A 144,179-nucleotide genomic window follows, 5' to 3' on the forward strand; every position below is an offset into this window, starting at 1 on the left:
AACCTCACCTCAGACCATCTGTGTCTCCTTGCACCTCCTCCAACTTGTCGGTAATGTCCCATCATTATCATTACTGGCAATATGAGACAAGCTGCATTAACTCAGCCGTGTCTCAACCACTTAGGCAGTGTCTACCTCAGCCTTGCCCACACAGAGGTCTGAGGTGACTGAGTGACAAGGTCAGCTGAGTGACAGGGTGAGACTCACTTTTAAACCTTTGCATGGCCGAGGTAGCGGTAGACACCACTTATGGGTATGATAATTGGTTAACTCATTATCATCATTGTTACTATTGTTATTATTCTTACTGCTATTATCATCACTATCCTTCTCAATAACCTGGTACTACACACACCCTCTGGTTCAACATAAGCCAATGAGTTCCACTCATGTCTGGAAACATTCTTCACCCATACACAAACACCCCCCCAGGAGCTCCACAGCCGTCCTAAGTGTGCACCGGCAACGTGGCCACTCAGCTGCTGGCAAACCAACAACAGGATGGCGTGATCCACTCTATTGATTTAGTTTTGCCTTTCTAAGTGATCCCCCCCCTTCACACACACACACATGCATGTACCCTTACACACACACACACACACACACACACACACACACACACACACACACACACATGGGACATAAGCATAAACACAATGTGACAACTCCAGACAAGTTATCCACTAGGGAGTAAAAATAGATTAGCAGTATAATCATTAAAAATATGAATTACCACTAAAAAAATTGAGCTAAACAACTTTCAAAATTTGACAGGCAAGACTAAGAAAGGGGCCACATTTTATCATCATGTCATGCTCACCATCATGATCCAGCCCTAGAGTAGCAATGTTATGATCTACTTGTCAAGCCTGCCGCCCCTGCTGCACCCAGTCAGGCCACCACACTACCCGTCCAAGTGTGTCTGATGCCGGACCTAATGTCAGCAGGGGCCACCCACCCCTGCCAACCATCTAACACTTACAGCTGGGCTTCTCAAATGGGGTTATGGCAGCACTGCAGGGTTATGCAACAGTAATTATTTCATTTTAATTATTTATTTGTTTAATTTTTTTTTTAGGTGCTGCCTGTAGTGCCGGTGGGCTCTCCTGAGGCACCTTTTGGACAGCCCCAACCCATTAATGGTGCAGGTGAATTTTATTTATGGTGGCTGCAATGAATTATGACCCTTTGCTTGGCCCATGCTGGCCCGGGTGCTCCACTTGAACAATGTCGCTAAAGTTAGGTTTGGGTAGCATGTGGATAATCTTCAGCCACTTGGCGGTGATTTAAAAAATCAGCTTGTTTTGGTGGGACTCGAACCTAGGTCCATGGGCTCACCACGCCTGCATGCTGACCACTCGGCCACCGCCTCCCCTTTGGGGGGTACACAATGTATATCAGAACACCTGTTTGGTGCAAGAGTTTACTTCACATAGAAGAATGTATTGGAAATGCCACAGGGGTAGCATTCTTCCCCCTTACACAAATGCACCATTCCCTTCCCAAGTCGTCGTCATCATCATCATCATCATCATCTATTTAACGTCCAGTTTTCCCATAATTTCTTATGAGGTTAGACAGCCAATGATACATTTCTAACTATTTCCTGAGTGTGCACTGCAACTCATTTAGCTTGTAATACATGTCTCTCAGGTTATAGATAATAGACTAAGCCAAGCTGATTTTATATTACTATTTATATTTTCTATGTGCAGGCCCTCAGCCCCAATAAAGGGTGCTGGTGTTGGGCCCCTGCCCATTAGTGGAGTGTGTTTTCATGGTGGCACGCACCATCTTATGTAAACCTTGTTTCTATTTAACCCTTCTAGTGTATATATCCTGGGTCAGGATTGCAAGACCCGCACCAAAAACCTCGAGCTGGTGCATCCGTTAGCAGAGTTTGAGAACCACTGGCTTGCAGGATGGTCTGACCTGTCCTCATCACTCATGGTAACTTGCAAATGTCATTGCAAGGCTGCTAGCAGTAACACTGCTCTGTCTCCACCTCTGAAGTTTCTGGTCATTACACAAAACAAAGTGAAGATTGTGCTTTTGATCAAAGAGGTGAATACATTGAAGGTGATGGTAGTGTTTAAACTACAATGACTGCAGTTCTGAATACCACAAGTAACTGTTGTTGTGCCCGGGACATTCACTAGAAGCATGCTGAACCCTTATGACTTTAGATCAACAATACAACAAACTTCATCCAGCAGTGCCCTGCAAAGTGTGGCATCAGAGAATGTGATTCACTGCCAGCACGAGCTGTAAGACAGCCAAACAGCCAGACAAAAATGATCTAGTAGAGTGAGCAGGTATCAAAACAGCACAGGCCACACACCAAATGAACATTTGAAGAGAAATTGAGTAATGACAGCAATAATCAAACAGAACAGCTAACTGGCTACATGTATCAAACAGCAGGGATTCAATTAGTGCCCACTCGTGTATCCATCAAAGTTTTGCACTACTGAAGGACACACTGAGGTATTAGAAACTCTGGCATCATCATTATAATGTTACACGCCAGTGGGATGGAGCTGTTAGTCCAGCACTGCTGCCGTCTAAGGCAGGATAAAAGTATTTTCCAAAGTTCTAAGTAAAAGAATACTTATAAGCTAATACACATTATGTTACTTATGCACACTTCCTTGGCTGATTCCTCCACAGAAATTATCACATAAACACTTCATCCTGGAACTTAATGTGTGGAACAATTATGTTAGCACTACTCAACCACAGTGGGGTGGGTGAGGCTGTGTGACTGCTGGATGCTTGTCTTGGGGTGGACAGATGGGAAGGTGAGATGTGATGGGTAGCAGCACTAACCAAAAACACATCAGTATAGAAAAAGGAGTGTATTTTGTCTGCTTTTTCCAGTGGAAAGGAGGCCAAGATGTAAGAGTAGTCAATCCAGTACAAGTACAAGACCATGAGAGGACAACACGAGGCTACGGAATGAATATGTTAAAGATATGAAGAGAAGAGAAAATTAAATATGTAAAGATACGAAGAGGAGAGGATATGAAGTGTGTAAATAATGTTGTGAATAAATGAAGAGATGAACCTAAACCATTACAAGATTTATAAACACTAAGAACAAGGGAGTATATACCTACTGAAGGTAGGAGGCGACCTATATGAGGAGATAATGGACATGTGTAAGATAATAAATAACAGCTTCCAGTCACTCTTAAAGGCAGGGATGTTTGTGGAGCCTTTGATAGGAGAAAGTCATCTTTGAGAGGATGAGTCACAAGTCAACATTGATGACATTTAAAAATCATGAAGGAAATACATGTGAGAGACAGTGGGAGCAGATGGTGTGTCATGATGGATCTGAAGGGAGTGTGATGAACAAGTAGCACAACCAATCACTGTGTCATCGGAGGAGGTGCCGCAGGAATGGAGGAGAGGAAACATCTTCCTGATGAGCGGGAACATAGATAATCCTCATAGTGCCAGACCAGTGTCCCTAATCAGTAATAAAAATAAAGTATGTGGAAAATCATTAGGAAAAGATGGGTTTAGTTTTTGGAGATGAACTGCTGTTATTAACTGAACATTTTAGTCATTCAGGGGGAATTTTTGTGTACATCCCGCCTGTTTAGCATTTATACCAGTGGTGAATAATATTCAAAAGAGAAGACCGTATATACTTGGACTAAACCCCCTTCACTCCGGCGACGCTGATGTCAGCGTCCAATGGCGTCGCCGTTAGTCCTCTTCTAAACCTCTTAATCCTCTTCTAAACCTCTTAAGAGGAATTTAGAGGAGGATTAAGAGGAATTTAGAGGAGGATTGAGAGGTTTAGAAGAGGATTAATCCTCTTCCATTTCCTCTTGACCCTTTCCATACTGTGACGCCAACATCTGCGTCACGGATGGAAAAGGTTAAAGAAAGCTTCTGATAAAGTGCCAAATGAGACATAACAGAAATTAAAAAAATACAGAAAAGAATTCACGATTGTAAATATGGAGAGAGGAATATTTGTAAGAGAGAGAAATAAAAACTGTTATGACGGCCACAGCTTCCTCTTGAAAGAGTTACATGTGGAGTGCCTCAGGGCTCGGTTTTGGCTCAAATAATGTTTTTGATTTTAATCAACGATATGCCGAAAGGAATAAATAGTTACATGAACATGTTTGTTGATGATGCAAAAATTACAGAGGTAGGCAATGACAGCTGCAATGAATTGCAGAAAGATTGGACAAAATATACAGATGGAGTCAAACCTGGGAGATGGAGTATAATGCCCTAAAATACCATGTTATATGGGAGAGTTAATTAAATGAGGACTAGATGGAATTATAAAATGAGTAATGAAAAGATTGGTTGAATAAAGAAAGAAAAGGACCTAGGAGGGATAACACAAGGCAATCTATCACTGAGGCACTACATGATTACAGAAGCAATATGCAGATTACTCATGGAGGTGAGTGGCTTTAAATTACATTGATTATGTCTATGATACAATCCAGGCCTGAAGGCCTGAATGTGCAGCTGTGGTGTGGTCACCAACCAGGAAGAGCCACAACAAATATCCAGCTGTGGTGTGGTCACCAACCAGGAAGAGCCACAACAAATATACAGCTGTGGTGTGGTCACCAACCAGGAAGAGCCACAACAAATATCCAGCTGTGGTGTGGTCACCAACCAGGAAGAGCCACAACAAATATACAGCTGTGGTGTGGTCACCAACCAGGAAGAGCCACAACAAATATACAGCTGTGGTGTGGTCACCAACCAGGAAGAGCCACAACAAATATACAGCTGTGGTGTGGTCACCAACCAGGAAGAGCCACAACAAATATCCAGCTGTGGTGTGGTCACCAACCAGGAAGAGCCACAACAAATATCCAGCTGTGGTGTGGTCACCAACCAGGAAGAGCCACATAATGAAAATAGTGAGAATTCTAAAAGATGCAGCAAGACTGGTCTAGTGCTGACACTTTAGCATTGAGCCAAAGGGATCCCTCAGTGACTTAAAGCCTTTCAGGGTCATCTCAGGCCATTACAGTAGTGTTGTGCTGTGCTGCTGACAGACTGTCTCCAGTCTTGTATTTGCCACAAACTAATTTTTCTCTGCTAGCCTTTAACATGGTGTTTATTTTATGCCTTGTACAAATTGTTTCATTAAGTTGCACTATGGCAAGGGCAGTGTGGACTCAACTTCTGTATGTGAGAGGAAGTTGAGGAGCCTCAAGAAACAACTTGAAGGGTTAGCAAGTGTTACAATCACAGTAACAGAAGTGCCACCTCATAACACTCGGTGCAGCAGGGAGGGAGCACTTTACACTGTGCATGATGATGCTGAAAAAATTCAGAGAACTGCTGGAAGTACGCTCGAGGCAGAGACTTCAGTCGCACATGACTAGCACGCATATAACAGGAACATGTAACAAAAACTCCTAATCTGAGGCCAAGACAGAACTGGTTTCTATGTGATAGGTGTTGACTCTGAAAGACTTGCCGCACATTTGTGTTAGGAGAAAACAAGGCCATCGAATACAATAATGAATATAACAAATGTGCATGCTGGCATAGGATACATTTATATACCCCTGTTGAATTATTTGAAAACAAGATAAAGCATGTGTGTGTGTGTGCGTGTGCATATGCATGTGCATGTGTGTTTGTGCATCAATATATTTTCATTACAAAAAAAGTTTCGAAGATTGCCATGAAAAATGCAAATAGGTGATTAAGTGAAAAAAACAGACCTTCCCTAACTGAATAAGTGTGTAGGTGTGAAGGTCTGTCAGATGTGAGAGTGGGTGCATGCAGGAGGCACAGACACGCAGCACCGAGGAGGGAGGCTGCAACTTCCACACCAAACAACAACGCACGCACTTCCTTCACACTGCCGTAACATGGAGTCACAGGCGCCCACACTTTTGGTTTACACGAGGCACAATTTTCACTAATGGAAAAAACACATACTGCTGCACATACTTGGCAGCACACACAGGTAAATAAAATGTAGCCCCTTTCCTTTTCATTCCACAAACTTTAAATAGGAACAAAAAACAAAGAAAAGTTTTGGACGGCTAGTATGATGTGCAAAATTGAAAAACAATTTACCATATCATCGGGGCCTTCACAGGAATGTTGGTAATTCAGCCCCTGGAAAAAAATGGAAATCTATGTTAAAAAATAAACAGAACCAAAACACTATTGACGGGTGGCTGTGGCCGAAGGTGTTCTGGGGAGGGGTGGGGAGGGTCTGGAGGCTGGTTACTGGGCTACACAAAAAGGGACAGTCAACAGTGGAAGTTTAGTGAAAAAGGTCATTTGCAGTGGCCCTTCAAAACAGAATGTATGCTGCTGCTGCTGTCCATGCAACTCTACACTTTGGCTAAGACAAGTAGCATGACCAGTTATAAATACAAACAAACCATAGGCTAAGGCTGAGACTCTGCTTTGGTAATAAACAGTTACCATCAACATTGACTCCTTCAGGCCTACTTATCCGCCGGAGAGTCTAAAAGTGAGAGAATAACACAGTTGCTATGTTGCCTCTGCTCGGCCAGACACTCTTAAGCAAGGAGAGCTCAAGTCTAGGGGGAAGTAATGATAAGAGAGCAATGTATATGACTCAAGGCTCTACAAACAGCTAACCTAAGGAGAATGCATTGTCAATTTAGGCATTGTATGAAAAGTGCATTAAAGGCCTGGTACTTTAACACTAGTGATCTCAAGTTCAAAATGTTAAACTCTTTATAACTATTACCACAAACATAAAATATAATGAAGACATTTCCTCTAATTCAAAGTGACAAAAACAAAGGGTGCCTCAACACCATTCTGAGGCACACCCACTCACACCCACACCCACACGCCCTCACACACGGCCACATACCTCAGGCACTATTTTGTTGAGCATCATCTCCATGTCATCTCTGACATATGGATCCCAGTTTTCGTTTAGTGCTAAACTGGCTGATGTGTGAAGAACTGGAACAGAAGGGACAACATTAGCACCACAAGACACAATCGTCATCAAAGTTTTGTATAATGAACAACCATCATAGGCCACATCTAGAAACACACTTGGGGGATCATCAGGACCAAATAGGAGAAGGCTTTGCAATGAAGGATCACTTTGCTCACAAACTGTGCCAAAATTCATCTTAAACCAAGTAATAATTTGGAATAATTTAGAGCGTGTATATTCCCCACAACCCCCCTTGAACATGGCCCTGCAACCCTCACTTAGCCACTACACAGGACCACACCATCAACAATTGTACAAGATTGTGCTTACACTTGTAAGTGTGTGTGTGTGTGTGTGTGTGTGTGTGTGTGTATTTACCTATTTGTAGTCTAAGCTAAGCTCTGATAGTCCCATCTCCATATCTACATTCATTGAGCCTTTCCTTCATTTGATGGACACTGCTCACCTCCACCACTTCTTCCCACAAGCTGTTCCAAGTGTTAACACTTCTATGTGGAAAACTATACTTTTTCAAGTCACTCAAACAGGTTCCTTATTAAGATTCTTTCCATGTCCTCTCAGCCCTTGCGTTCTCACAGTTGAGAAGAGATCATCTCTATCCACCTCATCAAACTTATTTACCAATCTATACATCGTGATCAGATCTCCTCTCTCCCTTCTTTGTTCCAGTGTCATCAAGTCCATCTCCTTCAATCTGTCTTCATACATCATATTCGAGAGTTCTGGGACCATCTTAGTTGCAATTCTTTGTATCCTTTCCAAATTTCTGATATCCTTCTTTTTGTGAGGCGACCACACAACTGCAGCATATTCAAGTTTTGGTCTTATCAGTGTTGTTATTATTTTCTTCATCATTTCTTTGTCCATATAATGGAATGATACCCTTATATTTTGCATCATCCTGTAGGTTTCTCCAAATAGCTTGTTTATGTGCTTTTCTGGGGATAGTGTGTCTTGCATCGTTACTCACAAATCTTTTTCTTCATGTATCACCTTTAAAATTTCTTCTCCCATCCCGTATGTTTTCCTCAGTCTTTTTTTACTTTTCCCCATTTCCATAACATGGCATTTGTTTGAATTAAATTCCATCTCCATTAACTGGCTCCATCTATACACTATCCAGGTCTTTTTGGAGTTCTTCACAGTCTTCCTCCATCTTCACCTTTTTTATTAACTTTTGAATATGATGTATGCAAAAAGGCTCACATAACTTTTTATACCCATCGGCATATCATTTATATATATTATGAACATTATTGGTGACAGAACTGAGCCTTGAGGAACTCCACTCTCTACTCTCTTCATATTTGATTTCTCCTCCCTAATCACCGTCCTCATTTCTCTTCCTGTTAAGTACTAATCCTTCATCCACTCGATAACCTATACGCCCATTCCTCCCCACTGCTGAAGTTTCCAGATTAACCTTTTGTGCGGAACCTTGTCCAAAGCTTTTTTCAAATTGAGATATACACAATCAGCCCAACCTTCTCCCTCTTGCACCACGTCTAGTGCTCTTGAGTAGTATTCTGATTATCTTGGAGACCGGCCTAACATACTAGACCTCTTCCTTACCCTTCTCCTTACTCTGCCAAACTGTTCTCTCCATTGGGCTCCTCCGATCACAACCTTATTTCTGTATCCTGTCCTATCGCTCCTGTACACCCTCTAGACCCACCGAAGAGGCAATGCTTCTGGCATTTTGCTTCAGCTCAGTGGGATGACCTGAGGATGTACTTTTCCGATTTCCCGTGGAATGATTACTGCTTCCAGGAGAGAGACCCCTCTGTGTGTGCCCAGTGCATCACAGAGGTGATTGTCTCTGGAATGGAGGCATACATTCCACGTACTTTCTCTACTCCTCATGCTAAAAAGCCTTGGTTTAATCACACTTGTTCTCATGCTGTCAAAGATAGAGAGGCAGCTCACAAAAGGTACCAGAGCTTTCACACTCCTGCTGACCATGATCTTTACATTTCTGCCCAGAATCGTGCCAAATCTATTCTCCGACTTACTAAAAAACTCCTTCATTAATAGAAAATGCCAAAACCTTGCTTTTTCTAATTCTTCCCGGGACTTCTGGCACCTCGTCAAAAACATCTCCAACTTCAATTCTTCATCTTTCCCTCCTCTCCTTAGCCCTGACAGCAGCACCGCCGTCTCATCTCTCTCTAAGGCTGAACTTTTCTCTCTAACTTTCTCTAAAAACTCCACTCTGGATGATTCTGGGCATATTCCTCCTACTCATCCCCCCTCTGACTCCTTTATGCCTGTTATTAAGATTCTTAAGAATGATGTTTTCTATGCCCTCTCTGGCCTCAACCCTCAGAAGACTTATGGACCTGATGGAGTGCCTCCTATTGTCCTTAAAAACTGTGCTTTCATGCTGACACCCTGTCTGGTCAAACTCTTTCACCTCTGCCTGTCAACAACTACCTTTCCTTCCTGCTGGAAGTATGCCTTCATACAGCCTGTGCCTAAGAAGGGTGACCGCTCCAATCCCTCAAACTACCGTCCTACAGCTTTACTTTCTTGTCTATCTAAAGCTTTTGAATCAATCCTTAACCGGAAGATTCAAAAGCACCTTTTCACTTCTGACCTTCTATCTGATCGCCAGTATGGGTTCTGCAAGGGGCGTTCTAATGGTGATCTCATCATCATTTCATCGACGCCTGCTCCTAGGAGCTCCCACCAGGGGATGGCCACAGCAGAAGAGCTTCCAACTTCCTCTATCCAGACACTCCCTCCTTGCCTGCTCAAAGTTTCTCAAAGATCTTTCCCCCCTCTCCCTAACGTACTCTTGCACCCTATCCCTCCATTTCACTGGAGGTTGTCCTCTAGCATTCCCTCCCTCTATCTCACTCACATACACCCTTCTGGTCATCTTACTCTCCTCCATTCGCTCCATGTGGCCAAACCACTTTAAAGTCTGTCGCTTCACTTCTTCCACCACTCCACACTTCTTCCCTTCACCCCTGTGACATTCCAAAATGCTCATACACACTTTCATTACTTATTCCATCCATTCTACTCACACCACAAGCACTCCTCAAATAACTCATTTCCACTGCCTGCACTCTAGACCTCTGACTTTCATTCCAGGCCCACGTTTCACTTGCATATGTGAGGGTTGGTACTATTATTATATTTCTCAAATCCCTCTTTACCTCCATGCTCACACTTCTGCCATTCAAGATTCGTCCCAAAGACCCTACCACCCTTCTTCCTTGCAATGCCCTTTCTCTTATCTCTCCCTCCGTACCACCATGCTTACACATAACTGATCCAAGGTACTTAAACTCATTGACCTCCTCCATTTCTTCACCATTCAAAATTATTTTGCATTCTTTTTCACATTCAATTCCCACTCTATATGGGCATACAAAATCTACAACCTCACTTCTACTTCGCTCACAAACCATCACTTTACTTTTGTTGACATTTACTCTCAGCTTTCTCCTGTTACAGACACTATCAAAAACACTGACCAAATTTTGTAGGTCACTTTCATTTTCAGCAATGAGCACCGTGTCATCAGCAAACAGTATCGAATTCAGTAGCCACTTCCTTCCCTCATCGAACAGTCTTACTCCAACTTCTCCAACTTTGCCCTTAACTTCTCTAATGACACCATCCATATAAATATTGAATAACCATGGTGACATGACACACCCTTGTCTTAAGCCCACTTTTATCTCAAAATGTTCACTTGTTTCTCCAGTAATTTTGACACATGCAGATGCATCCTCATAGAAAGACTTTATTGCACTAAGCAGTTTTCCTCCCACACCATAAATCTTTAAAACATCCCACAATGCAATCCAATCAACTCTGTCATAAGCTTTTTCTAAATCCATGAAGGCAGCGTATAGTTTCTTTCCTTTTGCTATTATTTTTTCTACTACCATCCTGAAGGCAAATATCTGATCCACACATCCCCTTCCTTTCCTGAAGCCTCCTTGTTCTTCACTGATTTTCTCTTCTGTAAGTCTTTGCACCCTCTCTATTATGACTTTTCCATATACCTTTCCGGGTATACTCAGGAGACTTATACCTCTATAGCTCCCACATTCCCCTCTCCTGCCCTTCCCCTTGTAAACTGGGACAATGATGGCTTTCGTCCAGTTGTCCAGATCTCCTTGCCTTCCTAACTGACTCTTGGTCATCCTCTCTTAGCCATTTCGGTGAAACCTTTGCTATTGCGCTGGACATATCAAAAGCCTTTGACAGGGTCTGGCACAAATCTTTGCTTTCCAAACTACCCTCCTACGGTTTCTATCCTTCTCTCTGCATCTTTAACTCCAGTTTCCTTTCTGACCATTCTATTTCTGCTGTGGTAGACGGTCACTGTTCTTCCCCTAAACCTATTAACAGTGGTGTCCCGCAGGGTTCTGTCCTATCTCCCACTCTCTTTCTGTTGTTCATTGATGATCTTTCCAAAACAAACTGTCCTATCCATTCTTATGCCGATGACTCCACTCTGCATTACTCAACTTCTTTTAACCCCTTCAACACGAGGACGCGTATACTGCGTCCTTGCGTGCCCCGTACCATATCCGAGGATGCGCATACTGTGTCCTGGCTCGCTTTAGCCAATATACGAGTTATTTTTTCTCTAGATTTATGCTTACATCTCAAAATGATCAATTGATTTATGTTTCTTTATGTGCACCATTTAATGCTGCATGTTTTCATATATAATACATGATGATTATGTTGAGTTTATGGCTGAAAATTTGTTATATTTAATAGCGACATTTGAAATTTGGCGTGCAAGGCAATATTGGATACGGCACGGGGCACTGTTTTGGCCCGGCCATAGTGAAAGGGTTAACAGAAGACCCACCCAACAGGAACTAAATGATTCCAGGCTGGAGGCAGCAGAACGCTTAGCCTCAGACCTTACTATTATTTCCGATTGGGGCAAGAAGAACCTGGTGTCCTTCAACGCCTCAAAAACACAGTTTCTCCACCTATCCACTCAACACAATCTTCCAAACAACTATCCCCTATTCTTTGACAACACTCAGCCATCATCTTTTTCAACACTAAACATTCTCGGTCTATCCTTAACTCAAAATCTCAACTCGAAACTTCATATCTCTTCTCTTACTAAATCAGCTTTCTTGAGGTTGGGCATTCTGTACCGTCTCCGCCAGTTCTTCTCCCCCACACAGCTGCTATCCATTTACAGGGGCCTTGTCCGCCCTCGTATGGAATATGCATCTCAAGTGTGGGGGGGCTCCACTCACACTGCTATCCTGGACAGAGTGGAGTCTAAGGCTCTTTGTCTCATCAGCTCTCCTCCTCCTACTGATAGTCTTCTACCTCTTAAATTCCGCCGCCATGTTGCCTCTCTATCTTCTATAGATATTTTCACGTTGACTGCTCTTCTGAACTTGCTAACTACATGCCTCCCCTCCTCACGCAGCCCCGCTGCACTCGACTGTCCACTCTAGCCCATCCATATACTGTCCAAACCCCTTATGCAAAAGTTAACCAGCATCTTCACTCTTTCATCCCTTAAACTGGTAAACTCTGGAACTGCCTCCCTTCGTCTGTGTTTCCTCCTGCCTATGACTTGTCCTCTTTTAAGAAGAGTGTATCAAGACACCTCTCCATCCAAAATTGACCTCTCTTTTGGCTACTTTTATCTATTTTCTGTTGTGGGAGCAGCGAGTAGCGGGCTTTTTTTTTATACATATATATATATATATATATATATATATATATATATATATATATATATATATATATATATATATATATATATATATATATATATATATATATATAAAATCTCAGTCGCCCTTGAGCCGGCTCTTTTGTTGTAAAAAAAAAAAAAAAAGTTAGTGACACAATTTCCCTTTTCTGAATCCAAACTATCCTTCATTTATCATGTTTTCCTTTTCTAAATGTTCGACCCATTGTTTTTTTATTATACTTTCACAACTCTTGCCAAAGAGACTGGTCTATAATTTAGTGGTTCAGTTTTATCTCCACTTTTATAAATTGATATAATGTTCGCTCTCTTTCACTATAACGGCACTTTTCCTGTATTTATAGAGCATGTTATTATGTCATAAACTGGCTCCAATAATTCATTTCTACACTCTTTTAGCACTTGACCGGAGATTTCACCTGGTCCCATAGCTTTCCTTTCATCTAAGGTTTTCATCAGCTGTATCAGTTCTCCTTTATCAACCTTTACTTGATTTAGTTTCCCTTCACTGCAATTTTCGAGACCCCAGTCAAAGTCGGTTTCTTTCATAAACACTTTATGAAAATTCCTATTTAATATTTCTGCAATTTCTTCGTCCTTTTCGTAGATTACATTTTTTTCTTTCAGCCTTTCCACTCCTTCATTTCTTTTTAACTTCCCGTTTACAAATTTATAAAACATTTTTGGTTCTTTACATTGAAAAACGATTCTTCTTTCAAATTTAGCTTCCTCCTCTCACCTTATTTTCACATATTCATTTCTTGCTTTTTTACATTTGTCCCTGTTGTTCTTATTTGGTCTTTTTTTTAAATTCCTCCTTGCCTTATTTCTATTTCTTCTTGCTGTCTCACACCTCCATCCAAACCATGTTTTCTCTCCTTTAGTTTTTACTGTATAGAATGGAACATATATCTCTATTCCTCTGTTGTAAATATTCATGAAAAGTCATATTTCTCTTGAATATTAGTGCTCCTCTTCATATCAGTTCAGTCTACCCCACCAAAGAATGTCTTGAATCTGACGTAATCTGCCTTAGCGCAGTTTTTCCTATTTTCCTTATAGGCCTCTTCTCGATATTCACATCCTTCCAAAGTTTTCATCTCCAATAGTTCATGGTCGCTCTTTCCTAAGGGGCACTCATGACTGACTCCACATTTTTTGTGAAAATTAGGTCAAGTCTTGCTGGTTCATCATCCCCTCTCAGCCCTGTTTCTCCTTGCACCCACTGCATCATCAGGTTATCTGTTACCAGCTTCAATAGTTTACTTCCCCAAGTATTTTCACCACCCTCTGTTGCATAATCTTCCCATTTCACTTCTTTGCAATTGAAGTCTCCTGTTAATGTTACAGTCGAGTCGCGTATGGGGCAGTTAATTGGTTCTGAGCAACGGCCGCACCATAATAAAAAGCGCCAAAGGAATAACTAACCCTATGGAGAAAATACAATTTGGTTCTGGCCCTTGCCATTTTGCCCCACCCACACTCCTTTTTTTTTTTTTTTTTCCTGTTCTAGCTTGAGTGCACCAGTAGGCATTATCTGCCTTTTGATGTTGTTCAGTCTGCCCCCACACTCACCACCTTATCCACTCGGCCACCGCCAACATCCACTTTTTCACTCGGTATGTATGCTCGTACATCAATGGGCGAATCATGCCCGTGGGTTTCCCAGCAGGCTTGCAAGCCATTGTGCAGCACGTGCGTGGTAAGCGAGCCAACTCCTTGCCGTGCGGGGCCGGGGAATTAACTAGACGTGTACTCGTCAGGTCGGGACTGGGAACCCACTGCACCGTCGCCACATTCTGCCCAATAACCGGCCAACCATTTACTTTCCCTGCCAACCCGAAATCAACAAAAATATTATTTGGAATGCATGTTGATGCAATAATTAGTGGTGACCAACCACATTCAAAGATTCTCTCTCTCTCTCTCTCTCTCTCTCTCTCTCTCTCTCTCTCTCTCTCTCTTAGTTTCTTTAAACACTGCTTCTCTGATTTCTTCCCTTTCAGACTTGGCAGTGAGAAAGACTAAAGCTGCGCCCACACAGAAAGTGAGAAAGCTAGCAAGAGTGGCAAGGGGAGTTTCTGTGGCCACACGAAAAGCGAGGCGAGGCGAGGGTTGTCATGGCAACGCGGCCCACAGATCAGTACAGGTAACTCTCGATTTATGTGAGTTTGGTTTACGCGTTTTTGAAATACAGGTAACTCTCGATTTACGCAAGTATTGCGTTCTTGAAGAGGTCGTGTAAATCAAAAACAATGTAAATCAAACAAGAGGTAAGTTCCTGTCGAAAAATAAATACCATATTTTGCGGCGTATAACGTGCACCCCAAACTTTGGAAAAAAAGTTCTTAAAATGCTCAGAAATATGTACGGGTTAAAGAACATTGACAATGTACAGTTTTCCGAAATTTATATATTTTAGGTGTAATCTTTACTGCTTGAATTGACAAGTGTCCTTGAGTAAAGCAATGAAAATGGCGGTCGGGCTGGTGTTGTGAGAAATACATCCCCGTACATACTGATGATGCACAGCTTCTGAGATCATAATAAGCATATTATTCCCACCATCACTCGTAGGTTATGACAGACAACTAGGCAAGACACAATTCACACGGTTCTGGTGACACGCGGCATGCAGCTGTTTGTTGTGTGGGTGTGGTTGTGTGGTTTTCAAACAATGCAAATGGCGGCCGGGCTGGTGTTGCGAGAAATATCTCCTCGTACATACTGATTATGTACAGCTTCTGAGATCATAATAAGCATATTATTCTCACAGTCACTCGTAGGTTATGACAGACAATGCGGCATGCAGCTGTTTGTTGTGTGGGTGTGGTTGTGTGGTTTGTAAACAATGCAAATGGCGGCCGGGCGTGAAATAACTCCTCGTACATGACTCATGATGTACAGTTTCTGATATCATATTTACCCCATTATTCTCACTAATATTAATAATTAATAATGAACACATGGTTATTTTTTTTCCAATATGATTTTTTTATGTAGCTTGTACTGCTCCTTAGTCATACAATCGTAAGCCACCTGTGACATCAAGATCAAGATATACAAATGGCGCCCGATGGGAAAACGGGATAACGGCAAGGCATGGGCGATGCTCCACCGATTTAATTTTTTTATAGAAGTTATTTGATCGCCCTGTATTCTATGATAACATAATATAAGACAGCTATGGACTATGAAGGATCATTAACAATAATAAAGGTAAGTTTGCCGTTGTTATTGGATAAGACGAAACACAGACCCTTAAAAACACCCCAAAGAAGAAAAAAATCATTAAAAATTTGTACGTTCGGCGTATAACGCGCAGGGCTAAACTTTCAGGCATCTTTTATGTGAAAAGGTGCGTGTAATACATTCAGTGGAGAGAGAGAGAGAGAGAATATCCATATCACTGACATATCCAATCAGGCACTCGGTCTCAGCCTCACTCGTCTGAGAAAGAAATGAGGGACAGCATGAGCGCCTGGCTAGTATTGGTACCGGTACCGTACCGTATAGCTGGTACCGTTACCTGCCCACCCCTATCGTTGAGTAGCGTGGCAGCGTGGGTACTGTATTGTTGTTCAAGTGGCACGCGGGAAGAACTGAGCTCAGCTGTGTGGCCGCGGCGCCGTGTGAGTCCAGTTGCGTGAGACATATGGTGGCCACTCCATAAAATATCGCGTATAAGTGGAAAAAACGTGTAAATTAAACATTTATTAAGATTTTGGACCCCGCGTTATTTAAAAAACGCGTAAAACAAACTTGCGTAAATCGAGTTACCTGTAATGCGGGGTCCAAAATCCAAATAAATGTTTCATTTACAAGTTTTTTTCACTTACACGCAATATTTTATGGAGTGGCCACCAGATGTCTCACGCAACTGGACTCACACGGCGCAGCGGCCACACAGCTGAGCTCAGTTCTTCCCGCGCGCCACTTGAACAACAATACTGTACCCACGCTGCCACACTACTCAACAACAACACCCTCGCTGCTGTGGAGTGGCCACCAGATGTCTCACGCAACCGGACTCACACAGCACCGCAGCCACACATCTGAGCTCAGTTCTTCCCGCGCGCCACTTGAACAACAATACAGTACCCACGCTGCCACACTACTCAACAATAGGGGTGGGCACTGGGCAGGTACCAGTACCGGTACTAACAGTACCAGCTATACGGTACGGTACCGGCACGAGACTGCTCGGTACCGGTACCAATACTAGCCAGTCGCTCATGGTGTCCCTCATTTCTTCCTCACGCAAGTGAGGCTGAGACTGAGTGCCTGAGTGGATATCTCAGTGATATGGATATTCTCTCTCTCTCTCTCTCTCTCTCTCTCTCTCTCTCTCTCTCCACTGAATGAAGTGAATATTTATTTTTCGATAGAAACCTACCTTTTGCTTGATTTACATTGTTTTTGATTTACGCGACCTCTTCAAGGACACAATACTCGCGCAAATCGAAAGTTACCTGTATCAACCAATATAGCCTCGCACCCACCCACTGACCCACCCCTGTCGGCACATCGGCGCAAACAGGGATGAGGTGAAATATTTTTTTATAAATAGTTCCGTGCTTCACTTATTTGGAGTTTTATGAAAAATCTGTATACACCATCGTGTTCAGGAGGCTTTATCTATAAGATGAAATTGTTTATTTTAGTACTCATTTCATAGCCGCTGCAAGTGGTAGCTATATGTAAAATGTGTTATAAATATTACAGTGATTATTTAACTTCAACTCGTCACTATTTATTTAGTTTCTGTTTTATTGAGTTTTCACAAACATATTCGAGTTCTCCAATCACTGCTGCGGTTAACGGTGTTAACCAAAATGTCCAATCTAATGTATGAGTTGAGTTATGGCAAATAACATGGAAGCATGTCTGTAACGTCACACCGGACCGAGCAATCTCACTCAAGAAAAGTTAATCGTCAACTCTCCTCTCTTCCTCGCCATTACCTGCTCACTGCCAGTGTGGCCACCTCCATTGGTTATTATGTATTAAAGTTTCACGCTCTCGCTCGCTTTCTCGCTCCCTGTGTGGCCGCGGCCTAAAGGAAGGAAAGGCTCTGGGAATGCCAATTTAGATTTTTAAAAGCCAGTTTGCCAGCAGGCTGATGTGCAGAAGCAGCCTGCTGTAGATTTTAGTAGGCTAGTTAGACAGATCGCTTTCTTTTTTGCCTGCCAGAATAGACAGTTGGGCCAGGTCCATTTTACATGAAAAAAGGAGCAAAGGAGGGGGAAAAGATTGACGGGTCAAGATGCGGAGTGGTCGGGGAGTGCATGACTGTGACTTGGAATTTGAGTGAGGGCCACGGCAGTCGACTGCGAACATTCTTCTTGTCTACATCTATAAATTTTGGCTAAATGATCATTCTGAGAGTGAGGATAATTTGTAACTTACTGGATACAAAAATGTATGGAGAGAGAGAGAGAGAGAGAGAGAGAGAGAGAGAGAGAGAGAGAGAGAGAGAGAGAGAGACGGGATAGAAATCCTCCCAAAAATCAACCCAACCGCCACCATGAAATGTACCCCCTCGGAAAAAAATCCAACCTGACAACTCTGCACTCGTTTGGCCAGGGGAGACCATGAACCGCGTCATAGATGGTTTTACCCGCGTGAACTGAACAAACGGTTCTGAAACCATACCGCATCATAGGAAACCGTGCCTTACAAATCCACGTCATACGCGACTTGATAGTACCTTTTTATTATTTTTTAAGTTTAAGTTATAAGTTAAGTTATGTTTGATTAGTAGTAAATTTAGTCGGCACGCAATGTGGGGTGACGAAATACGCAGTGAGAGACAGGACATGGAGGCGGCGTGCATGGTCCAATTCGTGGGCCAGTGTTGCAAGGAATACCTCCTTGCAGAAATAAGTCACTCTGCTGTCCATCACGTATGCGCACCGTAGGAATACACGGCAGAAAAAACATTATTTTGCCTGGTTTTGTTCTAGCTTGTCCATGTGTGATCATTGTGAGCGGTGAGTGAAATGCAGAAACTGTAAGCAAGTTGAAACATCTCTAACTGCGAGTTATTTTGCGGCTGCAGTGGGTGTAACACAAGCATTAAAAAGTCAATCATTTAATGATTTGTGACAGAAACAGTTAACAGATTATTTCATAACACCCCGAAAACTACACCCCAAAAAAATTTCATCTGCCAGTGTGAGATTGGTGCACTTGTAAAATTTTACCCATACCCTTAATAATATCCCCCCCGCAGGGCCCCACTACCACTGTGCCATATGGTTATGCAGACAACATGCAGATAACACACACAATAAAGAAAATATATATACCTACATTTCTTGGTTTGTCAGTATTATTTTACATCTTTTTTCGCCGCTTATAACGGACTAAGGTCCCCCCCAATTAGTCCGTTATATCAAGGGTTTACTGTATAACTACTCTTAAAAGAACACCACTTAAACCTCAGCCTAAGCCAAGTAGATAGCCTGTCGCTACTAAAATAGTTAGCTATTGCCATTAGGGATTGTAACCCTTTGCCGTGAAAATTATAATTCATTACTAGGCTACAAGACAGCCAAAGGTGTAGGCAGGAGAGGAGGGCTGTGCAAATTGAGAGGAGTCAATTCTGAGGTTCTTGTGGCATCTTACATTTTTTGATTAATATTTGTTGAGGTTGAACACAAATCCAATATTCTTTACTATGTTCACTGAATATTATCCTGTAATGTCTGCTGTTCACACAGACTCTCACAAATTTAAACTAAAAAAATGGCTATAGCATGGTGAAGCCACGCCGTGCATGGCAGTGTTGGTAAATATAGAGAATCACTACGCACCTCCAATATTCCTCCCACGGCAATAATAACCTTTCCAAGGTATCACATACTGTTGTACTACTCTAGTTTTACCGGCGAATCAAACATATACTGCGTCTACAAGTGATGATAGGAAATAACAGATAAATATTCCTCTTCCCTTCAACAAAATTAAAACACCTGGTAGAGGGGAGGGCTATGAAGACCAGGGAAATTGTGGGGTAAAAGCAGTTATTGCAATGATGCTGTCTACCTGAAATGAAGCGTTTCTGTGCTCTACTTACGGCGAAAATATATATTTTGTAATTAAAGCCACCAATGGACGCCGTGTAGGCCAGCACCATTTTGATGGCGACAGTGCGCCTGCTCTATAGATGCAGGTAACCCATCTCTTGTTATAAGGGATCCAGTGTTAAAGGAAAATCAAGTATTAAATGTAAGAGATTCCGGAGTCCAAGTAGTTGGTTTGAGAGGCTTTTATGTTGGTTTCATATGTGCGACGAGTATAATAGGCGACGCGGTCAGCTGTTTCTTGGCTTCCCCCTGCCGAGGTCGCAACTCACCAGTATTTGAAGAGGAGAAATGGTGGACGGATGTGGCAACATTCCATCCAGTAAAGGTAAGGGGGGGGGTCCAGGGGGGGGTGCAGCCCCCCTTGGTTAGCAGGGGTGTCGAGGGAGGCGAAGCCCCCCCAATTAGCAGGTCGTAAAGTTCTGTTGGAGTAGTTTAATCATGCTTCCCAAGATCGTTGGGGGAAGGGGATTAATTCGGCTTTTTCTTTCCTTTTAAGTACTTCCGCCTTCATATTATGGTTAAGGGACATGTATTTAGTCCCTTAATAACCATAATATGGAGGCGTAATATCGTATTTTGGAGGCGCGTAGTGATTCTCCATAATTACAGCAGTGTTTACTCATGAGGTGATGCTTCGGCCTGGGAGGGGCTGTCATCCAAGTCTACCATGATATTTATGGGCCATAGGTGATCTTTGGGGTAAATGTCTATAACTTCACCTGTCTCACAATGACATAAAATACTGTTTGCTTCTGGTACATTTTGATGTTTTTATTAATCTGCTAACTATGCCCATCAAAAAACATTAGTTTCATGAGTATCTCTCCCCCCTCTCAATAACTAGGGATTTCTGCCCCAAAATAATGCAAATTAATAGCAATCACATCAAAACACCACAAGTAAAAAAGCTTCATCCTCAATGCAAAAAAGAGTAAAAAAATAAGCACTTAAGCCCTCACAAGGCCATGAGGAAGGTGGACTGCCACTGCATGAGTTGAGCCGCCACCTCAACCACAATATTGACAATGGCACATTGCAGTGTATCACAACTATTTATCGTATGTAAGTAATCTCAACAAACCAAACAAAACCTTCCATCACCTCCCCACCCACTAGGCCCCCCTTATTTTACTTTAACCAGACCTACATCACCTCCTAATGGGAGGTGATGTAGAGGGGAACAGTACAATAAGATGTCAGAAAAAATGCTGTCAAACTCCAGAGTGCGTCAAGTGTAAAACAAGATACGTATATGCAGTCTAGCTGTTTTAGGTTATTGTCGAAGTTAGATTGGTTTGGATTAGGTTAGTCTGTGATTTTTCAAAGATGCTGCTGCCCTGCTTGTTTTACAGTGGCATGCAGGGATGGTGAGCCGATATGGTGGTTCTTTTAATCATTAACTGTAACATTACTAACAAGGGAAACGGTTATCTGATTCTTAACAACAAAAATGTCGTATAATAAAATTTAAATGTCTGTAACATGAGTAACAAAAATCAATCTGTTCAACTTTTACCCTAAGCCTCAATCTCTAAATAAAACATGAACAAAGGGTTTTCATGTGATTCAACTTCTACTTTCAATAATGTGGAAAATTACTTCCTGCACGCACTCATACTTTGATGGATCCTACAATGAATCTTAACCCCAGTCTTTTCTCTATCCTATGTCTGGCCTGAGAGTATGCCTTTGTACAGGCTTAAAAACTTAATAATGTCAAGAACTCTGCTTTCGGTACAGAGCAGTGCATGGAAAGGATGAAGGCAAAGTTTCAAACAGTTTAAGAAAAGACTGGACTATTATAGATATGGAGATGGGACAAACTAGTATAGCTCAGGACCTGAACACAAGTGAGATTTTCCCTCCCCCCTTAGTATGACCGTTTTTCGTAAGGACCACCGACAGACGTCGGCAAAGGTGGCAGTGTTATCATCGCCATCAAGCCAGGTCTTTGTGTTAACCCTCTCCTTGCTAAGCACTCGCAATGAGACTATCCCCCCAGGCGCGCTCGGGCTCGGGCACCCCAGCAGGGGAAGGGGATCACTTTTAACCGCTGTATCTCAAAAACTATTCATCACAGCTACAAAACAAAAACACCATTGAAAAGAGGAGGCCAAGATCTATAAGATTCGATTCTGTAAGCCTCTCCTGAAAACTTACAGGCACATTCAGGTGTTTTTTTTTGCTGTGAGTGCAACTGGCGGTCACAGCGAACTTTCAGCACCACAAGCCAGTGACGCTAGTGCTTGCTCTTTTAACCTCTGTATCTCATAAACTATTCATCACAGCTAAGAAACAAAAACACCATTGGAAAAAGGAGGCCAAGATCTATAAGATTCAGTAATGTAAGCCTCTCCTGTGAACATACAGGCACGTTCAGGGGGTGTTGCCTGTAAAGACGTACATTTATGCGTGCGCGACGGTCAGCCATGCGGCAACTACTGAGTAGATCTCTTGATGATGGGGTGCTGGCAGGGCAGTATTGCCAACTGCAAAATTTACAACTATTTGGTCAAAATTATCAGTCATGTGATAGGTGAAGCTATGCAAAAATGCCGCTATATTGCTCAACAACATTCACCAGTTGCTCATCCGTAGATTTTCCACGGTTTTCCGTGCTAGGCTGATATGATTTTCCACCAAATTTTGTGGAAAAGCCACTGAATTGGTAATGCTGTGGTGTAAGAAATAGTGTTGGAACACTCTCATACACGGGAAATTTGAGTGCGACTGGAGCTCGCAGCGAGCGTTTAGCACAATTGGCAAGTTACGCTAGTGCTCGCTGCGAGCGTTTAGCAACGAAAGGGTTAAGCATAGGCCTGACCTTCACACAGACTGCGAAATCACCTGGGTCCGGTTACAAACCTTCAACTGTAAATCTCTTCTTATTGCTGCTTTCTATAGACCGCCATCTACTAATACAGACCATTTACACAATCTTCAAATTTCTCTTTCACGCATACAGGCAGACAAACACATCTGGATCACAGGTGATTTCAATCTCCCCGACATCGACTGGACTGCTATTTCCCCTTTTGATCCTCCCGATGCTGATGCCCCAACCCCATTATTCCCCACACAAACAGACGCCAGCTACACGACACATTCGTTGACATCATTCATACATTTTCACTCTCACAAACAGTACTCCAGCCAACACGAACACACTAACGCGCCCCGCTGGCCATGGTGGCCCTTTGACCACAGCACACACACTTGACCTTTTCTCACCAACAACATTCTTAACATAACAAACACTCAGGTTGTTCCAGGACTTAGTGACCACGACATACTCATCGTTGACGCTGACCTCCGACCGATTAGACTCAAACAGAGACCCAGACAGATATTCCTTTATTCAAGGGCTGACTTAGACATGATGAAACAAGACCTAACTGCCTTCAGCACTGACTTTTTTGCGACAGACCCACACACAAGACTTCCTTCCACCAACTGGAACAACCTGAAACACGCCATACACGACTATGAACAGACACATACCACAAAAAACACTTTCTATTAGGTACACACTCCCCTGGTTTTCCAGGGACCTACGCAGACAACGGCATAAGAAACAAAGACTCTACAGACGCGCGCAGACATACAACACAACAGATAATTGGACCGCCTACAAAAATCACCAAAAGACATTTGCCAAAAATATAAAAGTAGCGGAACGCAAACACATAGCAGCTTACCTCACAGACAACGTAAGAAATAACAAAAGAAACTTTTTCAAATTCTTTAAGGCGTGCAAACATGATACTAACACGATTACATCACTGAAAGACAACACTAACACATTAGTAACCAGCCCACAACACAAAGCACAAATACTCAACACACAGTTCCAATCGGTGTACACACAAGAACACAACCTGACACCAAACATGCCACACACCCCCTTCCCCCCATAGCCCCCCTTGACATTACGACGAACGGAATACAGAAATTACTGGAAGGACTTGACACAACTAAATCCACTGGCCCCGACAACATTCCCGCCTTCATCCTTAAATCCTTTGCCCCAGTCCTTCAGGCCATCTTTACTCAATCCCTATCATCCACCTCATTACCCTCTGACAGGCTTTTGGCAAACATTAATCCACTGTTCAAGACAGGTGACCAGACTGACCCAGCCAATTATCGCCCCATCTCACTAACATCGATTCCGTGTAAAATTTTCAAACACATAATACATAAACACATAATGAATCACCTTGACACAAACAACATCCTTACTGACTCACAACACGGCTTTCAACCCAAACGCTCATGTGAATCGCAACTCATTACTACATTTCATGACGTTACGAGGCTACTTGACCGACGTGACATTAAACAAAGTGACACTTGTTTTAGATTTTGCCAAAGCCTTCGACAAAGTCCCGCACAAAAGACTGACATTAATTCTGCTGAACTACAATGCAATAACAAATTACTTTGCGTCATAGTCATCATCAACTCTTCTTTCTTTTTTAATTGAAAAAAAAACGTTTCTGTGCTGTGGTTTTTTGGAAATATTGAGTTGAAGATGACTAGTGCGTAATAAAAACGGATGCCCCCCTCTAATTTTCTTATATATAGTCATACCTAAGCTTTCTATTACACAGTCTTGTGATGTGTGGTTTATTCTGAAGCAGTAGCCTCATTAAAATTGAAATAACTACGGTATTTCAGGACCTATTCTTCACTGGATCACTGCATTTCTTACTAACTGGACTCAACGTGTTCTTCTTGACAGATCTTCATCTGACACTGTCCCTGTTTATTCAGGTGTCCCACAAGGCACCGTTCTAGGCCCCCTTCTTTTCTTCCTGTACATTAACGATCTTCCACTCTCAACACCTGACTCTTTCACTAGACTATTTGCCAACGATAGTTTGCTGTTTAGAGCAGTAAAGACTACTGACGACTGCAGACTACTACAAAAAGACTTGGACGCCCTCCAGCGGTGGGAGCGCACCTGGCAGATGCAGTTCCGACCAGATAAATGTAAACTGTTAAGATTCACCAGAGCTCATAACCCCATCCATCACACTTACACTCTCCATAATTCTGACCTAGAATTAATCCACACACACACACAAGTATCTTGGTGTCCACCTCTACACTAACCTAAAGTTCAACACTCACATAGACCACATCAGTGCTCATAGCTGGGCACGATGACAGAAAATCTTATTCCCGATAACCGATAACTGAGAATGGAAAACTTTATCGGTGATAACCGATATTCGTTAAATGGAGACACAAATATAGGCAATAAACGATACCGATATAAATCCACAATTCCGATACTAGCTAGCGATAAGTCCGATAGGCGAAAATGATACAATATTGATATTTAAAAAAAAAAAAAAAAAAAAAAAAACTGATGAATTCAAATTTTCATTATTTGTATTTTAGAAAATTTACGAAACCTTAAAACCACACGTTGACACTTACCTACGGACGGTACTACTAGAAACGCCTGAACCGGTGTTGTTATTTGGCGTCCCCATCGTCAAAAGCTGGCGCTTATTTTTACAAACACTGGTCTCTCTTGAACTGCGCATGCTCAGACCAGCAAGTGTTGATCTGTACAGTCTCACAAAGCTTTTTAACCGTAATCAAGAGATGCTGGAAGGCTGAATCAGACATACAGTACCACTACCACCATCCCTGCTGTTTCTAGAACGACACTCTGTACGAGTTGTATTTATATGTACAGAGTGTCGTTCTAGAAACAGCGAGGATGGTGGTACTGCATGTCTGATTCAGCCTTCCAGCAACTCTTTATGTTTTAAAAAGCTTTGTGAGACTGTACACAGCTACTCTTACTAGTCCGAACATGCGCAGTTCACGAGAGACCAGTGTTTGTAAACAAAAGTGCCAGCTTTTGACGATGGGACACCAAATAACACAACACCGGGTGCCTTCAATACCATGGCATGCTCACAAACGAATATGGAATATCAAATTTGAGGCAGTGAATAATCATTTTTGGGGCAAAGTTAAATGATTTTTCTCTTTGACATATTGATTTTTGAGTCTAACATATAAAAATAACCTAGTGTTTTAATGTTGATCTAAGTATGAAATCTCTTCACCGAAGATATTTCATACCCCGAAGTTTTTTCATGCAATACTGGGCACCCGGGCCACGTATGCGCAGTAGGGAGGAGACAGCGTTTTTTTTTCTTCTGAGGCAGAAGAAAGTAGCAATTATCGCTAGTTTGGTTACAAAAGAAACAAAGATACCGATATATATTTAAATAAGTAGCGGATGGCTGATAACTCGATTTTGTTATCAGCGATAAAGTATCGCGATAACTTATCGTGATAACGCCCAGCTATGTCAGTGCCACAGCCAACCGAACACTGGGGTTCCTGAGGAGGAATTTACATAACGGCACACCTGACATTAAGCACATAGCTTATGACACACTTGTGAGACCAACACTGGAATACTGCTCCACGGTGTGGGATCCTTACACACACAGAAACATTGATAGGTTAGAACAAATCAACACCAAGGCGGCTTGGTTCGTTACACAATTACACTCGAATGCCTGGAATCACAACACGGATCAAACAACAGATAAACATGGAACCTCTTCACATACGCAAACAAGCACACAATCTTACACTTATATATGTACAAGATCACAAACACTCACATTGACCCACATATATACTTACACAACGCAAACAGTCAACGTACTCGTAACACACACATCCATAAATACCAAACATATCACACTAACACGGATGCATACAAGCACTCATACTTTCCACGTACCATACATGACTGGAACAGCCTCCCTCAACAGATTTTACACTGTGGTACAGTCGCGCTATGAAGTGTTGAGACAGTTTTCATAATCTTTCGGACAAGGAGCGTAGGCTGGCGACATTTGGCAACTACCCTTGGGGAAACATTCTCTACCAACTTTTATAAAACTACTTAATTTTAAACTCTTTAGTTCTGCACACACCCTTAACCCTTTCCATCCGTGCCGCAGACGTAGGCGGCACAGTATGGAAAGGGTCAAGAGGAAATGGAAAAGGATTAATCCTCTTCTAAACCTCTCAATCTTCCCCTAAATTCCTCTTAATCCTCTTTCATTTCCTCTTAAGAGGTTTAGAAGAGGACTAACCCTTTCCATATGGTGACGCCGTTGGACGCCGACATCGGTGTCGCCAGAGTGAATGGGTTAAATGCAATGAAAACTTAACAGTGTACTCTATGTGAATGTGGCGAAGAGAAACGTATTGAACGAAAACTGTATGAAAATGTTTCGGCACAGCTGCTTATAGCATCTTCCATTTAGCGTAACCCGTTTCTGGGTCGTGATCTGGCGTGTTCCATTTAGCGGAATTGATCAGCTGACGACGCAACCTGCACCCATTTTAGAGGATCAGGGTGACCCACAGGGACCCAACGGCAGAGCTGGGTTCGGCCAGATCACTTTCAACCCACGACCCAGACCAGGACCAAGACTATGGCCACCGCTGCCATTTGCATGCCTTATTTCCCATATTTGGGTATTTTTTGCTACAACCACTGCATCCAGATGGTGCCAGGTGATCCGAAATTGTAGGTACTGTATGCCAGTTACATATTTACCCATAGATATGCGCCCAAAACCATGAATAATAAGTTAAAAGTGGTACGGTGGGCGGGGCGTTGAAATTTTCATTTCAGGCCCAGCAAGAGGCCTGTAGTGGCTTTCAAAAAGAACAGTTGGATGAATAAACATGTAGAGAGCCAAATACATATGGCGGGGCAAGGGTTTTGTGGCCGGGCGAGGGAGGGGAGGGAAACGCAACGGCTGTGTTTTATCAAGAACAACCCCCACCCGGATGTCACACTGGCCCTGTGTCCCAGGGTAATGAGCTCCCTCCCACCACAGGCTCAAGGGCCTATGCAACGGAGATGAGCACCGAGGCCACGCGCTACTATAGCGTATGCCCCCAACTTTACCTTACAGTGACTGACATGTTTAATGCCGACACACGTTGATTTACTATTCATCATTATTATAACCATGGGTAGGCTACTAGTTAATTTTCATCATTGGTAACCCCCATTTATGCATATTGTGAGGATGAATCGTTTGTTTCAGTGACTTTATTGTGTTATTTCGATAACTGATATCACAAAAAAATACGTTAGGTTAGATTATCAATGAGTGAAGCAGTAACAATTCAATATTATATTTAAATGGTAATCAATTGCTAATCTAGCTAATCTGTGCGTGTGTAAGGATCCCACACCGTGGAGCAGCATGCTAGTGTTGGTCTCACAAGTGTTTACCGTTGATGAGGTTTCAGGCCCGGTCCGCCGCTGTAGCAGCGCTCCACAGGGCCGCTAACATTATAACAGTAATATTAGCACCTAAAGTTGTCCTCAATCCTCATATTTGTTAAGTCGTAGGATTTAGTGAATAAGTGAGTCTTCAACGCTTTCTTGAAGATTACCAGACTGTCACTGTTCTTAACATCCCCGGGTAACTCATTATAGAGCCGCGGGGCACTCTTCTCAAATGCTCTGAAACCCAGTTCCAGGTTGACCCTGGGCTCATAGTCTATACCATTCTGTACTGTGTCTCACTGACATGGTGGTGTCCAAATGAAAATTCTGTAGTATGTTTCTCAAATATCCAGGTTTACCAAGTCGCGTTGCTTGATAAGTCAAGACACATATTTTGTAGACTATTCGTGCCTTAATGGGTAGCCAATGCAAGTCTATAAGTGCAGGTGTTATTCTCTCACAGGGGGGCAGACCCTTTATTAGCCTTGCAGCTCTGTTCATAACAAGTTGTAGTTTCTTCAGCAGATATTTAGGAAGGCCATAATAAAGTGAGTTACAATAATCCAGCTTACTAGTTACATGATTATATATAAGCATCTTCATAGTCTTATCATCCAGGTATTTCTTGACAAATGCAATACTTCTAAGGTGGTAGCCTGCCGTTCTCACCACCTGATTGATCTGTTCTTTGAATGATAGAGTGCAGTCAAGTATCACACCTAAATCTTTGACTGACTTTTTTACAGTCATAGTGTCATCTTTTATCCAAAGAGTGGAAATATCTAGCCTCCTGAGATCCTTGTTCTTCCCCACAATCAAGCATTCAGTTTTATCCTCATTCAGCTTCAGTTGCTTAGAATTCGTCCATTTCCCAACATCATCCATAATTCTGCTCAGCTTATCTTCAGTGTTTTCCACATCACTCAGCAACAAATAGAACTGTGTATCATCAGCATACAGTTTAAAGTCAACTTCATGCCTTCTTAGCAAATGTGAAAGACCGATAGTATAAACACAGAATAAAATTGGACCCAGTACGCTTCCCTGGGGGACTCCTCTTTGCAAAAGTTTATGAGTAGAGAACGATTTTCCTATTTGCACACAGTAAGTTCTGTTCTCAAGGTAACTCCTCAGATAATCCAGCGCGCCACCCTCAATTCCAATATTCTTACAATCCTGAAGCAATAGACTGTGCTCCACCGTGTCAAACGCAGCACTCAAGTCTTACAAAATCAGAACACCACACTTCCCTTCATCCATGAGTACAAGCAAGTTGTTTACCACCGAACAGAGAATAGTTTCAGTTGAGTAAAGCCTCTTGTAGGCAGATTGATTATCCGGTAAAGCCTGCACCACTAGCTGATTTAAGATCACATTTTCAAGTATCTTAGATAGAAACATCAAGCTGGATACTGGTCTAAAGGAACTTAAACACTGTGGGTCCAATTTACCTTTAACGTAGGTTTCACGATCGCCGCTTTCTCACTCAGGAAAAGTATTGTTTTCGATACTAGTGTTAACCATCACAGTCATAATATTTAAGAAATCACTAAAGTTTTCACTCTTAATGATGTCACTTATCGGCAAGGGATTGTTATCATAGTACGTCAGTTTCACCTTGTGTATGATAGTTTTCACCACAGCCACATCCACTTGTTGAAAGCTTGTTAACTTTATTTCAGGGATTGGAGTTTCCACAGCGGATCCATGGTAACCGCGGTCACCTCAAAAGTTCATGATAACTCTCTCAATTTTCTTGTCAAAAAAGTCTAAAAACTTATTTGCCATCACTTCATCCGAGAAACCATCCGGAAGCTTGTTAACCTTTGTTTCCAGTCAAACTGTCAAGCATCTTATATAATTTATTGATGTTAGGCCCTGCCTCTACAACCTTATTCCGATAGTATTCTCTTTTCCATTTTATCACAAGCCGATTTTCTTTGTTTCTTGCCTCCTGCTATGCTCTTCTTGCCTCATCTGTTTTTTGCCTACGCCAGTCTTTCTTTTTTCTTCTTCTCTCTTTTTGCCCACAGTATTTCCGCATTAAACCAAGGTGCATGATCTCTCAACACTATCTCCTTTTCAATCAGAGGACAGAGGCTGTTATACTCATCTTTAGCTAAACCATTTATATAGCTTAACCAGGTAGGTAGCACAATTTCCACGTAACACCAAGCCATGTTCACAGATTTCACAACATTTAATAGTAATTTCCTGTATTACAGAGTTAATCAATATTTCTGGTTGAAAATTTTTTCGCAATCTGAATGTAATCTTTTTTCTCTGCACTGCTTCCCTCATGTATGAAATTTCAAAGGTTACCAATTGTGTTGTGCTGTACATCAGCGCTTATTCCTGTCTCTTTGGCCCTTAAGCCTGCGTCAAGTGAGAACCTATTACCCTGGGATACAGGCAAGTATCTAATGTCTAAGTTAAAAGAGTTTGCTTTCCCAGAAAACCCATTTATCCATCAGCCTAATTAGGAAGATGAACAGGTGGTGTGCCAACTGCCTAGGCTGGGTCTATGAATTTTAAAGTAAAAGTTGACGTTAAGATGGTACAGCAGGACACAGAAGCTAGAGGGAGTAGACTGGCATGTAGGAGACTGGGGGAGCAAGCTGATGTTTAAAGCAAGAACCAGAACCCTGGAGGTAAATGGCAGGAACAGGGACGGGGAATCCAGAACTGTAGCTGTAGGACAGGGGAGAAAGAATCAGTGGAACACCTAATAGTAGAATGCAGCAACTATGAGAGGCAGAGAGGGGAGTTATTAGTAGCACCAGAGAGGAGAAGGCTAAGAGGCTAGAGGAGGGCAACAGGGCAATCTGCACAGTACGTGTTGGGGCCGTATGAAGACAAAAAGAAAACAGAAGGAAGAATTGTAAGGCTGGCAAGTGTTCCTGATGCAGTGCTGGGAAAAAAGGGCACAAATGCTTGAATAAGTGCACGGATAAGCAATGTCATTAAGTGATTCCAGCAAAAAACTGAAAAGTAAATTGCGATATTGTATTGCAGAGAAGAAAAATTAAGCTACACACCACAATTGAAAGGCAAAGTGTGTGAATAAACAGAAGAGACGCCCGAGAGGAGGAGGACCTAAGGAGCGATACAGGTCAAAAGAAGAAGACACCTGCACTTATAGACTTGCATTGGCTACCCATTAAGGCACGAATAGTCTACAAAATATGTGTCTTGACTTATCAAGCAACGCGACTTGGTAAACCTGGATATTTGAGAAATATACTACAGGATTTTCATTTGGACACCACCATGTCAGTGAGAGACAGTGCAGAGCAGTATAGACTCTATGAGCCCAGGGTCAACCTGGAACTGGGTTTCAGAGCATTTGAGAAGAGTGCCTCACGGCTCTATAATGAGTTACCCGGGGATGTTAAGAACAGTGACAGTCTGGTAATGTTCAAGAAAGCGCTGAAGACTCACTTATTCACTAAATCCTACGACTTAACAAATATGAGGATTGAGGACAACTTTAGGTGCTAGTATTATTGTTATATTGTTAGCAGCCCTGTGGAGTGCTGCTACGGCAGCGGACCGGGGCCTGAAACCTCATCAATGGTAAGCGGTAAGAATGTTTGTTTACATATCCACCTAAATGCGTTCCACTTACGGCATGAAAACCCGGACCTGGGTCTGGGTTTAACCTGAATCTGGTTCCGGGTTTTGTGTCTAAATGAAAGACACTATTGATATATCGTTATAAGGTAAAAACTTCCATTTTATTGAATTTATTTCCTTTCTCAATGTCATATATTGTGTATCTATAACAAAATCACTCCTAAACATCCCTTCCCTTCGAATAATGTTATGTATTATTGGAACGAAAGTCATTGCAAACTGTCAACACTTCAGAGTGTGACTGTACAATACTCATTCAGAAAACAAATACACAATCACTTGTCACCACAACACAGCAACACTAACAAAAACACTTGATTCACTTCCCTCCCCTGCACACTCGGCATCCCCCGTCCCCCCAACAGCCAACACAAATATGCGTGTTATGCACCTGAAAGGTGCCCTGCGCATTATCATCCAGATTCAGAACTAGGTAAATACACCCACCCATACACGGCACAATGTTTACAGGTCACCGCGGGAGTGAGCAGGCTGAGGGGGGGTATGAGATAGGCCTACTCACTCCGGACGAGCACCAGGCCTAATAATTACTAAAACCATGCAACAGGGAATGGAAATAAAGCCAGGGAGGGGACAGATCACAGTGTTTACAGGCCCAGCGGGGAAGGAAGGCCGCGGGAAAGGCCAGGAAGAGTAGGCCTATTCACCCTGGGCGTGCACCAGGCCTAAGAATCACTAAAGCAAAGCAACAAACACAGAAAACAAGGCCAGGGAGAAGGCAGAGCACAATGTTTACAGGCCCAGCGGGGGTGGAGGGCCGCGGGGAAGGGCAGGAAGGGTAGGCCTACTCACTCTGGACGTGCAGCAGGCCTACGGAGAACTGCCGCAGCTCGGGAATTTCCTTGAGCACTTCGTCGGTGACCAAGTGGATCCCGCGGTGCTGTGGCCGGAGCTTTATTTTCCGCTGGACCCACGCCGAGCCAATCTGTATTCCCCTGCTGGAGGAAGCCATGTTGGAGCATTGACGGGAGGCGGAGTGACCTGACCTCCTCCTCCTGGCTGGCTCTGTGACCTCGCTTGACCGCCCACTCAGCTCACCACCCCGGCCTGCCCACCTCCCTCGCCACACGCCCACTCGCCCACCACACGGGACAACATATAAGAGAAGGGGGAGGTGAGATGGGACAGTGTGTGAAGCTTTAAAGAGGCTGTCTGAGGGAGAACTGTCCCCAACAGATGGCACCAGCGGGCCGTCAGCGCCAGGCGGGACGAGGCGCAGCGCCGAGCGTAAACCCGCTCCCTTGCATGGACAGCAGAGGGCCGTAAGGAGCGCACTTGCCGAGAGCTTGCATCTGTTACTGCTGCAGAAATAATGGCTAGGTAAGGTCACGCCGTACACACTGGGAAGATACATAAAAAAGTAGATGTATGTATAGAGAAAGTGATTTTTTTTTTAAATATATTAATTACAACAATCTATTCAAGTTCAACCCTGTACATGCAAGCTGTCCATCTCCCTGATGCAAGAGTTAACCATGCAGTATCTTCACACTTTCATCACTTTCACAGGTAAACTCTGGCACCAGGGCAGGGACAGATCGATCTATTAACCGTTAACCATGCAATATCTTCACACTTTCATCACTTTCAGAAGTAAATTCTGAAACCAGGGCAGCAGAGACAGACAACCCAATAGTCCGTCATTAAGCGTTGACCGCATGCATTATCTTCACACTTTCATCCCTTTCACAGGTAAACTCGATCAGGAACCATATGGAGGGCAGGGATAGATAATTCAATAGTCCAGGACCTAGCTGTAGCCTTAACACCTATGCATGAGCTGCAGGCCGGGACCATGCAGCTATCTTTTCTTATTACACAATTTGTATATACCCTTAATAACTAATCATTTAGGAGGGGTCCCATTTTATGGATAGGTAATTAGATCGATCTGGCATTGTCTGCATATATGAATCAGCCGCCCTTCAGTTGCATTTTTTCTTTCCCTTTTCAACGTTAACATTTTAATGATCTGATTAGATGAGTTATTTGGAAGTTTAATTAGTGACTAATTAACATATGATTAACATATGTGAGGGGAGAGAAAAAAAAGAGGGCTGATCGCGACTTATAAGCTACTTCAACTTGTATATAAGCTATGTAGGATATCGAACGAGGAGATATGAAAAAAGTTGACAGATTTTATGATGCACGACAGTGGACACTGAATAAGTTACTTCAATACTACAGTGACTTAATTAGAGAGGCGTACGTGTCGATGCCTTTAATTTGGTACCAAGCGCTTTCGCAGGATCATGGAGTATATATCAGTGGAATGACTTCGTGTCGAATCAGCGACTACTTATATGAAACTGAATCGAGACCTGCGTTAATTGTAATTTATACCAGCTTAGTCCGAGAATGCCAACTCCGGCTATAGCTAATTAAAAGTACGGGCACGTGACGTGGAATGTATACGCTTCCCGGACGTTCATCCTGCCTATAGGGTTGTTTCTGTATACGAGACTCGTAGACAGTCCTGATCGAGTGGAGGAAGCCAAAGGGATGCCCACCTAACTCATGAATGGGGCAATTTGATCGACCCTGCCAAGAGTGGCTTAGAATGTGATGGGTTTTTGTGTGGGGGCGCGCTCGGAGGAATTGTTGGGGGTGGAGGCGGCGGGTGAGTTAGGCAATGCGCCCCCTGGTGTTTGTTCCCCATTATAGTTAGTTACAATTGATGAACAAGACGCCATGCTAGAGTTAGGTAAAAAAAAAGCTACTTATGTCGAAAATAAGCAAACGTCAAGAAATTCAGCTCCTCGTACATCAAGAGGAGATTCAGGTGAGTACCATTCACGAGTTTAAAGATAGATAGAAAAATAATAAATATGGAGGCGAGGCAGCACGAGTTTAAACGCAAAACGGTAAGCTCCTAAAAGCTACCTATAGCTATAGGTCATTCCTTGCGCTTGAATTTTAATCTTGATAGGGAACACTAAAAAAAATATTATAGATAGTTAGATAGATATAGACGGATATATTAATAGAGAGATAAACAGATTGCCTATACATAGCTAGACAGATAGATAGATAGATATGTAGTGCCAGACTCGCCTGATGGTTGAGCCTCCCATACCTCACTGCGAGTTGGGTACCTCTGGCCGACTGGTCAAGGAGTGGCTTTCCCATATCGCTGGTCACGGATTCGATCCCCGGCGCCGGGAAAACCCTCTCCCGGTCTGGATTAATTTAATTCTCGTGTGTTTCGTGACACGCTGTGGTTGTGTGGAGATATGGTGAAGTGTATTTTGGACTATACATATGGTGGCAGCGGTGGTATACTGCATGGGGAGCTGTCGTAAGAATAAAAAGAAAAAAAGATGTACCGGAGAGGGATAGACGGGGGAGGGGGGGAGAGAAGGAAGTGAAAGGCGGGAATTTCCGAAAGTAATAGTCACTGAGGGCTTATACACATTATGATAAAGGGAATTACATCACTTAGTCATATTTCCTGTTATAACCTATATGTAGAGATTCCGTAACCTTAACTCAATGTGCGGTGCTATATACTGGCCTTCTGTAATACAAACAGATAGATACAGATAGATAGATGGCACTCGGAAACAACAGAATACATGGCAATGAAATTTAATTCTCTCTCTCTCTCTCTCTCTCTCTCTCTCTCTCTCTCTCTCTCTCTCTCTCTCTCTCTCTCTCTCTCTCTCTCTCTCTCTCTCTCTCTCTCTCTGTGTGTGTGTGTGTGTGTGTGTGTGTGTGTGTGTGTGTGTGTGTGTGTGTGTGTGTGTCACTGATCGCTGTAGGGGTATATTGTAATAATTTAAATGGTGAAGTTCAACCGTAACTTATTGCTATACTTAAAACTTCATTCGATCATTTAATATTCCGCAATCAACACGTATATTATTATCACCTGAATTATCACCTGAAAATGTCGTTGCATACTTATAGGCTACAGAGCAAAAACTTCATCGTCGTCTCTCTAAACATCCTCTCCCACTGTCATGTTAGGCCAATGTTTCCGACAGATCTCCTCCACCAGAGCATTAGTTAATATATTGTCCTCTGATAGCTATATTTTCTCTCAATTCCAATTCCTTATGCTGCAGTCCATCCACATTCACATCTTTATCATCAGCCGTATACACATTGTCCTTAAATGATATATTTCTTCTGCTGTTCTCGAATATTGTTTTGCATTCATCCTGTATATATGTAGCGCTCCGGGGCAGGCCGCCTGCCTTATCTCATATCTTAGCGATTCTTCAACATTTTCTTGTTTCCCTGTTTTATCTTGTCTTGTTTTCCCTATTTATTCTGATTGTTGCCAAGTGTTGTGGTGGAGCCTATACAGACTTATTTTATTCCACTTATTGTGTTTTTTTTTTCAATAATTGTTTTCATTATCGTTTCCCATTTCTGTCGACGCCTTGTTTCCCGGAGTGTTAAATTAATTATAGTCGATCAGCCAAAGATTCGGACCTTCCGTGGAGGGGAGGGGGGGGGGAAGATTGCTCCCTCTTGCACGAGGGAGCACGGGCCTTTGCCAAAGGCGGCCTGTAGCAGGGAGCCAACAGACCGACTCTATCGGCGATCGAAATCTAGCCGACCAAGTCGGTCTGTCGACGAGGACTGGCGTGTCTCTGTTCCGTGGAGGGACTCACGTTGTTGTTTCTATCAGCAGGTTTTTGTTAGCCTCGCTTTACTCCAGCAATGTCTGTATTAAAGTCGATCTCCATATTGAATCATTTGCTTTACTGAATTAAGTCTGTGGATGTGCTATCATCAGTCTTCTATTTCCATTGTTTTTTATACATACTTTTTGTCTTATACCTTTCTTTTCTCCCCAAAACCTGTTTAACTGTGTGTTCTCAGAGTTCCCCCAAGACTATCAATTACCCCTAACGCCACCCCCACCCCCCCATCGGCAGCAGAGTGTGTCCTCAAACCTGACCATTCTCTCGAGGCGCCTACAGAGAAAACGGGAGCTCTGATCTATGAATGAAGGCGTAATCGATCGTACTACGTCTACTACGCGTGTGAGGGATGCGTAATAGACTGTATGGGGGTGCACAGCAACTCCGGCCTTCCTTCGTGGGAGTAGATCACAAGTCCTGCGAGGAGAGGAAACTGTTATGCCGCCAACTTATGCGTACTGACCCACTTGGCTGCCGTGTGTGCATGTGTGTGTGTGTGTGTGTGATACTCGACCTAGGATGCATATAGAGACAGTTTTATGTTAGATATGATATATTTTCACTGGTTTGGGTTTGTTTAATTGGTGAATAAATACATCCACTTTTAAAAGTTATATAGGAAATAGGAAAAATGTGTTTTAGTAATTTTTGTTGACTCGAATTTTTTTTATAGATAATATACGTATACAGATGTACGGTCGTGATATACAGAATGTTAAAAGTGGAAAACATTTGGGCCACATCATATCGTCTCGTGGAAGTCGAGTGAACTTTGAACCTGTGATCAGGGACATGAATTAAGGTGAGGACCAATGTCATCATTAACCAGTTTCGTTCAACATCATGGCAATCAAAAGTAGTGTTATTTAACAGTCAATGTGTATCACTGTATGGACGTCAGCTTTGGAATCTTGATGACCCCAGAAAAACTGAGGAGCTGTGGTTCGCAATATGGAGAGTGTGCTGCCGCAGACTTTTGGCTCTGCACCCGCGCACGCTTTCATACTTATTGCCTCACATCATGGACTCTCCACCTATTCGACATATTGTTGCAAAAATAATGTTTTTTTTTTATTAATGGTTTGAATCATCCTGTACAACAAATATCACAGTTTTTCAAGAATGTCTTACTCTCATGCTTGTCATATATATATATATATATATATATATATATATATATATATATATATATATATATATATATATATATATATATATATATATATGTTATCGAATGTAAACTTTATATTGCAGCTCTTCGGTATTAAATATGATTTATTTTACCTCAGCAGAAACAAAGACACGTACGTTGCATGGAAAGCGATGAAACTTGGTAGATCTGTATGATGAGGGAGCTCTTAGATATTCCTGATGGTCAGATGGATTGTCATTTTACTTAATTATATTATGATGAAAGACGCGAGATACTTGATGACATATGTAGGCTACATTTTAGTGAGAGTAAGTCACACTATGTCCTTTTTAGTTTACTTTTATATATTTGTCTAGCTATTAGTCTTTAAATTTTAAGTGTTTTAATATCTGTTTTATAATCTAATGTCACCAAAAACTGTACCTAGTACGAATAAAGAATTATTATTATTATTAAATCAATATATGTTTGCGCACTGCTCTGAATGTAACTCATAAATATTCTGCTTGTAAACTTAATTGTCAATAAACAAGAGAGAGAGAGAGAGAGAGAGAGAGAGAGAGAGAGAGAGAGAGAGAGAGAGAGAGAGAGAGAGAGAGAGAGAGAGAGAGAGAGAGAGAGATTTCTATTAAAAATTACAGAGAGAGAGAGAGAGAGAGAGAGAGAGAGAGAGAGAGAGAGAGAGAGAGAGCGAGAGAGATGGAGGAAGAGGGTGGTCTGTCCTTAAATCTAAGTGATTCTACATTAATCAGATGGCTCCAAAACGTTGCATTTCTGCTCTAGTTGATATTAAGTTGAAGGAAGTGACGGTCGAGCTTTTTTTTGAAGGAGTCAATCGTGTTACACTGGACCACTGACGGTGGGAGCTTATTCCATTCTCACACTACAACGTTGGTGAAGAAAAATTTGGTGTAGTCTGAATCCGACATCTGAGTTTTACGCCATTGTTCCTCGTGCGCAAAGTGTCATCGATCATAAACAATGTTGATCTGTCTACATTCGTGAAACCTCGGATGCGACGTTTCTCAAGGGAGAACATGTTAAGGGTGGAAAGCCTTTCTTCGTAGGATTTGTTGCGCAAGGAAGGGATCATTTTCGTTGCCCGACGCTGAACACCTTCTAATTTAGCAATATCCTTTGCATGGTGGGGAGACCAAAACTGTACCGCATATTCCAAGTGGGGTCTGACTAAACTATTGTAGAGCGGGATCGAGTATTACATCTTTATTCTTGAATAAAAAGTTTCTTTTAATGAAGCCCAATATTCAGTTCGCTTTATTTGCTGCATCGATGCATTGATGTGAGAATTTGAGGTTTGACGCGATTTTGACCCCCAAGTCCTTGACGCATTGAACGCTTTTGAGTTTAACGCCGCGCATTTCGTAATCGAACTTCTTATTCCTCGTTCCAACTTGAAGGACCTGGCACTTGTCTACGTTAAAGGACATCTCCCATCTATCCGACCAAGCTGAAATTTTGTGCAAATCCTCTTGGAGGCTTTGCCTGTCTTCGTCAGTGAGAACCGAGTTACCGATCTTTGTGTCGTCTGCAAATTTACCAATGCAATTATTGAGTCCATCATCCACGTCGTTGATGTAATTAATGAAGAGCACTGGGCCAAGAACCGAGCCCTGAGGGACGCCACTAGTGACCGGCGCCCACTCTGAGTTAAATCCGTCAATCACTACTCTTTGTTGTCTGTTGCTCAACCAATTCGCGATCCATTGGTTTACTTGACCGTCAATACCTATTTGCTTTAATTTGTAAAGTAATTTATGATGTGGGACTTTATCAAACGCTTTCTGGAAATCAAGATAGACTACGTCCAGTGATTTGGTTACGTCATAAACACTGAAGAGGTCGTTATAAAAGGTTAATAGGTTTGATAGGCAGGATCTTTTGTTTCGGAAGCCATGTTGTGAGTCCCCAATTAATAAGTGGCTTTCAAGGTAACTCACAATTTTGTCTCTAATTATGCCCTCAAGTAGCTTACCTACAACCGAAGTTAGACTAATGGGCCTGTAATTACCTGGTACTTTTTTGTCTCCTTTCTTAAAAATCGGTGTCACGTTAGCCTTTTTCCAATCCGAAGGGACGATGCCTTGTCGCAAGAACATATTGAATACGGTTGTGAGGGAGGAGAGTATTTCGCTCTTTGTTTCTTTCAGCAGAGTTGGATATACTTTGTCAGGTCCACTACTTTTATTTGTTTTTAGTGATTTGAGGGCTTTAATGACTTCATCGGGTTTTATTTCAAAGTTAGGCAAAGCATGCTCAGGATTTACATTAGTACTGGTGTTGGTGGTAGTGGTTGGAGGACTGTTAGTATTAAACACCGAGGAAAAGTAATTGTTTAATAGGTTTGCAACGTGTTGGCTGTCAGTCACTAGTGCACTGTCGCTGTTTGTTAAGGGTCCAATTCCACTTCTGATCGCCTATCTGTTGTTTATGTAACTGAAGAAGGATTTCGGATTATTTTTACAGTTGGCTGTAATATTTTCTTCATATCTACGCTTTGCCTGACGCACTAATCTGTTTACTCGTCGCCTGGCATCATTATAGAGTCAAATGTTTTCGGGCGTGCTTTGTTCTTTCTTTAACCTGTAAAACAATTTTCTCTCCTTGACTGAGTGTTTAATTTCGCTATTAAACCAAGGTGGGCTTTTATTAGTGTTAATTCGCTTCTTGAACAAGGGGACAAATGTGTCCTGCTGAGTGAGTAAGTGATTTTTAAAGCTTAGCCAGGCGTCCTCAACATTACCGTCATCGGAAAGTTGCATATCTATTAGTTTTCGTCGGATTTCTACGAAGTTGGCTCTTTTGAAATTGGGCACCTTTACTTTATTTTCAGTCACCGATGTTTGAGCTCTAATGTCAACGCGTACTAGTTTATGATCGCAGGAACCGAGGTGTTCTCCTACCGTGACATTACTGACTAGGTTATCGTGGGTCGTTATAAAAAGATCAAGTATGTTATTTTGTCGAGTTGGTTCAGAAACCATTTGGCTTAGATAATTTTCTTCAAAAAATTCGATCATTCTATGTGACTCACCTTCTGTACCCGACAGTGTCGCCCAGTCGATATGGGGGAGGTTAAAGTCTCTTAATATCAGTGAGTCGCTGTTATTAAGTGACTGCCTTAAGACGCTGTACATTTCAAGATCGGCATCGAGTGATTGCCCGGGAGGTCTGTAGGTGACAGATATATTTAAATTGACTTTTGCAATGTTTACTCGAACGCACAAATGTTCAACGTTACTGTTTCTTGGTGTTTTTTCAGTGGGTTGCAAGTAGCTTTTGACAAAAAGGGCGACGCCACCGCCTCTACGGTTTACACGATCTTTGTTGAAGAGTCTGTAGCCATCTATGTTGTATTCGGAACTTAAATCAATATTTGTGGTGTCGATAAATGTTTCGGTTATAGCAATTACGTCAAAGTTTTCTGTCAGAGCAAGACATCACAGTTCATCAAACTTGTTTCTTAGGCTACGCGCATTGAAACTAAGGACTCTTAGGTTATATTGAGGCTTGGTAATAGAGGTGGTGGTACTGGCGGGTTCAATGTTACGAGTTTGTTGCGGTGTATGGTGTCTATTTACACGGGCGGGATGGAAGGACGTGGCTGAGAGTCGTTTTTTGTTCGGGCGTTACGTACGGCGTCGTTGAGGAGCCTTCCGAATCTGGCTGCCCCGATGGGGGACAGGTGTATGCCGTCCCTTTGGAAAAGTTTACTCTGGCCGTAGAATTGGTTCCAGGCGTTAAAGAACTCGTCGTCAAGCTCTCCGCAGAGAGTCTGTAGGCGGTTGTTGAGGCTGAAGGTCTTACTGTAGAAGTCGCTCTCATCCCATGTCCGTGGTAGAATTCCTGAAATCAAAATATTTGGGGATTTAGACTTATACTGCTGGATGAGCCTACGGTACTTGTCCAGCAGTTCCTCAGACCGGGTCGTGGTGACGTCGTTTGTACCTGTGTGGAGAACAAAGAGTGAGTCATTAGAGGCCACAGCGGAGACCTCGTCCAGGGCAGCTGTGATGTCGTCAACACCAGCTCCAGGATAACAGTAGTTACGCCTGTGACGGGGGACTCTGCCAGAGAAATCGACCACCTGATGGCGAATCATAGAGTCACCGACCAAGAAGGTGCTCTGTTCCTCGTCCTCCTCCTCCAGTATGGCAAATCTATTGTAGCAATGAATAGGATAAATGGCTATAGGGGCGGGTCTGGTTCCTCCTCTCACGGGGGTGAAGCATTCAGCGTCAGCTCTACCGGTCCCCTGTGACGTGTCTTCTTCGGAAGGTGGCTGGGCATCGAGAGCAGGTGCGGAGGGTGATGAGGCGTCACTTGCAACAGGGGCGACGATGTTGGCCTGGATAAACTCCTGCAAGGTTTCAACAGTACTTGTTAGTTCGGTGAGAGAGAGAGAGAGAGAGAGAGAGAGAGAGAGAGAGAGAGAGAGAGAGAGAGAGAGAGAGAGAGAGAGAGAGAGAGAGAGAGAGAGAGAGAGAGAGAGAGAGAGAGAGAGAGAGAGAGAGTATAAATTCTTTATTTTCAAACCAGAATATATATATTTATATATTTTCATTCATTTATCTTTGACGCCTGATCCTATAGCTCCCACCAGGGGATGGCCACGGCAGTTTTCACCTCTCTCTATCCAGACACTCCCTTATATATTTATATATTTGTTTAGATATAGCCAATCTACTGACAGCAACCTCTACTCTGTTCCCTCCTACTATCTCTATCCTAAATTTCAATCCAAAGCTGGATGTTGCGCCTACGTGCGCAACGACATCACTTGCTCTCGTGCCCACGACCTTGACTCTTCTGAATTTTCCACCATCTGGCTAAGACTTCATTGTCATTCTATTACTAAATACATCTGTGCTGTTTATCTCTCACCTAACTCTACTAACTATGTAAAACTCTTTGACTATTTGAACTCTAAAGTGGAGCGCATCTTGACCCACTCTCCCTTCGCTGAAATCTCCATCTTGGGAGATTTCAATGTTCACCACCAGCTTTGGCTTTCATCCTCTTTCACTGACCAGCCTGGTGAGCAAGCCTACAACTTTGCTCTCCTCAACGAACTAGAGCAGTTGGTTCAGCACCCTACTCGTATTCTCGACCGTCTTGGAGACAGGCCCTACATTCTGGACCTCTTCCTTACCTCTAATCCTTCTGCTTACTCTGTCAAACTGTTCTCTCTCTTGGGCTCCTCCGATCATAACCTTATTTCTGTATCCTGTCCTATCGCTCCTGTACATCCTCTGGACCCACCGAGGAGGCGATGCTTCTGGCATTTTGCTTCAGCTCGGTGGGACGACCTGAGGATGTACTTTTCCGATTTCCCGTGGAATGATTACTGCTTCCAGGAGAGAGACCCCTCTGTGTGTGCTCTGCGCATCACAGAGGTGATTGTCTCTGGAATGGAGGCATACATTCCACGTACTTTCTCTACTCCTCATGCTAAAAAGCCTTGGTTTAATCATGCTTGTTCTCGTGCTATTAAAGATAGAGAGGCAGCTCACAAAAGGTTCCAGAGCCTTCGAACTCCCACTAACTTTGATCTATACATTTCAGCCCGGAATCGTGCCAAATCTATTCTCCGACTTACCAAAACTTCTTTTATAAATAGAAAATGTCAATACCTTGCTTCTTCTAATTCTTCCCGTGACTTCTGGCATCTAGCCAAAAATATCTCCTCCAATTTCACTTCTTCCTCTTTCCCTCCTCTCCTTAACCCTGACGGCAGCACTGCCGTCTCATCTGTCTCTAAGGCTGAACTCTTCGCTCAAACTTTCTGTAAGAACTCCACCTTGGACGATTCTGGGCATATTCCTCCTACTCATCCCCCCTCTGACTCCTTTATGCCTGTTATTAAGATTCTTCCTAATGATGTTTTCTATGTCCTCTCTGGCCTTAACTCTCAGAAGGCTTATGGACCTGATGGAGCGCCTCCTATTGTCCTTAAAAACTGTGCTTCTGTGCTGACACCCTGCCTGGTCAAACTCTTTCGTCTCTGCCTATCAACATCTATCTTTCCTTCCTGCTGGAAGTATGCCTTTGTACAGCCTGTGCCTAAGAAGGGTGACTGTTCCAATCCCTCAAACTACCGCCCAATAGCTTTACTTTCATGTCTATCTAAAGCTTTTGAATCAATCCTTAACCGGAAGATTCAAAAGCACCTTTCCACTTCTAACCTTCTATCTGATCGCCAGTATGGATTCCGCAAGGGGCGTTCTACTGGCGATCTTCTTGCTCTCTTAACTGACTCTTGGTCATCCTCTCTTAGTAGTTTCGGTGAAATTTTCTCTGTTGCGCTAGACATATCGAAAGCCTTCGATAGAGTCTGGCACCAGTCTTTGCTTTCTAAACTGGCCTCTTTCGGATTCTATCCCTCTCTCTGTTTCTTTATCTCCAGTTTCCTTTCCGGCCGTTCTATCTCTGCGGTGGTAGACGGTCACTGCTCTTCCCCTAAACCTATCAACAGTGGTGTTCCACAGGGCTCTGTCCTATCACCCACTCTCTTCCTGTTATTTTGGGTAGGCGGTGGCCGAACTGGTAGCGTACTGGGCTCACATTCACCGCGTGATGGACGACGCGGTCGAAATCCCCGAATCCACACCTCGTTTTTTTTCAGTCCGCCCGAGTGTAAAACTACCCACATGCTGTCCTGAAGAAGACCACCCCCCACCCTGAGAGAAGGAAGCGCCGTCAAAGGAACGAAGAACGGGTTCTGGGGCATGATGAAATGCAGCATGGCGCTATAATAAACACTCGCCTGCGCCAGAGAACCCACGTGGAACCCACCATCAGGCCCCTGAAAAGGTCGACCATCAGGCCCTGGTAGAAAGATTCACCGCGTGGCGGCAGCCGCGACGAAAAAAGAAAAAACAACAAAAAAAAAAAAAAAAAAAATCATCAATGATCTTCTTTCCATAACAAACTGTCCTGTCCACTCGTACGCCGACGACTCCACTCTGCATTATTCAACTTCTTTCATTAGAAGACCATCACAAGAGGAAGTACACGACTCCAGACTGGAGGCTGCAGAACGCTTAACCTCAGACCTTGCTATCATTTCCGATTGGAGCAAAAGGAACCTTGTGTCCTTCAATGCCTCAAAAACTCAATTTCTACACCTATCAACTCGACACAATCTTCCAAACACCTATCCCCTATTCTTCGACAACACTCACCTGTCACCTTCTTCAACACTAAACATCCTCGGTCTATCCTTAACTCAAAATCTCAACTGGAAACTTCATATCTCCTCTCTCGCTAAATCAGCTTCCTCGAGGTTGAGCGTTCTGTATCGTCTCCGCCAGTTCTTCTTCCCCGCGCAGTTGCTATCCATATACAGGGCCTTGTCCGCCCTCGTATGGAGTATGCATCTCACGTGTGGGGGGGCTCCACCCACACAGCTCTTCTGGACAGAGTGGAGGCTAAGGCTCTTCGTCTCATCAGCTCTCCTCCTCCTACTGATAGTCTTCTACCTCTTAAATTCCGCCGCGAAGTTGCCTCTCTTTCTATCTTCTATCGATACTTCCACGCTGACTGCTCTTCTGAACTTGCTAACTGCATGCCTCCCCCCCTCCCGCGGCCCCGCTGCACACGACTTTCTACTCATGCTCATCCCTATACTGTCCAAACAGCTTATGCAAGAGTTAACCAGCATCTTCACTCTTTCATCCCTTGCGCTGGTAAACTCTGGAACAATCTTCCTTCATCTGTTTTTCCTCCTGTCTACGACTTGAACTCTTTCAAGAGGAGGGTATCAGGACACCTCTCCTCCCGAATTTGACCTTGCTTTTGGCCACCTCTTCTGATTCTTTTATGGGAGCAGATATTAGCGGGCTTTTTTTTTTTTTTTTTTCCACCGGCGGCACCGCGGCTACACTCCCGCCTTGATTGCGCGCGGGGCGGCGCAAAGAACCAAAAGAGCAACCAGCAGCCACCAGGCGTCAGCGTGCAGCGGCCGAAGGCGAGGGCAGAGAGGAAGCGACATCACCCTCGAGTAGACAGAGTTTGACGACGGGCCTGAGCATGTGTCCAACGGCGGCGGAAAGTGTCGCCCAAGGAACGCTCTTCCCGGGGTAAGTGGAAACCAGCCCCGACGCGCAGAAGATGGTCAGGAGTAAGCGCCGCAGGGTCAGAAGCATCACCTGGGGAGGCCGTAAGGGGGCGGCTATTGAGAGTGGCCTCGACCTCACAAAACAACGTGCGCAGCCGGTCGTCGCCAAGACGCTTGGTGCCAATGATGGAGGACAGGATCTTGCGGACAGAACGGATCTGTTGTTCCCACACGCCGCCCATGTGCGAGGCGGCAGGGGGCAGGAAGACCCACTCGATGGCCCTCCGATGTAAGGTTTCCTCCACCTTGGCGTCGTCCCGCCAGCCCCGGGCCGCGGCGTGAAGATCCTTGGCAGCCCGCTGGAAGTTGGTCCCCATGTCGGAGAAGAGTTTAGCAGGGGGGCCGCGCCGGGCGATGAAGCGCATGAGGGCGTTGAGGAAAGCGGCAACATCGAGGGAGTCCAGGACCTCTAAATGCGCCGCACGGGAGCTGAGGCAGGTGAAGACGCAGCCGAAACGCTTCACCGATCGCCGCATACAAGTGATACCGAACGGGCCGAAACAGTCGACCCCGATGTGAGTGAAGGGTGGGTTGCCAGCAGCGATCCGTTCCACCGGCAACTCGCCCTGGCGTTGCACCAGCGGCCTGCTGTTCACCCGGCGACAAACGAAACAGTTACACAGGAGCCGGTCGATCAAGGGGCGGCCCGCGACCACCCAGTACTGGCAACGTAAGCATACCAGGGTAAGTTCTCTCCCGGAGTGCCGCGCCAAGAAAATGTGGACGTCCCGGACAATCAGGGCCGTCACATGGTGAGTCTTAGAGAGGAGAATAGGGGCATCGTGGGAGTAGGTATCCGAGGCGTCCAAACGCCGACCCCCCACGCGAAGAAGGCCCTGGGTGTCGAGAGTTGGTTCCAGCCTATAGAGTGTATTCCTTTTGGTGAGTGCCACGTCGGAGAGCCGCGATGTCGTTCTGGAAGTGGGCCCTTTGCACATATTTGAGGATGGCCGTCCGGGCCGGCTGGAGCTCGGTCACTGCAAGGCGGGAGCCCGGGCAGTTGGGGCGACCCTCCTTGATCCAGACAGCAAACCGGCGGAGCCAGGCTACAGCCCGTTGTAAGGCGTACCAGGACGAATAAAGGGACAGAAGCTGGTCAATCGTAGTTGGCATAGCTGGGCACGATAACAGAAAACCATATTCCCGATACCCGATAACTGATAATGAAAAACCTTATCGGTGATAACCGATATTCGTTAACTGGAGACACAAATATAGGCGATAACCGATAACCGATACCGATATAAATCCACAATTCCGATACTAGCTAGCGATCAAGTCCGGCAGGCGAAAACGATAAGGTAAGGTGGGGTAAGATGCCCCCTGGGGTGAAAGGCCCCCCCTTGGTTTTGTCTTTCTTTTCTCAAGCAGTCACATGATCAAGTAGGCAACGCCAACTCTCAGTGCTCACAGGAACTACTGGAGTAAACAATGGACAGTTGCTCTGGCCACAAGGGGACATTTCATCTTTTTGACTAATTTCTTGTAAGTTTTGAGTGATTTTAATGATACCTAATTTACGACAAAGAACTGTAGAGTTAGCTATGGATTCTTTCTCTAAGATGTCTAGACCATATTGCATGTGATTATACTCTGCCTACTTACATTGTAGGCAAGATGGTGACATTTTGTGTATATATGAGTTGCCAAGGTAAGAGGCCCCCTGTACCTTTGGGGTAAGTTGCCCACAGGGAGGCCTTTTAATTACCCCACATGTGGGGTTATCTTGTGTAATTATCTCAGAGCTCTCATTTATTATCAGCAACTCATCCATTATCAGCAACAAAGAAAAAAACTCCATCTCCAGCTTCGTCTGATAAGGATGAACGGCCTTGTTTGGTGTGTGGGGAACCATTTGCTAATAGCAGACCTTCAGAAAAATGGGTCCAATGTCGGGGTTGTAGAAATTGGTCACATGCAGAATACACAAATGGAGTAGGCCTAGATCTGTATGTAAGTCAAAACTGCGAGTCTGATTAGACATTACAGTGTTGCTATAAATAAAAAAAAATAGCAATACTGTAATACCTAATCAGACTCGCAGTTTTGACGTACATACAGATCTAGGTCTACTCCAGTTGTGCATTCTGCATGTTTAAGTTTTTGAAAGGCATCCAGAAGTGAACACTTTTGAGTTTGAGACTATATGGAAGTTGGTGTTTTTAACTGTTTCAGATATCAATTTCAACAGAAAGGACATATTTTATCAAATTAATTGAATATTTAGTTCCATATATTTTTCATGAAAGTAGATGTTCCTTTTGTTACAAAAATTCAGAAGAAAGGAAAGCTAGTATAATATTACTCGTCTAAAAGAAGGGGATACCTTTTAGAAAATTAATTAATTGTTTAGTTTTACATTCTATTCATTTGGAGACACAGATTTGACTGTGTTCCTATATTTCACATCAAGAGAGATTTGTAGGGTATAGTTTTCAAAAAGGGAATACATTTTATATTTTTATAATGTGAAAAAAATATTTTCCTTATGTTTCTGTGAGTTTTATTATTGTAAACCAGAGTGAGGTAAAAGGCCTACCCAGTGGGCTTCTTACCCCACATGCGGGGTAAGAAGCCCCCTTTATTATTATTTTTTAAATTGTCATTATAATACAGTCAAAATCATAATGAGTGGATATAATATACTCCATAGATAGGGCTCAGCCTAGGATTTCAACAGAACTTTTTTTCAAAATTCTATTGCAAAAAATGTGGCTACAACAGGCAATCTCCCTTAAGGGGGGCAACTTACCCCACCTTACCCTAACTATTGTATGTTCAGCACTTGAACAGTGGAGCTGCTGAGTTGAATAAGAGCAGGTGATCTATTTTGAGAAACATTCATTGACGACGTAGGCTCACGTGGTCGTAGCCTATTCATGTTATCCGTATTATATTTTCTGACCACAAATTCCAAATTTCTGAAAATTATGATTGATAGACTTCATTTTCTGTTTATGTAGTACTTTTTTCTATAGCGTGTGTCATTTCTTGAATTCATGCAGGCTTGGGATTTGTGCCTTTCCATTCTTTACATATTTCCTCCTTGGTCACAAAACGGCAGAAAACGCTTCACGTACGTACTCTATCTGGTGTAAGAAAGCCACCACTGACTCGGCTGATGCCCCGGATAATTCAGTTAATCAGGTAGGTAAATAATGAAATAATGATTAAGAATAATTACTGCAAAACGAGAATCAGCAGCCAAGCCTAATCTGAAGCAATAAGTGACCCAGGTTTTTTCATGAGTTTGGAAGTGCTCACTTCAGTTCTAAGTGTCACTAAACCCTTGCCAGAAAAGCTGCAGAGGTCACAGCAAGAACTGATGGGTGCTCTTGGAAGTGTAGCTACACAGAGCTGCATAGATGCATTTCAGTCCTATCGTGATGGAAATTACAAATTAGTTCAACCAACTTTTTGCCCAAGCTGAGGAAAGTACGAGGATATCATCCAGAAGCCTTGAACTATCAGTGGTCATTAGATACATATAATTAAGGCTAACCCTCCATCAGCAACTCCATTGGAGTACTATCGAAGAGTTATTTTTCTCCCATTTTCGGACACTGCTATAGCACAACTCGGGGAAAGGTTTGTATCTAAACACTTTAGGAGTTTTTTGTTGGGAAATCTTGTTCCCTCTCAGTTGATACTGATTTTAGTGAACTGAAGGAGGCAGTTGAATTTTATGGAAAATTTCTTGATGGAGATGAACATCTCGTTGAAGATGAATATCTACGGGGGCGGAGTTATTGGAAGCGTCGTGAATCTCATGAGAGGTCAAAGCAAGTTGTTGAGACATTGGCATGTGCCAAAAAATTGGGCACATATCCAAATTTTTCCACCTTATTGCAGATTTGTTCAACCCTACCTGTTAGCACTTCCACCAATGAGCGATCCTTTAGTGCCCTTAAATTGCTTAAAACATACCTTAATTAGGAACACAATGAGTGAAAGTCGTTTAAATGGACTGGCCTTACTTTGTCTATTGTGACACAAATCTTGATCATGATGAAGTCCCTGATGAATTTGCACATAAGAACAGACGCCTAAATTTGAGGTAAACCAGTTTCAATGTACTGTTGTTAACAGTAACTAATCTAATTCACCTAGTTAATTTTTATTTTGTATTCATAAAATACCTGACCCAATTTCCATGTATCTTGTAAAAATATGTATTACAGCAGCAGCCTGTATAAACGAAGATTATACATGTTATATGAATTTAACATTTTTTTCCTTGCCAGTATACTACTTTTTCATCAGAACATGTAGTTCTAAAGTAAGTAGTGTTGTTTCGAGGGCAAATTTTTGCGGTCCAAATTACAGAAATGAGCAAGATTTTAAAAGTAATGTTCGCTCAAGTAACACAAAATTAGTACTTTTAAGATTATTTAAATCTCCCAGATTTATGTTGTACTTATATGCTATCAACAAATTCTTAAATATACAATGTATGTATATGTATGTATCAATGCATGTATGTATAAAAAATAATAAATTTACCCTAGCGATCTAACTCGAATCCTCAAGCTGTATGGGATCCCTGCACTTGCAATAATACTGGACGCAGAAAAATTATATATATTGTTACGCCACCCCCCTACCACACACCATCCACGGGCAGGCAGGCGGCGTGATCCCCAGAACAACCACACGGGCACCAGTCACTCACAGCGGCCCACACAGAACACCGAGGGGAGGAGAGAACGAGGCAGGGCACAAAGGATACACGTTCAACACTAAGTTCTAGTTTAATGACAGGTTCCTCACATAGTACAGCAACTTTCAAGGGCACAGAACGGTTAGTTAATCAGGCACAGTACAGGGGCACAGCAGACACGCACACCGGATGCACACAGCTCGCGAGCGGAGCAGCTCAACACTCTCTAAAGCCCCAAATACACTGCCGAACTTTGGCCACGAACTTGACGCCGAATCAGTTCGTGAAAAAATTCGGCGACCGGTTCGCCGACATGACCAAGATTCTTACAGTTTGTTACCATTCGGCGACACGTCGGCGACATGTCGGTGAATGCTCAAGATAATTCGGGGACAGTTCGGAGACATGTCGCCAACTATTCGGCGTCCATGCCGCCGAGCTCAAAATCTGAAATTTTAACGGTTTTTTTGTCGCGGAATAACTGGCGACAGATCTCCGAATTGTCTTCGCATGTCCCCGAAGTGTCGGCGACATGTCGGGGACAATTCTCCGACAGTGCCAAGATTTCTGACAGCTGATCATCTGATGCCCATGTGGCATATAAAAGCACGGGAATCCGCGCTTACCTCATGGACTACTACAACACCTGGGGAGCAGTGGCCTGGCAGGACAGAATTGTGGGCGAGTAAATACCATGTGTGGTAATATGTGTGGTAATATGTATGATAGTATGTGTAATAAAATGTATAAATGTGATTTGTTTTTGTTTTGCTCTCCTACAAATATTTTAAAATGAATGAATGTTTACGTAATATCAGCAAACAAACCAGTAACTGAAAGAAGAAATAAATCTAAATAACTGAAAATGAAACAAAGGTTAAATAATGGCAGAATAATGATATTAAGAAATAAATAAAGTAATAAATACTGAATTAGTTATGAAATAAATGAAAATGTTAGTTCCATACCTATTTTATATATTCATGATTCTTCTTGTTTTTCATATTTTCTTGTTTACTATTTATTATCATAGTATTATTTTATTCCGTATATATATCTATATCTATCTATCTATATCTATATATATATATATATATATATAGATATAGATAGATAGATATAGATATATAGATAGATAGATAGATAGATATAGATAGATAGATAGATAGATAGATACAGATATAGATAGATAGATAGATAGATAGATAGAAAGATAATACATAAATAGATAGATAGACAGACCCCCGTGTACACCTCCCACCGCGACCCGTTTGCCGTGTCGTGATTAATTCGCCGAATATTCGGGGACATGTCCCCGAATAGTCTTGGCCATTCGGTGACATGTCCCCGAATAGTCGGCGACAAATTTGCCTATAAAATTTAAATTTCAACGGTCAAAATTCGGCGACAATTCGCCGAACACCGCGAATCGGACGCCGAATTGTCGGCGACAATTCGGCGTCCATTTTGCATTCGTGCACATTCGGCGAACGGCCGCGAATTTTTCATGCAACATGAAACTTTCGTGGCGGTCGTGACCAACTGTCAAAAGTCGTGTGGTGGACGCAGACATGTCCCCTAACGGCCAAGAACAGGCAAGAAAGATGCCGAACTTGTTCGCGACACAGGATGACTTGCATATTCGCGCACATTCGTGAGCCAAAATTCGGCAGTGTATTTGGGGCTTAAGCCAGACACCCCACCCTCAACTGCCCCTCAGCCACCCTTGCTCGCAACAGCCGACTCAGCACTTCCCCTGCCCGGTGGCCGGAGGCCCCGGGCTCCCCTCTGTCTCTCTTGTCCCAACAAGTAGAGTTGCACCATGCTGAGCTAACATTGCATCATGCTACAATTTCATCACATTACACATACAATCATTCACATACAGCACATTCGTAACACTATCTCCTCCTTCAAAGGCAGTCGACCCGGCTGCCCCAACATTCAACAAACAAAACACATGAAATAAATCAAACTAATCAGTCCCTTGGGACATCACTAAAGTCTCTTAACCATCCCGGCCGTCGCCTCTCTCGCCGAGGGCGCCGCTGGGGAGATGCGGGCGGCGGCAGGCAGGCGGTGGCACCCAGAGCGGCGTCGTCGGCCCCAAGTCCTTGCTCAGGGTCGTCACTGACGTCTGCCGCTTCCCTCGCACCGCCCATGTTCTCGTTCGCCCCGTGGTCGACCTCTGACACGTCCTCGTCGCTGCTGCTGAGGCCTACGTCCCCTCCTTCCTCGCCGTGGCCCCAGGAGTAGCGCCCTGGACCGTGGTAACGCCACAGCCGGTCCACGTGGACAACAGACGGGCGCTTTCGTCCCCGTCGAATCTGGTAGGTGACGTCAGAGAGGGCTGCCACCACCGTGTACGGCCCCTCCCAGGGGCTCTGTAGCTTCGGTGAGAGCCCTCGTTTACGGCGGGGGTTATGCAGCCACACTGTCACTCACGGAGTACCTCACGTCCCTCATGCGCCGGTCGTATGTCTCCTTCATGGCCTGGCCTGCCATCTTGAGCTTGCCCCGTACGCGTCGGTGCACCTCAGCCAGGCTTTCCTGCAGTGCCGCTGCGAAGCCAGAGGTGACGGTGGGCAAGCTCACGTCGGGGGGCCGCCCCGTGGCCAAATCCACCGGTAGCCTAAGCTCCCGGCCGAACATGAACACAGAAAAATACATGCAATACACATAAATCAGTCTGTCCTCCACCACGTTCTCCACAGTCTCTTCTCGCGCCCCCAAGGGGCTCCGCCTGTCAGCCACGCCTTCGACCAGCCGCCAGTCCTCAGTGGGCTCTTCCACGCCATCCGCTCCACGTGACGCTCGGGACAGTCGACACCGGCTCCTGGCCTCCACCCTCGGGGCAAGGTGCCCTCGCCCGGCTGTGACTACCTCCCCACGCAGCCATGCTCGAAAACCTCCTGGAAGCAAAGGGCACCTCTCCGGTCACCCTCTCCAGCTCCCGTCCGAGGCCACCACAAGCCTTACTGGCCTGCGTCAGGTAGTCGAGGCCCAGCAAGCACGGCTCGTCTCGATCGGCGACGTCCATCGGCCGGCGCTCCACAGCGCTGCCTACGCCGATACGAGCCTCCACTGGCCCCTCCAGCAGCACACACTACCCCGGGTCAGGCCGCGCCGAGCACTCCTCAGCCCCCGGTGTCCACTGTCACGCGTCGTGGCTACAACCGCTAAGCCTCCCACTGGCAACACGCTGGTCGGGCGGCGGCAGCTTACTAAAGGCGGGGCCCGAGGGCGGGAGACGACTGGAAGTCGGCTCCCTTCTCCAGCCCGTCCGCGCTTCCCGCTCGCGCCGCGTCCCTGGGCCTGGGGCAGGCGCCACAGTCCTTGCAGCGAGGCTGGTGGGCACCGGGGCTCGGCCGGTCAAGGGAACACGTCCTTCGCTCCCCCAGGCACCGACTGCACCTATGCCCCCTCTCGCCACAGCCCCCGCACGAGCCACGGAGACCCTCCGGGCTCGCCTTCATCGACGCTGCCTTCATCTTCACCTTCGCCATCCGGCCCCGGAGGTCATGGCAGGGCGGGGCGGCCGCCGCTAGGCCGCTGGTCGTCGTCAATGCCCCGAACTCCAAGGCCCTCGTCAGCGCGTCGTCGGTCCACGGCAGGGGGTGAGAGTCCTCGCCAGTCTCGTCCCTCAGCGCCCGGCAGTCCGCACAGAAGCGCTGCGTGCCGTCCTTCTTCATATCCAGGACGACTGCTGAGGGCCACGGACTATCTGTCCGCTCCATCACCCCCTGCGCCGCCAGCTCGTTGACGGGGCGCTGCAATTCCTCCCGCCTGGCCGGCACGACACGTCGGGGCGGGCTCCTGGTGGGCGCACCATTTCCCGTGCTGATGTTGTGCTTCACCAACCCCGTGCAGCCCAGTAAGTCCAATCCACCCCCGCTGAACACGTCCGCGCACCGAGCCAGGGTGTGGCGCACCTTCGTCTGCGCCTCCGTCAGGTGAGCGGCGCTCCGGTGGGCCGAATCCTCCAGGAAGTTGGGCAGCGGCCTCACAGCGGCCGACTCCGCACTCCCCGACGCCTCCTCTTGTTTTTCCACCTCCTCACAGGTGCCCAGCTTGGCACCAGCGGGTACTTCCCGAGCCTCGTCGGAGGAGTTAGCCACCAACACCGTGACTGACTCCTCCCCCGCTCCTTCGAGACTCCGTCCGGCTGCCACACCACCAGGCAGCTGCAGGCCCTCCGTGGACTCCACCGTGCCTTCCGCTGGCATCGCGTCCGACCGGCAACACAGGACCCTGGCCTCCGTCCCCGGGGCAAGGTGCAGTCGCTCCGCCGCGACTACCTCTGCACAGCCGACCTTCGGGAGCAAAGGCGCCTGTCCGCGCAGCCTCTCCAGCTCCCGTCCAAGGTCGGCACAGGCCTCGCCCTGCGGCAGGTAGTCGAGGCCCAGCACGCACGGCTCGTCTCGATCGGCGACGTCCATCGGCCGGCGCTCCACAGCGCTGCCTACGCCGATACGAGCCTCCACTGGGCCCTCAGACTGCACGCAGTGCCCCGTGACGCCACACAGCCTCTGTGGAGCGTCCTGGAGTCGTGTAGCGGCCGGCATGTCAGGCCGCCCCAAGGTCCTCTCGGCGCTCCCCACCAAGCGGCCGGGCCCGTCCACTTAGCCCCGTAGCGCTGTTGTCAGCTGCAGCGCCTTCTCATCCTCGCCCCAGCCCTGGGCAGCAGCTGGCATCTTGAACTGGGCCTCCCATACCAACTTTCCGTCGTGCTCCGCTGGCTTAAGCCTCCCTGAGCGCGGGGAGGCCGAGGGGCCGCAGAGAGGAGCGGCCGGACCACATGGGCTGCAAGCCGGCCGGCATGGCGGAGAGGGAGGCGGTGAGAGAGGCAACGAGGCAGGGTTAAAGGGTCCGACTCCAGCACCAGCTGGACCCAAGGGAGCGGCTCCGACGGCTCCCCAGCCAACTGCAGCCTCCACCGGCTCCGCCACGACGCCACCAGGCTTCAGGGGCCCCACGCGGAGCGCCCCGCCAGTCCGCCACCCGTGCACCCGCCGCCAGCACACGCGACGCCTCTTGTTCCTCCCCGCACCACGATGCCACCTCTCGCTGCTGCCATGGGAGAGAGAGCGGACTACGTGACCTGGGAGCCGGCTGGCATGGAGGAGAGGGAGGGGGTGAGGGAGGCAACGAGGCGGGGGCTCCCCAACCTCCTGCGGCAGCTACTGGTTCCGCCACGACGCTACCAGGCTCCAGGAGTCCTTGCCAGGGGCCCCAGATAGGCCCCTGCAGGACCGCCGTCCCGGCGCTTCCTGCCAGAACTGAGCCTTCTTCCTCCGCGTGCGACGGTGCCACCTCTCGCAGCTGCCTCTCCGCCTCCCTCAGGCCTCGGACCTCGCCTTCCGGGGTCCGCACCTCCTCCAGCCGTTCACTCCTCGCGCTGTCGCAGCCCTGGTCGGTGTACTGCTGGGTTTCCACCTTCAGCGACGAGAAACTGCTCTGGAGGACCTCGGCAAGATGGCGTGCCCTCTCGTCTGCCCTCTGAGCCTGCTCGCGTGCCCTCTCGTCTGCCCTCTGTTCTCTGATCCAATTCCTGCCTCAGACTGGCCAGCATGGCAGCGAACAAGTCCATCTGGCTCGGCTTCGCATCACCCGCGTCAGCCTCGGCCTTGCCCGTCTCCTCACCCTCACGGCGACCATTGGGGGACGCCATGACGACTCGGCGCGCTTCACTGTTCACTTATCCCACTCCTTTGACACCAAGTGTTACGCCACCCCCCTACCACACACCATCCACGGGCAGGCAGGCTGCGTGATCCCCAGAACAACCACACAAGCACCAGTCACTCACAGCGGCCCACACAGAACACCGAGGGGAGGAGGGAACGAGGCAGGGCACAAAGGATACACGTTCAACACTAAGTTCTAGTTTAATGACAGGTTCCTCACATAGTACAGCAACTTTCAAGGGCACAGAACGGTTAGTCGCAACAGCCGACTCAGCACTTCCCCTGCCCGGTGGCCGGAGGCCCCGGGCTCCCCTCTGTCTCTCTTGTCCCAACAAGTAGAGTTGCACCATGCTGAGCTAACATTGCAACATGTTTCACATACAATCATTCACATACAGCACATTCGTAACACTATATATATATATATATATATATATATATATATATATACATATATATATATATATATATATATATATATATATATATATATATATATATATATATATATTGGCCCCCCCCTTTTCAATTTTCTGGGTACGCCAGTTGATAAAACAGAACCAAAATTCCCGCTGCAGCATCGCCAATCATGGCGGCTGCCGCATACCGCGCCATCACTGTTGTAAGGATTTCTGTACTTTAAATTTCCGACGGGTATTACACACAACAGACATCACAGAATAGTGGTGAGTAAGCATATTAAGGTTCAGAATGTAAATACAATATAATCCATTGTTTATCAATACATTATGTTGTCATTACCACTGTTGTCAGTGGTGTGTGTCAGTTACCTATCCTATACCTACTCGCTGAAAGGAGAGGGGTGACGAGCGTCAGTTTCTTTTCTGAGATGGAGGGAACTTAATTCAACAAGATGGATTATAGTTCAACTTAAAAATCTATTGTTTTTTGGGTTAAGTAGAGGTTGTTTTCGATGCTCGTGTAGCGGGATTGCAAGCTTCCCCTTGGCGGCGCTGCCCCGGGGGCCGCCAGCAGTCACCAGTCAGCTGTCAGTGTCAGTGCTAGGTGTCAGCTGGGCGCCTCCCCTGCAGTGTTGTGCTGGTTGTTTGGAGTCACCCTCGCCTGTTGACCCCGGCCCGGAGCATGGACCTGGACGAAGACTTCTGCCTGGAGGAGGACAAGCTGTGAGTGGCTCCGGCAGGCTAAGTATCCCGCCCAGGGCCCGGCCACAGGCGGCGGCGTGCGGCGGACTGCTGTTATCGCCGTGGCGTGTGGCTGCTGGGGCCGTGACGTATGGTGTGTGGCAGCAGCTCGGGCCGTGACGCTCGTTTCTGCCCGAGGCCAGCCCCACCACACACGCGGCATGTTTAGGCGGGGCAAATACTGAAATTGATTCAGAGCCTGTCTTACCTGAATGGGGACATGCCCCATCCAAAAACTGTGTGATGTCTTCAACCAAAACTGCAGCTGATGAATTTTCATGAATATGGTCAGATGGTTGGCTAATATGACATCACAAGATGGCATGGACAACTTCTAATTTTGGTAAAATTCTAGTGTTTGCCCATACTCCCCCCTCCCCCTATACAAGCCTGGGGACCTGGTGGGAACATGGGGCTTCGGGTGGGGGACACGAAATCCGTTGCAATCGCGTATTTTTTTTTAGTGAGGGGGGGGATAAAAATGGTATTATTGTAGGAGTACACCAGTCTAGAGATGGCTTTTCTTACCCTGACCATTAGAAAGAGCTCCGCATTCTGAGTAAATTCATCCCCATAAACACCCCTCGGAAATCATTTATAACGGAGGGAGGGAGGCCGTTAGGTTAGGTTAGTTTTAGGTTAGGTTAGTGTTAGGTTAGGTTAGTTTTAGGTTAGGTTTGTGTTAGGTTAGGTTAGTTTTAGGTTAGGTTAGGTTAGGTTAGGTTAGTGTTAGGATAGGTTAGTTTTAGGTTAGGTTAGGTTAGGTTAGGGTTATGTTTAGTTTAAATGCACCTGTGTGGACGAAACTAGTTTTTTCTGGTAGATTTCGGTCTGTTTTGAATGAATGTGCTCTAAATTTTTTATCGCAAATCATTAGTCTCTTGGTTGGTAGGGTATAATAAAATAACGTGATTTGCGATAGAAATGACACGCATATTCATTCAAAACAGGCCGAAAACTACCGAAAAAAACTAGTTTTGTTCGGAAATGCGAGACTGGTGAAGTGCTACAAATTTACCATAAAAATTCCCTAAATCTAGGGATTTTTCCTCCCACCACCAATAAAAAAGTGTTTGCGACGAATTTAGTGTTTCCCATATGGAAACCACGCACTTACTGGATCCCCAAGCTTGTTTTGGGAGAGAAGCGTAGTGAACCCAACAAACGATGGTCACCTCACCATCTGGCGTGGCGCTAGAGGCCATCTGCGCTCACACAAACCGCCTACACCACACTCATACCCTTTCTCTCTAGTAGGGTGTCACCTCATCACAAGGTTTCTGTCCTCCAAGTAGAGTCCGTGGCACCAAATACAGTGTATCTTCATTGTTTATCACTGACACAAGCAAAACCACTGGCTAGCCTTGATCCGTCCAACGCCGCGCCTTAAACAGTACTGCGGGTTCTAGAGCAAGTGAAGGCTCTCGAACCTCCTGCCCGAGCTGTTCGAACGCGTGAATCCTTACTGACTGCATGTTGAATCTGCTTCACGGGTTCGTATTCCCAGCATACAAGGTGATTGTGGATATTGACTCCGTACCTCCAGAATACGATAATACGCCTCCATATATCATATATAGAGTTAAAAAAACAAAATACATGTCCCTCAACCATAACATGAAGGCAGAAGTACTTAAAAGTAAAGAAGAAGCCGAATTGATCCCCTTCCCCCAACGATCTTGGGGGACCCGCAGGAGGTCGGGGTATTTGGGTGGGGGAGCATATTTAAACTACTCCAACCGACTTTACGACTTGCTAACGGGGGGCTTTGCCCCCTTCGACTCCCCTGATAACCAAGTGGGGGCTGCGCCCCTCCCCTGGACCCCCCCTCTTAAAGTACCCCAACCGAAATTTATGACCTAACAGCTAACTGAGGGACATTGAACACAAGTAACCTGCGTTCGAAGCTGCTTCACGCGTTCGTATGTGATACCAAACCTGCTTCACGCATTCGTAAGTGCTACGAGTAAGTGAATACATCGTATATGACGGTTGCAAGATTCCTATGACGTTACTTACCGTTTAGATGCTTCATTATGACCTTAGTACTGTTGCAGGGGGCTTCGCCCCTCTTGAATCCCCCTTTGGTATGGAGAGTGAGTGAAATTGCGTGGTTTCTGTACTACGTTGTAAAAAAAAACCAGAATGTATGAAATTTCCCTACATCTAAGTAATTGTAAGGAATTTCCCTACATCTAGGGTATTTTTCAACCCCCCATAGCTCAAAAACTATGCATTTGCGACGCATTTCATGTTTACCACCGCATTCCCCGAAGTCTCAATGGCCCCCTAGCCAATTTTGGTTGCGAGGGGTGAGTATGGGCAAACACTAGAATAATACCCTAATTTTCAATACTGGGTCAATAACAACAATCCAAACAAGACACCCAAAGAACAACCAAACCACTTGGTAATTTACTCAAACTCGTATAAGATCTGACCAAGATGCTTGCGCAGCTGGTGCTTGAAGGAATTCACTGAGATGACAGAAACAACAGAATCCGGCAAGCTGTTCCAAATGTTAATCACTCTCAATGAAAAGAAGCGGGCTCTCACATCAGTGTTACAACGGGGAACAAAAAGTTTATAGGAGTGACCTCTAGTGTCCCTATTGCGATTTCTCGTCAGCAAATGATCAAGATTCGGACAAAGTCCTTTTACTATTTTAAACACCATAATAAGATCAGCTCTGTCAGGGGAGCTTGCCCTTCCAACCACCCCTCCCATAAGGGAGCTTTGCCCCCCGTGACCCTTTCCTAGTCAGGTAGTAAGCCCTTCTGGTCCCTATTATTTTTAGGCAATTTGACAGCCTTTTGATGATCTGAGGGACCACTGGTATTTATCCCCTTCTCAGGTGTTTGACACTTTCTGGTAGCTACACCATTGCACTCCAGTGTGTGATATTACATTTGGTATTTATGTATACTATTTGGTTTATGGTCATTTCGCCCACACGTAAGAATCAATTCGCCCACATGTAAAAGTCAACGTGTCCACATGAAAGAGTCAGTTCGCCCACATGTTCCATCATGTCACGTCCACATTGTTGGAGTAGTCATATACTACGTAAGTGGTGTGTAGTTCGAGAGGCCACCACCAGGGCAATGCAGTAATAGAGGGCTTGTTTGGGCTTTTATCGAGTGGTAAGTAAAGAATTAATAAAGAAAAGCTGTATATAAGTTTATTAAATCCGGTAATTTTTTATGTCTGCCTCCCCCATCTGCCACTCTAGCCCCCCGTACCCCCTAAGACAAATCTAGGGACCTGTGGGGAATCAGGGTTTTTGTGGGGGAGCCAAATTAACTGAAAAATGGGCCTCCAAAATTTCCCTTAAAAATTTCAAGATAGTGAAAATTCCCTAGTCGAGGGGGGCAAGGGGGTGAATCTGTAGCAGTCACTGCTCGAATTCCGTGCTCCTTCCCCTCAGTGACATAAGAAAATGGGGTGCTGTAAACACAAACTAAGATTATCAGTGTTTTTATGTTAAATGTTCATCGTCAGTACTTGTCTCAGTCCGTGTCGCGTCTTCATCGTTAACTTTCCTTGTCCTTGTTTATCTTCCACTGTCAGTCTTCGTCCTTCTATTGTCAAATTATACACATAGTTCCACACATACACATCAACACCTATGTCACCCACATTTCACAACATTCACACAAACACTTAAACAAACACCTATTCTATGTGCCATCCTTGTCCTAATGACCTTTGTGATTTTTGTCCAATAAAGTAACCCTGGCGGATATTACTTTATCCGTGAACCGATTTGCACTTAGAACACTCGCTACCACCAACAATTGGTGACCCCGGAGTGACATAAGTACTGACGATGAACATTTAACATGAAAACACTGATAATCTTAGTCTGTGTTTACAGCGCCCCATTTTCTTATTTCACTGAGGGGAAGGAGCACGGAATTCGAGCGGTGACTGCTACAGATCAGTGAGAGGCGCTAGCATATGCCAGGAGCCGCGGCAGTCATGAGTGCATTGAATGACTGCATGGGAATGCGCTAGATGCCAGCGAGCCGGGGGCCACAGCGAGTTGAAAAGTGAGGGGCGCTAGCATGTGCCAGGAGCCACGGCAGTCCGTGAGAGTAGAACGAACTGCGTGTACTATAATAGGCGATGGCATGTGCCAGGGGCCTCTGTGGCTCGGGGATTGAACCAGTGTTCAAAAAGGCACTGTAACACAACACTGTACGCTTAGTAGGTTGAACTGTTGCTGGACACACTGCACTATATATGAGGATCCACAGGAGAGTAAGGTAATCCAAGAGGGCGGTGGTAGTTCCAGGAGGCGGTGGTTAATCCAGGGGGCAGCTAGTAATCCCAGTGGGGTGTCACATTGTGTTTGCGTGTCTCTCTGAGTCTGTGTGGTGTGTGGTGGCGTATACACTGAGTCTGTGTATGGCGTGTACACTGAGTGTGTGGCACTGTGTTAATCGGTTCACGGATAGAGAAAGTCATATCCGCCAGGGTTACTTTATTGGACAAAAATCACAAAGGTCATTAGGGCAAGGACAGCACATAGAATAGGTGTTTGTTTGTGTAAGCGTTTGTGTGAATGTTGTGAAATGTGGGTGACATAGGTGTTGATGTGTATGTGTGGAACTATGTGTATAATTTGACAATAGAAGGACGAAGACTGACAGTGGAAGATAAACGAGGACTGTACCTTTATCTCCAGTTTCCTTTCTGACCGTTCTATTTCTGCCGTGGTAGACGGTCACTGTTCTTCCCCTAAATCTATTAACAGTGGTGTCCCACAGGGTTCTGTCCTATCTCCCACTCTTTTTCTGTTGTTCATTGATGATCTTTCCAAAACGAACTGTCCTATCCATTCCTACGCCGATGATTCCACTCTGCATCACTCAACTTCTTTTAATAGAAGACCCACCCTTCAGGAACTTAACAACTCAAGGCTGGAGGCTGCAGAACGCTTAGCCTCAGACCTTACTATTATTTTCGATTGGGGCAAGAAGAACCTGGTGTCCTTCAACGCCTCAAAAACACAGTTTCTCTACCTATCCACTCGACACAATCTTCCAAACAACTATCCCCTATTCTTTGACAACACCCAGCTATCACCTTCCTCAACACTAAACATCCTCGGTCTATCCTTAACTCAAAATCTCAACTGGAAACTTCATATCTCATCTCTTACTAAATCAGCTTCCTCGAGGCTGGGCGTTCTGTACCGTCTCCGCCAATTCTTCTCCCCTGCACAGTTGCTGTCCATATACAGGGGCCTTGTCCGCCCTCATATGGAGTATGCATCTCATGTGTGGGGGGCTCCACTCACACAGCTCTTCTGGACAGAGTGGAGGCTAAGGCTCTTCGTCTCATCAGCTCTCCTCCTCATACTGATAGTCTTCTACCTCTTAAATTCTATCTTCTATCGATATTTCCACGCTGACTGCTCTTCTGAACTTGCTAACTGCATGCCTCCCCCCCTCCCGTGGCCCTGCTGCACTCGACTTTCTACTCATGCTCATCCCTATACTGTCCAAACCCCTTATGCAAGAGTTAACCAGCATCTTCACTCTTTCATCCCTCACGCTGGTAAACTCTGGAACAATCTTCCTTCATCTGTATTTCCTCCTGCCTACAACTTGAACTCTTTCAAGAGGAGGGTATCAGGACACCTCTCCTCCCGTATTTGATCTTCCTTTCGGCCACCTCTTTTGTTACTTTTTTAGGAGCAGCGAGTAGAAGGCTTTTTTTTTTATTATTGTTTTCTTTTTTTGTGTGCCCTTGAGCTGCCTCCTTTGTTGTAAAAAAAAAAAAAAAAAGGAAAGTTAACGATGAAGACGCGACACGGACTGAGACAAGTACTGACGATGAACATTTAACATGAAAACACTGATAATCTTAGTCTGTGTTTAAAGCGCCCCATTTTCTTATGTCACTGAGGGGAAGGAGCATGGAATTCGAGCGGTGACTGCTACAGGGCCATCACTTTATGCAAGTATTTGTACATCCCGTCATCATGTGTATGCATGCAGAAGACAAACCTCTTGAACCTATACTATTAAGACAAGGAAATTACGGTAAAACATAGTATACATATAAAGTGGTCAGGTTGTTATATTCTAGGATAAAGTCCCGTCCACACGAATATACATTGTCTGCAGACAGTGAGTAAACTTTTGTACGTTTAGTGCATGGTTACTGCTGCACCATTAAAGTTACTAACCTTTCTCCATATAGCCTGTGTCCAATGGAAAATGCACCCCTTGATCTCAGCGTTACCCAAAAACTCAGGCAAGACTTTCCAACTTGCTTTCTCATGGTCAACTGTTAAGTGTTGAACACAGGGCTCATTTGGTAGACTGGCTAAAAGTTCCTGGAAGACCTTTTGGTTCTTTGTACCGGAAATTAGGACAAACAATGAGGGCACCTCTTTTGCATAGTCCTCTGCTCTCACAAAAGCGTTGACTGTCATCAGCTGTATAAATGGGTGCCTGCACAGCTTAATCAAATGCACCATCAATGTACCATGATTTTGCCTTTGTAAGATGTCCTATTTGTTGTGTTATTGCAAAGATCAGGTGGCGGCGTTCATGAACCGTAGTTACATCAGCTCTAAGGAAGTCGTCAGGAGTATGAGCTGCATCAAGTTCAAATTTCAGGTCTTTTGGTTCTGTCGGTCTTAACTTCTGTCTCTGCCTGTTCGCTGTTCTTGCCAAGTGCTCGGGCTTGGTCAGAATAGGGTGTGGTGCGTTTCCCATCACTTGTAGAACATCATCCACTATAGCAGACACTGGTTTGAATATTTTTTTCTTTTTTTTTTTTACGTCTTGGCCTATTGTGCTGGTAGGCTTCTTCCCGTTGGATCCTGATGGTCGGTCCAAGGCTTCTTCCCGGTGGGGCCTGATGGTCGGCCCAGCCCGTTCTGGTGCAGGCGAGTGTTTATAATGGCGCCATCTTGCATTGGCTCATGCTGCCCTCCCGGAGCTCATCTCTAATCCTAGAATCTAGAGTCCGGGTTGATAGATGGTCTTCTGGACAGCATGTGGGTAGTTTTAAGCCACTCGGTGGCTGCTGAAAAATCCCAGCTTGGTGGCACCGGTCGGGGATTGAACTCGCGTCCTCCTGAACGCGGGGCCGTCTTGCTATCTGTTCAGCCACCACCTCCCCCTGTACTGCCAATTCCTTTACCTGTGCCCTTACTTTAGGGGCTATAGCAGAGCCTGTTGATGCTGGATGGTTGTGGCATAAGTTGCTCTTTACACGTTTTCATTTCTCTGGGTAACTACTGCCTTGCACGGGTTACTTTTAGGACAGACAGTGCACTGCCAGTATGTTACATTTGAATGTTGCATTTTTTGTTGTAAGTGTACCCGAGACTGTCAATGAGCTTGTCTCTACAATGCTGGGTGCCTTTCTCAATGTTATGGAACATAATTTAACTTTCTGACTGCAAGTCAGTGTCCTGTATGGCAGGATCTTCAATTGAAGACTCTAGTTCCATTGGAAAGTCTGGTGGGTCATCAATTGAAGTTTTTTATTTATTTATCTATTTTTTATTTATTTTTTTTATTTTTTTTATTTTTTTTTACATCCCTGCCTATAGCGCCGGTAGGCTTTCTTCATGGGCCAGATGGTCGGCCCAAGCCCGTCGTGGCGCAGGCAATTGTTTATTGTGGCGCCTGTTATGCTTGGCTCATGCTGCCCCCTGGAGCTCATTCTTGATTCGCTGGACGGTTTCTTCTCGAGTCCGGGTCGATGGGTGGTCTTCTGGACAGCATGTGGGTAGTCTTAGGCCACTCGGCGGTGACTGAAAAATCCCAGATGGTAGCGTGGGGATTCGAACTGACGTTGTTCATGGAGTGGTGAATGTGAGCCCCGCACGCTTACCACTCAGCCACCGCCTTCCCTGCAGGGGCACGTGGGTCTTGTTCCCTTGTAGGGGCGGCTGGGTCATCAACTGAAGACTCTTCCACTGGAGAGGAGGTTGGTTTGTCAGTGAAGGTGCAAGAATTACAATTCCAATCAATGGAAATACCAGATTTCACAGCTGTCCAGTAATCAGCATGAAATACACCAGTATTACATATCCTGTGCTGCCACCTCCCACACATGTCACACTGGAGACCTTCTTGCCTTGCCCGTATGGTACAAGGCACTGAATACACTCATCTGAGCAGTCTCCCATCTTGCCAGGAACTACAGTACCCTCTCGAGTTTCGCAATCCACGAGTTTCGCGGTTAGTCCTAAATTCTTACCATTCCGACTTTCACGCATTATCACCCCAAGTTTCGCGCTGCTTTGACACGTACGGGTCACGTCTACTTACCATCGGCGTCACGCAGGCTACCTTTAAAGGTAGTATCACACTGGACATTTTCCTCCAAACATTGTGGCTATGGCAAGAGAGAGAGAGAGAGAGAGAGAGAGAACGGGTCATTTTGAAGCCGCAGTTGAAGGCAGTTGCCTTACGATTGGCTGCCAGTTCTGAAAACACGCTTGTGATTTGCTAGGAGTCCGATGATGTCATCGCCAACACTCATCCTATCAGCAGCTTCACTGCCCTAAGGCGGTGTCACAATGGCCTGTTACATCCAACTGTTGGGCTACGGGCAACGCCCGTATGCCCAACCGGGAGCGAGTTCACGGTTATCCGTAAGCTTTTTCTTCCCACCGCATTGGCGCCACCTAGGGCAACCGGCAACTCCAACTTTTCCTGGTGTGCGTTACACATGGCCAAGGTCGGTTGCCCGTATCCACATCCACAACGTAAACAAAGCACTTGCCCTGTATCAACATGGCGTCGTCTGCTTAAGTAAGGGCTGTAGCGGCTTGTGCTGCCATTACCCAAGTTATGGACTTGTTGCTGCAGTTAAATGGAAGGAAGAAACAGTTGTGGGTGTGGTATGTCTGTGGTTCCACCATGCCAGTTCTCATTGTCACCACTGCGTGTGTGTGGCCAACCCCCCCATCTTGACTCAACCACATAAACACATGGATCGAAGAACAACAGACACACACACACACACACGCACACCATTCTCATTAGGAACCATTGCAGATGTTTCTGACAAACAGAAACGACTTCACCATTTCTTGAGTGTGTCAGAACGTATTTGGTGAGTGGCTCACATGAACCAAACCTAGCTCTTGGCAAGAAGAGAGCAGTCGTCTTTAACACTGCTCTCTTCTTGCCATTAGGTAAGTTTGGTTTGTATGAACCACTCACCAAATAAGTTCTAACACACTCTAGGAAATGGGGAAGCCATTTTTGTTTGTGAGAAACATCTGCCATGGTTCATGATGAGTCTGGTGTGTGCGTGCGTGTGTGTGTGTGTCTTTGTTGCTTGTTTATGTGGTCAGAGTCTAGATGGGTGGATTGGCCGCTCATGCACAATGGTGACAATGAGAACTGGCACGGAGGACCCACAGACACACCACACTCACAACAGCTTCTTCCTGCCATTTAACTGATGAAACAAGTCCATAACTTGGGTAATGGCAGCACAAGCCGCCATAGCTGGGCACGATAAAAGGAAACCTTATCCCCGATAACCAATATTCGTTAACTTGAGACACAAATATAGGCGATAACCGATACCCGATATAAATCCACAATTCCGATACTAGCTAGCGATAAGTCTGATAGGCGAAAATGATACTATATTGATATTTCAAATAAAAAAAACATAAATGAATTCAAATTTTCATTATCTGTATTTTAGAAAACTTACAAAACCTGAAAACCACACGTTGACACGTACCTATGGACAGTAATACTAGAAACGCCTGAACCGGTGTTGTGTTATTTGGCGTCCCCACCGTCAAAAGCTGGCGCTTTTGTTTACAAACACTGGTCTCTCGTGAACTGCAGATGCTCAGACCAGCAAGCGTAGACCTGTACAGTCTCACAAAGCTTTTTAACCGTAATTAAGAGTTGCTGGAAGGCTGAATCAGATATACAGTACCACTACCACCATCCCTGCTGTTTCTAGAACGACACTCTGTACGAGTTGTACTTATATGTACGGAGTGTCGTTCTAGAAACAGTGAGGATGGTGGTACTGTATGTCTGATTCAGCCTTCCAGCAACTCTGAATATGTTAAAAAGCTTTGTGAGACTGTAAAGGGTTACGCTTATTGGTCTGAACATGCACAGTTCACGAGAGACCAGTGTCTGTAAACAAAAGTGCCAGCTTTTGACGATGGGACACCAAATAACACAACACCGTGTGCCTTAAATACCATGGCATGCTTACAAATGAATATGGAATATCAAATTTGAGGCAGTGAATAATCATTTTTGGGGCAAAGTTAAATGATTTTTCTCTGATATATTGATTTTTGAGTCTAACATAAATAAATAACCTAGTGTTTTGATGTTGATGATCTAAGTATGAAATCTCTTCACCGAAGCCCAGTAGGGAGGAGACGTTTTTTTTTTTCTGAGAGGCGGAAAAAGTAGCAGTTATCGCTAGTTTGGTTACAAAAGTAATGAAGATACCGATATATATTTAAATAAGTAGCGGATGGCCGATAACCCGATTTTGTTATCAGCGTTAAAGTATTGCGATAACTTATCGCGATAACTTATCGCAATAACGCCCAGCTATGCAAGCCGCGCCAGCCCTTACTTTAGCAGATGACGCCATGTCGATACAGGGCAAGTGCTTTGTTTACATTGTGGATGTGGATGCGGGCAACCGACCTTGGCCGTGTGTGACGCACACCCGGAAAAGTTGGATTTGCCGGTTGCCCAAGCTGCCGCCAACGCGGGGGAAAGAAAAAAGCCGTGTAACACTAGGTTACGGACAACTGACAACTCGCTCCCAGATGGGCGCACGGGTGTTGCCAATAGCCACGACGGTTAGAGGAAAACGGCCAGTGTGACATTGCCCCAAGGCAGCGAGGCCGCTGACTGGGTGAGCGCCGGCGATGACGTCATCAGACTCCCAGCGAATCACAAGCGTGTTTTCAGAGCTCAGCCAATCGTAAGGTTTCATCTGTGGCTTTAAAACAGCCCATTCTCTCTTCCTGTTTTCTTCCTTTTTCCAAGGTACGTATTTTGAGATAACAAGGGAGTAAAGGAGGAAAAAAAGTGAGATCCGGGGGGCAACATGAGCCATTTATAATGGCGCCACAATAAACCCTTGCCTACGCCATGACGGGCTCGGGGCCGACCATCAGGCCCAGATGGATAGTCTATGTGGCCATAGCCTACATTAAATAAAAAAAAATTTAAAAAATCCACGGGTCGGAGCAGATAAGCGCTTTTTCAGTGTTTTCAATACCTCAAGTTTCGCGATCCTCGAGTTTAACGCTATACCTTCAGAATGAAGCGAGCACGAAACTCGAGAGGGTACTGTAACTGAATTTTATGGCCATGACCAATTACAAAACATAGGTACTAAATGAACTACACACTCCCAATTGAATGCACAGTTAACAAGTGAGAGGTAAATGAACCACGAACTCCTAATAGGCGTACCTTACAATCACCAAATGGGGGGGTACAAACTTGGCAGAGAGACTTTTTTGGCATCCATAGCCAGTAACGGGCTAAAGAGTAGCCTATCCAGATATTTTTATTTTATTTATTAATGATCCATGAGACATCCTAGAGTTAAATCAAAGTATGTGCTTATCTTTGTATTCATTCTTACACACACTGGTAATATTTCTGTGGTGTCTGATTCACTTGTTTGAGTAAAATTCTATTGTGAAAAAGTCACATTCGTGTCACTAGTAAAAATGAAACTAGTAATGAAAGTTTTGCCACCATGAAATATACACAAATAGATAGATATGAAAACCCACAAAGTCACAATAAGTGACATCACCTGCTTTGCGCAGTAAAAATGTGCTATTTGTGGTATCTGACACTCGCGTATAGGCTGGCTCGGGCCACGGAGCTACCGCCTCAACGTTGCCAGATTGTCGTACTCAACCGATTCTATTTCCCGACTTCCTACCCCAAAACTGTCTTCTGGGCTCCAATAATGAAACTAATTTATAGTTATCATTAAAAGAGTTAGATCCTGATGTTTCTTGGCAATAGTTAGGTGTCAGAAACGGGTAAATACTATGCTCTGAGAATGACAATCTGGCAACGGTGGCTATACGTATTTTCATATGATTGTTATGTTGTTTATTCAATGTTGTGTTCAAGAAAAAGAATACTCATAATTTTAGATAGTTTTTGGTTATAAAGATTATTTAGGAAATACAATTATAACATTACCTTCTACTAGTTAGGAAACGTACTGAATCCTGGATCGCCTACAGTGATGTTAGGTGCGCCTATTGGGTCCTTCACCGAACTGACCTACCATCTGGTGGCCCTGCTGGAGCCTCTGCCAGAACCAAGCGCTGCGTCGTGCTGGGGTCCAGCAAGGCTTAATTGACATTTTTCTGTACCAAACTAGCATACTGTCAGTTGTAATTGTCACTATCATGTTTACACCAAAAAAATCTGCGTGCTGTACATTATAAATTATTCATGTCGTTGAAATGAACACTGTTGGCAAAATAAGAGCATTCATCGATATATCCTACAACACTCCATCCCGTGGTTAATAGGAATGCATCAGTGCGGCCTCTTGGGAAGTATTTCCGTCATGCAAGGAAAGAGAAGTCAAACAAGTCTGGCATGGCATCATGGTCTAAAAATCACACAATAGTGGTGGAAAGTGATGTTGAAAATTTTGCCACTCAACATAACTCTGGCTGGCACACCACTGCCTCACACACGATGTATTCCTCTGGCCCTCCAATCAGAGCGCGGGAGGTTGTTTACATTGCTGCTTTACATATCGTACGCTGCTGGCAGCAAGTATTATACTTATTTCATATTTCTAATTCAAATCATAATACATATATCTTTAGCATCTTATAATGTTACATTCACTATATGGAACTTTAAAGGAACAACATAAGAGCATGTGACGATTGTTTATGTGGAAAAAAAATATATTTAAATTTCCTATTTCTTGCATTTCCTTGTTTCTTAAATACTACTAGTAAGTCAAGTATCTCTATACCGTAGCTATGAGAAAAATATGTGATTTCTAAATAATAGCAAAAAACTAGTAAGAAAAATTATTTGAACATATGACGCATGCATATTATTTTTTGGTAGTTCCACCAGGGCCACCAGATGTCAGGTGCTTTCAGTGAAGGACCCATTTGAACACACAGTTAACAAGTGAGAGGTAAATGAAACACTAACTCCCAATTGAACACACAGTTAACAAGTGAGAGGTAAATGAAACACTAACTCCCAATTAAACACACAGTTAACAAGTGAGAGGTAAATGAAACACTAACTCCCAATAGAACACACAGTTAACAAGTGAGAGGTAAATGAAACACTAACTCCCAATTGAACACACAGTTAACAAGTGAGAGGTAAATGAAACACTAACTCCCAATTGAACACACAGTTAACAAGTGAGAGGTAAATGAAACACTAACTCCCAATTGAACGCACAGTTAACAAGTGAGAGGTAAATGAAACATGAACTCCCAGTTGAAATGTGCGGTAAACAAGTGAGAGGTAAATGAACCACCAGTAACCTTGGGCAAAATGACTCCATAATGTGGGCGAATTGTTCTGTGGGCGAAATGACTCCATGGTGTTGTAAAATGACCGGATACAATCTATTACAGTACCTGTTGCACTCTGGTGTTTGATATTGCTTTTAGTTTTTATCTATTTAAACACCCCTTGCACTTCAGTGTTTTTCATTATTTTTTTCTAATAGGTCTTATCTTTCTTTAGAATCATTTCCATCAGAAAGGACTTGTTTTTAAAATTTGAGCAGCTCATAAAGGGGCAATAGGGTACCAGCTTAATGGAGATCACTCAATGTTTCATCAGCAACAGGTTTCTATCCTCATTGGTGATGTATTATTTCTCTAGCTGTCATAGAGTACTACCTGTGGTTTAATTCCAGAAGTACACCCGTCTCGCTGCAAATGACACCTTGGTGCTATATACATGAAGTACCTTGTGCACATAGAGCACAGTGCCTTATTGTTTTGCCTTTGCAAATCACTCCTTTGTAAGATATTAATTACTTATAATATGGTCTATCAGAGACATATGAAGTGATATATTTCCATTATATTGTATTCTTGCAGTGGATTGCAAGTCAGTTTAGGTTAAAAAGTAAAGTTGTGTACGTACGCTATAGCTGCACGAGGCCGCGGTGCTCATCTCTATTGCATTGACCCTTTGAGCCTGTGGTGGGAAAAGCCCCTCCCCCAGAGGCATGTGCCTCATGAAGTATGGGATTGCCACAGTTTACCTTCCCCAGGTTTCCACAGGTATCCATTTATCAACCAACCTGAAAGGGAGGATGAACAGCTGGGTGAAGTGCACACCAACTGCTCAGGCTGGGGTTCAAACCCAGGCTTAGGGATTCATAACTAGGCAAACTAACCACCATATTATTCATCATTATTCACCTTTCATTATTATAATTTCCATTGGAAATTGCTTGTTTCTGTGAAAACTTTTTTTTTGTCTTTGAATTTCCTCCATAATTGAAAATAAAAAAATAAGCTGTTGCCATATGGGTCTCATTGTGTTTCAGAGAGAGGCTTAAATGGACTGTAGCATTTATTTATTTTTTCATACCACAGTGACTTCCATTACCATTCATAGGCTTGTTGGAGTCAATCTGGGGATTATGTTGTCACATGTAAATCAAACTTAAATCACAAAATGTTGTCGTTAAAGGTGCCAATAATATTATGTCAGGGTAATACATTAGAAGGTGCCAGTAATATTTTGTCAGGCATTACATCAGAAGGTGCCAGTAATATTTTGTTTTTTGTTGTACGTGTGTAAGTTACGTCATAGTGAACATTTAGTGTGGTGTATGTTTTATGTAACTTCATGTTCTTAATTCTGTTATGTTATGCATCTTGCCAGTAGATAAGCTTGTGCATACATGGTAGTACTGTTTAGTTCTGCATTGTGGCTGTGAAGGCATGTGGACACTGCAAGATGGCCTGAATACATACTCAGTAATTGTATGCATGACTGTATTCCCTGCCTGTGTGTGTATGCGTGTGTGTGTGTGTGTGTGTGTGTTTCCAGTTGTATTTCACCTGTGATCTGATTACATAATGGACTCATGGTCGCCAGCCCATACCCTCCCAGAGAGAGCTTTGGAGCTCGATACCCGATCTCTGGGTACAGTTGGGAACTCCCTCCCTCCCCCCCATCCTGCTTACTCAAGAGGGGACAGTTACTGCTCCTTGTCAGTGGAAAAGCTTTTCAGCCTGAGCAAGGCACAAACCTCGGCCTGGCAGGTTGGCAAGGTTCTGTTTGCCTACTTTTGTAGCTGTGTAGTTGAGGTATTCAAGAATTAGATATGCTCATGGGTCCTGTCTCTAAGGCTAAATTGGTCAAATTCAGCCTTAAACTCCTTGAAATATTGGACTGAAAAATCTCTTTTTTAGGTTGTTCCACTGGTCACTTTGTATGTGTGTGTGTGTGTGTGTGTGTGTGTTTGAAAATTGGTGTAATAAATGCCTGGTTTATGTGTTTCTGCACACGAGTTTTAAACACACACACACACACACACACATATGCATACAAATTACAGGCTTGTACAGTGTTATAAGTTTATTATTTTACTTCTCTCTCTCTCCCACTCCCTTTCACTAGTATCAGTTAAAGCCCCAGAACAGGCAGGCAGGCGGGCACAAACACACACACGCACACACCTTCCCAGTGCCCAGAGGAGAGTCAATGTTGGGTCACTCCTACTCTGACCTCTACCAGTACTCCCTTCTCCCCATCATTGACCCTGACGAGGAGGACGAAGAGAGGAGAAGGAGAGAGATGGACTACTACGGCTGGGAGGACATTTACGAGGACCGCATGTACGAATGGGGTGACTGACGCCTGTGTTGACCGCCTTTGTTTTTCTCGCTCTCGTTTTGGCTTTTGTTTGTTTCCTTTTTTTTCTCTCCGCTTTGGTTTGGTTTGGTTCCTTTTTTCTCTCCCTTGTTTTTGCTTTTGTTTCATTTTTTTTCTCTGTGTCTTTGCTTTACTTTGGTTCCCTTCTTTTTCTCTTTTTCGCTCTCTCTTTTGACTGGGTGACGTGTGTGTGTGTGTGTGTGTGTGTGTGTGTGTGTGTGTGTGTGATTCAGTTTTTATATACGTAAGTTGCTTCTCTTTTGACTTGTGCTTTTATTTGGCTAGTTTTCTTTTTCTGCTTGATGCCTATTATTATTATTATTTTTATTATTATTATTATTATTATTATTACTTATTATTATTATTACTTGTTATTTTGTTTGTTTGTTTGATTCATTCCCTCCACCATTTCCCAGTCCCACCCATTCTACCAAGCCATTCTCTCCCCTTCTTTTCTTCCTCCTCCTCCTCCTCCTCCTCCTCCTCCTCCTCTTGTTTTTTTTTCACATGGCTAAGCACCTTCCTCGCTCTCCTTCATTAGCCCAGAGACGAGAATCACCTCAGGGTCGCCAGAACTCATGATCACCGACAATGTGGAGTGAGTAGAGAAAACGCAAAGTTGTCCGCAGTAGCCCGGCTTGTCGGTTGAGATTTTCCCTCCCTGCAGCGTTAGGCCGGGCATCCAGCTGTCTGTGATCCGTGTATGTTGCCTGATTATTTAGACATTGTTTTAGTCTTTATCAATAATAGTGTGGCTAATCTGACCTTTTTTGTCCTGTATATCAAGGCACTGTTTGTTGTTTTTCTTGTTTTTTTATATAATTTTTTTTTCAACTGAGTTTGTAATATGTCAATTTAGCTGTGAAAATCCAACACTTCCAGCTAACTCCCAAATAGCTGTGAAAATACATCACTTCTAGCTAACTCCCTCCCAAATAGCTGTGAAAATCCAACACTTCCAGCTAACTCTGCCCCAAATAGCTGTGAAAATCCAACACTTCCAGCTAACTCTGCCCCAAATAGCTGTGAAAATCCAACACTTCCAGCTAACTCTGCCCCAAATAGCTGTGAAAATCCAACACTTCCAGCTAACTCCCTCCCAAATAGCTGTGAAAATCCAACACTTCCAGCTAACTCCCTCCCAAATAGCTGTGAAAATCCAACACTTCCAGCTAACTCTGCCCCAAATAGCTGTGAAAATCCAACACTTCTAGCTAACTCCCTCCCAAATAGCTGTGAAAATCCAACACTTCCAGCTAACTCTGCCCCAAATAGCTGTGAAAATCCAACACTTCCAGCTAACTCTGCCCCAAATAGCTGTGAAAATCCAACACTTCCAGCTAACTCTGCCCCAAATAGCTGTGAAAATCCAACACTTCCAACTAACTCTGCCCCAAATAGCTGTGAAAATCCAACACTTCCAGCTAACTCTGCCCCAAATAGCTGTGAAAATCCAACACTTCCAACTAACTCTGCCCCAAATAGCTGTGAAAATCCAACACTTCCAACAAACTCTGCCCCAAATAGCTGTGAAAATCCAACACTTCCAACAAACTCTGCCCCAAATAGCTGTGAAAATCCAACACTTCCAACTAACTCTGCCCCAAATAGCTGTGAAAATCCAACACTTCTAGCTAACTCCCTCCCAAATAGCTGTGAAAATCCAACATTTCAAGCTAACTCCCTCCCAAATAGCTGTGAAAATACAACACTTCTAGCTAACTCCCTCCCAAATAGCTGTGAAAATCCAACACTTCAAGCTAACTCCCTCCCAAATAGCTGTGAAAATACAACACTTCTAGCTAACTCCCTCCCAAATAGCTGTGAAAATCTAACACTTCCAGCTAACTCTGCCCCAAATAGCTGTGAAAATACAACACTTCTAGCTAACTCCCTCCCAAATAGCTGTGAAAATACAACACTTCCAGCTAACTCTGCCCCAAATAGCTGTGAAAATCCAACATTTCTAGCTAACTCTGCCCCAAATAGCTGTGAAAATCCAACACTTCCAACTAACTCTGCCCCAAATAACTGTGAAAATCCAACACTTCCAACTAACTCTGCCCCAAATAGCTGTGAAAATCCAACACTTCCAACTAACTCTGCCCCAAATAGCTGTGAAAATCCAACACTTCCAGCTAACTCTGCCCCAAATAGCTGTGAAAATCCAACACTTCCAGCTAACTCTGCCCCAAATAGCTGTGAAAATCCAAAACTTCTAGCTAACTCTGCCCCAAATAGCTGTAAAAATCCAACACTTCCAGGTAACTCTGCCCCAAATAGCTATGAAAATCCAACACTTCCAGCTAACTCTGCCCCCAAAATGGAGTTGGAAATCCACACTAGCCACAGAGCTGTTAATAAATACTAGTACGACATTTAAAACATCTGGCGTGTGTCTGCAGCCATGTCTGTGTCACTGAAAATTAGACTTGTGAGGACAGGGAGAAATGTCCGTGCCTTTGTCTGTGGCCGTGGCAGGAACTGCAGCACTTATCTCTCTCTAGTGTCACCTCTCCTCAAAAGCAAATAAGGACTCCAAAGGCCTTCAAGTGTGGGGTACCCTCTGGCTTGACACTAGAGAGTCCGCCTTGTGTCTTGAAGGCTTAGGGAAAGTGTGGGAAGCTGCGGTGGTAGAGGTATTATGGAAGAGACCAGCTAGGAGACTGAAAAAGACCTGGAGATGGTGTGTGGAGAAAGATATGAGAAGGGCGAACATCAGGGAGGAGAGAGTATATGATCGTCAAGAGTAGGAGAGACTCATAGCCCAGCCAACCCCATAAGGGAAAATAATGGATGTTTGGTTAGGTTAAGTTAGGTTAGGTTGGGTTGGATGTAAAACAAAGAGAAGAAGAAAATAAGGACTCCAATGCTGACATGTTCAGCTTGAAAATATTGGATGTTAGGTTAGGTTAGGTTGGTTAAATGAAAGGAAGAAGAAAGAGAAGTAGAAGTTTCCCCCAAGACATGTTCAGCTTGAAAACACACTTGCTGCATGCTGAAGACTGAGCCAGAGACACGGATGCACACAGAGGCAGACAAATGCAGACACGGGTCACAGACATACTGACGCCTGTCCTGAAGTATAATGATTAGGTCGATCTCTCCGTCAGTTTAGAAAAAAGTTGTACATGCTTTGACGCTGAGGTAGTGCTGCCTTGTTGCTCCAGAGTTCCCTTGGGTGCATAATGGATTCACACCTTGTTGGCAGTATTGTCGTAATCCCTCCCAGAACCATAGAACAGGAGAGTGTGGCCAACCTCATCACAGGCACCTTGTTGTTACCAGAAGAGCCACACAAAATTCAAACTGATGCTGATATAATAGTGTTTTTTTGTGCTCCAGGTATCATCAGAATCTCAAAGAAGTGCCCACCTAGAGCACAAAAACACTAGTATTGTATCAGCATCAATTTGAATTACGGACTTCTCTTTTGATAACAACACTGCACTGGTGATCAAATTGACCAAACTCTCCTGTTCTGTGACTGACTATGCACACACAGAGCTCACCCTTAGGCACATAACAGATAGCTTGTTTGAATAGGTGTAGCTTCACCCTGCTCAGCATATATACAGTAATGCATACCTCAATTTTTTGGATGAAGTATTGACGTGAATCCAATTTTTCGTAGCTTAAACAAAGCCCTGTAGGGTCTGAGCCTTGGCAGTATTTAGTTTGTCAGTTCACAGTCTTGGCAGTGGGTGTCAAATTGGCCAGAGTTCTAATTTTTGCAGATCTTTATTCCATTTTAGTGATCTTTCGAAATTTAGATTAGACAGGGTTGATAAAAGTTCCTCCCACCATGCACAAAGATGCTTACAGTCACCAAAACAGCAGCGTTGGTCTGTGTCACTTATTGTTCACTTCTGTTCTTTTGTTTAAGGCATGTCATAAAAATTTATTTTGATCAGATCCTTCATAATATTCATGCACAGAGAGAGAGAGAGAGAGAGAGAGTGTGTTCATTTAGGCAACACTTTGAAAAGAATGCATCAAGTGAGGTTTATAGAAATGTTCTGAAGCACTCAATACATGTTCTTAATAGCTACTTGACTGAACTACTCCGTTTTGAGTTAGCAATTAAATGTCACTGATTTCATCTCTGAAGTGGTCAGTCTGGACGTGGTGTACTGGAGGACCTTGGTTCGAGTCCCACCTGCCGCTACAGGCTGATTTACAGTCATTGCCGGAATAGCAAGAGCCAAGGAAAATGGTGCCCCAATGATACACTTGCCTGCACGATAATGGGCTGGGGCCAGCCATCAGGCCTCACCATGAAAGCCTAGCAGTGCAACAGACTAAACAAAACAACATAAAAGAAAATCAATTAATGAATTTTAGTGCACAGAGTTTGGTCTGAATGTGGTGTGACTGCATAGCCATAACACTCAGTCAAGCCAGAACTGTTACCGGAGAAGGTAGAGCTGAGAGGGAGTGTCGGAACATGGAAAGTTGGAGATGCTCTGCCATGGCGGCCCCCTCAGGGAACTCTCTGTGAGGGAGAAGAGTGTCAGGGATGTAGAATAGCAGTATGGGGAGGGTTAGGGCATGCTGACTTATTGTGAAGGAAAGGAACGAGATGGAATTATGTATATATTTTTTAAAATATATAAATAAAATCATCAGTATGAAGATGGTAGGGCATGCTGGCAAGTCATGAACAAAGCCAACTGGATGGAAATAGTTTTTACATAACAGCACATTATCCTGGGTTGCAGTGGTCCTGCAGCCAACACTGACATATGAAGGCAGGAAATTTTAATCCCCAAACTCAAGTCTGAACCCTTGACAGCAAGGAATTATAACCCACAATAAAACAAATAACCTCCAGTCCAGGAGGTTACAGGAAATTATGGAAATCATTGATAGTTTGGATGGTGTTTGGGAGGAAGTGACTAATATAAAAATATAAATATATAAAATAATTTTAATTGGTGGTTTGTTTGTATTTGTAATGTGGCTTGAGTCAAACTAGTCTGTCATAAACAATAGTGGCCTGACCTCTTTGATTCTGTTATTTAAACTAAGAGTTTGGCTTGTGCACTCCCTTCAGGACTGCCAACCTGCCATGCTAAACAAGGACCTGGCCCAGTGAAAAGATTACTAAGCGAGGAAGCATGTACAGCTGGCATTAGGCAAGAAACTGAAACTTTTGAACCAGTTTCAAAGTGGCATGAGTGTGGCATTAGACGTGATGTCTTCAGTCTGCTGGACCAACACATCAATCAGGGCATCCAAAAAGCAATTGTACTTCCTTAAGGCAAGCTAACAGACTTTCAACATTAATGTTTGGTCTTACTCAGGATGCATGGCCTTGCTCACAGTGACTTAGGCTACCATTCAACAGGAAGGAAGGAACTACCAATCCTTCAAACAGAGGTGAGCACACTGATGCTTCAATTAACGGACTCATTCTGTGATACAGGGAGGGTAGAAGAGCAGCATGAGGGAAGTCGTCTGAGTGGGAATGAAGAGGAAATAATGTCTCTTTATTAACATGGAAGTAAAAATGAGAGAATGAGAATGGTGAGGCTGTGCTGGCATGTCATGGAGAAAGCTGGCCGGGTGGGAAAGTAGAGGAAATGTCACCTTTTTATTAACACACGAGTGGAAATGAGAGCATGGGATGGTGAGGCTGTGTCATGAAGAAACAAAACCTTGATGAAAGTATGATTTTTAAAGTGTAGACCAAAGCTGTAGAGTAGGAGAGTGTGGCCGCCTTCATCATGGGCGCCAGGTTGTTAGCACAAGGGTCGTGTGAAATTCAAACTGATACTGATACAATGGTGTTTTTTTGTGCTCTGGGTAATTCTTTGAGATCCTGACTGTACCGAGACACCAAATAAAGTACTATTGGATCAGCATCATTTTGAATTTCGAGCAGCTTTTTTGGTAATAAATTGGCGCTGTGATCAATTTTCTTCTTTTTCCTCTTCCTCTACTTTTCTTCTCCTTTTTCTTCTTCATCTTTTTCTTCTGTTTTCTTTTTTCTTCCTTTCCTCCTCCTCCTTTTTCTTCTCCTTTTTTTCATTTTTCTTCTTCCTCTTCTTTTTCTTCTTCTTCTTCTTCTTCTTCTTTTTCTTCTGTTTTCTTCTTTTTCTTCTTCATCTTCTTCATTTTCTTCTTGTTTAACATCCTTATTTTCGTCCTTTATGGGGTTGGACGGCCTGTGATCAAGGTGGTCAAGCTCTCCTACTCTATGGCTCTGGTGTAGGCAACAAACACTGGCAACTTTGTGCATGGCTTGGGTGGGCCAGACATGCCGACACACAGGACAGGCTCCCGGTGTAGTGCACTCTGCTTTGCCAGCCAACACCGAACCAATGTTACCAGATTATCGCACTCAGTAGAGCAATTAACAACATATAGTAGTTATTACCATGGCTTTTGTGAATACTGATTTATGATTAAAGACGTTTACTATTTCACTAATGCTTTGTGAATCCTGTCCTTGGGAGATCATTGTATTTTCTGGTTTCTGATCCATAACTATTGCAAGAAAACATCAGTAATCAACAGTTTTATCAATAACTATTAATGAGTATTGTTATCTCTCTGGAGGCGACAGTTTTTGACCATCATACTCAGAACACTATTTTCTGGTATCTGATCCATTACTATTGCAAGAAAACATACTAATCAACCATTTTATCAATAGCTATAAATGCATATTGTTATCTATGGATGTGACAGTTTTTGGCCAGAAGTCGGCTAATAAAGTATCCTGAGTAGGACATTCTGGTAGCGTTGCAACAAACCCTTATAAGTAATGACCGGACGGATCGCTTCAGTCACATGTTGATTTGCGTTTATCATTTGAGATGTCCAGTGGAGAAGGAGCGTAAGGGACAGAGCCATTCCTTTCTTGTGTGCACTGGGAAAGGCAGACTAACAAGTTGCAATGGAAAAATGACCTTGTATTTGGTGTACAGTGGCTCACTTTTCCCTTGTAACTTATATCTTGCTCTTCCTGCGATGTGTAGTCTGCCTTTCCCAATGTATCCAAGGAGGCATGAAAAATAAGTTGCATGGGAAAAGTGACCTTGAGTTTGGTGTACTGTGGCTCACTTTTCCCTTGTAACTCATTTCTTGTTCTTCCTGGGATATGCAGACTAGGGGCCGCTTTCACAGTCACTTTGTTTGTTTTGATCGTTACCAATGGCGGGGATCGACGCTATAGTTTTCCACGTTAAATTGGCCTATAGGGTAGTGGTGGCTGCAGAGGAGATGAGAGGTGTTGAGAGTGTGTGCCAAGGTGCAGGGATAGGCTAACCCCACAGCCACCACTAACCCATCGGCCAGTTTTACGTGGAAATAGTATAGCGGCAATCGCCACCATTGGTAACGATCAAAACAAACAAAATGACTGTGAAAGCGGCCCTAGAAGAAATGGCTGTGTTCCTCCCGCCCCCTCTCCGCCCAGTGCCTCATTTGTTTAGTTAGTTTGATATGTTTGTTATTACAGGTGAAGTAGCCTGGCGTTGCGTAGATGGCTTAAAGAATACTGACTTTGAGTACCTACGTAGATGTTGCTCCTGTTAGTGTTGTTAGTCATTATTTTTGTTTTTGTTTGTATTATTATTTCATTATTATTATTACTATCATTTTTATCACTTTTTACTATTATTACTTTTGTTATTATTATTATTTTCATTATTATTATTATTATTATTATTATTATTATTATTATTATTATTATTATTGCTGTACATATTTGGGGGTTCAACAGTCACATGGAGACTACTGTACTACTGCTAGTGTACTGTTCAAACTACAAAATCTCAACTGGAAACTTCATATCTTATCTCTTCTTAAAACAGCTTCCTCGAGGTTAGGCATCTGTATCGTCTCCATTATTATCATTTTTATTATTATTGTCATTTTTGTTGTATAGATTTTCCTTTGTGTGGACAGTATCTGTGTTTCATTCACATCCATAACATAAGCTCTCCCTTCCTCGGCCATTCATATGAGGTGGTCAGTTCTAACAATATCAGCATGCCAGCCCCTGTTGCCTATGAACTTTCTAGGAGCATATTCATTTTCTTGGTTACTAATAGTGTGGCACAAGAAGGCCAAGAAGAAAAAAGGAACTGATTGATTGATTGATTTGATTTAGTAAGAGTTAGTTCATCAATTAACATACAGATATATTATATTCATTTAAGTGCTGAGATAAAACAGTAGTGAGAATGCTAACTCTCACAAGGATAGCCCCCAGTGGAGTTCAAATTCTGAGTCATAATAGTACCTTCCTACAAAGGAGCTAGCTAGTGACGTATGTACTTGGAACTCAGGGAAGGCGAAAAACAGAAGCTGCCATGATTACTGAGTTGATAGCAGTAACTGATATTTATTACAGAAGAGCTTAGAACATAACAAAGATAAAAAACAGAAGCTGCCATTGACTTCTGAGTTGATAGTTCTTGAAGGCAGAGCTGCGTGTTCGTTGCTTTTTTACGACTGTAGCTACATATAAACCGACAGATTAATAAACTTTTAATGTAGCTGTGCATTAACATCTATGTATTTTTTTTTATCATCACTCCTGTAACTCAAATTGTTTAGAAGCTGCCATTTATTTCAGGAATGGAGTGTGGAGTGGTGGAGTGGGTGAAGCGTGGTGCATTGAGATGGTTTGGACACGTGATGAGAATGGGGGAGAATGAATTCGTGAAGAGAGTGTATGAGGGAGGATTGAGGGAGTGGGTGTCAGGGGAAGACCACCTGTGAAGTGGATCAACAGGGTGAGTGAGTATTGGAGCGAGAGAGTTGGAAGTAGCAGGAGGGAGAGGGAGTGCCAGAACAGGGAGAGATGGAGACACTTCTGTCGCGGCCACCCCCTGGAGGGAAGTTCTCGTGAGGGAGCAGGGCGGCAGAGATATAGATAGATTTATTTCTGAAATTGTACCTGATATTTTATGGTAAGGGAGAGCTTGGTGTATGGGCAGTAAACTCTATCACAAGTTAGTAGGAATTATTCTAAACAGTGATTACTATTATTATTATTGTTATTATTAACCCGGTACCAGCGGGGATCATGTTTCTTAACGGTCCCACCAAGCGAGAAAAATGAGAAAAAATCACCCCTCACACAAGCCATTTCATAATATATATATCAAAGCATTTGTGATCAGATTATGTATCATCTATTTTGGGGGGTTTATATCATGGCACAAATTTGGCCTGTCGCTGCTACACGGTAAAGCCACAGATTTGGCCTGTCGCTGCTACCGGGTTAATGTTATTATTACTATGCATGCAAGTCTTTCTTCACCAAAGTTCTTTCCCTGGCAAATACTCTTGTAAATTTTAATTGATATCTCCTCTTAATACATATTTTTGTTCATGAATTCACTCACTCTATGTCCTATCCTTATTCCATTATTCTCTCTCTCTCTCTCTCTCTCTCTCTCTCTCTCTCTCTCTCTCTCTCTCTCTCTCTCTCTCTCTCTCTCTCTCTCTCTCTCTCTCTCTCTCTCTCTCTCTCTCTCTCTCTCTCTCTCTCTCTCTCTCTCTCTCTCAAAAGAGCAAAGGAAAAGAGGAAGAAAAGGAAGAAGAAGCAAGAAGGAAGGAAGAAACAGGAAAGGAAAGATAAGGAGGAGGAGATAAAGGAAGAGGAGGAGAAGGAGAAAGAGGAAGAGGTGGAGGAGGAGTTGGAGGAAGATGAAGAGGAGGAGGAGGATGAGGGAGATGAGAGAGAGAGATTTTTCCCTTCATACCGAAGAGAGAATACAATGTGAGTATTACTGTTGTTGTCACTATTATTATCATTGGTATTATTATTATTATCTTTATCATTGTCATCATCATTAGTCATTATTTCTTTCCATTTCTCAAGCCATGCCCCTCTCCCCCCTACCCCCCTCCTTTGGACCGAGGTAAAGTGTGTGTGTGTGTGTGTGTGTGTGTGTGTGTGTGTGTGTGTGTGTGTGTGTGTGTTGGCTTGCTTTTAACATGCACATGTGTGGTGGTGACTTGCACTAAATTTTGAGGCACATTTTTACTAATAGTCTGTGTGTCTGTCTGTCTGTCTGATGATCTGCTTGTCTGTGTCAGTGTTTCCCTAATCAGTGTACACAATATGTCATTTTGCAATCACTTTGTTTCATAGGTCAGTATTATAAGACACTTTTGGTTCTCACATCAGCTATTTTTAAAGGCCAAAGAGGGGGGTCAATCAGGTTCTAATGAGTGTTTTTTTAGGTTCAGGGTACAGAGGAAGGCTCAAACTACCACCAGGGTCATAAAACTACTACTGGAAATGCCCACAACTCCTACAAAAGCCTTGTCAAATATGTGTTCTTGGGCAGCGAAATGTCTTATAATACGACCCATAGTTCATACATGGACGTGTAAGGCATAGGGCCATGCAGGAAGGGCAATGTGCTCCCTTTGTCTAAATTAAGTTGTTGGTTCTATAAGATCAGATCTTCCCTTTATATAGAAGCATCATTTTAATTACTTTGACTACCATATATTTTCTTCATCCTGTCCTTCTTTCTTCCTTTCTTTCATGTGTAAATAATGTTGTTTTTGTCTGCATCGTAGTGGAGAGTTAATGACCTAATGTGACGTGTTTGGCGCCCTTCTGCTTCCTGCTTGCTACTGTAAGACGTCAACTTAATGTGAGACTCGTTCCATCAGGTGTGGTGAACAGAAGTGTTATTTCAGTGTAATATATTCATGGTTCTGTCACTTCTGTGGCAAGGACAGGTTTAGAGAATACAGTTTATGTATGTCACTAGTATCTTCTTTTTTTTAACAATTGTGTCAGAGAATTAAAACTATATGCTGAATTTGAACTGCACCAAGCATAAATCTTCGTGAGCCATTACCAAGTCCACTACATGACAAAAGCCTTTCCAGATGTTCTCCTCTCTTTGTCTGATGTTAGTGCACTCCATCCTACTCTAGCATATACTCCAATTTCATTTCTCCACCTGGTTCTTGTCTGCCCTGACTTCTACAATCTCTAGTTTGCCATTTTGTTACTCTAGCTGTCTATCTGTCAACAGTTTTATGCATGCTGTTACCTGCCCTCATCCATTTCTTGTTCTTAATAGTCATGAGAATATGTTTAGATTTTGTCTGTCCCCCACTACATGATGCTCACTCCCTGTCTCTTCAATATGTAACCAGCATTTTTCTCTCAACTCTTTGTGCTTGCAGTGCCATGATTATATACACCAGTCAGTCAGTTAATCCTCTTTGTGTGCTTCTTCGGCTTCTCTATATCTTCTAAGAGCCAACAAGTTTCTGAACAGTATGTTAGGAGTGGCAGGAAAGAAATTATGTGCGTAAAATCGCTAATGTGGCTTTCTTTCGGGATTTCGTTTAAAAGTGATGATCCCAAATCGATTGTCTTTAAGTTGACGTTTTGCTGTATCAGTGCAAAGACTTCCAAGTATTTTGTGTTTGTCAAACTTGTTGATTAGTTTTAGTGTTAATGATGATATTATAAATGCTTTTAATTCAGATTGCTACCTTCTCTTTTCATGGTCTGAGGAGCTCTTGAACTTAATATTAGATCATATTAATAATGTTGCTTTTTTGTAGCAGTTAGCTTTTACACTTCCACCCTCTAGCAATGTATATCCTTCCCTATAGTAACAAACAGTAAAAGTCCATTACTCAAAAGTTCCCTAAATCAGAATATCCAATAATAGTTTAAATTCATGCAAACACACAATTGTAATCCCCAAGAATGACATTAAGTTATTGTAGGCATTGAAATACTACCCCTAAACAATATCTGAGCTCTTGAAGGCATTGAAATACTACCCCTAAACAATATCTGAGCTCTTGAAGGCATTGAAATACTACCCCTAAACAATATCTGAGCTCTTGAAGGCATTGAAATACTACCCCTAAACAATATCTGAGCTCTTGAAGGCAAAAAGTTATTACCCCAAAACAACACTCTCTTGAAGGCAGGAAAATATTGCCTCAAAGGAAAATATTATCCCAAAACAAGACTTTATTGCAGGGGGAAAGTATTACCACAAAGGAAAATATTACCCCAAAACAAGTCGGTTCTTGAAGGCAGGAAATGATTACTCCAAAACAACAGTCAATTCTAGATGGCAGGAAATTATAACCAAGAGGGAAAAAAATCAGGAAATGCATGAAATAATGTGCATTTAAAAAAAACTTAGATTAATGGACTTTTTGTGTAGCCATGCATTATGTCTATGTAGCTTTATCTACCTTTCTTTTGTTGCCACTCCTTGTACCTAACTCAAAATAATGCACTAACTATGTAATGACTAACACCAACTCTCTCTCTCTCTCTCTCTCTCTCTCAGGGGCATGACGGTTACCTCGGGCACAGTCACCCTTGAGAAGAATGACAGTAACCTTATTGGCATCAGCATTGGCGGCGGCGCTAAGCTCTGCCCTTGTCTCTATGTGGTGCAGGTAAGGTCTTGCTGCCTCTCCTCCTTCTCATCCTCATCCTCCTTCTCATCCTTAATCCATGCGCTTCTGTACTGCCTTTTCTGTCCAAATGTGGTTAGTGTCATTGGGTTGGTACGGCCAGTATTGCCCAATGTGCACAACCCCAACTTTGTGTAAATTAGAGGCTATGGTGTCTTGCGGCAGTCGGTGGGTCACTCCTTGGTCGGTTGACAGCAGGAGTATCAGGACTGGATGTCAACTGCCACAAGTCTCAAAAATATCTGCTAACAATGAATTTTGAGTTAAAAACAAAACAAAACAATGGTTGCATGGGTATGTGAGGAGCACACTAATGCACATCCAGTACTATTTTCTTACCCTCATATTCATTACATATTTAGCTGTTTCTCAGCCACTCATTGCTTCAAGTTGGCTGAAATAGATGGGTTAATCCTTTTCCTCCAAATGACCTGGTTGCATGGACACCAGAAATACAAGAGGTCACAGACATGAATAAAAGGACGAGGTGCCTGAGGGAGACCAAGAAACACAGCTTTCCTCATAGATGCACTTACACCTCCACTGAGCTCAAGAAGGAGCTCATGTGTAACAAACTTACTGAGCTTTTACTCAAGAGTGACAGACAAAATACAGGAAAAGGACGGATGAGTTGATTGCGTTTACTTGGACCTGAAGAAGGCGTTCGACAAAGTTCCACATACAAGACTACTATGGAAGCTGGAAAATAAAGGAGGATTGAAAGGGAAAATGAAGAACTGGATGGAAAGCTACCTAAGGGCAAGAGAGATGAGAACAGTTGTAAAGGACATAAAATCGGAATGGAGAATTGTAGAGAGTGGAGTGCCTCAGGGATCGGTATTGGCACCAGTACTTTTCCTTGTACATATATGTAAATGATATGCCAGAAGGAGTAAACAGTTATATGAGCCTGTTTGCAGACGATGCAAAACTGCAAAGACATAAGAAACAGTAAAGACTGAAATTCTGCAAGATGACCTGAACAAGATTTGGAAATGGAGTATTGAATGGGAGATGGAATTCAGTGTGAAGAAATGTCATGTAATGGAAATGGGAAAGAGTGAAGGGAGACCAAAATGGACATATAAAATGGGAGATGGAGAAATATTAAAGAAAGTTCAAGAAGAGAGAGATCTGGGAGTGACAATACAAGATAATCTACAGCCTGAGTCATGTTAATCGGATATTCAGTGATACGTATAATATGGTGAGAAATATAGGATTAGCATTTCACTACATGGATAAGGATATGATGAAAAAGTCAATAACCACTATGATTAGGCCAAAATTGGAATATGTGGAGGCATAAGAAGAAACACATAAAAAACTAGAAAGAATACAAAGGATGGCAACAAAAATGGTTCCAGAGCTGGAGGGATTGACATATGAAGAAAGATTAAAGGCAATGGACCTACCAACACTAGAACAAAGAAGAGAAAGGGGAGACCTAATACAAATTTATAAATTATTGAGCAAAATGGAAGAAGTAGATAATGCGGAGTTACTACTAAAAGGAAGAATAAACAACAGGAACACAAGAGGACACAGTAAAAAATTGAGGAAAGGAAGATGCTTGAGAGACAAAGAAATATAGCTTCCCGCAAAGAAATATAGAGGTTTGGAACAGACTAAGTGAGGATGTAGTGTGTTGCCTTCAACTCTGTTTTTAATATATTACTATCAAGTGTAGCTTCATAGTTGTTATGGTTGTTAGGGTGATGCAACACAAGGTTAAATTGTGAGGTTTATTCACATTATGCTGGTATATAATGGTAGCAAGCTTATTGAAGTTAAGTAACAATATTATTTACACTGTTGGTAATGGTAGCGAGCTTATTGATGTTAATTAACAATGCTATTGACAGCTCATTCTGTTGGTAATGGTAGCGAGCTTTTACCGAGTTACTGTACGGTACTGATTACAACTCATCATTCCAATTACCAGAAGGGCCTACCCAATCACAGTTAATTTCATAAAATATATGTAGATATAGAGGCCTGGCCATAGCTAACAAACTACCCTAGTCAAGTTTCTATGGTGCATAATTATACAATAAAATATATCCCTTCAATCACCGATCGATATGTGTTCACAAAAATGATCATGGGGCAAGGTATTCGTGTGGGGTTAAGATACCACGGGGGTGATCATAAGCCCACACAAAAGGGAATGTTCACGTATTACATAGTGACACAACAAGTGATGTACCAGCTCAGTCAGTATGCTAGGGAACCTGTGGAAGTGAGGTCCAGACGGTGTGTGTGACAATTCACTCTTTAAGTAACATTAACATTGTATCAAGATAACACACTAACAAGCTTGGTCCCTAGGAGCTGGGTTCAACATACCTGTGGAAGTGAGGTCCAGACGCTGTGTGAGGGAGACAACCTCACACAGTCAGCTTATCACCTCCCCTCCCACTGCCCGCGGCTAGCCAGAGGCTAGTGAACGCATTTATCGGTGGTTTAGTTAACATCCAATTGGCCTGTTCCGCCAGTTCAGAAGCAGTTTCGAAACAACTGGTTCTCTCACTCAATACAGGTGAAAAATTCTGCTCGTCAATCCTCCGTGAAAAACTAAGTAATGATCATTCGGCACCTTCGGCTGAGGCGTAGTCACGCCACCAGCTCCACATCTGGTTCGTCTGTCTGTCTTGCGGTTCGTAACCACTCGATTCACGAGCAACACATCAGTTATTACAGGTTATTGATTTCTCAGTTTTCCCCGCATTACAGTAGTATCGGCAAAGAGTGTGCAAAACTTTAAGGAAAAGTTGGACAAGTACAGACATAGAGACGGGACCACATGAGCGTAAGCCCAGGCCCTGTAAAACTACAACTAGATAAATACACAAACATGTGCATCTTCTCCAGGTCTTCGACAACACCGCGGCTGCACGAGAGGGCACCCTGCAGAGCGGTGATGAGATAACAGGCGTGAATGGGGTCAACGTGAAGGGCAGGTCAAAGCAGGAGGTGGCACAGATGATCCAGAGGTCACAGGTGAGGCAGTGTGAGGGTTGGGACTCTATTACTTCATGTGCAAAACATTTTTATACCTCAAGTTTTATGATAATGTTTACAGTGACAGGATCAACTTGTATACTGTTTTTCCAGGGGGTTAAAGGAAGGAGGAAATGTCTTTGTTTCTATTGTTGTTGTCATTGTTGCTGTTGTAAAGAGCTTGTTTCCTCTCTCGGCTAGGGCACTGTCACCATCCACTACAACAAGCTTCATGCTGACCCCAAGCAAGGGAAGACACTTGACATCGCCATGAAGAAGATGAAACACAGGCTCGTGGAAAATCTCTCGTCCTCCACTGCCGACGCTCTGGGCCTGTCTCGGGCCATCCTGTGCAATGACTCGCTGGTGAAGAAGCTCGGGGACCTCCAACGCACGGAGGAGGTGTACCAAGGCCTGGTGGACCACACCAAGAGGCTGCTGAAGGCATTCCTGGACCTGGCCATTGTGTACAGACGTGAGTGTGCCACTGCTGCTGCTGGATTATGCTGAAAGTTGTACTAGTAGTAAAATTATTAGTATTTTTATTATTATTATTATTATTATTATTATTTTTATTTATTTATTTATTTTTTTTTTATTTTTTATTTTTTTTTTTTTACGTTTTGCCTATGTCACTGGTAGGCTATCTTGGTGGAGCTTGATGGTTGCCCCCATCCTATTATGGCAGAGGCATGTTTATAGTGGTGCTTTCTTGCTTGGCTCATGCTGTCCCCCAGACCTCATCTTTGATCCTCTTTTTTAGAGAGAGAATCTAAAGTCCGGGTTGATAGGTGGTCTTCAGGACAGCATGTTTATTGTTTATTGGCACATTACAGGGACATACATTGAGCAGTTATATAAAGGCATTATTAAAGCATTAGTCTGCTGAGCTGAAGCTCCTAAGCAGACATGAGATTTCTTCACATGAAACATATACTTCCATGACGGCAATTGGTAATGAATTAAGACTATATTCTACAAACAATTTGAGACATTAAAAATAGCACCCTACCATTCATTAAATAAAATCTGCATTTGACATTATTGTACATTGATTGATTGATTGATTGATTGATAGAAATGGGTTTTAAGTTTACTTTTGAATAAATTGAAGTTAGTTATTGTTTTCAAATAATCAGGTAATGCATTCCAACATTTCGGTCCGAAGCAGTGTATTGAAAATTTTTACAGTGTTGTTCTATGTTGTGGACACATCAGGTTGACATTATTCCCTCTAGTTCCTTGGCTGTGATGAACATGTTTAAACAATTGCCAGTTGCTCTTACTTTCATTTAAATCATTATAAACAGCTAGAAGACAAAAGTACTGTAATAGGTAGTCAAATTTCAGTAATTTTAATTCATTGAACAATAACTGTAGAATGTGGGAGTCTTAGGCCACTCAGCAGTGACTGAAAAATCCCAACTGTGGTGGCGGGTGGGATGCGAAGCCGGACCCTCCTGGACGCCACGCCTGCATGCTAAACTCAGCCACCGCTTCCCCATAGCAGTAACAGTAGTACTGGTAGTAGTAGTAGTAGTAGTAGTAGTAATTCAGCCAGTCTTCAACTTAGGAAAATAATTGGTTCCTGAATGTCTTTCATAATTTTTTTTCTGAAGTCTGTCTTTTTATCTTGCAGATGTCTTATATTCTTCACCAGATGAAGCCCTCACCTTAAACCTCTATCAGTCTCACTAGTTCCTATGTTCATGCATGTATGGCTAATATAAACAAGTGTAATTTTAGAGACCATGATATATTTTTGTAAACTGTACAGTGCTATATAGGAAAAGTACAAGAATATGTATAGTGGACCTTCTTTGCTGCCCGACGCCTGTGCTACATTACCACAAAGGTCTTTGTATTAACCCCCCCCCACACCACCATCACCAAGCTCTAAGATTTCTGATATTATCACAGGCCCTAAACCAAGCAAACTCTAAATGTCTTGCATTCCATATTTACTCCTTTGCACTTTTGCCATATTTTGCCTTAACATTATCAAATAGGCTTCTTGCATTTTTGTGTTTCAGTGTCAGACTAAGCCATATATTTTTATTCTGATCTTCTGACCACTCATTCACTACTCTATCTTCCCCGTGACTTAACCTTTTTCCTTACTTATAACGGTTGAATGCACTGAGGCAACTTGCTCCACATGTTCAAGAGAATATTCCTTGTCCTTCAGAATTAATTTTACAGACATTTAAGTGGAAACACATTGGCTGCATCACTCAGTAATATTAATGATAACAAAGACTGGCAAGTAGAAAGCCTGATCAAGTAGAGTGGTGGCATCTAACAACAATAGCCTCCACTCTGCTTCAGGGTTTGGAGACATCTTCTGTGAGATAGGCGTGAGGGAGCTGCAGCAGAGCGCCAACGAAGCCTTCAGCCAGTTTGGGGAAGCTCACCGCCAGATGGAGAAGTGTGGCATTGTGCTCCTGACCAGACTCAAGCCGGTGAGTGTGTGAAGTGATGGTAGTAGTAGTAGCAAAGAGTACAGATAGTAAAGAGAGGACACTTGTGTCAATCCCTTGTAACCCGCGCCTGTCTGCACCGAGGCGTGTGCATAACATTACTCGGCTGATGCTAAACATGACGAGCATTCAGTGACGTGCTGCTATAAATTGTAATAATTCTCACAAGAAAATGCCTAAGCTACAATTTTTTCAATTTACAAAGAACAAGGAAAGGTTTTTCATGTATTTTCAATCACATTTTATAAAGATTATTGAGTTTAAACTTGTCAGCCAGCCACACCACCACCACCACCAGTCAGCCACCTCAGTCAGTCAGCCAGCCACACCACCACTATCACCACCACCAGTCAGCCACCTCAGTCAGTTAGTTAGCCACACCACCACCAGCCAGCCAGCCAGCCAGCCAGCCAGCCACCACCACCACCACCACCAGTCAGCCACCTCAGTCAGTCAGCTAGCCACACCATCATCACCAGGGGGCTTCGTGGTGCAGTGGTTAGCACACTCGACTCACAACCGAGAGAGCCCGGGTTCGATTCCCGGGCGGAATGGAAAAATTTGGGCGGCTTTTCCGATACCCTAGGCCCCTATCCACCTAGCAGTGAATGGGTACCAGGTATTAATCGGGGGTTGTGTCCCATCTCCTGGGATCTGTTCCCTTCTCCTATAATTCCTTCCCCTTCTGTCTCTCTCCGGCATATGACCACAGATGTAGCGCCAACTGAACAAAACTTTCCAAACCACCACCACCATCACCAGTCAGCCAGCCACACCACCACCACCAGTCAGCCACCTCAGTCAGTCAGCCAGCCACACCACCACCACCACCACCAGTCAGTCAGCTACCCACACCACCATCACCACCACCAGTCAGCCAGCCACACCACCACCACCACCACCAGTCAGCCACCTCAGTCAGTCAGCTAGCCACACCACCATCACCACCACCAGTCAACCACCTCAGTCAGTCAGCTAGCCACACCACCACCACCACCACCAGTCAGCCACCTCAGTCAGTCAGCCAGCCACACCACCACCACCACCAGTCAGCCACCTCAGTCATTCAGCCAGCCACACCACCACCACCACCACCACCAGTCAGCCACCTCAGTCAGACACACCACCACCACCAGTCAGCCAGTCAGCCAGACACACCACCACAACCAGTCAGCCACCTCAGTCAGTCAGCCAGCCACACCACCACCACTACCACCATCAGTCAGCCACCTCAGTCAGTCAGCCAGCCACACCACCACCACCAGTCAGCCACCTCAGTCAATCAGCCAGCCACACCACCACCACCAGTCAGCCACCTCAGTCAGTCAGCCAGCCACACCACCACCACCAGTCAGCCACCTCAGGCAGTCAGCCAGACACACCACCACCACCAGTCAGCCACCTCAGTCAGTCAGCCAGCCACACCACCACCATCAGTCAGCCACCTCAGTCAGTCAGCCAGCCACACCACCACCACCAGTCAGCCACCTCAGTCAGTCAGCCAGCCACACCAGCACCACCACCACCAGTCAGCCAGCCACACCACTACCACAAGTCAGCCAGCCACACCACCACCACCACCACCAGTCAGCCACCTCAGTCAGTCAGCCAGCCACACCACCACCACCACCACCAGTCAGCCACCTCAGTCAGTCAGCCAGCCACACCTCCACCACCACCACCATCAGTGAGCCAGCCACACCACCACCACCACCATCATTGAGCCAGCCACAACACCACCACCACCAGTCAGCCAGCCACACCACCACCACCACCACCACCAGTCAGCCAGCCAGCCACACCACCACCACCACCACCAGTCAGCCACCTCAGTCAGTCAGCCAGCCACACCACCACCACCACCACCAGTCAACCAGCCACACCTCCACCACTACCACCATCAGTGAGCCAGCCACACCACCACCACCACCACCACCATCATTGAGCCAGCCACACCACCACCACCACCACCAGTCATCCAGCCACAACACCACCACCACCAGTCAGCCAGCCACACCACCACCACCACCACCAGTCAGCCAGCCACACCACCACCACCACCACCAGTCATCCAGCCACAACACCACTACAACCACCATCACCAGTCAGCCAGCCACACCACCACCACTACCACCAGTCAGCCAGCCACACCACCACCACCAGTCAGCCACCTCAGTCAGTCAACCAGCCACACCACCACCACCACCAGTCAGCCACCTCAGTCAGTCAGCCAGCCACACCACCACCACCACCACCAGTCAACCAGCCACACCACCACCACCACCACCACCACCACCATCAGTGAGCCAGCCACACCACCACCACCACCACCATCATTGAGCCAGCCACACCACCATCACCACCACCACCACCACCAGTCAACCAGCCACACCTCCACCACCACCACCATCAGTGAGCCAGCCACACCACCACCACCACCACCATCATTGAGCCAGCCACACCACCACCACCACCACCAGTCAGCCAGCCACACCACCACCAGTCAGCCAGCCACACCACCACCACCAGTCAGCCACCTCAGTCAGTCAGCCAGCCACACCACCACCACCACCACCACCAGTCAGCCACCTCAATCAGTCAGCCAGCCACACCACCCTCACCACCACCACAACCAGCCACACCTCCACCACCATCAGTGAGCCAGCCACACCACCAGCACCACCACCATCATTGAGCCAGCCACACCACCACCACCACCACCACCAGTCAGCCAGCCACACCACCACCACCACCACCACCACCAGTCAGCCAGCCACACCACCACAACCACCACCACCAGTCAGCCAGCCACACCACCACCTCCACCACCACCACCAGTCAGCCAGCCACACCACCACCACTACCAACAGTCAGCCAGCCACACCACCACCACCACCACCAGTCAGCCACCTCAGTCAGTCAGCCAGCCACACCACCATCACCACCAACACCACCAGTCAACCAGTCACACCTCCACCACCACCACCATCAGTGAGCCAGCCACACCACCACCACCACCACCATAATTGAGCCAGCCACACCACCACCACCAGTCAGCCAGCCACACCACCACCACTGTAGTGCGGCGACGGCCTGATGAACGAGCCTCCCATAACCCACTTAGCCAGAGGGGTACCTCTTTGGCCGACTCGGTAAGGAGTGGCTCTCCCGTCACGCTGGTCGCGGGTTCAGTCCCAGGCAGCCGGCGAATACCCTGATCTTGATTAATTTCTCGTGTTAGTTCGATACACGCAGAGGATGTGTTGAGAAATAGGAAGGATTTAGAAAAGAAGCTCGTCGGGTCATTACAGTGGTGGCAGCGGTGGGATCCTCTCCTGCAGTTCTGTTGAGCTTCTCCGAAGGGGTAACAGGTAGGATGGCCCATGCTCCGAGGTTGATAGAAAATGGGAATGTTGGAGGTATGTCTAAAAGGGACATTGTGGAGTTATATCTCAAAGGGACATTGTCAACACACAGAAATTAATCTACATAGGGGGGAAAGCCGTGTAGTGCGGCGATGGCCTGATGAACGAGCCTCCCATAACCCACTTAGCCAGAGGGGTACCTCTTTGGCCGACTCGGTAAGGAGTGGCTCTCCCGTCACGCTGGTCGCGGGTTCAATCCTAGGCAGCCGGCGAATACCCTGATCTTGATTAATTTCTCGTGTTATTTCGATACACGCAGAGGCCGTGTTGAGAAATAGGAAGGATTTAGAAAAGAAGCTCGTCGGGGCATTACACCACCACCACCAGTCAGCCAGCCACACCACCACCACCTCCACCACCTCCACCACCACCACCAGTCAGCCAGCCACACCACCACCACTACCAACAGTCAGCCAGCCACACCACCACCTCCACCACCAGTCAGCCAGCCACACCACCACCACCACTAGTCAGCCAGCCACACCACCACCACCACCACCACCAGTCAGCCAGCCACACCACCACCACCACCACCAGTCAGCCAGCCACACCACCACCACTACCACCAGTCAGCCAGCCACACCACCACCACCTCCACCACCAGTCAGCCAGCCACACCACCACCACCACCACCACCAGTCAGCCAGCCACACCACCACCACCACCACCAGTCAGCCAGCCACACCACCACCACCACCACCACCACGTCAGCCAGCCATACCACCACCATCACCATCACCAGTCAGCCAGCCAGCCACACCACCACCACTACCACCAGTCAGCCAGCCACACCACCACCACCACCAGTCAGCCAGCCACACCACCACCACCAACAACAACAACAGTCAACCACCTCTGCCAGTCAGCCACCTAGGCCTACAAGTGGTTATATAAACTTATTCAGAATATTATCTCTTAGTATTGCTTTAAGTAGAATATAATAATGCATTCCTAGGCTATCTGCACAAGTACAGCCTCTTCACCTTGATAAAATAGGCTATACTTGTGTTACAGTCTACAGGTGCTTATAAAAATAACATTTTCTCTCTTCTTCATTCTGCCTTATCTAAGATCTAGGAATGTTTCTTGGCTACGTATCTACATAGGTATAGTCTCCCAGATTTGCTATAAGAGGCTGTACTTGTGTTGCAGCTTACAAATGATTATAAAACAAACATATGGTGCTAGTACTTTTAGATAAAGATCCAGACCTCAGTCACAGGCCATGTGTCAAGTGGAGAGGTAGGCATGAGCTGCCAGTGACCAGCAACACTCATGTTCAGTTGTCCATACAAGCAACACTCGTGTGTATTATCTACTTATTTATTCCATTAGAACAGAGTGAGGTACAGAGTTGCCATGCAGTATCTGCCGGCAGATGCTGTTCGGCAGAATTTATTTATTATTTTTTTGGCTGGGGTTTCGCGGGCAATATTATATTGCAATATTAATGCCGAGCAGGATGGCGGGCCAGACGCTAGGCTTTTGCGGGCTGGATCTGGCTCGCGGGCCGGAGGTTGCCCGCCCCTGCCTTAGAGTATTAGTAAGGTTTCCCAATCAGTGCATTGTTAAATAAATAACAGTAAATAAGCAATACACATTATAATAAACCACATTAGTGCTAACATTTGCCTAAACATTGGTGTGTTGGGTGCCAGCACATACAGCTGTCACCTGAAGGTACATGCGCCACCATCGGCCTAGTTACAGGCATCCCATAGGGGAGCACACAAGTGTCCTCTCTTTACTATCTATATTCTTTGGTAGTAGTAGTAGTAGTAGTAGTAGTAGTAGTAGTAGTAGTAGTAGTAGTAGTAGTGGTAGTAGTGGTAGTAGTAGTAGTAGTAGTAGTAGTAGTAGTAGTAGTAGTAGTAGTAGTAGTAGTAGTAGTAACAGTTGTAGTAGTAGTAATAGTTGTAGTAGTAGTAGTAAAAGTTGTAGTAGTAGTAGTAATAGTTGTAATAGTAGTAGTAATAGTTGTAGTAGTAGTAACAGTTGTAGTAATAGTAGTAGTATTTGTGTCTTGAGGGAGGATGGAGGAGACTAATAATGATTATAGTAATACATAATGATAATAATGTTTATGAAAATAACAATGATAATAATATTATGTAGGCGTGTTGAGTATCTTGAAGGGTGATGGGAGGAGCAGGAATGATAACCATATGACGTTGATTGAACACCAGATAGCTACCAAAGAAATTCATGCTGGATCAGCTTTGTGCAAAGTTGAAGTATTATTTCAATGTAATTTCTTTGTTTGGTATTTGAGAGAAGCAATGCTAAATATGCTGTTACACTAATGAGAATGGAGTTAGCAAGGGCCAATCAACAAGGCTTTGGGTACAGGGAGACTCAACAAGTGATGAACTAATCATTGGCATTGCCTCCTCCCAAATTTCAAGTTTCAGTGACAGTTTGGCAGGAGACTGTATTTAGGCAACAAGTCCCAGTAGTTAGTCACCAGAAAACTGCCTGGGTGAACTAGCCTTAAGGCCTTGCCCATAGCAGAAGGCTCATCCATGTCTAGAATCCATGTAGTTCCTGTAGAAGGGAAGCAGAGTAAAAAAAAGTCGGAGAGATACGGGAGATGTGAACGGCAAGGTGAGTGGGCAAATACTGACTCGTAGACAGAAATGCAGCGATTGATGCGGGACTCTGAAAAAACTCTCCTGGTAACTCGAATGTTATACGACTTATTTTTGGATATCGGAAGTTTGACTTATAATGATCCAACTTAGGAAGGGTTTACTGCATTATTATTATTATCACAATTATTATTTTGTTATTGATATGCTGACTGCTGTTGCTGCAGATCCTGAGTGACCTGGGCACGTACCTCCACAAGGCCATCCCCGACACCCGCCTCACAATCCGCCGGTACGCCGACGCCAAGTTTGAGTACCTGAGTTACTGCCTCAAAGTGAAGGAGATGGACGATGAGGAGATGCAGTTCGCACACCTCCAGGAGCCTCTGTACCGCATTGAGACCGGGAACTATGAATACAGGTATGTGGTGGTGGGGGTGATTGTAGTAAGACCATTAGGTGACTCTAAGAGGCTGATCAGTCAAGACAGGGCAGCTCATGCCCTTACTATGAATTTGTCTGTTTCTTTTAAAGGTGTCTATCATATTGTCACTCACCAAATGACTACCAAGTCTGATCCATCTGTAACAGAGCTCCCACTTGAACTTATACTCTCCCTCCTCCTCCTCCTCCTTATCCTCCTCCTGCAGATTGGTGTTGAGGTGTCGGCAGGAAGCAAGAGCCAAGTTCGCACGCCTCCGCTCAGATGTCCTGGTCAAGCTGGAGCTGCTGGACTCCAAGCACGTGGAGCACCTCACCCAACAACTCAGGCGGCTGGCAGCGGCTCTGGCGGCCAACCATAGCCAGTGCCACGCCTTGCTGGAGGGCCGCCACTGGTTCCCCATCGAACTGGACATGAGTGGCACAACCCTGCACCACCAGCACCAGCACAACATGCTACAGGTGCAGGGAGGGGGGATTGTGTAGACAGAGGCTAAAAGGAGGTTGGCCAAGCATGAATGGAGCCCTGCAGAACAAGTAGTCATGGAAGGGGTGCATGGGCAAGATGGGGGTGTGATAATGTGGGATGTGGTGGGTTGAGGGGGTGGTGGAAGGGACAAGGATGGATGGGAAGGGATGGAGGATTCAAGGTGTGCTGGTATGGTGTGACTCAAGAAGGGTGGCTGAGGGAAAGAAAGTGTGATCACAGGAATGAGCTCTGTTAGTGGGGCAGTATGCTCTGTTGGCATGAACTTTGAGAGTAATGTAACCTTCTGCCATCCTCTATCAAGTGTATCATTGGGTAATCCACAGACAAATCTCACCCCTGATCCATCTCAGGCAGCATTTGATTGGTGGATGCTGGAAAAGGGTTAAGTTAGACATGGACAGTAATTGTGTGGGTGGGTGGATGGGTACGGGTGTAGTGTGGTACAGGTAACTCTCGATTTACGCGAGTTTGTTTTACGCGTTTTTGAAATAACGCGGGGTCCAAAATCTAAAAAAATGTTTAATTTACAAGTTTTTTCCACTTATACGCGATATTTTATGGAGTGGCCACCATATGTCTCACGCAACTGGACTCACACGGCGCCGCGGTCACACAGCTAAGCTCAGTTCTTCCTGCGCGCCACTTGAACAACAATACAGTACCCACGCTGCCACGCTACTCAACGATAGGTATGGGCAGGTAATGGTACCAGTACCGGTACTAACGGTACCAGGTATACGGTACAGTACCGGTACCAGACTGCTCGGTACCAGTACCAATACTAGCCAGGCGCTCATGCTGTCCCTCATTTCTTTCTCAGACGAGTGAGGCTGAGACTGAGTGCCTGATTGGATATGTCAGTGATATGGATATTCTCTCTCTCTCTCTCTCCACTGAATGTATAACGCGCACCTTTTCACATAAAAAATGCCTGAAAGTTTAGCCCTGCGCATTATATGCCGAATGTACAAATTTTTAATGATTTTATTCTTCTTTGGGGTGTTTTTAAGGGTCTGTGTTTCGTCTTATCCAATAACAACGGCAAACTTACCTTTATTATTGTTAATGATCCTTCATAGTCCATAGCTGTCTTATATTATGTTACCATAGAATACAGGGCGATCAAATAACTACTATAAAAAAATGAAATCGGTGGAGCATCGCCCATGCCTTGCCGTTATCCCGTTTTCCCATCGGGCACCATTTGTATATCTTGATGTCACAGGTGGCTTACGATTGTGTGACTAAGGAGCAGTACAAGCTACATAAAAAAAATCATATTGGAAAAAAATAACCATGTGTTCATTATTAATTATTAATATTAGTGAGAATAATGGGGTAAATATGATATCAGAAACTGTACATCATGAGTCTTGTACGAGGAGTTATTTCACACCCGGCCGCCATTTGCATTGTTGACAAACCACACAACCACACCCAAACAACAAACAGCTGCATGCTGCGTGTCACCAGATCCGCGTGAATTGTGTCTTGCCTAGTTGTCTGTCATAACCTACGAGTGACTGTGAGAATAATATGCTTATTATGATCTCAGAAGCTGTACATAATCAGTATGTACGAGGAGATATTTCTCGCAACACCAGCCCAGCCACCATTTGCATTGTTTGAAAACCATACAACTACACCCACACAACAAACAGCTGCATGCCACGTGTCACCAGAACCGTGTGAATTGTGTCTTGCCTAGTTGTCTGTCATAACCTACGAGTGATGGTGGGAATAATATGCTTATTATGATATCAGAAGCTGTGCATCATCAGTATATGTACGGGGATGTATTTCTCACAACACCAGCCCGACCGCCATTTTCATTGCTGTACTCAAGGACATTTGTCAATTCAAGCAGTAAAGATTACACCTAAAATATATAAATTTCGGAAAACTGTACATTGTCAATGTTCTTCAACCCGTACATATTTCTGAGCATTTTAAGAACTTTTTTTTTTTCAAAGTTTGGGGTGCGCGTTATACACCGCAAAATATGGTATTTATTTTTCGACAGAAACCTACCTCTTGTTTGATTTACATTGTGTTTGATTTACGCGACCTCTTCAAGAACGCAATACTCGCGTAAATCGAGAGTTACCTGTATTTCACTGCCCTTTGTGCCAGGCAAGGTACTTGCCCATCTATTGCTCATGTAGATTCACAGCCAGCTGCTGAAGCTACAGAGACCTGAACAGTCCAGATTCACATCCGGTTAATTGACGACTGAACATATCCTAGAGCTTTGCGTACCAGTGGAGCGCTGACGTGAGTTTTGACAGGGGATCCTTGCAGCCTATATCAATCTCAAGAAGGTGTTTGACTCAGTGCATCCCGAGGCACTCTAGGGATTCGGGGGCCTGGTGGAGGAACCCTTGGGTTTGGTGTCGTAGACTTAGTGTGTGTGTGTGTGTGTGTGTGTTTACCTATTTGTATTTACCTATTTGTAGTCTACAGGGCCCAAGCTAAGCTCTAATAGTCCTGTCTCCATATCTACATTCATCCAGCCTTTCCTTCATTTGATGGACACTGCTCGCCTCCACCACTTCTTCCCGTAAGCTGTTCCAAGTGTTAATACTTCTATATGGAAAGCTATACTTTTTCAAGTCACACAAACAAGTTCCTTTATCAAGTTTCTTTCCATGTTCTCTCAGCCCCTGCATTCTCGCAGTAGAGAAGAGATCATCTCTATCTACCTCATCAAACTTATTTACCAACTTATACAGTGTGATCAGATCTCTCTCCCTTCTTTGTTCCAGTGTCATCAAGTCCATCTCCCTCAATCTGTCTTCTTATGTCATATTCGAGAGTTCTGGGACCATTTTAGTTGCAATTCTCTGTATCCTTTCCAACTTTCTGATATCCTTCTTTTTGTGAGGCAACCACACAACTGCAGCATATTCAAGTTTTGGTCTTATCAGTGTTGTTATTATTTTCTTCATCATTTCTTTGTCCATATAATGGAATGATACCCTTATATTTTGCATCATCCTGTAGGTTTCTCCAAATAGCTTGTTTATATGCTTTTCTAAGTATAGTGTGTCTTGCATCGTTACTCACAAATCTTTTTCTTCATGTATCACCTTTAAGTTTTCTTCTCCCATCCCGTATGTTTTCCTCAGTCTTTTTTTTACTTTTCCCCATTTCCATAACATGGCATTTGTTTGCATTAAATTCCATCTCCCATAACTGGCTCCATCTATACACTATCCAGGTCTTTTTGGAGTTCTTCACAGTCTTCCTCCATCTTCACCTTTTTTATTAACTTTGCATCATCTGCAAAAAGGCTCATATAACTTTTTATACCCATCGGCATATCATTTATATATATTATGAACATTATTGGTGACAGAACTGAGCCTTGAGGAACTCCACTCTCTACTCTCCTCCAATTTGATTTCTCTAATCACCGTCCTCATTTCTCTTCCTGTTAAGTAATCCTTCATCCACTCGATAACCTTTCCGCCCATTCCTCCCCATTTCTGTAGTTTCCAGATTTACCTTTTGTGCGGAACCTCGTCAAAAGCTTTTTTCAGATCTAGATATACACAATCAGCCCATCCTTCTCTTTCTTGCACCACGTCTATTGCTCTTGAGTAGAAACATAGTAAGTTGGTGACACACGATTTCCCTTTTCTAAATCCAAACTGTCCTTCATCTATCATGTTTTCCTTTTCTAAATGTTCGACCCATTGTTTTTTATTATACTTTCACAAATCTTGCTCATTACACTTGTCAAAGAGACTGGTGTGTGTGTGTGTGTGTGTGTGTGTGTGTGTGTGTCATTCACCATGGTTTGATCATGTGTTGGACTGCCAGCCAGTACCCTTCTTTGAAACCTAGAGCTCCAGTGACATCTTTAGGTATGGCTGGAATTTTACATTACACCCACACACACCCAGGGTGCAGGACTCAACCCTGACTGGCACCCAGCACCTATTCACTACTGGGTGGACAGGGGGCACTTACTAAAGGAGACTGCCCAGCCACCTCCACTCTGTCCAGGGAACTAACCCAGGACCTTTTGGTTTTAGGCAAGCGTGTCAACTTTTGCCCCGCAGAGCTGTGTGTGTGCGTGGGGGGTTGTACATGCATGTAACTGACTTTACTAATTGATATTTATGCATACATTAATTTTTTTCTCTCTCCACACACATTAGACTGGATATGAAGATGAAGAGGAGGAGGAGGAAGAAGAGGTAGGGGAAGACTTACTGGAAGTCAACCAAAACAAGGTCAGTGAGTCCGATGACCTCATCCAGCCTCTTCGTGACCTGAACATCAACTCTGGCAGACCTGAGGGAGAGGCCAAGGAAGGGTCATTTGAAGAGGTCAACCTCCTCGGTGATTACTGAACCTCTCAGGAGTAAAAGGGGACAAAATCTTCACATTTTGAACTGTTGTTGATTGAGGTTGTCTTTGTTGATCGTATGTTGTGATTGTTTTGTTGTTATTATTATTATTATTATTATTATTATTATTATTATTATTATTATTATCAGTATTATTATTATCACTACTACTAGTACACTAAATCCCCTATAAATCAGACCTGTACACTTCAGATATTGGATAAATCTGCCTCAGGTATCTGGACATATATCCATAAATCAGACCAAAATCTGTTATATACGGCGCATGTCTGGACAGTGCTGTGATGGATGTTTTAAATCAGTTGAAGATCTGGTTTGGAACTTGGCTTGAGTCTGGACCATGCATTTCAAAGCAAAGGCTGCCTCTCATTTACCCTCATTCATGTAGGGCAAGAGGAACATGGCTGCTCATTGGTTGGTTTTATTTTTTGGTCATATAGACACAAGGAATAGTTGAGCCTTATAAATTTATATTCATACACCCCTGCTCTACTTCAGCTCCCTTGTGGCATCTTAATCTTTTATGCAAGAAGTAATCAGAATCGCTGGGCAACTCTGGAACAGCCTCGCTTGGCTATGTACAAATTTTATTTTATATGAATATTTCTGATTCTTGGCTAATTTGGATAAGGTCTCACCCAAGTAGTCTGATTTAAAGAGGGTTTTCTGTACTATTGCTTCTACTACTACTACTACTACTACTTTTAATCCTACTACTACTCCTATACTACTACTACTTCTCCTACTACTAGCACTATTACCACTTGAATTACTGCCATTACTGTTACCACTGGCACCATTCAACTAAATACTAAGTCATGGGTTGGTCACTAGCAGAGGAGGAGACAGAGTGCAGTGACCCAGGGCAGTGTGTTCATGAATGGCTGGGGAAATGTAGCAGACAGTGGACTGAACCTCAGAAAAGAAAACGGATCTATCCAAGAGTTGATGTCTTATGATCTTATTCTTACTCTAAGTCTGCTGAGGAGATAAGGGGTTGTTATTTTTGTCTTCATTTGTTTCAGAGACTAAACTCTGCTCACATTAGCCTTGAACATAAGCCCCTCCCCTGCTCCATGAACTGTGTCATTGGCTAATCCATAAGCAAGCCTTGCCTCATCCCCAGCTTAGGATGCCTGTGATTGGTTGATGCTGAGAAAATACAAATCTCACTGGTGAATGCTGGGAAAGGTTAAATCTTATTGGTGGATGCTGGGAAGGGTTAAATCTTGTTGGTGGATGCTGGGAAAGGTTAAATCATATTGGTGGATGCTGGGAGAGGTTAAATCTTATTGTTGGATGCTGAGAAAGGTTAAATCTTGTTGGTGGATGCTGGGAAAGGTTAAAACTTATTGGTGAATGATGGGAAAGGTTAAATCTCGGTGGTGGATGCTGGGAAAGGTTAAATCTTATTGGTGGATGCTGGGAAAGGTTAAATATTATTGGTGGATGCTGAGAAAAGTTAAATCTTATTGTTGGATGCTGGGAAAGGTTAAATCTTGTTGGTGAATGCTGGGAAAGGTTAAATCTTATTGGTGGGTGCTGGGAAAGGTTAAATCTTATTGGTGAATGCTGGGAAAGGTTAAATCTTGTTGGTGGATGCTGGGAAAGTTAAATCTTATTGGTGGATGCTGGGAAAGGTTAAATCTTGTTGGTGGATGCTGGGAAAGGTTAAATCTTGGTGGTGGATGCTGGGAAAGATTAAATCTTGTTGGTGGATGCTGGGAAAGGTTAAATCTTGTTGGTGGATGCTGGGAAAGGTTAAATCTTGTTGGTGGATGCTGGGAAAGGTTAAATCTTATTGGTGGATGCCAGGAAAGGTTAAATCTTATTGGTGGATGCTGGGAAAGGTTAAATCTTGTTGGTGGATGCTGGGAAAGTTAAATCTTATTGGTGGATGCTGGGAAAGGTTAAATTTTATTGGTGGGTGCTGGGAAAGGTTAAATTTTATTGGTGAATGCTGGGAAGTTAAATCTATTTGGTGGGTGCTGGGAAAAGATTAAATCTTATTGGTGGATGCTGGGAAAGGTTAAATTTTATTGGTGGATGCTGGGAAAGGTTAAATATTATTGGTGGATGCTGGGAAAGGCTAAATCTTATTGGTGGATGCAGGGAAGGCTAAATTGATTGATTGATGTCTAGCACTGAAGGGGCTTACTTTTAATGTTACAGTGAACTGAGTACACCCACACTAGTCATTATATTCCTACAAGACTTGGCTAGTCCACTAAAGTATTATATTTGTTTTTACAAGAATAAAATTTCTTGAATATTTTTGTATTAGTGCATGAACCTCCCTACATATGTGTGTTATTCAGCCACAGCCTGATCTCGTACTGGACTCCCCACTAATTGCGTCCTTCACTGAGCTCAACCTGCCATCTGGTGGCCCTCGTGGAACTACCAAAAATGATATGCATGCGGTGTACGTTCAAATAATTTTTCTCAAGTTTATCGCTATTATTTAGAAATCACATATTTTTCTTATAGCTACGGTATAGAGACAATAGGCGCACCTAACATCACCATAGCCGATCCAGGATTCAGGACATTTCCTAAGGTGGAGGAGGTGGCATTATAATTGTATTTCCTAAAGAATCTTTATAACCAAAAACTGTCTAAAATTATGAGTATTCTTTTTCTTGAACACAACATTGAATAAACAACAGAACAATAATATGAAAATACGTATAGCCACCGTTGCCAGATTGTCGTGCTCTGAGCATAGTATTTACCCGTTTCTGACGCCTAACTATTGCCAAGAAACATCAGGATCTAACTCTTTTAACGAGTTTTAACGAGATGGCGCCACTATAAACACTTGCCTGCGCCAGAACGGGCTGGGCCGACCATCAGGCCCCACCTGGAAGAAGCCTTGGGCCGACCATCAGGCCCTGCCGGGAAGATACCTACCGGCGCAATAGGCAGCAACGTAAGAAGAAAAAAAAACTAAATTAGTTTTGTTATTGGAGCCAGAAGACAGTTTGGGGTAGGAAATCGGGAAATATAAGCAGCTGTAGCTCCGAGGCCAGAGGCAGCGCGCACGCCTTTTTGAGGGTATCGGATACCTTAAATAGCATATTTTTACTGCGCAAAGCAGGTGATGCCACTTTTTGTGACTTCATGAGCTTTCATATTTAACTATTTGTGTATATTTCATGATGGCAAAACTTAAATTACAAGTTTCATTTTTACCAGTCACACGAATTTGTGACTTATTCACAATAGAATTTCACTCTAATAAGTGAATCAGACATTAATAAATAAAGACAAAATATCCGGATAGGTCACTTTAGCCCGTTACCTTCAATGGCCCGCAAAAACAGTTCCTGCGGCAAGTTTGTACCCCACATTTTGGTGATGTTAAGGGGGTACGCGACACCTGGGTGTTTGGGTCAAAATATAGCATTTAGCAAAACTGGGTTAAAAACGTTCTTGTACCATCTAGAAATAATCCCCGAGCAATGTTTTCCTCGTAGCGCAAATTTTAAATATCTGGTGCGGGTTTAAATGGACTGAGTTAAAGGTTATTTTTTTTTTTTCAATCGTAGAAAATCTAAAATCAATCAGATTTACATTAAAAGTGCAGGGAATGTTGATTGTACAAGTAGCTAGGGACCTATGATTAGATATTGTTGATAGGGTAAAGATAGGAGTATTAAGAGGAAAAGTGAACATAATAAAAGAAATACCGTTATGCCTTTCTATATGGGAAACTTTCAGAATATTTTCCAAAGGGCTCTAGGCATACCTAAAGACTATTCACAGCCAAAAAATGAAAGTGATTGGCTATGTATTAATGGTGCTGTGTAATTTTAAGTGTCGCTACACGTATATGCACATGTATACGTATGGCTCGTACAAAATGTAGGCAACTTAGATGCCTACTTGGTTTCATCGCAATACTCGATAGTTTAGTTAGATGACCTCAGGTGTCCCGTACCTCCCCCTTAAGTGCGCACAGAGGTTAGGAGGGCGCGGGAGAACACGACACCCAAGGATCAGAGAGAGAGGATATTTCACTGAGCATTTGTTTTCCCATCATGTACCGCGTCTGTGGCTGGTGGTAGTGGGGTGAGTGTTGTGTCAAGTGCAGGGACAGGTGAGTGGCTGTACGTCCCAGATGATGATTCAGGCCCTCCTCCAGTGCCATTTACAGGTGCCAGTGGCTTAATTCAGAGTTATTGATTGATGTTGATTTATTGATTGATTGATTGTGCATGTGCTTTGGGCAAGCCTCTCACATTGATTTACAGGGAGTCACTAAGGACAGGAAATGTGCCAAGAGATTTTCAGTCACATGAACTGTTTAACAGTTAACATTCTCTGTACGTACGTTGCACCATCTTTATAATTATACTACCAAATTTGTCACACCAACTAGGGGCTGGGTTCTCAAATTGGTATGACCAGTATACTTTTTTTTTTTTTTTTTTTTTTGAGGATATAACCCAAAGGGAGGACGGCGGTGCATGCCGCGCAACCACCCAGACGGCTGGTAAAAACCTTCACAAATGTGAAACAAAAGAAGTATCCTATATGCACTCCCCATGCTATTTTTTTCGGTATATTAAAAGCAGTAGTTGGCTAGATTAACCAAAACATTAAAATTCCTGAAAAATTAGTGATCGAGGCATGTCACATTATGTAGTAAAGTAGGCTTGGCCAGTTTTTTCATCACAATAAGAGAATGGTACGGCATTCCTTACTGTTTCACTCACCAATATTTTGGTAGGGATACAAGAAGGAAATATGAAACACACATATAGTATATAGTATGGACGAAATACAGCATATCTGACACCTCAACGTCAGCATTTTTTCCTGTTCTCTTAGTTAATTTTCTTGATTTCATGCATAAATGTTCCAGCCTATTACAAAAGTTTCATTCTGCACTAGTTTCATATTCTGCTGCATTGAAATAACGTAATAGAAGGGGCTTTCCCATGCTTTCGCCATGGTTTTGGGCATCAATGCGCACGAGATGCGGGCGTGACGTCATCGTTCCCTGTGACGTCATAATAATGACGTCGGACCAAAATATCCTCTCTTTCTCTCACTCTCTCTCTCTCTGATCCTTGACGACACCGGCAGCGATGGGTGGGCATTCCTGTCCCGGACACGTACGCCCGCCAGACACGAGTATTTGACCCGTTAGTGACCCTGCATCGCGACTAATATTCGCTCCGTAAATAAAAGAATAAAAAAAAGCAAATAAATATAATAAAAAATCAGTATTTTCTTGAACACTAACAAAGTAGCCTACATGGCTAGACATTAATGTTACGACTTACGACACTTCATTCTATTTCCACAATGTATAGAACAAAATTAACCATCTTCCTAATTAGTACCAGATCTATAGTGGAGGTCGTACCATTTGTACTTTGTACACCCAACACTATAATGTCCTCGATACGTGACTCAGACACGTATCAACAGATGCCAACTCGTCATTATTTGATAGTTCTTCGATCAGTCCTCTGAGATGCCATCGTCCTCCCCAAGGCTGTGCAGGCGTACGTGATATATATATATATATATATATATATATATATATATATATATATATATATATATATATATATATATATATATATATATATATATATATATCGTTCACAAAACAAACGTCAGCGTGTGTTTGGTAGTCAGTCAGTCTTGTGTCAAACTTCAGTGTTTAAGCTCACCGAACGTTTCGCTGGTCTTCTATTCTGGCAGTAGGTCAGTAAGGTCACATATGTGTGGCGGCGGGTGACAGAGGGTCTAAGATGTAAACTCGTGAAGGGTTATATTCCGTCCAGCGACTCCAGCCTATTAACTGAGCAGCTGTCACCCAACCCTGACGCCCCCGACGAGCAGGAACAAGGTCCTGATATAACTTGCTGGTAAGACTGTTTCTCCTAGTGATGGGCGATACTCGAGTTTTTAAGTATTTGATTACTTTTTGATTAGTTTCATCTTAGACCAGATTATACAGTGGGGTATCATGGTTAGGGTATAATGTTTTGGTATGTGTACATACTCTCTCTCTCTCTCTCTCTCTCTGAACTTAACATTAAATAATAATAAAAATATCCGGGAAAAGTGAAAAAAAAGCTGAAAATTTAATTGAGAAAAATCAAAATGGAATTCACAAACTCGTGACGTAATAATTATAAACTAATCGTTTGGTAATCTAACAAAGATTCGTTTCTGAGGACAAAACAATGATCGTGTATTGCTATATATACTTCCCTATACATTGTGGCAGCGTGGCTTGCGCGACGGTGTCAAGGAGGATGACGAGAAGCCCATGTTGGTCAACTCTTAAATCATGGGTGGTATGAATATATATATATACATTACGTGAGAATTTATGGAGGAAAAAATGTGTGAGAGAAAGAGGTGGTGGTAACACAGCTATAGCTGGGGCAGTCACTGTAACAAGTAATTTGATAAAATGGAAAGACTATATAGTAAATTACAACACGAATGTTCCTTCAGCCAAAGCTTGGAGGACTGAAGAACTAATTTTCCTTAACGGTTGGCTACCTACAGTATCGCCTGGCGGGGTCGATCCCTTTCTCCCACTCCTCTCTGCATTCTCTCCCATCACTATACGAAGTTTTCCGTTTACTTATGTTGTCAGCGTAGAAAACTGTAGATGAAGGGCAAATTAGCTGCTCATGTAATTTTCAGCACCTTTAGAAACCAAGCTCAACTTTCCAATAATACCTATAAGACGCGTGTCAGACCCGATCGACGGACTGATACGGCCAAGGTTGCCAGATGGTCTTTACTATTTGTCTGGGAATCTGGGCTTAAAAAATCTGGAAATCCCACGAAAAATCTGGATATTCTTAAGTTGAACGGAAAGTGTCCGAGGACATGATGAATCCTATTGTGTGGCACTTAGGAATTTTTTTTTTATAACGATGCTACTCGGAAGAGAACAACACTAATGTGACTGAGACACTGAGCTCCCCTTTGCCTCAGCCCGGTACGAGACGTGTACAAGTCTCGTACAAGAAGCGTGGAAACCAGAGGATATGAGAGGGGGAGGACTAGAGTAGGGACGGCCTGGGAGGAAAAAAAAAATAGTTATCGGGGATCGCAACCTGGCCGGCGCGGCCGTAACTAATAACTATTTATTCATTGTCTTTTAATATTAATCCTGGTGTCCCTGGTCTGCCGGGTGACGTTGAAAATAGAATGATGCAGCTCAGGTAAAAATTCAGCCCTAGTGTTCCGACTAAGACTTGAAAATACTATAAATATTAAATTACTAGTTTGTTACTGAGTAGGTTGTAGTGTCTGTGTACGTTTTGTGTGTGTGTGTGTGTGTGTGTGTGTGTGTGTGTAATTCACCCCCTGTGGTCTGCTACGGGTCTCTCTCGAGACAGCCAACCGTTCCCCTACGGAAGAGCACAGAGCTCGTACGTATAGTATACCGATCTTTGGGTAGGACTGAGACCACTCACACACAACACACCGCGACAAAGAGGTCACAACTCCTTGCCTGACGTCGCGTACCTACTCACTGCTAGGTGAACAGGGGCTACACGTGAAAGAAGATTAACCCAACTTATCTTCACCCGGCCGGGGAATCAAACCCCGGTCCTTCTGGTTGTGAGCTACCGGGCCGTGTGTGTGTGTGTGTCACACACACTATTTTTTTTATTCTTGTTTTTAGTTCAATGCCAAATTTATTTCGTTTCACTACCAAATTTAAGTCTAAAACCAGTCACGGTGCTTCAATGCCAAATGGATTTTTCAATACCAAATTTACCCTAATTTGGTATTGAAAAATACCAAATGGCAACCCTGCTCTCCGGACAAAAACATGTCGCATCTCTCTCTCTCAATTCTGGAAATGTGGATAAAATTCTTGCTGAATTCAAAGAAAATCTGGGAATTTCATGAAAGGGTCTGGAAATCTGGATGAAACCCCCCAAAATCTGGGAAAATCCAGATTTTTCTGGGAATCTGGCAACACTATCATACGCCCTGAGGGAGCAGGGAGAGGGAAGGAACAGTGGAGCGCGTGACAGAGGGTGCGCGAAGACCGGTACCAAACACGTAACGTATGATGTCCATATTATTATTAAGTGCATTAGATGCTCTAAACACATGCTCTTTTGCACTAACATCATATTATCTATTTCTTTAGAAGCCATTAATAATATTTCAACAGCAGGATATATACTGATCATTAACAATAATGTTTTTTTCAGCTGTGCTTAGTGAGTATCCTGCATTTGCCTCTTGATTGTAGTCCATATGTACAGTCCCTTATGTCTGCTCCCTTGACTAAATCAAGGCCTTTATTTTTTTAGCACTTGTCCCAAACCATTGTATCTTTTTAGTTTCCTGGTGCTACTTACACATGTATCCTTTGTTGTATAATCACACTCTGTACTGCCTGGGGGTTGGGATGGCATGCTCCTCGATCCCTTCTCCTTTGTTGTTTTTACTTGCAACAATAAACTATCAATCAATCAATCACTAGAAAAAGGCCAAGATAAGGCCAAAATACCGTTGGCCTCTAAACCTCACATAGGTCACTCACGTGACCTTGTGAGTGAGGGACCGTGCGTCGTTGGGGGATCGAGGACTTATTAGAGGATGGTCACTTAATTAAGTCGATCAGGTTTATAGTTGGCCTAAAATACGGCAGCTTTACGTGGAAACCAAGGCAAGCATTAGAGGAAAAAATGGCTTTCACAAAGATACGCACTGTCTGTGGAGCGGACATGGAACAGTCACCCCTTAGGGCTGGTTTACACAGACACGCAGACATGCATGGACTGCCAGCAGGACATGGAAACGTCGTTGGTATAATTTTCCTTTATTCATATGATGTGGCTTTGGACAAAGTCCTCCATTTTGTGCGCCATATATGCCCCAGTCGTGCCGTGAAACTATGGGAAAAGTGATGACATAATCAATTTACACATCCCAAACTTTCTGGCTACTTGCACTGAAGCCTAAGTCATATATTGTTGCATTCATAGCTTAAACTATTCTAAACACACTTATACACAGTATGTGAACATTACATAGCTTAACATTGTGTTATAACATAGAAATATTAGCAAAATATACTGACCTCCAGTGCCACGGATTGAATCACCGCTCCATATCGCTGAGTCTACAATTCATATCCACTTATAAGCGACAGACTCGCTGCCCGCGTAACCCAAACAAACGAACATCGGCAGCTGCGTGTAAGCGTTCTTAACGGCACCTATGTTACCTTCTAATAGCACCATACAAGTTTATCCTTTTAGCACCATATAAATTCCTTACACATTAATATTTTACGTAATAACAATGAGGTATAATGAGGTATATTTATACCACAGTTACAGTCTGCATACCTAACAATAACTGCATAGTGCTTCAGAGGGTGCCAACATTCATCTCCACTTCTACTACCTACTTCACAAGCTCGCCCACTTTTTTGGAGGGGTGGTCATTCACAAAGCCAGTGTCTATATCTAACAGTATCGAACAATGATGCTGGCAACATATCTAATAATGATTAATGTATCAGAATGCCAACATTCATCATCACTCATACCTACCATACAACATTAATAACTTTTTGGGCTGGCCACTACTAAATCTAGTGATGAGGAATGAACTCTTAGGCTGCGATGATTTTCTACAATTTTTATTCAATGAGCTTCATTCCAGAATAAAAAACTACATTCTTTTTTTTTTTTTGTTTCACCGCCACTTTGGCTCTTTGTAGGCAGGAAATTTCTAGGTCAAAAATTATAAACTATACTTCTCAGACTCCTTCGTGATAAAATGAGCAACTTTTTCTCAATAAATTTTCCTGTATGTCGCACCAGTAATGAGTTGGATTTTGGGGGGAATCATGGAATTCCAGGCAAACGATCAGTCCAAATCATAATCTGATTTCACAGTTGAGTTGTATGAATGATTTTCTATAACTTTTATTCAACGAGATTCATTCCAGAATGAAAAAAACTACAAAAAATTACCCAAATTATTTTTCGAGTTTCACTGTAACTTTGACTCTCTGTAGGGAGTAAATTTCCTGGTCAAAGATTGTAAAATATATTTTTCAGACTCCATCATGATATAATGCGCAACATTACTTCAATAAATTTTCCTGTACGTCACACCAGTAAAAACTTGGAATTTTGGGGGAATCATGGAATTCAAACCAAACGGTCAGTCCAAATCATAATCTGATTTCACAGTTGAGTTATACGAATAATTTTCTACAACATTTATTCAATGAGATTAATTCCTGAATGAAAAAAAACTACAAACAATTATCAAAATTATTTTTCAAGTTTCACTGCAACTTTGGCTCTCTGTAGGCAGTAAGTTTCCAGGTCAAAAATTATAAAATATATTTTTCACACTCCATCGTGATATAATGAGCAACTTTTATTCAGTAAATTTTCTAGTACGTCGCACCTGTCAAAAGTTGGATATTTTTGGGAATCATGAAATTCTAGCCAAACAGTTGGTAAAAATCATAATCTTATTTCACAGTTGAGATATACGGATGATATTCTACAACTTTTATTCGACGAGAGTCATTCCAGAATGAAAAACTACAAAAAAATATTTTTTGAGTTTCACTGCAGCTTTGGCTCTCTGTAGGCACTACATTTCCAGGTCTAAGATTATAAACTATATTTTTCAGACTCCATAGCGATAAAGTGAGCAACTTTTTTTCAATAAATTTTCCTGTACGTCGCACCAGTAAAGAGTTGGAATTTTGGGGGAATCATGGAATTCCAGCCAAATGGTCAGTCCAAATCATAATCTGATTTCACAGTTGAGTTATACAGATGATTTTCTACAACTTTTTTACAACAAGATTCATTCCAGAATGAAAATAAATAAAATATCAAAATAATTTTTCGAGTTTCACTGCAACTTGGCTCTCTGTAGGCAGTAAATTTCCATGTCAAAGATTATGAACTATATTTTTCAGACTCCATCGCGATAAAATGAGTAACTTCAATAAATTTTCCTGTATGTTGCACCAGTAAAAAGTTGGAATTTTTGGGGAATCATGGAATTCCAGCCAAATGGTCGGTCCAAATCATAATCTGATTTCACTGTTGAGTTGTACAGATGATTTTCTACAACTTTTATTCAATGAGATTCATTCCAGAATGAAATAAATAAAATATCAAAATAATTTTTCGAGTTTCACAACTTTTCCTCTCTGCAGGCAGTAATTTTCCAGGTCAAAGATTATAAACTATACTTTTTAGACTCGATTGTGATAAAATGAGCAACGTTTCTTCAATAAATTTCCCTCTACGTCGCAAAAGTAAAAAGTTGGAATTTTGGGGGAATCATGGAATTCCAGCCAAATGAGACAACCTAGAAAGAAACGGATTTCATAGCAGGGTGCGCCAGAAAGTTTTTTATAAAGCATCTTTTATGACTTTTTCTTAGTTCCGAAGTGTATTTTTCGATGGCTTTTGCGTTATGGGGGGGATCACCCGAGAAAAACTTTTGCGTCACTGAAGGGTTAAAAATAAAGGCTAAATAACTTGACAAAAGTGAAAATTTACTTCACTGTCGTGCAATGTTGCTAATCTTTGCTTGACACCACTGGAAAAAATTATCTGTATCTGCATGTGTGTTATACGTTGACACTGGAAACCCTAGCTAGGGCTGATCGAAGAAACAGTCTCTACTCGTTATTGTGTATGAATGAAATGTCACTCCTACCTGCCATGAAGTGCTTTCCATAGACTCTGCAGTGTTCAGGGCTTGAAGTCAGGGCTCTGGAGATCCTCGATAACCAGAGACTTCTTCTTTCAGCGATCAACTTCCTCCGTTCACTTTGCCGCGTTGGTATTTTAGGCAGGCGGTAAAACGATAAACTTGGGTGTTTATCAGACTTATTACCACACCCAACAACGCAGCAAAGATGTGGCATTCCTGTCCTCGGACGGGCCACCAGTACATGCCGTGAACACAACAAAATGAGGCTGGAAACTTGAGTCCCATCAATTCAGTGGCCATGAAACCTCCCGGCAAGGTCCCCCAACAAGAATCGGCTGATCCCGCCAACCCACAATGCACCGCGGCTGTGACGTTATGGATTGGCGTGACATTGTGACGTTTTCATGACGTCACGAAGTAAACATGGCCCGCCACGTGCTGGGGGACCAGTGAGTGAGTGACAGACCGTGCCTTGTTGGGGGATTGTAGGAAATGGAGTACTCCAAATATAATTTTTCACTCTCTGTGGTGGACAGGACTTACTATGAGAGGATGGTCATTTAAGTCAGGCTTAGTTGCCCTAAAATACGGCAGCTTTACGTGGAAACCAAGGCGAGCATTAGAGGAAGAAATGGCTTTCACAAAGATATGTACTGTCTACAGACCTAACAATAACTACATACATAGTGCTTTAACAAAGACTTTATCTACATATTTAACAATAAATGATGCTTCAGAGAGTGCCAACATTCACCTCCACTTGTATTACCTACCACAAGCTAACCCACTTTTGGAGGGTTGATCATTCACAAAGCGAGTGTCTACATATCTAACAGTAACTAATACTTGAACAATGATGCTGGCAACATATCTAATAACAACTAAAGTATCAGTGCCAACATTCATTATAACTCATAGAGTCATACCTACCATACATTAATAACTTTTTGGGCTGGCCACTACTAAATCTAGCGATGAGAAACGAACTCTTAATAAAGGCTAAATAACTTGACAAACAAGTGAAAATTAACTTCAGTGTCGTGCAATGTCACTAATCTTTGTTTGACACCACTGGAAAAAAAACTATCTGAATCTGCAGGTGTGTTATAGATTGACACTGGAAGCCCCAGCCAGGACTAAGGAAACACTAGCTGTCTCTACTCATTATTGTGTATGACTGAAACATCATTCCTACCTGTCATGAAGTGCTTTCCACAGACTCTTCAGTCTTCAGTGTTCAGGGTTTGAAGTCTGGGCACTGGAGATCCTTGATAACCAGAGACTTTTTCTTTCAGCGATCAACTCCCTCCATTCACCTTGCTGCGTTGGTATTTTAGCCAGGCTGTGAAATGATAAACTTGGGTGTTTATCTGCCTTATTTCCACACCCAATAACACAGCAAAGATGTGGCATTTTTATTCTCAGACGGGTCACCAGTACATGCCGTTAACACCACAAAATGAGGCTAGAAACTCGCGTCCAGGTCACTTCAGTGACCATGAAATCTCCCCGCATGGTCTTCCAACTACAATCGGGCTGATCCCGCCAACCATAATGCACTGCGGCCGTGATGGCATGGATTGGCAGAGCTTATCTAAATGTACCTTATTTTGTACTAAAATTCAGTATTCCAAATTTTTGCTGATCACTTTTAACTTCTTTGGGGTTTACGAACATATAGCCAGTGACATCTCAAGTAATGGACAGCTTACTCTTTTGATTTTGCGGCGCCCTTGTCATTAAGCCGCAGGTTTTGGAAAATCAACCGCTTTGGTGCAAATCGCCATAACTCCCTAATTTCTGGGGCATCAGTAAAGTTTTTGGTATCAATCGACGGCAAAATAAAAGGGCTATATTTTTTAATTAGCGACCGTGCTCGACAACCAACTCGAAAGGGTAAAAAATCGAATAAATTCTCAAGAAACGACACGGTAAAAACCTATTTTTGAGTTCCCAACCTTGAAACCCACTCATTTTTTTTTAATTAAAAAGAATTATTTAACAAATGATTTAGCCCTGCCAATGTGCTTTTCATGGTGCATAAAATTTCCCTATTCCCAGTAGTTTCGTCACTAGAGCTCAAAACGTAAACCGTGTCGAGAGCGATTTTGACGAACTCCAAACACTGCCGTTTTTGTCTAGTGTGGCATTGCTATTACATCTAGAAGGCTGTAATTTGGCATGTAGCCCCTCTTGGCAATGTAGTTTGACCAACTCGAAGGATTTTTTGATAGATCGATCGATTCCAAGTTTGTCGTCGAGCCGTCACAAAATAGCCTGTTTTTCGGCCCTTTTGCCGCGATTTGGACACGTCCTAGTTTTTTGTCTTTTAACTTTTTATTTATTTATTTAATGCTTTCCAATTTTTTTCTGATTATTTAGATGTATTAAAAGAGCGTTCATTTGCCACCAAGCACGCCTTGCTAGCTTCAGTAGTTTTCGCTCGAGCTTGACCAGAATTCGCGAGGAACATTTGCCGAATCCGACTCATTTCACGCGCCGCAACGAAAAACCTTCCTGACGCCACAAAAAATAATATATCTACAGAAAACTTCATATATGAAAACTTCAATATGTTGATATCTAAATAAAAAAGTTCCTGTTTTTATAATCATTTCACAATATAAATCAGCCTATATTAAGCGCCTTATTATACATTTTTTTTTTAGTATTCAACCATATTTCTTCCCACTCATGAATAATACCTTTAATATGCTTTCTTTTGATAATATATATATATATATATATATATATATATATATATATATATATATATATATATATATATATATATATATATATATATATATATCAGTGGTGGGCACCGATCACTTTTTTGCTGTTCCGATCCCCGATCATCCGATCAGTTTGGGCAAATGATCCGATTCCGATCACCCGATCATTTTGTAAGTACTGCTGTTCCGATCACCATTCCGATCATCCGATCATTAAAACTTATTATAGTTACTATTATTTTTTTAAATGATAATTACAAGAAACACCTATTATTGGCGTTCTTTAAGTAACAATTTTAAAAAAGTAGTAACTTAATTATTTGCTGATAAATATTTTTATTTTTCCTCTTTCTTTTGGTATATAGGACATTGTAAAGAAAAATGTTATCTTAACTTCTTATTTTATGCATTTATATAAGTCTACTCTTTTTATTCAATTTCTGAATGTATGAAAAAGGAATTATGTTCGCTATTTTAACTTTTGTTTGAAGTTGATTTAGATTTTTGACAACCATTTTTCAACTTTTTAATATTTTATCATCGATATCTAGGAAATATTTTTTACTACGTATTCTATAATAAAACAAGCGATAGTGATCATTAATCTCCTATCCTTCCTGATTAAATAGCTTTCTGAATAAAAGATATTGGTCCATAAATAAATTAGTTACAAGAAGAACATAAGCAATAAGGTTTTCATTATAAGTGAGCCGGTGTTGTGTCATCTGCCATCCATGCATCCTAAAACATCCCATCCTGATCTGCGCATGCGCGGAACACGATGTTTACAAACACAGTGTTGATATCGTAGTTGGTCCAGGCAAGATGGCGGCAAGACAGCATGGCAGCTTTTATGGGAAAATGGCCAAATTCATGAATGACATGGACCCCATAATAGCCTACCATTAAATGGAGAGAATCTGAGAAACATGACCATCAATCAGAAGAGAGTGTAGGTTATCTCATTTATCACATATCCCGACATACAAGGGGTGTAGGTTATCTCATTTATCACATTTACCGACATACAAGGGGTGCAGGTTATCTCATTTATCACATTTACCGACATACAAGGGGTGCAGGTTATCTCACTTATCACATTTACTGACATACAAGGTTTCAGGTTACCTCATTTATCACATTTACCGACATACAAGGGGTTTAGGTTACCTCATTTTTCACATTTACTGACATACATACAAGGGTAGGCGGTGGCTGAGTGATTAGCATGCGGGGCCAGCATTCATCACGCTATGGACAACATCGATTCGAATCCCCACGCTACCACCTAGGATTTTTTTGTCACTGCCTGTCCAGAAGCCCACCTATCATCCCGGATTCTAGAAGAAACCGTACAAGCGAATAAAAAATGAGTTCCAGGGGCAGCATGAGCCAAGCATAACTAGCGCCACTAAAAATTGCCTGCGCCATGACGGGCTTGGGCCGACCACCAGGGCCCTGAAGAAAGCCTACCGGCGCTATAGGCTGAGATGTAAACAAAAAAAAGTTCTCATTTATCACATTTACCGACATACAAGGGGTGTAGGGTACCTTATTTATCACATTTACCGACATACAAGGGGAGTAGGGTACCTCATTCATCACATTTACCGACATTCAATGGGTGTACGGTATCTCAGTAATCACATTTACCGAGATACAAGGGGTGCAGGTTATCTCATTTATCACATTTACCGACTTATAAGTGGTGTAGGTTATCTCATTTCATTTACTGACATACTAGGGGTTCAGATTATCTCATTTATCACATTTACCGACGTACAAGGGGTGTAGGTTATCTCATTTTTCACATTTACCGACATACAAGGGGTGCAGGTTATCTCATCTATCACATTTACCGACATACAAGGGGTGTAGGTTATCTCATTTATCACATTTACCGACATGCAAGGGGTGGAGGTTATCTCATTTATCACATTTACCGACATACAAGGGGTGCAGGTTATCTCATTTATCACATTTACCGACATACAAGGTGAATGGGTTATCTCATTTATCACATACCTCATTTACCTCATTTACTGACATACAAAGGGTGCAGGAAGAAACTTTCATATTTCAAGCAATTTTCAAATTAAAAACATACGACAACATTTACTTTTAAAAAGATATAAAAAAAACTCAGGTGGGACATATTGGGATTGGCAGTTGACAAAGACACGGTACTGTGTCGCAATTCATCCACCCTTTGTTTGTAAACAAATCCCGCGCATGCGCAGATTGGATGGGATGTCTTAGGATACGTAGATGGCAGATGACACCACACTGGTTAGGACACCTAGCAATGAGTTTAAGTTGGATAAGTTCAGGTTCAACAAAGACATAGGCAAGAATTGGTTTACCAACAGTGGTGGATGAGTGGAACAGACGTAGAAGCTTAGGTCTTGTTGGTTTCCCGAAAAGGTACTGCCGCCATTAGAGGATGGTAACACTGCAGCAGAAAATGCAAAACTGACAACTGGGGTAGGCCACTTGGTTACTGGAGTGAGCAGAAGCCCACTATATAATTATATATAATATATAATATAATTATCGCTTAATTTTATAAATAAAGACACATGTATAAAAATAATTGGGAGAAATCCGCAGTCACTTGTTGCCATGACAACACTAAACACTTTCTTTTTTGTGATCGGTGATTAGAAGTTAGTTCGTGAAGTTCCGATTTCCACAGTCCAATTACCTTTTACAAAGATGATCCAATCTTTGCATTCCGATCGCCAATTGTTGTTCCGATCAGATCGGAAGATCGGACGATCGGACTTATGATCGGAAGTGCCCAGCTCTGATACACACACACACACACACACACACACACATATATATATATATATATATATATATATATATATATATATATATATATATATATATATATATATATATATTATTACGCCAGGGGGTATATTTTCATGTGTATCTGTGTCATTTGTGTGGGGGGGGTGCTAGTTTGGGGCGCGGAGGGCTGGTGATGGCCGGCGGCGTGGGGTGCATTGTGGCAACCTGGCCGGGAGCGGCCGGCGGAGCCACTGGGCGGGGAGAGAGAGCGGTGCTGCGAGAGACGAGAGATGTGCCACTGCTTGTGTGTGCCCTGCCCGCTTTTGAGAGCCCTGTGCTGTGTCTGTCCCCCTCTGAGCACTGGGAGTTACTGTGCCTTGTAAACCAGTGTTCTGTACGTGTTGGAGCTGTTCAGTAAAGTAGAAAACTTCACTGTGAGCCTCCTTGCCCTGCCTTGCTGTCCACTCGTAGTGTGTTGGCGGCCCTGGGGAGTGACGGCGTGGTGTATCTTGCTGTTCTGGGGTGTTCACGGCCCATGTGTGGTGGTCTGGGGTTGAGGCACACTGCCTGCTCGTGCTGTGGAGTGTGGCGTGCGGGCCGGTGGTGTAACAATATATATATAATATATATATATATATATATATATATATATATATATATATATATATATATATATATATATATATATATATATATATATATATATATATATATATATATATATATATATATATATATATATATATATATATCTATAGATATATATATAGAGATATATAGATATATATTTTTTTTTTTTTTACAACAAAGGAGGCAGCTCAAGGGCAACAAAAAAAGAAAACAATAATTAAAAAAAGCCCGCTACTCGCTGCTCCTAAAGTAAAAGAAAAGAGGTGGCCGAAAGGAAGATCAAATACAGGAGGAGAGGTGTCCTGATACCCTCCTCTTGAAAGAGTTCAAGTCGTAGGCAGGAGGAAATACAGATGAAGGAAGATTGTTCCAGAGTTTACCAGCGTGAGGGATGAAAGAGTGAAGATGCTGGTTAACTCTTGCATAAGGGGTTTGGACAGTATAGGGATGAGCATGAGTAGAAAGTCGAGTGCAGCGGGGCCACGGGAGGGGGGGAGGCATGCAGTTAGCAAGTTCAGAAGAGCAGTCAGCGTGGAAATATCGATAGAAGATAGAAAGAGAGGCAACATTGCGGCGGAATTTAAGAGGTAGAAGACTATCAGTATGAGGAGGAGAGCTGATGAGACGAAGAGCCTTAGCCTCCACTCTGTCCAGAAGAGCTGTGTGAGAGCCCCCACACATGAGATGCATACTCCATACGAGGGCGGACAAGGCCCCTGTATATGGACAGCAACTGTGCAGGGGAGAAGAACTGGCGGAGACGGTACAGAACGCCCAGCCTCGAGGAAGCTGATTTAGTAAGAGATGAGATATGAAGTTTCCAGTTGAGATTTTGAGTTAAGGATAGACCGAGGATGTTTAGTGTTGAGGAAGGTGATAGCTGGGTGTTGTCAAAGAATAGGGGATAGTTGTTTAGAAGATTGTGTCGAGTGGATAGGTGGAGAAACTGTGTTTTTGAGGCGTTGAAGGACACCAGGTTCTTCTTGCCCCAATCGGAAATAATAGTAAGGTCTGAGGCTAAGCGTTCTGCAGCCTCCAGCCTCGAGTCGTTAAGTTCCTGAAGGGTGGGTCTTCTATTAAAAGAAGTTGAGTAATGCAGAGTGGAATCATCGGCGTAGGAATGGATAGGACAGTTCGTTTTGGAAAGATCATCAATGAACAACAGAAAAAGAGTGGGAGATAGGACAGAACCCTGTGGGACACCACTGTTAATAGATTTAGGGGAAGAACAGTGACCGTCTACCACGGCAGAAATAGAACGGTCAGAAAGGAAGCTGGAGATAAAGGTACAGAGAGAAGGATAGAAACCGTAGGAGGGTAGTTTAGAAAGCAAAGATTTGTGCCAGACCCTATCAAAAGCTTTTGATATATCCAGCGCAATAGCAAAAGTTTCATCGAAACGGCTAAGAGAGGATGACCAAGAGTCAGTTAAGAAGGCTAGGAGATCACCAGTAGAACGCCCCTTGCGGAACCCATACTGGCGATCAGATAGAAGGTCAGAAGTGGAAAGGTGCTTTTGAATCTTCCGGTTAAGGATTGATTCAAAAGCTTTAGATACACAAGAAAGTAAAGCTATAGGACGGTAGTTTGAGGGATTGGAGCGGTCACCCTTCTTAGGCACAGGCTGTATGAAGGCATACTTCCAGCAAGAAGGAAAGGTAGATGTTGACAGGCAGAGGCGAAAGAGTTTGACCAGGCAGGGTGACAGCACGGAGGCACAGTTTTTAAGGACAATACTAGGCACTCCATCAGGTCCATAAGCCTTCTGAGGATTGAGGCCAGAGAGGGCATAGAAAACATCATTTTGAAGAATCTTTATAACAGGCATAAAGGAGTCAGAGGGGGGATGAGTAGGAGGAATATGCCCAGAATCGTTCAGAGTGGAGTTTTTAGAAAAAGTTTGAGAGAAGAGTTCAGCCTTAGAGATAGATGAGACGGCAGTGTTGCCGTCAGGACTGAGGAGTGGAGGGAAAGATGAAGAAGTGAAGTTGGAGAAGATGTTTTTGGCTAGATGCCAGAAGTCACGGGAAGAGTTAGAGAAAGCAAGGTTTTGACATTTTCTATTAATGAAAGAATTTTTGGTTAGTCGGAGAATAGATTTGGCACGATTTCGGGCAGAAATGTAAAGTTCATAATTAGCATTAGTTTGAAGGCTCTGGTACCTTTTGTGAGCTACCTCTCTATCATTGACAGCACGAGAACAAGCGTAATTAAACCAAGGCTTTTTAGCGTGAGGAGTAGAGAAAGAACGAGGAATGTATGCCTCCATTCCAGAGACAATCACCTCTGTGATGCGCTGAGCACACACAGAGGGGTCTCTATCCTGGAAGCAATAATCATTCCACGGGAAATCGGAAAAGTACATCCTCAGGTCGTCCCACCGAACTGAAGCAAAATGGCAGAAGCATCGCCTCTTCGGTGGGTCCAGAGGGTGTACAGGAGCGATAGGACAGGATGCAGAAATAAGATTGTGATCGGAGGAGGATATATATATATATATATATATATATATATATATATATATATATATATATATATATATATATATATATATATATATATATATAGGGGAAGGTGGGGCACACTGGGACATGGGGCACTGTGGGACAACCCTGATTCTAGAAGTATTAGTCAAATTTGACTGGTACCTCAGGCGACTGAATGTCCTCCCATCAGTGTTTCTACTAATGTTGCTGAGGGATGATGTACAGCATCACATCCTCTGTGGTGAAGGTCTTTGCTCTTTTAACACTCCAAAGTAATTTTTTTGCTGTAAGTGTTGAAGTCTCTGTGAATCACATGTATCACTCAAAAGTTTTGTGTATATATCATATAAGTAGAACAAGTAACTGTGCACTATGAGATGTTGCTCTTTCCAAGTACTTTCCTAGTTGTGAATGTAACTGACTTTATTTTTAATAATATCACATGGGGCACTGTGGGACACTTAAATCGGGGCACAGTGGGACACTGTCACACTGGTTGAATTTGATACTGCAATCAAGAAGTATTATAAAAAAAGGCCTCATAACAAAGGGAAAAGGTGATGAAGGTGACTACGAAGAGTCTTATCTTCAGAGAAAGCACAAATCATTGGTGTTTTTTATCACAAGTGCCGGATATAGCGTCCATCAAGCTGACATCATGGTCATCCTCCCCAAGCCTAGCACATGCGGTACAACAAAGAGACAAAATTCGTACCTTAAATTTGATTTGAAATTTGGTTTCAGAAACGTGTGCAAGTCACGTTCCAGTATGCCCCACTTCTTGTCCCACTGTGCCCCCCCCCCCCCATAGGGGCACAGGGGGACAAATTTGAAAATGTTCTTTTATGAGGATCAAAGCTTTTCCAAAGAAAGTGATCGTTTCTTATGCACATGACTATTATTGCTGAATGGTGCTATTTGCTTTCCATTATTCATGTTATTTATATATATATATATATATATATATATATATATATATATATATATATATATATATATATATATATATATATATATATGGTATCAAAAGAAAGCAAATTAAATGTATTATTCATAAATGAGAAGAAATATGGTTGAATACTAAGAAATAAGAAATAACATGTATAATAAGGCCCTTAATATAGGTTGATTTATATAGTGAAATGATTATAAAAAAATAGTAACTTTTTTATTTAGATATCTTAAAATGGTATTAATACAAGTTAGTCAACATACTAAAGTGTTCATATAAGAATTTTTATGCAGATATATTATTCTTTGTGGCGTCAGGAAGGTTTTTCGACGCGGCGTGTGAAATGAGTCAAGTTCGGCGAATGTTCGTCGCGACTTCTGGTCGTCAAGCTCGAGCAAAAACTACTGAAGCTAGGAAGGCGTGCTTGGTGCCAAATGAACGCTATTTTAATACAGATTAATAATGAGAAAAAAAATGGAAAGCATTAAATAAATTAAAAAAGTTATAAGCAAATAACAAGGACTTGTCCGAATCGTGGCAAAAGGGCGGAAAAACAGGCTATTTTGTGACAGCTCAATGACGAACTTGGAATCGAGTTATCAAAACATCCTCCGAGTTAGTCAAACTACATTGCCAAGAGGGGCTACATACCAAATTACAGCCTTCTAGAGGTAATAGCAAGGCCACACTAGACAAAAGCGTCAGTGTCTGGAGTTCGTCAAAATAGTTCTCAACAGGGTTAACGTTTCGAGCTCTAGCGACGAAACTACTTGGAATAGGGAAATGTTATGCACCATATTGAAAAGCACATTGGCAGGACTAAATCATTTGTTAAGTAATTTTTTTTTAATTTTTCATAAAATGAGTGGGTTTCAAGGTTGGGAACTCAAAAATATTTTTTTCGAGTCGTTTTTTGCGAATTTATTCGATGTTTTACCTTTAAGTGTCGGTTTTTGAGCCCGGTTGCTAATTACAAAATATAGCCCTTTCATTTTGCCGTCGATTGATACCAAAAACTTTACTGTAGCCCCAGAAATAAGGGAGTTATGGCGATTAGCACCAAAGCGGTTGATTTTCCAAAATTCGCGGCTTAATGACAAGGCTGGGGCAAGTGTCCGTTCCATAGTATAGTAGTGAGTGAGTTATGGAGCTGAGCGGACGTGTCTTGTCTGGCTCCGTGATTGAGTGCTGTGTCAGCATGGCTGCTGCCATCAGAGCCAGGGGCGTGAAGGATTTGTGTTACGTTTGTGAGGATTTCACAGGCAGGAAGTAGATTGGCTGCTGTTTGTGTCCTAGATGGTGTCATGTGAAATGTGCCCATTTGTCTGGAATTGAGCAGGAGAATACACCTAAAATTAATTGGGTTCGCAACCCATGCCTTCATAAAGCATCTCTGGCTACCAAAATTGTGGAGAAATTGGGTGAATTCAAGCAAAAATTATCAAAGAAAATATCAGGGGTAAAGGTAGAAGTTGAGGTGAGAGAAGAGCTGGGGGAGGTTGCTGAGGTGTTGCAGAGCGCTGATTATGCAGTCAGCTGGTGCAAGCTGGGCTGATGTCACCAAACGCCTCTGAGCAAGATAAAAAGGCTACTGAGTTAAAAAGTGAAGTCTCCCAGGCATTACAAGGCATTCAGATTACTGATTCAAGATTCACTAATGGAGGTAATATAATGTTATGCCACCCCCCACCACACACCATCCACGGGCAGGCAGGCGGCGTGATCCCCAGAACAATCACACGGGCACCGGTCACTGACAACGGCCCACTCAGAATGCCAAGGAAAGGAGGCACGAGACACGAGACACGAGAGAGATTTACATAGAAAATCAGACCACACAGACCCCATGGTCCAGACTAGGTGGTCTGTCCTTAAACCTAAGTGATTCTACATTAATCAGATGGCTCCAAAACATTGCATTTCTACTCTAGTTACTATTAAGTTCAAGGAAGTGACAGTCAAGCTTGTTTTTAAAGGAGTCAATCGTGTTACACTGGACCACTGAAGGTGGGAGCTTATTCCATTCTCGCACTACAACGTTGGTGAAGAAAAATTTGGTGCAGTCTGAATTTACTTGTCTACATTTGAGTTTTATGCCATTGTTCCTCGTTCGCAAAGTGTCATCGATCATAAACAATTTTGTTCTGTCTACATTCGTGAAACCATTAAGTATTTTAAAACATTCGATCAGTTTTCCTCGGAGGTGACGTTTCTCAAGAGAGAACATGTTAAGGGTGGAAATCCTTTCTTCATAGGATTTGTTGCGCAAGGAAGGGATCATTTTTGTTCCCCGACGCTGAACACCTTCTAATTTAGCAATGTCCTTTGCATGGTGGGGAGACCAAAACTGTACTGCATATTCCAAGTGGGGTTTGACTAAACTATTGTAGAGCGGAAGTATTACATCTTTATTCTTGAATAAAAAGTTTCTTTTAAAGAAGCCCAATATTCTGTTCACTTTATTTGCTGCATCGATGCATTGATGTGAGAATTTGAGGTTTGACGCGATTTTGACCCCCAGGTCCTTAATGCATTGAACGCTTGTGAGTTTAATGCCGCCCATTTCGTAATCGAACTTCTTATTTCTTGTTCCAACTTGAAGGACCTGGCACTTGTCTACGTTAAAGGGCATCTCCCACCTATCCGACCAAGCTGAAATTTTGTGCAAATCCTCTTGGAGGCTGTGGCTGTCTTCGTCAGTGAGAACCGAGTAACCAATCTTTGCGTCGTCTGCAAATTTACTAATGCGATTATTGAGTCCAACATCCACATCGTTGATGTAAATAATGAAGAGCACTGGGCCAAGAACCGAGCCCTGAGGGACGCCACTAGTGACCGGCGCCCACTCTGAGTTAAATCTGTCAATCACCACTCTTTGTTGTCTGTTGCTCAACCAATTCGCAATCCATTGGTGTACTTGACCGTCAATACCTATTTGCTTTAATTTATAAAGTAATTTATGATGTGGGACTTTATCAAACGCTTTCTGGAAATCAAGATAGACTACGTCCAATGATATGGTTACGTTATAAACTGAGAAGAGGTCGTTACAAAAGGTCAATAAGTTTGATAGGCAGGTTTCTTTTGTTACGGAAGCCATGTTGTGAATCCCCAATTAATGAGTGGCTTTCAAGGTAACTCGCAATTTTGTCTCTAATTATGCTCTCAAGTAGCTTACCTACAATTGAAGTTTGACTAATGGATCTGTAATTACCTGGTATTTTTTTGTTTCCTTTCTCAAAAATCGGTGTCACGTTAGCCTTTTTCCAATCCGAAGGGACGATGCCTTGTCGCAAGGACATGTTGAATACGGTTGTGAGGGAGGAGAGTATTTCGCTCTTTGTTTCTTTAAGCAGTATAGGATATACTTTGTCGGGTGCGGGACTTTTATTTGTTTTAAGTGAATGGAGAGCTTTAAGGACTTCATCGGTTGTTATTTCAAAATTAGGCAATGCATGCTCGAGATTTACATTAGTACTGGTGTTGGTGGTAGTGGGAGGAAGACTGTTAGTATTAAACACTGGGGAAAAGTAATTGTTTAAGAGGTTTGCAATGTGTTGGCTGTCAGTCACTAGTGCACCGTCGCTGTTTGTTAAAGGTCCAATTCCACTTCTGATCGCCTTTCTGTTGTTTATGTAACTGAAGAAGGATTTCGGATTATTTTTACAGTTGGCTGCAATATTTTATTCATATCTACGCTTTGCCTGACATACTAATCTTTTTACTCGTCGCCTGGCATCATGATAAAGTCTAATGTTTTCGGGCGTGCTTTGTTCTTTCTTTAACCTGTAAAACAATTTTCTCTCCTTTACTGAGTGTTTAATTTCGCTATCAAACCAAGGTGAGCTTTTATTAGTGTTAATTCACTTCTCGCACAAGGGGACGAATGTGTTCTGCTGAGTGAGTAAATGATTTTTAAAGCTTAGCCAGGCTTCCTCTACATTGCCGTCATCTGATAGTTGTATTTCTGTTAGTTTTTGTCGGATTTCTACGAAGTTAGCTCTTTTGAAATTGGGCACCGTTACTTTATTTTCAGTCACTGATGTTTAAGCTCTAATGTTGACGCGCACTAATTTATGATCACAAGGGCCGAGGTGTTCTCCTACCGTGACATTACTGACTAGGTTATCTTGGGTAGTTATAACAAGGTCGAGTATGTTATTTTGTCAAGTTGGTTCAGAAACCATTTGGCTTAGATGATTTTCTTCTAAAAATTCAATCATTCTATGTGACTCGCATTCTGTACCTGACAGTGTTGCCCAGTCGATATGGGGAAGGTTAAAGTCTCCTAATATCAGTGAGTCGTTGTTATTAAGTGACTGCCTTAAAACGCTGTACATTTCAAGATCGTCATCGAGTGATTGCCTGGGAGACCTGTTGTAGGTGAGATATATTTAAATTGACTTTTGTAATGTTTACTCGCACGCACAAATGTTCAACGTTACTGTCTCTTGGTGTTTTGTCAGTGGGTTGCAAATAGCTTTGACAAAAAGGGCGACGCCACCGCCTCTACGGTTTACACGATCTTTGTTGAAGAGTCTGTAGCCATCTATGTTGTATTCGGAACTTAAATCAATATTTGTGGTGTCGATAAATGTTTCGGTTATAGCAATTATGTTAAAATTTTCTGTTAGTGCAAGACATCTCAGTTCATCAAACTTGTTTCTTAGGCTACGCGCATTGAAATTAAGAATTTTTAAGTTATCTAGAGGCTTGGTAATAGAGGTGGTGGTACTTGCGGGATCACGGTAACGAGTTTGTTGCGATGCATGGCGTCTATTTACACGGACGGGGTGGAGGGACGTGGCTGAGAGTCATTTTTTGATTGGGTGTCACGTACTGCGTCGTTTAGGAGCCTTCCGAATCTGGCTGCCCCGATGGGGGACAGGTGTATTCCGTCCCTGTGGAAGAGCTCACTTTGTCCGTAGAAATTGTCCCAGGCGTTGAAGAACTCAACGTCAAGCTCTCTGCAAAGAGTCTGTAAGCAGTTGTTGAGGCTGAAGGCCTTGCTAAAGAAGTCGCTCTCCGCCCACGTCCGTGGTAGAACTCCTGAAATCAAAATGTTAGGGAATTTAGACTTACACTGATGAATGAGCCTACGGTACTTGTCCAGCAGTTCCTCAGACCGGGTCGTGGTGACGTTGTTCGTACCTGTGTGAATAACAAACAGTGAATCATTAGTAGCCTGGGGGGAGATCTCCTCAATATCAGCAGTTACATCGTCGATCCCAGCACCAGGATAGCAATAGTTCCATCTTCGATGAGGAACTCTGCCGCAGAACTCAACGACCTGCTGACCAATCATGAAGTCACCCACCAGGAAAGAGCTCTCCTGCTCGTCATCCTCCTCCAGAATGTCAAACCTGTTGAAGCAATGAACTGGATAAATTGCTTGTCTGGCTGGTTTGGCTCCTCCATTCATGACGGTGAAGCCATCATAGGCAGTGCCACTACCACCCTCCCGCTGCGTGGTGTTGTCCGCTGGTGTCGACGGTACTGCTGAGGGCAAGGGGGCGGTTGGAGAAGGGTTTGGCACCACAGTAACGTTAGCCTGGATGAATTCCTGCAAGGAGGCAACAGTGCGAGAAAGTTCTATTATTTTATTCTGACCTGCTTCCATCTTCTCTTCTTGCTCCTGCAGTCTTGTCTCGAGATGCTGCCTAGAGAGACACAGTCGACAGACAACAGAACGCCCTGTAAAAAAGTGAGCTGAGAAGCTACCGTTACAAGTACTGCACTTATTAGGTGCCATCTTAGCTGAAAGTGATTTATGATTGATTGCCTGAAATGAAAGAGATAAAAACACAGAGTGAAGGGGATTAGGAAAGGAGGTGTTTTGAGTGAGAGGGGGTTTAGGAAAGGAGGTAAGGTGAGTGAGAGGAGGAGTTGGAAGGGAGGTGAGGTGAGTGAAGAGGGGGAAAGAGAGGAGGTGAGGTGAGGTGAGTGAGAGGAGGGTTAGGAAAGAGGTGATGTGAGGTGGGTAAAAAGGATGTGAGGTGAGGTGAGTGAGAGGGGGGCTTAGGTCAATATGTGGAGGTGAGGTGAGGGAAAGGGGGGTAGGAAGGGTTAATCCTCTAGGGGATCTAAAAAGAGTGCAGTGAGGAGGAGCAGAAAGGAGGTGAGGTGAGGTGAGCAATGGGGGGGGGGGGGCTTCGGGCATTATGTGGAGGTGAGGTGAGGGAAAGGGGGGGGGGGTAGGAAGGGTTAATCCTCTAGGAGATTTAAAGAGAGTGTAGTGAGGAGGAGCAGACTGAATCCTCAGGGGAATTCAAAGGGTGAGGTGTCGGCAAGCACAAAGCAAAAACACTCGGAGACAACACACAAGAAACACTCGAGAAACACACGAGAAACTCACGCAAAAACACCCAACACACCCAAATCACACGCGAACACACTCGGAAACACAACAACACACTCGAAACACTCAGAAACTCAAGCATAAGGACAAGATTCAACACCCCCAAGCCACTCGCAAAAACACCGGAAACACAACACACTCGAAACACTCTGAAACCCACGCAGAAACACTCGGAAACACAGCCAAATCACACGCAAAAACGCACTCGAAACACACGTAGGGAAATCACAGGCAACACGCAAGCAAGGCTGTGTACGATCGCAACGTGGATCTCACTTCCGCTTCTCCGGAGAGGAGAGCGGCTTGACCTCTCTGAGAGAGGGCAAGGTGCTGATTGAGTGAGGGCAGGGCACAAAGGATACACGTTCAACACTAATTTCTAGTTCCATGACAGGTTCCTCACACAGTACAGCAACTCTCAAGGGCACGGAACAGTTAATCAGACACAGTGCAGGGGCACAGCAGACACGCACACTGGATGCACACAGCTCACGAACCCCCGCCAACCCAGACACGCCTCTTGCTCACACTCGCTTCCGCTCGCAACTCTCAACTGCCCCTAAGCGCCTCTCGCTCGCAACTCTCCTGCCCGGCGGCCGGTGGCCGCGGGCTTCCCTCTGTCTCTCTTGTCCCAACACGTTGAGTTGCACCATGCTAAGCTAACATTGCATCATGCTACGATTTCATCACATTACACATGCAATCACACACATACAGCACATTCGTAACAATAATGACCTTTGATGATGAGAACATGAGGAATGAGGCAGCCCAAAAATTGGAGTCTGTTGAGCAAATTAGTACCAAGAGTGATGGAATGATGAAACCAAAGATCATGATATGCAATGTGCATAAAGAGGAGACCAAGGAAAAAATAAAGGAGACCATCTTAGACCGCAAGGAGTTCTTACGCACAATTGAGGGTGTTGAGAATAAGATTGAGCTGTTTTTTTGTAAGCCTGCAGCTGGTGGCACGATGCACTACATACTGAGGTGTGACCCACCTGTGAGAGAGCTGATTCACAAGAATCATGACAAGTTAAAATTAGAATGGGGAATATACACAGTGAGAGACATACCATGCAATTATATGTTATCACTGTCAAAGATACGGCCATCTTGAGGCCAACTGTACTGCCAAGAGAAATCGGGAAGCCCCAAAATGTTTCAAATGCTCTGGCGATCATAAATCCAAGGATTGCTCCATGGCTGAGAAGAAATACATAAATTGTGTGAGTTACAAGAAGCCTGAAATCAATCACTCAGCAAATGACCAGTGTTGTGCAGTTCTTCAGACTGAAATTGAGAGAATTCGTAACATAACTGATCATGGCTATTAATTAGTGTCTGTACTCAAAGATAAATTGTGTGATGAATGTTCAGTGTGGTGGAAATAATCGTTGGATATTTAATTGATACTATAATGATAATATCAAACATGAAAACTGTTGTATACGAACAGGAAGGAGGTCAGAGATACTCAGGAGACAGGCCGGCGTCCTTGTTTATTCTGGCTCGAAATACGACAACAGGCGCCAAAAAATAGACAAAAGAGACGCATCAAGCGTATTCTATCCTTTCAACAGAGGAATACCCAACATTCCTTCCACTATTTTTTCTACATAAAGCAGAGAAAATAATAAAAAAAAACATAACTATGACATCCAGATATAAACTTAAGATTACAGGAACTACAGTAAGACACCTTTAGAGATTGAGTCGATCCAGAGGTTTCACCACTTCTGGATCGTCTCAGTACAGGAGTTTGGGGTACTGGTACCTTTTCATGGGTTTCTGGAATTGTCACGGTCTGCCCTGTTACATTGTGGTCCTGGAACTCGATTACTTCCCCTGATCCACGGTCATAACTATCTCCAGAACCCACTGGTGAACTTGAATCAACCCCCTGTACAGGAACACTACTGTTTCTAGGTGGTAAATCAGTACTGCCAGCACCCTCAGACTTCTCTTGACCAGCTGTAGTTACAGAAGGACTTCCTGAGCAATTCAATGGTAGCAGCAGAGGTTATACTGTTTGTCACATGAACATCCAGAAATTTTGAAAAGGCATCTACAATCACAAGGAAATACTTATTCTCAAGGGGACCTGCATAATCTATATGTAACCTTGACCATGGCATACCTGCACTGGGCCAGGCAAGGACTGGACTGGCTGATGTACTATAATTCTTGAAACAAATGTCACAACATTTGGTAACCTCTTCAATATCTTGATCCATCTTTGGCCACCATACCCAGTTCCTTGCCTCAGCTTTCATAGCATTTATGCCATTATGCCCAATGTGCAAATGTTCAAGTACCTTGCAACGCAGATCCACTGGCACCAGCACCCTATTCCGGTAAAGAATGACATCATTGTGCAGGCTCAGATCCGCTGTCACAGATGCATAATCTACTAATAGGTCCTTAACCTCATTAGTCCACCCAAATTTCAGACAGCTACTCAGCTGACTAAGTACTGGGTCCCTCTTGGTCAGTTTTCTCACAGTATGGAAAGAGATGTCTTCAAAATTCAGTGACTCTACTAATTTTACATATTCAGCAGGGTTGGCTGACTCAAAATCATCCCTAATGGGTAGCCTGCTCAGGGCGTCAGCCACAACATTGCCCTTCCCTGTCTTGTGAACAAGATCATAATCGTATTGGGATAGCAACAAAGCCCACCTCTGTATTCTTGAATTTGCATTGTGGGGAACAGGCCTTCCCTTACCAAACAGTCCTATTAAGGGCTTATGGTCTGTACTGGCTAGAAAAGGTCTCCCAAGCAAGAAATACCTAAACCTTTTAAGTGCAAACACTAGAGCTAACCCTTCTCTGTCAATCTGAGAATAATTCTTTTCAGCTGGTGACAATCTTTTGCTAGCAAAATACACTGGTCTTCCAATGCCCTGCTTGTCTTGCAGAAGAACACAGCCCACACCTGCAGGGGATGCATCCACTTCTTCAATTAAGGGAGATTCTCCGTCAAAGCTTGTTAACAGTGCTGAGTTCCTCAAATCATCTTTTATGTCCTGAAAAATCCCCTCCTCTACTGCAGTCCATTTGAATTTTACTCCTTTCTTTAAGAGATCATATTGGGGTGCCAGTTTAGAAGAAAAATTTCTAACAAATTTACAATAAGTAATCATTCCCAACCTGGACTGAACCTCAGCCACAGAGGTAGGTGCAGGACCATCCAAAATAGCTTTAATTTTCCTTGGGGAAGGAGAAATGCCTTCGCCCGAAACATGGTAACCTAGGTACTCCATGGAGTTAACATGCAACATAGATTTTCCTTTGTTAATTCTGACATTATGGTCTCGCAGGACCTGGAGTACCTTTAGGAGTCTTTCATCATGCTCAGCCTTATTTTCACCACAAATAATTATATCATCTAAGTAGGCTGCCACACCCTCTATTTGAGTCAGTAATTGTGAAATGAATTTTTGAAAAATTCCTGGTGATGAGGAAAGCCCAAAAGGCAATCTGTGGTACTTGAAAAGTCCTATAGGTGTGTTAATCACTAAAAAGTCCTGACTTTTCTCATCCACAGGCACTTTCAAGTAAGCATTTTGGAGATCAGTTTTAGAGAAAATCTTACTCTTACCAATGACTGACAGCAATTCTTCAATTTTGGGTAGTGGATACCTATCACACTGAATTTGCTCATTAAAATCTCCACAAATCCTCATAGACTTTTTGTCAGCCTTGAGTACTGATACAATGGGGGCTGCCCACTCACTATAGGAAACTGGTTCCAGTACTTCTTCTTTGACTAGCTTATCTAAAGCTTCTTCAACCTTCTCCTTGTAATAAAATGGCACTGAACGAGCTTTAACAAATTTTGGTGAAACATCCTGCTTGACATGAATTTTTGCCATTACCTCAAGGACTGGCTTACTATGATCAACAGAATACTTAGTCAAAATCCCCTCAGCGTCTACAACTTGGCTGACTCTGGAATCTTCATCTAGCCCAGCCAGGTAGATGCCAACTTTGCCCATAAGGTCCTTGCCACATAGATTGTTATTTAAGGAATCAACCACATAGATGGACTGACTACTCTCACAACCATTATAACTGACTGGTGCATCTGTTTTACCCAGCACTTGAATGGTAGAGTTATCATAAGCATTTAATCTTTTACTGGAAGGCTCAACCTTAAGTTTCAACAACTTGGCCCAATGGGTGGATAAAGTAGAAACAGATGCACCAGAATCAATCTCAAATGGTACTTGTCTTTCATTAATTCTAAAAAAATACTCCTCAGCCTTCACAACACGTATGTGCTCCCTTACTGATGCTAAATTACTATCTCCTTCCTCAGACCAGGCTGACCCATCTGGGTCTTCCAAAACCTTTACACAACATGGCTGTGGCCTTGATTTGTAGGATCCACTTCTACCTTTGCTACTGTCACTCCCTGCTTGACCTTTACCTTTGTCCTCACCTGAACCTCCCTTCTTCACAGCAGTACAAACACGTTTCAAATGTCCCTTCTTTTGGCAACGATCACAGGTGAGGTCCTTAAATCTGCACTGACTGCTGTCGTGAGGGAAACCACAATGCCTGCAGCAGTATTTCTGTGGCTTAACACTCATGGCCTTCCCCAGCAATGGCTCACTCCTCTCACTGACAAAAACTTTTTCTGAATTCAAAATCCTTTCAAAAATCTTTGAGGCTGTCATCTTTTGCAAATCTAGATTTTCAGCCACTAAATTAGGGAAGTATATCTCATGCTCCACTGCCATAAACAACTTATCTCTAACCCTAGGATCAAACTGTTCTCCAAAGTTACAATCTTTAGCTAATGCCTTCAAATCTGCAAACAGAACATTTAAGGTTTCACCTGGTTTCTTTGTCCGCTGCTGGAAAGCAAGCAAACTGCGATGGTACGAAGGTTTTACAGCATAATGGCCCTTAAGAGCCACTACTAGGGCATCATACGACCTTGTATGTGGTAAATCAGGTGCACAAAGATTACCGAGCACGCTGTAGGTCTCTGTACCTACCGATACCAGCAATCCATTCTTTTTCTTGCTTTCCTCTGTAATCCCTAAATGAGCAAAATGCGCCTCCAACAAGCTCAGCCACAGCTCCAGGGAAATCTTGGATGGATCAAAAGCGTCTATTTTAACTGGTGCCGACGCCATGCTGAGGAATGCTGTAGAAATAATCACCAGGAAACAGCCTCACCTTAGGACTGCAGCTGTCCACGTAGCACTTCAGGCTGCAGGTAGTAGGACGATCCCACCTCCAAGGATCCCACGTCCTCCAATCCGTGTGGCAGGAACAACAGGATAACCAGCACAGCAAGTGGCCCCCGGCAGGTAGCATCCACCGCCAAGGCTACAGGCAGCATGCACAGCTACAGGCACCAGTCCAATAGTCGGGTGGGCACCGCATCGGCCGTCCACGTCCAGGCTACACTCCGTGGCTCTAACAGCTTAGCAGCAGGACGGTACCTCCATCTCTTCCTGTTCCTGACGATCCCATCCTCGTCGCCATTTGTTGCATACGAACAGGAAGGAGGTCAGAGATACTCAGGAGACAGGCCGGCGTCCTTGTTTATTCTGGCTCGAAACACAACAAGCGCCAAAAAACAGACAAAAGAGACGCGGCAAGCGTATTCTATCCTGATTGATTGATTGATTGATAGTTTATTGTTGCAGGCAAACAACAACCCTACCCCAGGCAGGACAGAGTGAGATTATACAAATATTAATACAAAAGATACAATAGCAGGGAGGACATCTTCAACAGGGGAATACCCAACAAAAACGGAACAAATGGATATTTGTGATATTATTTGTGAAAGCACTCACTCACTCACTACGACGTTTGAGAATAAGTGCATCGAATATTATTGTTGAGGCTAACATTGCAATTGTTGACGGCCCTCGATAGCGCTGCATCAGCGGCGGAGCAGGGCCTGAAACCTCATCAACGGTAACGGTAAACGGTTCACTGACATAGTAAATAGGGTTTTGAGAAGTCAAGGGGGCAGAACCTCCCTGGAAGCAGGGATATCTATTCACCTGTCTGAATTGTCTTAAAATCATGCATTTGCTAATAGTAGGTATTGCTTTAGGCTCAAGGAACATCAGGCAAGGCATGTTTTTCTCTATGAAGGTGTTTGCTTATTGTAGGGTCACTATTCACTACAAGTAGTGAACCGTATCGCTGAACCGCGTATGTGTGACCCCAGCTTAAAATTAGTTGCGGTTCATTGTGGATCAAATACGTTCAATACGGATCGACTACGTTCAATACGGATCGATTGCGCACAATACGGATTATTGCGTATCTCTTGCGGCGCCACTGCGTTTCGATTGCGGATGCTCAGCCGTGGCGGCACGCTGCGGTATTTTTTAACATTTCAAATCAACCGCAGCCCCTCCACGGTTCCGTGCGGACTGTTATGGATAGTGGCGGATGGATATAAGTTTCATTGCGGATAGCAATCCGCAATGAAACGTATCGCTGAACCGCGTATGTGTGACTCGGTCCTTAAGGGCTGTAGGGAAACTTGGCAAAAAGTGGTTTGCCCCTAGAATGATCCCTAGAGTATCAAATCACATACCTCAAAAAAAAAAGCTAAATATTCATAACTTCCCAATAGTCCTTTGACCCCTGAATCTTAACTCAATCAATAACCCATGGCTCCAAAGACATCAAAAAAGAAAATTAATCAAGAAAAATAAATTACTGAATGGTAAGTCCAAGAATGGCTTCATTTTTAAGAACTTTCTACAAATTTCCCAAATTACCTGACTCTTTGTACACACCAGCTCCGTAGACCTTGCATGGCGGACTCACGCTGCAGCATATTCAGTCACTTGAAATGACTTGTATGGCTGTGTGGTGCACCTGTACAGATAAGGCCCATACTTATAAAGCTAACACTTCGTCTCAGGCTCGTCAGAGACACGCCAGTCCTCGTCGACAGACCGACTTGGTCGGCTAGATATCGATCGCCGATAGAGTCGGTCTATGCCTCTGGCAAAGGCCCGTGCCCCCTCGTGCAAGAGGGAGCAATCTTTCGCCCCCCTCCCCCCCCCCCCTCAGGCTCGTCTTAAGAGTCCAAACCGGCCCTGTGGAGCCCTATATCCTGGGTGTTAATCTGAGACGCGGCGCGAATAGCTAAAGTTGGTCCGGGGCTGGCATAAATCGTGGGTCTTCGTCTGAGGCATCGACCTTCAAATGTAAACATTGCCGGGTGTTGCCAGACAGCCAACGTGCCCCATCAAATCGTTTTACATTCAAACGCTCACTATAGTCTTACAAAACCATATTATTATGGATATGATGTACTTCTATTCAATACTTTCACCATTTTAAGGTATTCTTACCCATTAATTTTCATATGAGATAACTGATCTCGCCGTTGTTGGCAACTTTACGTTCCCCATTTCCCGTGGCAGCTGGAGCCCCAGCTAGGGTGCACACTCACTTCTGAGACGAGATATGAGTCAAACGCCTAATTTCTTTATAAATATGGGGAAGGGATGAGCACACTAGCTGCAATGATCGGTCTAACCAACACTTAACCCGTAAACTGCGGCAGTCCTCACGTGAGGTGGTCTTCAAGACTACGGCAGTCCTCAATGGCAATGATCACTAACTCATCGTTTTCAGGGTCACCGGCTGGCTTAATTTACAAGTTGGACAAGGCGTCGCGCTCTACCGAGTGGCATCCGCAAAAAAAGTCTTGTTTACCATACATATTGATTTTCAGTGCCAATATTGTTACTAATATAAGTTCATGGTTATTTGTCTGTGATAATTTCCGATATATACTCGAGTATATATTATTTACATCCTTTCCTGGGTTTTTAATCGCATTCAAAAACCGCGCCGACAATAGTATCAGGCGTAAATTAGATCTGGATCTAGTGAAACATTGCAACTCGCCATTCCATCACACCCCACATCACTACACATCCAATATGACATAATTTGCTGAAGAACATAAGGACGACATTTGTGTATTTGGACGAAGAGATGATGAAGAAAATAATAGTTACAATGACAAGGCCAAGGTTGGAGTATGCAGCAGTCTCCTCACGAAAAGAAGAATATAAGAAAGCTGGAGAGAGTACAGAGAATGGCAACTAAGATGGTACCGGAATTTAGGGATCGGACGTACGAGGAGAGACTCACTCAATAGCATGGGGCTCACAACCCTGGAGAGAAGAAGAGAAAGAGGAGACCTGATAGCGGTGTACAGGGTGGCGAGCGGGGTGGAGAGTCTGGACAGAGAGGACCTGTGTGTGTGGAGCGAGAGATAAACAAGAGGACATGGATAGAAGTTGAGGGCGACCACGTGTAGGCAAGATGTGAAAAAGTTTAACTTCCCAAACAGAAGCATTGATCAAGCTGTGGAAGGGACTGGGGTAAGGAGGTGGTTTGTGCAAGAAACATTCATGATTTTAAGGAAAAGTTGGATAAGAGCGGATATGGAGACAGGACAGCGCGAGCATAGCTCTTTTCCCGTATGTCACAACTAGGTAAATACTCAGTAGCCATGGAGAGAAGTCGTCGTTACATAAAGAGGTCGCTGGCAGGCTTGTTTTCGGCCACCAGCACCTCCACAGCCACCACTAGCACCTCATGCAACAGCCACCACCACCACATCCAGAGCCACCGCCACTGCTTCACCACCAGAAGCACCTTCAGGAGTAAGCCGAAAGTGGCCACGAGGGAGAGGAGGGAGTGGTCGCGGTGGCCTTGAGCGAGCTGGCCCACCCACCCCCACCACCTTGAAAATACTCAACAGTCGATGAGAATGCCTGTACTCATCACACATCCATCATAATGAGTCGATTCGCAATAGTCCGTGAATTCCCATTTACGTGGTTTACACTCCCGTCACATTCCTACGATGTGACAGCATTTTAGTACCGTGTGCACCGTCTGTTTACAGCCGAATTGCACTCATTTTTTCTCATTACACCGTCACAGTAACAAGAACATTGACAATGTAAAGTATGCATAGAAACAATAAATAATGAGTCACAACAGGGAGGAGTTCACTACAGCGAGGTCTTCCCTTTCGCCTGCTTGTACGCCGTAACCAAATGGTTGACAGGGATAAAAATTATATGGGCAGATGCGGGGGAATAAGATGAAGACGCTCATATACATTTCATTGATTTTTGTAAGAGTTGCAAAAAACTCGAATCTGCTGCTTGACAGACATGGATCAGATTAGGAGCCCCGCAGTTTACAGGTTAATAAATGGTAACAAAATATTTCTGGATGTACTGTAGATTAAATTACGGTTGGTTATCCTCCACTGCTAACACATCTAATCCCCATATAAAGCTTTCAAATGTATTTGCCTCAACTATACCTACTCAGTGTGTTCCACTCATCCACCACCCTGTTCCTGAAAGTTCTTGCCCATTTCCTTCCAGTGAAAAAAAGTTTACTATTATGGTGGCTACTGGTGCCATTATCACCTTTTTTTAATAATGTTGATTTTCCTAGTCTTCAAGAATTATTTTTGCAGTATTAATGTGGGTAATTTCTCAAGGGGCCAGGTGGTTCAGTGGGTTTAGTGTTTGGTTGGCAACTGAGAGATTGTGAGTTCCATCCAAGCTCACAGTTGCTTCTCAGTGAGAGAAATAGCCCTCTCTTATAATCCTAGCAGAAGTATGTGCCTAGCTACCTAGCTCATGGGGGACTCTTTAATCACCTTTCAAATATTTTTTCAACACATTTGAAAAATAAAAACTGCAGGTTTCAAATGCCTAGTTATGTCATGCAAATGAAGGAGTCTGCCATTGATACCTTACCACCCTTGTAGGAGTTCCTACAGTCTGTTTCATTAGAAATTACAGATGGCCATTTCCCTTTGTTTTCAGGATTTTTTATTGGTCAAGCACCAGCCAATCATCGCACTGGAAACTGTTAGTTTAAATCAGCCTTTCCTTGCCCCAGGGCAGCGTGGTGTGGAATGTACAAAAAAATTATTATTACATCTCAATCAATATGAAATATCAACTTCATGGAATTTCACCACTGAACATTTCTATTACCTGAAGTGCCAAGAATTATGATGAGGCAAAAATAATAGCCATGAGTAGGCACCTAACCAGAAGTTTTTTTTTATCATGTTAAGTATTTTTCTTCGTTTATCACATTATAAAAAATCATTTATTTATTTATTTAAAAAATCATTTATTTATGTTATAGAAGAAATGTTATAGGCAATGACCTAAGGATGGTAATATTGGTAAGAAAACATGGTGGGCCTCATAGTATTCCAGGTAGTAGTATTAGATAACCAAGAACAAAAAGTGGAGACACGAGGTGGCAGCAGGTGGTGAGAATTGTGTATCGGCGTATTGTTCTTAGTTTTCTAATATCTGGGATACTATGAGCCCTGCCTTTGCTTTCTTAGTGGCATTGCCATCTTTAGGTCACATAGGACATTCATTCTATAACACAAGAGGATAAATTATCTTTTCCACATAGATATTGTGATGAATGAAGAAAAAGATTTTTTGCACACACACACACACACACACACACACACACACACACACACACACACACACACACACACACACACACACACACATCTCTCCCACTATATATATATATATATATATATATATATATATATATATATATATATATATATATATATATATATATATATATATATATATATATATATATATATATATATATATATATATATATATTTATATACACGTATATACCGTAGTTCTGTTTACATTCCAATTACCTGTACTTATGGCTATTAATATTGCCTCATCATAATCCTGGATACTTCAGGTATAAAAAAATGTTCGGTGGAAAAGTTGTGTTAAGCTGATAATTGATGGTGAATTTGAGGTGTAATAATATTGTTTTTGTAAATTCCACAAAAAGACATTTCCAGGGCAAAGGCTGAATCAAACTAAAGCGTTCCAGCACAACGATTGGCAGTCAATCAAAATTGAGAGAAAAATAGGAGGGGGCATGGTTGCTTGTTATTTCCTAATCAAACATACTATACCAGTTGGCAATGAGGAGACACAGGAGGTAATTAGAACATTGCCCTAAATTCCAAGTTCAGAGATATGAGTCTCTTGGTACTTAATAATTCTCGTCTTTAGCAATGTAATGATGCATCAGGTAACAAAATGGCTATGACCTCTTTCTCTCACACACAGGTAAGATGGGTAATTCATCATCAAACAAGAGCCCAACCCCTTCCACCTCGCATTCAGAAAACAACAAGGACTATAGCTTGCCAAACAGAAGATTGGCCACAACCAAAACCACATCATTTTCCAATACCCCTCCTCCCCGTCCTCCCCGTCCTGGGCCTGCAGCTCTCAGGGCAGCATCACGGAGTGTGAGAAACTCTGCCAACAAACATGTGGTCCCAGCACCAGCACCCACATCACCTAAAAGGTCATTTTCCAGTACCTCTCGTCACCATCCTCAGCCTGCAACTCTCAGGCCAGCATCACAGAGTGTGAGAAACTTTGCCAACAAACATGTGGTCCCAGCACCAGCACCCACATCACCTAAAAGGTCATTTTCCAGTACCTCTCGTCACCATCCTCAGCCTGCAACTCCCAGGTCAGCATCACAGAGTGTGAGAAACTCTACCAATAACTATGTGGTCCCAGCACCAGCACCCACATCACCTAAAAGGTCATTTTCCAGTACCTCTCGTCCCTATCATCAGCCGGCAACTCCCAGGCCAGCATCACAGAGTGTGAGAAACTCTACCAATAAATATGTGATCCCAGCAGCAACAACAGCGAGGGAACCTGAGAACATCACACCACGTCAAGGGCAGTTGATTGCAAAGCTCTTGGTGTGTCCTCAGTACAGTGGACGAGGGTGTGTTGCTCAGCCTTGCAGGAGGCTTCACGTATGCTACCACTGGGCCACCAAGACCTGCAACAGGAAGACATGTAAGCATGACCATTCTCTGAACTCTCCACATAACAGAAGGCTCCTTGAAGCATCTCAAGGAAGGAATAATATGAGACATCTTGAAGTTTCTGGAATCATAAAAAAAGATAAAGGGCCATTGTCAAAAGAGAAGGGGCCACAAATCTGTTCATTTAATGTTTTAAAGAGGTGCACCAGAGATCCATGCAACTTAGTCCATTGTGCAAAGAATTATCTTTGGGAGGTACAAGACTGTAGTAAGTGGATACAACTGTCCTATAACCAGAGTGACTACCTGGAGGTGATGTACAGTCATCCCTCTGAGGAGTGTGTACCTCTCGTTCCTCTCAAGCCTTCTGTATCCAACAACAGGAATTTGAAGAGTCTTACCACCCTCCTTGCCAAAGAAGCTTCATGGACTGTTGACCTGGAGGCAATGAAGCTGAAAGGGGGGTGGTCGGTTCTTGACATTCGAAGGCTTTCCACCACCTCAGATATCTCTTCTCAAATCCCCGTGGCCACGCGCTGGATCTGGTACTGGCAGGGGGATGATGGGTGCTGGAAGCCTTATGGGGAGGGGGTCATCAATGGACATTACTATGTAGCTCTTGGAGACTGTTTAGAATTCTTCCTGCGAATAAGCAAGATGAAGTTTGTGACAGTCAGTGTTGGCAGCTTTTGCTACTGTATTGATGGAGAGAAGATGACCCAGACAAACAAAACCACTGACAGGGTACGCAACATACGTAGGAGGCCAGCCTGCAGCTTAGTCAGCCAGGAGAGTGTTACATTTGATAAGTTGTTTCTGCCTCTCCCTGCCTCAAAGAAATTCTTAAAGCTACCTGTGCTGCCACTGAGCTCAGAATTCATCTTTGTGGAGAACATGCTGAAGCAGACTCTGACTGAGGTGAAAGTGTCAAGCATGCACAGGGTTCAGAACGACCACCTATGGAGGGTATACCAGAACAAGAAACTCCTCCTCACCTCCCTTTACAATGGAGACGTCACAGCAACCAATGAGCAGTACCTATTTCACGGCACTGGCCCTGAGGTCATTGACCTCATATGCCAAGAGAACCTGGACTGGAAACTATCTGGCACCAATGTGGGCTGCTTGTATGGCCAAGGGACTTACTTCTCCAACTTGGCATCATTAGCTCATGAATATGCCAGGAGTGACATGACAGGTAAAAGAATGATGCTGGTGGTACTGGTTGTGGTTGGGAAGATGACCCGGGGCTGCAAAGAAATGACTTTACCCCCTGAGAACAAAGCTTCTGGAAGGACCTATGACACCACCTGTGACAATGACACCAGCGCCACCATCTTTGTCAAGTATCACAAGGACGAGTACTACCCGGCCTATGTGGTCAGGTACAGCTATGACTCTTATATACATAAATCTTGTTGCTACTAGCAAACAGCTGTTAAGACTAACATATTCCTGTTAGCCTTAACATTTTTCTGTTAAGCGCTAACAGATATTCACAAAGCTTGTTAAGGCCTTAACAGCACTGTTAGGGTAACAGCGGCAGGGAGCACTTTTACCGCTTAGCAAACAGCTGTTAGCAGGATGGCTTACGTTCTTATTGTAACTCCTCCCTTATTTGTTGACCATTTTTCTTCGTTCAAAAAGCATTTTGATCAGGAAAGATAGGATATTAAGGCTTGCGCGGATACATAGATGTGTTTGTTGGATTTACGAAGAAAATTATGATATAGTTCCTCACGGATAGATACAATATGTTAGTGAATCCTAAAAAAAAATTACCGTTTTCTTCTGTAGCAGCGCGAGAGAAAGTTGAAGTTTCATGAGGGACAAAAGAATACCTACGATAAAAACAATGTGAAAACATCTATTGCAGCCAGTAATTCCGCGAAAACTCATGACAGGACTCAGGTGGTGAACATATATATATTTTTATTAATATTGACATTGAAATCAACAGATTAATGCATAAAAACACTTGAGATTGTCGAGAGTATAGTACAGTTGGTGCCCCAGAGCCGAACTTAACAAATAGCTGTTTGCTAGCTAACAGTTGCCAAGTTCCGCTTTGTGTATACCTGTTAGCGTCTTACTGTTAACTAACAGAAATTGTTAAGGCTAACAGAAAAGGTTTATGTACTATATGAATCAATATGTGCTTTTGTCAGGCTTATCGCTGGGCTTGAACCCTGTCACCTGTTTTTAATCTGCTTGATCTGACCAGCCAGTAACATCTGACATCTCAAGTAATGG

General features: G+C 43.5%; 3 protein-coding genes and 1 long non-coding RNA gene across 56 annotated transcripts in view; 2 read left to right on the forward strand and 2 right to left on the reverse strand.

Annotated features, from left to right (window-relative positions):
- The window catches only part of LOC127008534 (UPF0047 protein YjbQ-like), a 40,717-nt gene extending 7,708 nt beyond the window's left edge, over window positions 1-33,009 (reverse strand). Inside the window, exons 1-3 of the mRNA XM_050880703.1 lie at window positions 32,517-33,009; window positions 6,863-6,957; window positions 6,085-6,126 (exon numbers count right to left, since the gene is read on the reverse strand). Coding sequence (XP_050736660.1) covers window positions 6,085-6,126; window positions 6,863-6,957; window positions 32,517-32,676 — 297 coding nt within the window. The 5' untranslated portion in view covers window positions 32,677-33,009. The remainder of the gene's footprint in view (window positions 1-6,084; window positions 6,127-6,862; window positions 6,958-32,516) is intronic.
- Window positions 33,010-56,993: 23,984 nt separating this feature from the next.
- LOC127008532 (PRKCA-binding protein-like) lies at window positions 56,994-104,609 on the forward strand. Of its 50 annotated transcripts, none has more exons than XR_007761152.1 (13): window positions 56,997-57,164; window positions 72,836-73,053; window positions 82,623-82,832; window positions 85,402-85,513; window positions 88,406-88,534; window positions 88,736-89,009; window positions 90,863-90,996; window positions 97,255-97,448; window positions 97,678-97,930; window positions 102,125-104,007; window positions 104,068-104,097; window positions 104,188-104,246; window positions 104,336-104,609. XR_007761152.1 is itself a non-coding variant. In XM_050880701.1 (9 exons), exons 2-9 carry the CDS (start codon window positions 72,920-72,922, stop codon window positions 102,317-102,319), a joined length of 1,425 nt encoding a protein of 474 aa, XP_050736658.1. In that variant the 5' UTR covers window positions 56,997-57,164; window positions 72,836-72,919; the 3' UTR covers window positions 102,320-104,609. The 50 variants fall into 50 exon arrangements, 2 of the variants coding, with proteins under 2 accessions (XP_050736659.1, XP_050736658.1); XR_007761155.1 differs by having other exon boundaries at window positions 104,366-104,609; XR_007761156.1 differs by having other exon boundaries at window positions 104,396-104,609.
- On the reverse strand, window positions 91,003-95,024 carry LOC127008535 (uncharacterized). Of its 4 annotated transcripts, none has more exons than XR_007761177.1 (3): window positions 93,366-95,024; window positions 92,610-92,681; window positions 91,003-92,287 (listed from the first exon to the last, which is right to left on the reverse strand). It is a non-coding gene; the product is annotated as an uncharacterized LOC127008535 (long non-coding RNA). The 4 variants fall into 4 exon arrangements; XR_007761176.1 differs by having other exon boundaries at window positions 91,003-92,502; XR_007761175.1 differs by having other exon boundaries at window positions 92,331-92,681.
- A 36,597-nt stretch (window positions 104,610-141,206) lies between the features above and the next one.
- Window positions 141,207-144,179, forward strand: part of LOC127008536 (protein mono-ADP-ribosyltransferase PARP12-like) — a 3,871-nt gene continuing 898 nt past the window's right edge. The window contains exons 1-2 of the mRNA XM_050880705.1: window positions 141,207-141,616; window positions 141,740-144,179. The exon at window positions 141,740-144,179 is cut by the window's right edge and continues 898 nt beyond it. Coding sequence (XP_050736662.1) covers window positions 141,207-141,616; window positions 141,740-143,354 — 2,025 coding nt within the window. The 3' untranslated portion in view covers window positions 143,355-144,179. The remainder of the gene's footprint in view (window positions 141,617-141,739) is intronic.

Source organism: Eriocheir sinensis, chromosome 38, assembly GCF_024679095.1.
Source record: "Eriocheir sinensis breed Jianghai 21 chromosome 38, ASM2467909v1, whole genome shotgun sequence".
NCBI lineage: Eukaryota > Metazoa > Arthropoda > Malacostraca > Decapoda > Varunidae > Eriocheir > Eriocheir sinensis.

Bases quoted from the DNA above. Each gene is read 5' to 3' on its own strand.
- LOC127008532 (XM_050880701.1), top strand. From the start codon at position 72,920: ATGTTGGGTCACTCCTACTCTGACCTCTACCAGTACTCCCTTCTCCCC. The intron at 89,010-90,862 runs GTGAGTGTGCCA...ACTCTGCTTCAG, and splicing joins CCTGGCCATTGTGTACAGAC to GGTTTGGAGACATCTTCTGT. The intron at 97,931-102,124 runs GTGCAGGGAGGG...CACACACATTAG, and splicing joins ACCAGCACAACATGCTACAG to ACTGGATATGAAGATGAAGA.